This window comes from Astyanax mexicanus, chromosome 2, assembly GCF_023375975.1.
Source record: "Astyanax mexicanus isolate ESR-SI-001 chromosome 2, AstMex3_surface, whole genome shotgun sequence".
NCBI lineage: Eukaryota > Metazoa > Chordata > Actinopteri > Characiformes > Acestrorhamphidae > Astyanax > Astyanax mexicanus.
In genome coordinates, this window is record NC_064409.1 from 48,363,700 (window position 1) to 48,507,878 (window position 144,179).

The following is a 144,179-nucleotide window of genomic DNA, read 5'->3' on the forward strand; positions in this document are numbered from 1 at the left end:
AACTATAGTGCATGTTCGATTATACCATACACCAGATGACATTGCCTCAATAGCAACATCTAACTATGCAAAACAAACTAATTCTTTCAGCAAGCCCTCAGTCCATGACTGAAATTCTGCAAACAAAATAATTTCTTAACATCTGAATGCACAATGTAAGATGACAAGATTTCTTATACTAATAAGTGGTACACAGCGTGAGTCCAAAATTGCAGAAAACCCGTTTATTTAAAAACGAAAAGGAAACTAAACGAAAAGAAAAATGACATTTAATACCCCAGAAGGTAACGGGTAAGGGGCCTTTTTTAGGCTCTGTCTGTCTTTCGCTATACCTGAAAAATCTTAACTCTGATTTTAGAAATTCTTTATATTTCTTGTGAAAACTTTAATCTTTACTCATGCAGATTGCTACAATCCCACTTTATATCTAGGGCAGAGGTCCGGACCCAGACGTTGTCCAATGTGGACCCAAACCAATAAACTACTGAGAAGGATTTAATTCTGACAGTGTTTTTTTAAAGTAGCTGAACGTTTTTTTGTCTTTACAGTAGACGTGCTTTGCAGCACAGTAAACTCACAGACCAATCATGTGTGTTTTAAGATCACCAAATGCTCTCCTCAGCCAATCAGATTTGTGCAGATTCAGGAGCGCAGAGCCACACAGGTGAAGCACACAGTAAGAAGTTGCAGTCAGAGAATAAAGCGAGAAAGGCTAATTTAAATGGTGCGCACCAGAAAAAGAGATTAAAATACTACTTTCATAAAACACGGTAATAATATTTAACAAATAAAACTGCTGTTTTTAAACAAAGCTGATATTCTGGCCAAGTTCAGCAAACATTTCTCCATATATTGTACAATTTGTCATTCATGTAATTATAATTGAAACTAAGTTGACATACAGATTCACATTAATAGCCTCGATAAGTTAAATTATTAAGGGTTTTTCCATTTATTGTCTGCTAAGTGGATAATGTAATTATTGTGACAGGCCTGTTTAAAACAGTAAATATTGTTGAAATATACTGAATACTATGTGGAATTTGTTTTGTCTTTCAGTTGTTGATATAAAACACTGACAGAACTACTAAGCTTCTTCAGTATACAGGATATAGCACTGAATTATAACACATATTAAAAATGACAACGATCCGGACCTTGGCCTGACAAAATTTTCTCTAACTGGATCGTACTAAATTCTAATTCAATACCCCTAATCTAGGGGGTTAGGGATCAATAACATGGCATTATTTTTTATAAAACCAGTAACATTAAGTAAAATGCATGAGGAAAAGGTAAGAGCTTTATTAACTAAACAGTTAATAAAAACAGTCACAAATGCTAAAATTGCTGAGTTATCAAGTACCACACTGAGTGGATCCAACTGTAAAGAAGAAAGTGAAGGAACAGAACAAAAAAAGTACCAACACCTAGAACATAAATTAAACAAAAGCTAAAATCCGATGGGGGGTGCCTTTCCTCTAATCTAGTGAACCTAAACGGCAAAGGATACATAGTGTAAAATATATAGCTAAAATGTAGGGGTGTACCTTTCTTACCTGCCCGAATACTTAGGTCGCACAAAAAAAACATTTTTCTAGGATCAAGCTAAAGGAACCACAGGAAAAAACCTTATAACTAGAGCACATCCTGAAAATTTATTAAAACAACCCCCCCCCCCCAAAAAAACCCAAACAAAATCCAGATAATGTGGGTCACACCAAAAGTCCCATTTACAGAGATTTTACATCTCCTGCACATTGCAGGATTCTCACACATATTGATATTTTCTCCCTGACAGCAGCAAATCACCTATAAAAATGAAGGAAATCATTTTATATGGCTGGTCGCACACATTTTTGGACAACAGAGCGAGCGAGTGACTACAGATCATATACAGGTCTCTAGACCTATCACTGTGCTCTGTGAGCAAGGTTTACATCCTGATTGGTCTCGTCTTGTGCTCAGTAGACGTATCACTATGCTTTGTGGGAGGGATTTACATCCTGATTGGTTCTTTTCTCACACAAAACATAGAAAGAAAATCCATCAATCACAGTGGAGAGGGTGATGACATAAATCCACAAGTCAGACACCCAGAACACTCTAACAGGATAGCTTAAACGTAAGAGATTTAAAAACTAAAACTTAACACATGGAGTGGCAACAATTCCCTCTCTCTGACAGCCATCTTGGATTCTGCATATAAAAGGCTGTCTCCAATACTCCAGCCTGGCCTCCTACTGATCAGCATGTGCTGGAGTCAGCAGCACTTCCTGTGGAGGAAGAGCCAAATAGAGAAAAAAAATAAAGTGCTTACACGTATATAACATGGATAAATTGTTTTGGTGCTTGAAGTGGGTTTACCAGACTCAGTAGTAGAATATGTGAATAAAACATTACATAAATGTGAAAAAATGTCTGAAAAGAACTGTTCTAAAATCCTTAATTGAGTAGAAGTGTGCTCTACTTGATACATGGTATCAATGGTCATGATGGTATAAATAAAATGTGGGTCACACCAAATGCCACACAGCCTGGCAGAGTAGTGATGTTCTGAGTATCTCCACCTTTGGACCCACCTGTTCTTAACTACAAAGCAAAATGGATGGATGGAGAGTTGGAGGGTATGCACATTTTATGCAAATTCCTGAAATATGGACATTTTGTTTTTTTGTAGTAAAAAGTGCTAAGTAAACTTGACATTATTTTTTATTGTCTCACATGTTTAATGTAAATAATATTTACTTCAAATATGAAGCCCCACCACTATGGTGTATACTGATTTTTCAACTTGACATAGGCCATTTAGGATTTTTAAATGTTTTTAAGATCATTATCCTACTGAAGCCAAGTGTGATGTGTGCAGAATTTGCTTATATATGGAAAGTGAGAAAAAACTTAAAAGAAGAAGTAAAACTAATCAGTGTTTCTTTAGTCCATCACAGAAGCAATACATTCTCTATGTTTCCTTCTGAAGAGCCACTGTTCGCTGCAAATAGCACCGAATAGAATAACAGAATTTCCTAGTCGTTATCTAGCTAGGTGTTCATGTCAGGTTAACTGCTGGGTGTGGTAATATGACTGGTTTGGTCCCTTGTCTGGTCTGTCTCTGCCAGTGCTCTGTATAGTTCACCATGTGTCAATCCGTCAACCCAGCCCTCTTGTTATTTTCCCCAGGTGTTCCTTGTCTGATGGTTACATATCCTCCCGTTGTTTCAGTGCTCCTTTGTTTGGTCTTGTGCATGTTTCCATGTCAGTTTATGGTTGCTTCTAGTCAGGGCCTGTCTAGTTCTACCTGTTTGTTTATCCTAATCTTGTTTTATGTAGTTATCGGCTTGTGTTTGTTTTCTGTGTATGTTTTTGGCTTTGTTTTTAGTTTATTTTCCATTAAATATATTACTTGCTTGTTTGTCTGCTCTCATCCCTCTACAATTCTACTACATTTATTGAATTAGCTCTTTAATTTCTATCCTATAGTTTGGTCATGGGGAGGGAGGGGGGTGTAATAGGTTAGTGTACACACTATGTTGCAGTGCTGGGGAATATAGTGTAGTGAAATTAGTTAATATGAATAAAAATCTGATCTGACAGACTTTACAGCTTTTCTTTAAAACTATTGTAATATTTTTTTCGGAGGAAGTGATGGTTTACTGCCCAGATAATCTTTTTCCGTGAGTAACAGTACATTTGCATAAACGTATTTAAACATGATGTCGTAAAACCTGCCATGAGGCTCCACAGTGCCTCTTCCTGATACCATTTCAGTCCGTCTATTATTTATTTTTATGAGCTTTGTCAACTCTGCCCTTTTGCTTGTTCTTTACATGTGCTCTTCGTTCTCAGATTGAGTTTTGTCTGATGTTTGTTCTCTTGGTGTCTTGCCTACTTTCTGTAATGTTCTGCACTGATGACTTTTCCACTTCAGTGTATCTTTAGTATGTGTACACTGTTTAATATTTGCTGCTGCAACAATCATAATTGCCCTCGAGTGGAGGTTTGTCTGATTGACTATATTTACAGTACCAGTAAAATGTTCTGGTTCCAGTGTAAGAGAGCCTATAAAATAGTCACTGCCATATCTTTCTGTATTTTTTTTTTTAGATTTCATATATTATATTAAAAATATTAAACATTACTATATGGTAACTACATTACTACATTAAAACAAGCAACCAAAGAATATTTCAAGGCCAGTAAATTGAATGTTTTAAAATAAAATGAAGGTCCATGAAGGTCCATAAAAGTCCATGGTTTCAGGGAGTCTTTAAAATAGAAGGAACGTGGCAAAAATTTCTAAACATCTAATGGAATACCAAAGTAAAGCTGAAATTCTACAATTCAATTGTATCTTTCCTTTATTTCAGTATTTCAAATCCACGAGATGCTGTACAGAGGTGAAATTACAACACTTGTGTCACTATTCAAATACTTTTGAAACTGGCTAAAAGTATATGTTATATTGTACACTATGTTAAACATACAAATTTAATATTTATTTGACTGTTCTTTACTTTTATCTATTAACACAGTGTGTGTAATTAAAACAACAAAACATAATAATAACGGTACATTGATTGCACATGTTTGAAACATATTAAAAGTACAAAAATATATATGCAATAACTGACAAAAGGAGTACACAGAATGACAATAATAGAGTTCTGGGGCAAATTTAAGTCACCTTATATATTTAATCTATTGTAGTTTGTTATAGTTTTATAGTTTGTCATTTAGGTAACACTTTACAATAAGGGCCACAAATAATAGTATTTATAACAGTAACATTGTTAAATAATAAAGTAAATTTTAAACTAATAATTATTTAACAGTAGTTAAGACATTATTAAACATAACGAAATGTTATTAGTCAAAAATATTGTAAATAACAATGATTAAAGCATTAGTTAAGAAACGTAATGGTTAATAATATATTAACTTCTGTCAATTAATAATGAGCTGCGACATTTTGTTGTAAGTGCTGTTATTTAATGTACCTTTATTGTAAAGTGTTATTTTCACTTCAATTAACAATGGGCTCCCTGATCCAGCGCTACTGTTTTCTGATACTTTAATTAAACAGGTCTGTTGGTTTAAACTGAACATTTGCAAGGGAGTTTACCATGTTTAATCTGAAACACAATGTTAATATACATTCAATATTTGTTTAATTCAGAAACGTCACAGACCATCAAGTAACAATGAGTGTCTTAAGTCAAAGCTCCACCCTGAAATCCTTATCACAACACTGATCAGCCCTCTATATAAAGTCAAATTTGTGCTTGAAATGGGCACAGAGAAGAGGGGGGCAGCAGCCTCATACAGCCTGGCAGAAATGGGGAACCTAAAAGTATCCTATTTATGGATTACATTATTTATTGGACTTTCATCCCAGCAAACAGGTAGGAGAGGTCACAGAATTCTTCAGATGATGTTTCTGGCTTTTAATGTTAATTTTAACACTTCTACAGGCTTTGATTAGTGGACATTTTAACCCATTCCTTCAGAAAAAACGTATGTCACGCACATTTTTGAGAGAGATATGATATTATTTTACTACTGTAAGTATTTATTTAAAATGCATGTATAAAGAAATAATACAAGTAAAAAAACTAATAATATATATAATATAATATGATATATGTTTTTTATTGGAATGGCTTATTTATTTCTGTTATGATTGTTTTGTCAATATGAAGTATGAAGCTGCTCCTCAGCTTTATAATATTAAACATCCATTTTTATGTATTATTTTCTGCATGTTTTAGACTGCTGGGATATAAATATTATTAAATTTGTACCCTTTATCAGAAATGTGAATGATTAAATTATATATATTTTTCCTCTTATATTATTTATAGATTTTGACTTCTTTCCTGACATCTTTGAACAAGAAACTACAACTGAAATGATGCCAACGTCACCAGGTAGGACTATTTGTGTACAAAACCTATTCAGATTTATGTTGGTATAAAATGAATATTTTCCCCATGCTAGTGAACGTTTGTGCTAATAATGCATTTTGGAATAAAATAATGCATTTAAAATGAATGCAAAACAAAATATGCATGCTGATACTGATGTATAAACAAACAAACATCATAAAATAAAATGAAATACAAACATCATAAAATTAAATGAATGCAATGAACTGATGATGCTTTAACAATAATTCACAATAACATTCGATCCCTAAAACTGTCTTGTCTGAATGATCGTGTTTTATGTATAGTAATACATAAAACACGATCATTCAGACAAGACAGTGTTAGGGATCAGTGTTATTGTGAATTATTGAACAGAATGTAATCAGTGTATCCAAATGTCTCTCTTTTTTGTCTCCCACCTTAAGTGTCTGTGCTGCCAACCACGGTGGTCATAGCTGACACCTATGAGAATCTCATGGGTAAAGATTATTTTAAAACTAAAATGATATTTTAATTGTATAAAGTAACTTTGAAATTAGTTTTAAGTGATGTGTTAACTCTTAATCAGGAATGAATGTGGATCACAGCGGGCAGGTGTGCAGCACATGGGGAAACTTCCACTTCAACACGTTTGATGGTCAATTCTTCCAGCTGCCCTACACCTGTAACTACATCCTGGCCACCATGTGTGACAGCACCATGTCTGATTTTAACATCCAAATGAGAAGAAAGTATACCAGCAATCTCCCCACCATCAGTTCCTTTACCATAAAGTTAGAGGGGGTTGTAATCCAGCTTACTGATGGCATCATTACCATGAAAGAAAAGAAGTAAGTATTAAAAAAAAAAAAAAAAAAAGAATCTTAAAAAAAAATAAAAATAAGCAATTATCTGTTGTAAGTGTGCATACAGGCGTTGCTATGATTAGTTTGCATTTCTTCACAGAAAATATGTGCAGGAAATCTATTTAACATTTTTTAACACTTTGTTTTGTCACATAAGAAGAAAATAGACCTTCTTACAAATAGCATACCATTTCTATGTAGGTTAAATTGTGACAGTGTGTAACAAAGTGGCTAGTTATAATAGTTGTGTGGTCCAGGTGATGTTGCCAAATTAAAGACAAGTGTTAAATGATATACACTGTCTTTTGTACCTTAAGCACCAAATGTGGCAAAACTGTTCTTCTTCAAATGCACTCATGCAGTTTTCACAGATATTCTGAATATTTTAAATTAATTTGGACAGTTTTTTACATTAAGAAACTAAGAAACAAAAATGTACTTTATTTAGACATTTTTCATTTACTAGAATTCATTAGGCACCTAAAAATAAAAACTTACAATAGTATTACAAATAACTGAAAATTATGAGCCTAATAGAATCCATCATTTTAAGAGCAAGTCTGCAGTTTAAGAACACATTATTCTGAAGTACGGTAGACCTTTTCTTAGGACTTTTCTTAAGATCTAATTCAATGGGGTTTTTTTGGTAACAATGTGCTGGTGACAGAGGCCCATATTCTTTTTGTTTGGTAGCAACTATGGAATACATTTATTAGTGTTCTTAGACCTTACAGTAACTCACTATTTAAATGCTTCATAATAGTATGAAATAAAGTGATATAGGTGTGAATTCATTCTGGTATATGCAATCGGAATTCAATAATTGAAAAGACTTGCAATACTAATAACTATGAGATTTATAAAGTGTCCAAGGTTTTTGGGCAGATATTTTACTGATGATGTTGCCATCAGATGAATATATATAAATAATTTTCCACCTGGCCTCCTTGGGAAGGTGCCTTGTCCCTCTCTATATAATAAAATCTGTGAAAATGCTTTATTAAACTGAGCTTCTTGTAATTTAAAAATGCTTTTGTTTTATTACATTCTTTTTAGAGTGATCATCCCAAGCTATCAGTTTGGGGTTCGGATTGAGAGAACTACAAGTTACATCAAGATAAGCTCCAACAAACTGGAACTGGCAGTCTTTTGGGACGAACAAAACTCTCTCTCTGTAAAGTTAAACTATGCTTTTCACTGTATTGCAGTTCATATTGTATTTGTTCTGGAACATGAAATTAAAACTCCAGACGAAAATTAGTGGCAAATAAATAATTTACAGAATTTACAGACGTTAAAGAACCAAGAAAAAAATTGTGTTTAAAGACTTATGGGATGCAACATAGGGAATGAACAAGATCTGCAAACAAGATTGATCGGTTGTTTGATCACTTTCTTGTCAAGCATGACAAAAAGCTGTACTATCCCAGTAAGTCTGAGATAAAATGCAAACATCCCTTGTTCAAGTAAAGACTGATTGCTTACACACAAACTGAGAGTCAGAAAGACAAACATTGAGCATGTTAACAAACCCATATGCCGTAATCTAATCAAATAAGGAAACATGTCAAAAGGAAACACCGAACTGACTGGATCTGTGACTTAACTGCAGAGAAAGTCAACAAGGAACTTTAGATGCCTTTGGTTTCACCATTAACTATATTTTTACTTTTTAAAATAATCCACTGATTTGTGAGATGTATTTATTCACTGGAAAAGTATGGTGAAGATTTACTTAAAAAAAAAGGTTTTATATATAATTTTTTTTCTGAAAAAGCAAAAATACTTTTAATACTATTTTAATGTAAGTCAATAAAAACTGCTTTTATTTAATGTCAGGTTTTTATTCCATGTTGAGTTTTTCTGATTGTCTTCTCATCATGACTGTTTTCACAATATAAAAAGGACTAACATGTTTAAATATATGATTGTCCAATATGTAGTAACATTCAAACATTTGGACACCGTTGGACTATATTTTTGTTACTGTCAATAGTTAAGGGAGTTCTTCAGATCTTCAGCAGGCATTGTGTAAAACATTTAAGGGTATTTTAAGCATGTTTTACCATTGTTATTTGTAATTTTAGATTGACAATAACTCATAACAAAAACGTTTCTGTGTGCACAAATGTTATCAAAAACGCCTTAGCTTGGTAGGGCTAAGAGTGGAAATGGTCTGGCAGACCCACATGGTAACGCCTTTATCTCAGCTTAACATTGGACTAAATCTCTGTTACAGCAGAGAATAGAAGAATTAGAGGTCTGACAGGCGATGTGCGGTAATGAAGTCATTACTAAGATGAGAAAATTGAATAGCAGCTTGTCTGGGCTATAAAGCACTGCTACTGGAAGATTAAATGATAGGGTTATTGTAAAACTTTTAACTGGTAGTGTATTTATGGGGTTGCTAACTAAGCAGAACTGAACTCATGTTTCTCTGTGAATGACCTTCATTCAGCAGATTCTGGAGAGATAGTACCTCTTTCTACTGTGCAAAGACAATAAGGAGAAAACATATCCTGTTTTATACTGGTAGAGGAAAAGAATGTTCCATAATATTTTTTTTAAATCTTCGAATTTAAGGGGATGATTTTAAACACACTGTAAAATACACCATGTACTACCTCAGTGTTCTCAATCCTGGTGCCCCCCTGCTCTGCACTGTTTTCTGGCTCTGGGTGTGTAAAACAGGGAATCCTATAGGCAGGGAGCATTTACAGTGCCTGACATAACATAAAAAAACTGTAATTCTGGTAGATTTGACTGGTTGATGAGACTACAGCCTCTACATGCTGTATCACTTCCTGATCCCAACACACCAAAAGTAACAACAACACCATCAGTTGGTCAAGCGAGCGTATTCATGTCAAGATGTTCTAAATGCCAAGATTCTTTTGGGAAACTGGGCCAGAGAGTCCTTTCAGATTTTCAGTGGTTTATTAAAGCAGTTGTTTGGAAACTGTATGATCTTAAACTTATGGTCAAGGTAAGATTTAAGATATATCACAAAAAAACCTCTTGCATGAGTCACTAATTTAAATCAGAGGTTAGCGTGTGCACAAAGTTACATTAAAACCTGTTGTAAAATGTACCCAGACTATTTGAATTTTTCATTTTGTCAATAAAAACATTATTTACAATTTACATTAATCATACAACACTGTATTTAATATCAACCTTGGTAAATCAGAAAATATTCCCCTTTATAAAATGTCCTCACAGCAAATCATTAACAATTGATTTTGGAACATAAATCATTGGTATATCTCTGCCTACATCTTGATCCCCCTGCACCCAGATACAAGTTTTACAGGTTAAATGTCTGTTATGTCTTATCTTTTAAACCGATGTCTCACATGCCATTGCTTTTCAGGTTGAGATCCCCACAAAGTACAGAAATCAGACCTGTGGATTGTGTGGAGACTTCAATGGCATCAAGATTAACGAGTTCATCATGAATGGTGAGCTAAGTTTAAATCATTTGCTAAGAAACATTTAATTAGTTACATGTATAATACATTTTTTTTATCCTTCGTAAAAGGTGAACAGTTAACATCACAAGATTATGGACATAAATGGAAGATGGATGCACCCACTGAGACATGTGAGGAAATTGAGCTGAAGACTGAAGAGTGCAGTGATCAGGTATGTGCCACCTTAAAAAGGTGTTAAAGGTTGAACAAATTTGCTTGTGTTTGTTTGTTTGGTTGTGTGTTTAGATCCCGGACCTCCTGTTAAACACCCAAAAGGCCTGAAATTAAATAAGCATTAACACAGCTCTTATGAACTGCTATAATTTTGTTGCTCAGAAAAAAGAATGCAGCTCTTTTGCTTTAACAAAGTGAATGCTGTAGTTTACATGAACTCAGTTTAAGCAAACTAAATAAATAAACTCAAAACACAAATTACCAGGGAAAATTAACAAGAGAAATACTTATTCTTGTTTACTTATAAATAAACCAACCTAAACATTGATAGAACTCGCCTGGAGCTTTCCTCAAATCACATGACTTTATGATTATGATTAAAGGTCATATTTTACTGTAGTTTTACAGAATGCTTTTTCTACCACTTTAAGGCCCATTTAGAAATGGTTCATACCTAGTTTTTAAGTTATTACATAATTTAGTAATTAAAAACAAACAACATATGAAAAACATTGTTTCTCAGATTTACTTTGACTTTTACTTTATTGCAGACAGTAGGAACTTCATGTTTTGTCTGGTCACCTACAGGAAAATTGAATTGCTGAAATGCTGACTTTTTATCTCAAGAGATTATTTGTGATTCTCCCTTGTGTCTCAACTTAGTCAAAGATTAACTTTTTTTACAGATGCTTCTCAAAAACAGCCTAGGAAAAATAGCATTAAACAAAAAAAATAGACATGAGACATTTTGGAAGATAAAGGGGTTAAACCTGGAAATTTGGTTCTAGACTCACATGAGATCTGGGGAGATCTACTGCTGGCCCGTCAAACCCATGTGTCAAACTCACAACATAGACTTTGAGGGCCCAGTGCTTTAACCACTGAACCACCACTACAATTAAGCGTATAAAGTTATTCAGAAATTAAGAATAAAAGCTTTCTAACCCTAATAAAACATTAATTGACACAAACAAAATGATTATGCCACTACAAAAACAAAGTGTGAGACTTTATTTAGATCTATACTAAACTTCAGGAGAAGACGTGAGATTACTGAGATCTTTACCTCATTATACATATTTGAGCAACAGGAGACTTTGCTAAAGTCTCATTTGTCTTTCCATCAGATCTCATTATTATCTAGGAGAAAATATATGGAGATATTAAGGAAATCCCCTTTTTAATTTGTATTTTCTCTAGGCATTGGAACAATTGCGAGCTTAAGAATAATTGTAAATATACCTTAAATGCATTGTTCTGAATTGTTTTTTTATATAATATTTTGTTCAACTTTGTTATATATTTTAGTTAACTTTGATCTCACAAATTGTTATTTTTTTCCAGAGAGCTGAATGTGAAAAGCTGCTTTTTGATGTAGCCTCAGGCAGCTGCCACAGTCTGCTACCCATGGAGGGGTTTGTGGAAGCATGTATTAAGGACCTGTGTCAGTGTAACAACAGCCAGGCTGAGTGTCTGTGTGACACCTTATCTGAGTACTCACGCCAGTGTGCACACGCTGGGGGCCAGCCGCAGAGTTGGAGAACCAATGAGCTGTGTGGTATGTAATTACAGTTCACATCATACATCTTGGGCCATCTGCAAAGCATCATAACAATTATAAGAAACCATAAACTGAATCCTGTTAAAAAATACTTGTGACAGAAGATCTGTACTTTAAAACACAGTAGTCCAAATTTTGTCTCTGTTGTAGGTAAAACATGTCCATTCAACCTGGAGCACAGTGAATGTGGACGTCCATGTAAAGACACTTGTTCTAACCAAGAATCGAGCCAGGTCTGCAGTGAACACTGTAGTGATGGCTGCTTCTGCCCATCAGGTAACCTTGACTAAAAAAATTATGCAAAAAAAAAGAATAGTTATGTTGTTTGATCATTTGGATTTATTTTTTACGGGGTGTTAAGAAAGCAATATGAACAAAAAAATATTTTTTAAAAGAATCATTGAATTATGCTGATTTTTAATTGTATGTCTTCATGTATAGGAACTGTTTTTAATGACATTGTGGAAAATGGATGTGTCCCAGTTGATCAATGCCCCTGCCTCCACAATGGAGAAATTTACCAGCCTGGAGACTCATACAAAAAGCCTTGTCAAGAATGGTACATAAACATTACACACATACGCACACACATACACACCCATAACATGTAAAAAGTAAATGCCAACTTAAAATAAAGAACAAAGTTTTCAGAAGACGTACCTGGAACCAACATCACATCACTAATCTATGGAAGCCCATTTCCGCCACCTGAAGAAAAAAAAAACGTCCTCAACTATCTCATAATTATGACTTACTATCTCATAATTATGACTTTCTATCTCATAATTATGACTTACTATCTCATAATTATGACTTTCTATCTCATAATTATGACTTACTATCTCATAATTATGACTTACTATCCCATAATTATGACTTTTCTATCTCATAATTATGACTTAGTTGAGGACGTTTTTTTTTTCTTCAGGTGGCGGAAATGGGCTTCCATACTAATCTGATTGTCACATCATCTATAATTTAGATGTATTGATATGTTTTCAAAGATTAAGGGACTGGGGTAAAGGAAGGTTGGTACATTGATGCACTAAAAAGCAATTCTGCATAGTCCCATTCTTACTATGAATTTATGAACAGCCACATTAGCTGAGGCAACTTTTGGTAAGTTTCTTAATTACTGAGCAGCTTTTGTCATGCCAACCCTGTTTTAGCCATTCAAACCAATTTTCTCCTGCTGTATTTTAAGAACTTTGTAATGGTTAGCTCACTCTATTAAGTGAGTTACACCAATCAGGTATTAAATGGACCCAAGAGCAGAACAGCTGATCTTAGAGTATGTAAATTCCAAAAAATAAAATTTAGCACACCTGGGGATCGAACACAAGGCACAGAGATCGCAGGCTAACGTGCTACCGTGGTGGATTGGAACACAGCCGTATATACTGACAGGTAAAATTCAAACTTTAAAGCTTGTCATGTCATGAACATTCATGATTAAGAGCTAAAATCCTGCCGTTCTTTCAAGTTTAAACCAGCAATAACGCTCTGCTGCTACATTAGCAGGGCGCAGTGCAACACAGCCGAGTTCAACTCAAAAGGGGTATATATATTAAAAGCTTCTTCCTGGAGAATAATAGCTGCCCCTTACACACTGTGGTAAACAAAATACTCCTTGAATAAAAACACTACTAAAAACACGGGTGCTTAGTGTAACTTAGAGCAGCGAGAAAAAGAGGGCACAGCAACATAAAGCTGTTTTCAGGGCAAGGACACTCAGACTCTCTAATACACAAATAAGGAAGGCAGGAAGAAAGAAAAAGAGATTTCTTACAGCGTTTTGAGATCCAGCACTGTGTGACTGAAGGTGCAGTGCATCGAGTTTGATTAAATGCCGCCCTCTGGTGGCTGTAGGAGGCCTTTGCTGGGTGCTACATAGACAGTGTATAGACATAGACTATGTATATGTACATAGACTTTTTTTACAGTCTCTGAGGTGCTACCCTTAGAAATACTTATGATTGCATTAGAGATAATAATGTTTAATTTGCCAATCATGAAATTATCATACTTATTTGTTAGCTTGAATATATACAGAAAGGAGATTTTGCAGAGTTTAACCTTAACCTTCTTTGGTCATTTTTTTTTACACCTTGTGTTTCTTTATCTAGCCAGTTTCTCATGCACACCACAAATGCAAACTTCCTTAAGTCTTAATTTTATCTTGCAATAAATAATGAATACTCACAGAATATTATTATAATTAATATGATAAAATTGTATTAACTAATATGAATACAATTACATTTTTTAGATCATAAACTGATTATTTTATTTTATATTTGAAGATGCTTTATTAATCTTTCTTTTAAAAGAAATTGTGATTGTTTTTTTTTTTTTACTGATAGACAGTCTTAAAATGTATATATTGTGGCGTGGAAGAGGAAGGAAGACCCGTGAGACTCATGCTGAATGCTCAATAGCTCCTTTATTAAACAGGCTTGCTACTCACTTACAGTCTTTAACAAGACTAGGAGAGCTAAAACCATTCCCCACAGAGCTCAAACAGCCCAAAGGCCACCAACCCAGCTGTGTGTCTCCCAGATGGCAGATCCAGAGTGGTGCCCACCCTCTCTGCATAACCCCTCCCAAGGGAGATGCCCCACCCCTGTCATCCTCGCACACAGGAGAACAGAAACATGCCTACAGGCAGCCAAACACACAACCCAGAGCCGCCACATAGCCCCCCTCCCAAGGGTCAGCCGTCCCGGCGACCCCACCAACCCAACACAAACCCTGTGTACAACAAAACATTTTTTTTTTCTTTTTTACAATCAGTCGCAAACAAAGTCATTAAGGCGGGCGGGCGGCCTCCGTGCCCGCGGCAGCCTGGAGGGGCCGGGCACAACACCGCCTGCCAGCGGCTCCGAAGAGCCAGAGTTCAGATCAGGCACAAGTGCAAGGCCGGCAGGTTCCGCACCACCGTCCACAGTGTCCGACAGTCTCGGCCTATAGGGGGCCAGCCTATCACGGTGCACAATCATAGTGCGTCTGCCCCACCGGATCTTATACACCACCTCCCCCAGCCTGGACGGCACCAAGCACGGTCCCACCCAGGCCGACTGGAGCTTCGGGCACAGTCCCTTCTTCCGCTGAGGGTTATATAGCCAAACCCTCGCCCCCACCGCCAACGGGTCCCCAAAGCAGCGCGTGTCGTACGCACGCTTCTGCTTCTGCCCGGCAGCAGACTGGTTGGAGCGCGCTAGATGGTGCGCTAATTCCAGTGAAGACATAAGGTCCGAGACAAAAGTGGGCATGTCCGAAGCGTACCCGCCCCTTCAGGAGGCGCCCCAAAAGCCAGGGAGACCGGCGTCCTCAGTTCGCGCCCGAACATAAGCAGAGCCGGCGTGAATCCCGTCGTCTCCTGCACAGCGGAGCGACAGGCCAGCAGCACTACCGGCAGGTGCCTGTCCCAGTCACGCTGGTTCTTGTCTGACACCATGGCCAACTGCGCCGCCAGCGTGCAGTTAAAACGTTCCACCAGTCCGTCACTCTGCGGATGAAGGGGCGTCGTCCTGGTCTTATGGATTCCCAGGATGCGGCAGACCTCCGCCATGACCTCCGACTCGAAATTTCTCCCCTGGTCGCTGTGCAGTTCTTCCGGAACCCCGAATCTGCAAAAGAACCACCAGAACAAAGCGATTTCCAGAGTCCGTCACCGGAAAGGGGCCCAGCACGTCCACGGCCACCCACTCCATCGGGCTGCCGCACTGGTAAGGGTGAAGTGGGGCGCGGGGCGCCCTCGAGGGGCCCTTCTTGGCAGCGCACACGTCACAGCAGTGCACGAAGAGTTCCACGTCGGTTCTACACCCAGGCCAATAGAAGCGTTGCCTCAGGCGCTTCAGAGTCTTGGTGACACCAAAGTGCCCAGCCCCAGGTGACCCATGAACTCCCCGTAGGACCGATCCCCTAAGCGCCCGCGGTACCACCACCTGAAAAACGCGCCGCCCGTTCGCCGGATCCTCCCAGGTATAGCACAGCACGCCGTCAGACAAACTAAAACTAGCCCAGTTGGAGCGCAACGCCTTAGCAATCGGGCCCAGCGGCACCACCTCCCCCCACGACGGTGTGACATTCGCACTGAGCGCGTGTAATGCCCACGATAATTCGCGATCCGCCCGTTGCGCATCGCGGAGCTGCTCTACGGACACCTGAGCCACCCCGACAGCCCCAGTAACATCCCCGGAGATTGCAGCGCAGCATGCAGTCGTAGCAGATTTCTCCTCAGCACGAGCACAATGTTTGCAGTCGGTGGCCACACACGGCCGGCGCGACAAAGCATCCGCATTACTGTGGCCACGGCCCGGGCGGTGCACAACCTCAAAACGAAACTCCTGGACTCCTGAACCTGCGACAGGAATGCACCGAGGCCGTGGTCGCTCGCATCAGTATCCACAATGAAACTCTCAGACACCTTCGGATACGCTAGAATCGGAGCATTGCACAGGCGGCTTTTTAGCTCCTCGAATGCCCGCTTCGCCTCGTCAGACCAGCGGAATTTCACACTAGGCTTAGTCAGAGCATGAAGCGGCGCTGCCACGTCCGCGAACCCCCTAATAAACCGCCTGTAATACGAGGCGAGCCCCACGAAGCTGCGAACCATTTTTGCGTCTCACGGTGTGGGCCAGTCACGGACCACCTCCGTCTTTTTGGGATCGGTTTTCCATGCCAGCACCGCTCACTACGTGGCCCAGGAAGCTCACGCGCTGCCTTAGCAGATTACACTTTGCCGGATTGAGCTTCAGGTTAGCCGCCTGAATCGCGCCGAGCACCATTTCAAGGTGAGACAGTGCGGAGTCGAAGTCGGTTCCGTGCGCCAAGACATCATCCAAATAAATGACGCAGCACGACCGCGGAACCCCGCATAAAACACGCTCCATAAGACGCTCAAAAGTGGCCGGCGAGTTACACAATCCGAACGGAAGCACCGTGAAATGCCATAGGGCTGAGCCGAGCGAGAAAGCGGTTTTCTCCCTATCCCCTGCCGCGAGGGGCACCTGCCAATATCCGCTCCTCAGGTCTAACGAGCTGAACCAGGCTGAGCCAGACAGCTGGTCCAGCGTATCGTCGATCCTGGGGAGCGGGTAGGAGTCAAGCTTCGTGACAGCGTTAAGTCGCCGATAATCCACGCAAAAGCGCCAATTTCCATCCTTCTTTTTTGCAATGACCACCGGGGCCGACCACGGGCTGCTCGAAGGCTCAATAATGCCCGTACTCGCCATCTCGCGGACTAACTGCTCCGCCGCTACGCGCTTTGCTAACGCCAGACGGTGCGGCCTCAGCCTGATGGGCTGGGCGTCACCCGTGTTTATCGAATGAACCGCAAGGTTAGTTTTAGTACAATCTCGCGCTCAGACACAGCGAAACTCGTGCGAGAACGGCCGATCAGTTGGGGACCAGATAAACCCACACAACTGCGCTCCAGCATCTCCTCTATCGGATCTACACTCAACCCCGCATCCAGTGGACCCTCTACCCTATCACGCACCGAATCACACACATTCCCTCCCACCAGTTCACTTACCCCTAACTCGTCGCGTATCTCTACGGGGAGTCCAGTCACCAGCACCGAGCCCCGTGCATAGTCAATGATAGCTCCGACGCGTGAGAGCAGGTCCTTGCCCAGAATGCACGGGTCGTTGATGCGTCCTACCCAGAACTGTTGTTGAAAGGGCCCCTTGCCGACATCAATCGTCAACTCCTTTAATCCTAGGAGACCTATAGGATCCCCGGTGACTGAAGAGAGAGCGATGCGCTGGCTGTTGTCAGTCACAAACTCGCCCGCTACCTCGGGTGAGACTGACAAGCCCGTGTCCACCAGCGCGTACACCGTCACTCCATTCAATGTGCATCTCAGGAAGTAGCCGCTGAGTCCGGCAGTTCCGGAAACAGATCCCGAGGGTAAGCATAGCGTTCCTGGGGCCACTGTAACCCTCACTGGGTGGTCCCAGCTCCGTTTCCCGGCCGGCTGCAGTGCGCTCGCTTGTGGCCACGCCCCCCTCAGCGCCAGCACTCCAGTTGGGCATCAGACCGGCTCCGACCCCACCTCTGTGAATCACGGGCAACCGGCGACGCCCCCCACGGTCCAGGATGGCTTGAGAGGATGCGTTCGGACCGCTCCGCCACCTCCACCGCGGACTCCAGGGTCTGCGGGTCGGCCAGCCTCACGTGTTTGCGCAGCTCGCTCGGCTCGAGGGCGCGCAGAAAGTGATCCAACGCGAGCCTCCTCTGGGCCGCTCGCGGAAACGTTGGGTAAGCTTGGCGGGTTAGCAGGGCCATCTCCGATGCCAGCACGCCCAGTGTCTCTCCCTGCTGTCGCCGTCTGTCCGCCACTAGCATTTTGGCGGCCGCCTCCGACGGTTGGCGGCTGAAACGTGTTCTCAGCGCCCGCGTCAGTTCAGGCAGCTCGCAGCGGCACTCGGCGGGGAGCTCGATCAGTAATCTCAGCGCGTCGCCCTGCAGCGCCAGGCAGAGGTTGGCTGCCGTCTCGGCGTCCGTCCAGCCCACACCGCCCGCCACGATCTCAAGCTGAGCTTCGAAGGCTGAGCCGCCTTCGAAGTCGGCGCGGCGTCCTCGCGCCATCCGCTCCATGAGCCAGCGCCGCCGTCCTCGCGCCGTCCGCTCTGGGAGCCAGCGCCGCCGTCCTCGCGCCATCCGCTCTGGGAGCCAGCGCCGCCGTGCTCGCGTCGTCCTCTCCCCGGCCACGACCTCCGAACAGCCCGCTGGCGCCGTCAGGTCGGAGCCCACTCCGCTGGAGAGCCTTGCCTCTAGTCCGTTGGTCCGCTGTCTTCCTCCTCAGCCGTTCGATTTCCCCTGCCAGCAGCTCAATATCTTCCAGCAGGGTCACTTCTGACACCAAATGTGGCGTGGAAGAGGAAGGAAGACCCGTGAGACTCATGCTGAATGCTCAATAGCTCCTTTATTAAACAGGCTTGCTACTCACTTACAGTCTTTAACAAGACTAGGAGAGCTAAAACCATTCCCCACAGAGCTCAAACAGCCCAAAGGCCACCAACCCAGCTGTGTGTCTCCCAGATGGCAGATCCAGAGTGGTGCCCACCCTCTCTGCATAACCCCTCCCAAGGGAGATGCCCCACCCCTGTCATCCTCGCACACAGGAGAACAGAAACATGCCTACAGGCAGCCACACACACAACCCAGAGCCGCCACAATATTCTCATTTATGAAAAAAGTACTAGAGACCCAGACTTGAGTAAAAGTACAAGTGCTTTATCAAAAAGTGACTTGAGTAGAAATTAGTGTTCTTTAAGCTCCATACTTAAACGGAAGAACTTGAGTTTTCCAACATGTTATGTATTTAAAGCTGTAAGTATTGGGATTTGGGGGGCCCTCTCTGGTGAGAATGGGTAATTGCACCAAGCATGCGGAAGAATCATTTTAAACTGGGCGGCCGTGATGCGGTCTCTTTTCAGACGGGTGAATCCGAGAGAGAGAGAGATATAGAGAGAGAGAGAGCGCGAGCTCAGTCAGAAACTTCACTTCAACTACACACTCTGGTTTTACTATGGGTGAATGTCTTTCTGAAGTCTCAATTGCTCTACCTGCCGCTGTGTATTTGTAGCAGAAAACAGGACAAAGAGTCTAAAAGCTGTGAGTGCGCAGTTGTGGCACAGAAAACAGGCCAGAGTCTAAAAGCTGCGAGAGTGTGCAGTTGTGGCACAAAAAAAGGGCTAAACACGGGGAGAATGCGCAGTAGGCCTTTCTCTCACAGCAGACTTCTGTGCTCTAATTGGAAACAAAAACAGCCTTATTTGTTAAAGTAGAATAAGATGAATAGTATGTTTACTGCTGAAGTGAACAAACAGAAAGAACTGCAGCAGCAGAAGAAAAGCATGGAGTGTAGTTCAGTACCATAGTTTAAGGGTTTTATTAAAAAGGATACTTAGCTTACTTTAATAAGGAGGATGTAGTCTAGCAAAATACTGCTACTAAAATATACCCCAGAAAATTCAGAGACAAGCGGCTGTTAAAAAGGTGTGTGTTGGTGGAGTAAATAAAACTTAACAGAGCATCAGGTTGTAATAATAACTAGTAAATATATTTGGCGAAATTGAAATGGTTTAGCGAACTGCAGTGCTGTAACCGTGAGCCAGCTGACCCGCTCTAACCAAACTATCTTACGTGGTTTCTCACTTTTCTTTAAAGACCAGTGTTATGACCGGTTGTGCTACCCTAATGTATATTTTAGTAAAAATAAGCACACTTTTAGAAATATGCTTCAAGCATGATATTTGGATAAGCTCACTGTTTCAGAAAATAAAGTTAAGGTAATGAGACATGATTAGATGTATTTTGTATTCTTAGAGCATATTTTGTATTTTTAATGACTATTTTTACTAGATTTGTTATTAATTGCTATTTACACTTTTGTATCACTCAGACAAAAAAAATGACAGTGAGTTCTAGATGAAGATAATCTGAAAAATCATAATAGCCTGAAAAAAAAACATAGGCTTGTGCAGGCGCACTGGTGGTAAGAGGCATATATCGATGGGTAGCACAACTCGTCAGAACACTGGTAGCAACATTGGACACTGAATATACAAAATCATAAGACACAATAATTGCAGGCACCTATAATAGTATAATAAATTATACGCTTTATTTAACAATAAGATAAACAAACAGTTTGATGAAGGCTTAAATGACAGAAGGTTAAGTGAGTATGGAGCTAAGAGGCTAACTTGGCTAACCTAAACTACAGAACTGGAGTTAGTTACCTTTATAATAAAAAATAAACTGCTCAAAAAAGAACTTATATCCCTTATCGAGTTTCGCTTGTTTGTTGTAACAAGTAATGTATTACGAGTAATCACAATGAATCAGAGTAGAAGTATTAAACTCATTAAAACTATGTAGTGAAGTAAAAATGGAAGGAGAAGAAACACATTCTAGTAGAGAACAGCATTTTAGTACTTACATACAGTAGTGGTCTCTTTATATTCTATATATACATATAGAAACAAGCATTGCATATTAATTAGATATTTAGTTTTGAATCAGTTTTTTATGCATTGGAGAAAATAACAGGTTTTAATGTTTTTATGCCCTTTGTGTTGTGTGTTAGTGTGTGTTCTGATGGACGATGGAACTGTCGAAAACTGAACTGTCCTGGTACCTGCTTTTTGCATGGAGGAGCTCATATCACCACATACGACGGCAAATCCTACACCTTTCATGGAAACTGTCATTATGTCCTTTCCAAGGTCACTATCACTGAATGTATAAAATCTAAACCCATTGTGTTATCACTAATATTGCCTAATCCTGTACATTGTACATTTTATTGCAAATATTTGAGAGATATGCTTTTCTTTTCAGGACAATACAGGGGATGTGGCAGTATTGGGGCATTTAGTGCAGTGTGGTCAAACAGACACTGAAACGTGTTTGGCTGCTGTGAAGTTCATCGTTTCAGGAACCACTGTAAGTATTGAACTGTTGGTCAAACTGTGAAACCTTGGGTATAACAGGGCAATGGAATTGCAGCAAAAGAAATGGTTATTTTGCTGTATTTTATGTAATTTGATTAGTAACAAAAGTCATATAGTGTGAAAATTAGTCTAGAATGTAGCATCTAGAAAATAATTGTTGAGTGTTACCACCAATGTCTGATATCGTATAAAACAAATACTTCATCTTATATCCCATGAACAGATTACCTTTCTATCCAGTGGCTCTATACTTGTGAATGAGATTGCAACTAAACTTCCAATTTCTAATGGTGAGTTGTTATTAATGCATTCTCTTTTGCTTACCTAACACATTATTGCAAATTTCTTTCTTTAATAATGTTAACGTGTAAGGATCAATGTGAAAAACTGTGTTAATATGTGATGTTCTCTTATTTATTGTCTCAGATCAAGTAACAGTCTTCAGGCCTTCTACATACTTCATCATTGCCCACACTCCAAGCCTTCAGCTGGTCATCCAAACAGTTCCAGTCATGCAACTGTACATTGTGGCAAACAGTCAGAATAAGGGAAATTTGAGTGGTATGTGTTCGACTCATTGAATGTTGTACTATTTTGAACTATGAACCTCATCTTATACAGTATAATGATACCTCTCAGCATAACATGCATTTTTGTCTTTAGGTCTGTGTGGGAACTTCAATGATGTCCAAATTGATGACTTTAAAACAATATTAGGACTGAAAGAAGGAACTGCTGCAACTTTTGCCAACACATGGAAGGCTATTCCCAACTGTCCTGATGTTCCTAACAGTAATCAGAACCCCTGCAGTATGAGTGTGGAAAAAGGTAGAGAATAGTTTTATGTGCATGTATCCAAAATATGATTGTACAAGTGTTACACATGATGAAGCAGTTACTGTATAAAATCAACATACAAATGGTTACATGTAAAAAGTCTAACATTTCAAATTGTTTTTTACTCTTTTAGAGAAATATGCCAAAGAATGGTGTAACATGCTCATTAAACCAGATGGAGTATTTTCTTCCTGTCATGCTGAAGTCAACCCCAATGATTACAAAGATGTAAGAATATATATTTTGTTACCTTATATTAACAAGGCATTGTCTTGTTCTGGGATGGCTGAGAAAGGGATGTTGGGACATTGCCTTTAAAACAATTCTATAGAGTTAAATATATGTTACACTAAATGTATATTGATATAGCCAGGTCTATAAGGTGATTTGCATCCAAAACCAAAACACCCTTTTATGTCAATGAATAAATTGGCAATCAAAATAACGTTTATTTACCTATTTACAGAGTTTTTATCTCCTGTAAAATACCATATCACATTAAAACAGATAAAAGTAAACATAAATATAGTAAAAGTAACTAGAAGTTCTCATTTTAAAAAAGTAGCTGTTAGTTAGTCAGAAGGAACACTGAAATTAAGTAGTTCTGCTCCATCTGTGCTAAAAACATTGCATGCCAAGATATTATGAATATGTACATCATATATCGATGTATTATTGTACTTATTTTATTTTACTGTTCATTTCTCTGTAGCGGTGTGTTTATGACACATGTAACGGTGCTAAAAGTGAAGAAAGCATGTGTGCAGCTTTGTCTTCCTATGTATATGCATGTGCTGCTAAAGGAATCCTACTCCATGGCTGGAGAAATCACACTTGTGGTAAGATTACAATTTTAGTCTAAAAAAAACTTTTTAAAGCTTTAATTTAAAAGCCTAACTCAAACTCAAAGTATTTGACCAAGCATAAGAAAAACATATTTCATGTTGTTAGACTGACAACTGATTTAGTGTGAAGGTTAGTCAACATGAGAGCTACATATACACAAAGCAAGACTAGAAATATCTGGAAATGTGTGACAGACTGTACCAAGTTAAGGAACATTAATGGCAAGGCAGGAGACAAAATGGAATTAGAAAAAAAAAAAAAAAACAATAGCAAGAGCACACAGGATTGGTATGACAGACTAAAATTATAGGGCAGGAAAGGTGCAGAGATGGACCAGAGAAACCATGAAACCCCATAAGAACTAGAAGAAGTGGCACACCAGTCTATGAACAGAGGTTTCTAGTCTATAATGTCTTTAAATAATTCCCAAAAATCTAATGCATTACCTTTTATGTGCACTTGATTATTAAGTATACAAGGCAGTGATTACTTTTAGTACATGGTGAATCATTCACAGGACTCCTAAAAGCCAGAACAAGCTGTTGCACCCACTACTGTCAGTGACAAATCAGTTAAACATTCAGTTAAAAAGCAGAAATTAGTTTGTTAAGGCCTTTGTGCCTTACTTTAATAGTCCAGACTCTGCTTCCTTACAAAGTTTATCTCCAACCCTAATGTAACTTTCCAGTTAATGGATCATTAACATTTGCTGTGGCTGTGGTCCTCCTGGAACATCTGAATAAAAGAGTCAGAGAGGCATTGAAACTAGGCCTGTTCTAGTTTTGATAATTAACACTTTTAAAACAAAATCAACATACTTTCTCTTCTCACTAAGTAAACACATTGGGCAATATTAAGTTCAGTAAAAATGATGTCTATATGTCCTACAATAAATCAATAACTTTATTATTTTCATAGGCGTGGGCTAGATCAGGGCTAGATCACTAGTAATGCAGACTTTAAAACCTTACAAGACTTCATTTTCAGTAGTGGTCTCTTTTGTCCAGGGATTTTCTTTTTACCTGATCTCTGAGTATTGCGGTGAGGATTTCATTACATTCTGCAATAAGATTGTTAGTGAGGTCAGAATATAGGATGATCAGCACCCAACCTCACCCCAAACTCCCCATCTCATCCCAGAAGTACTGGATGAAACGCCATCATTCCATTTATACCCCTCTGACCCACACCTAGCATTGAGACATGGTGCCAGTGGGTTAATGTTAATATGACTTATGGAGTCCTCTTCTGTTGGCAGTACGTCTCAACAGGGACTAGACAAGCTTTGTGTACGTTTCCATCTGTGTCAGCAATGGGCGTGGCTTAAAGTAGCTGAATGCATTCATTAGAAGTGGTGGCCACAAACATTTGGACATATAGTGTCCAAACAGATTGACCTATTAAATCGTCTACTTGTATGGACAAATGTTGTATAAATATAGAGAAGACTGACAAATGTTTAGCTGAAATTATAGAATTTTATAGACCACTTTAATACAGTTTTCTTACTTGTTTTTTTAAAACACTCAACCAGAGAATTTCTCATATTATATGTTTAATGTTGTGCAGATAGGTTCTCCGAGGATTGTCCAGGAAACATGCAGTACTCCTACAGCCGAACTAGCTGTGGGTCCACTTGTCGCTCCCTCAGTGAATACGATCCTTCATGTAAGGTGAAACACACACCAGTGGATGGCTGTGGCTGTGCTGAGGGCACCTACCTCAATGACAAGGGCGAGTGCGTGTCTGACTCCAGCTGCCCCTGTTACTACAACAATCAGGTTGTGGCCCCCTCTCAGGTCATCAGCGTGGACGGCGCTACATGGTAAAAATATGACAGTCAAAAAAGTGAAAAGAACAAAAATGGAGATTCAAGGCTTTTTTGTGACAGTGACGAGGAATTAATGTACATATATTTTTAATATTTATACAAGTATTTCTTTTTTGCAGCACATGCACTCATGGCAAGCTACACTGCACTGGGCAGCAGCAAGCTCCAAGTGAGCTCTAATTTCTTAATAAATCAGTTGTATAATGGGTTGTTTTTCCAGGTATTAATCTGTGTTGTTTGATTATTATTTGTTATAGATTGCAACGATCCTATGATTTTCTTCAACTGCTCAAGTGCTGGACATGGAGCCCATGGGGTAGAATGCCAGAAAAGCTGCCAGACGATGGACTCAGACCATTGTGTAAGTAAATCAGCAGATATGATATTTAAATAGATAAATAGATGCATAATTGGATTGCTAAATGGATCAGAAAAAGCAAGATTGATGAATAGATGGATGGATGATTAACTGTAAAACAATAAGATATGATTTTATTGCTGGTCTCGTCCTGGTTCTGCTGGTAAACAGCTTTGCTTGTAATTCTATTGTTTTAGTTGTGTTGATATTTAAAACTGATTGTAATATCACAGGGTTTTGATGTCATAACCATAAACAGTGATGGGAGTAACGGCGTTAAAATAAATGGCGTTACTAACGGCGTTACTTTTTTTCAGAAACGAGTAATCTAACTAATTACTCTGACTGTAACTATAACGCCGTTACCATTTCCGACACCCCGTTACTGCACGTTACTTTAGCAGCTGTATGAACTTTTCGCGCATACAGACAAAGGCGCAAGTGTGTGTGTGTGTGTGTGCGTGTGTGTGTGTATGAGAGTCACAAGGGAGGGGAGGATGAGACCAGGGTTTCTCTAGGGGTCCTCAGGCTCATCCTCAGAGGGAGACAGTAGTCTGTAGTGAGCACTTTAAATCAGGGATCTCAAACTCACGGCCCGCAGGCGATATTTTGTGGCCGCGACTTGAAATTAAATTTTAGTGTTAGTGCGGCGCGCCCGCAAGAAAAGACGCATCCTCTCCCCGTCCACCAGCCCAGCGCATCCTATTCATTTTAATAGAGAGAGCCGCTGCATGAGCGCAGCCCCGCCCTCCGACAAAAAGTTCAGCTGTGTGTGAGAGACGAGCCTCACACACACAGAACAGCTGCCTTTCAACCACGGAGGAGAAGCTGAAAACTGATTTATAGAACTACAGATCACAGTGAAGTTGATTAAAAATCTTAAACTTACGATTGACTACACCTATTGCTTGATTTGAATAAATAAAACGCAATAGTAACGCAATAGTTACTTTTACTCGTAACTAGTTACTTTTATAGTGGAGTAACTCAGTTAGTAACTCAGTTAGTACTTTCTTTGGAGAAGTAACTAGTAACTATAACTTTATTGTGGTATTGTTTCTGTAATGAATTATTAAAAATAGATCATTATAAGTTAGTTGTAGTTTTTTTACTGTTTCTCTTAATCATTCAATGTTTGTAGAGTTGTTTTTCTTTGCATTTATTTTGTATTTAGATCATTAAAAAGTCTTGTTGAATTCTGACTAGGGTTGGGCAGTAATAATGTATGCTGTGTAGGGCTGTGTATCATAAAAAAAAATGTCAATACCGATACCCAAAGGGTATTTTTTTCCATACCTTTTTCTAAATTTCAACCAAAAAGTACAAAATACAAAAAGCGATAATTATTTTCACACAGTGGATTTATTTAACTGCCGATATGAGTAACTCATTCTCATACTGTCATTATGAGAGGCTTCATATTTTTGGATCTTGTGGTTAAAATAAAAATAGGGAGGTATTTTTTTTGTTTTGTTTTTAAATCTTAGAATGCTTTTATTTTCTTTTTTTTTACCTTTGCCTATATGTTGTGTGCTACAGGAGAGCATGCACTGTACATCAGGGTGTGTCTGTCCAAATGGACTACTAGCTGATGGAAATGGAGGGTGTGTTCAAGAAGATTCTTGTCCTTGCGTTCATAATGGAGTCTCCTATCAGCCTGGAGAAACAGTTCAAGAAGACTGCAACACATGGTGAGAAGACATGGTGTGGAGCCACTGATAAGGTGGTATGAAAAATTTTGAGCACCCCTGATAATTTTCTGATTTTCCTTTATAAATCATTGGTTGTTCGGATGAGCAATTTCAGGTAAATATATTATATAGCAGATGAACACAGTGATATTGCTGAAGTGAAATGAAGTTTATAGGATTTACAAGTGTGCAATATTTCTTTAAACAAAATTAGGCAGGTGCAAAACCCCACCAGAAAAATGACATCAATAATTAGTAGATCCTCTTTTTGCAGAAATAACAGCCTCTAAACTCTTCTTATAGCTTTCAATGAGAGTCTGGATTCTGGTTGAAGGTATTTTGGATCATTCTTCTTTACAAAACATCTCCAGTTTAGTCAGACTTGATGGTTTCTGAGCATAATATTCAGGTCTGTGGACTGTAATGGTCATTCCAAAACGTTGTACTTGTGCCTCTGCATTAATGTCTTAGTAGATTTTGAGCAGTGTTTAGGGTCGTTAAAGTATCTAACCCTGATACAACTTTAACTTTCTTACTGATTCTTAAACATTCCTCTCAAGAATCTGCTGAGATTGACTGAAATCCACGCGATCCACAACTATAACAAGAAATCTCTGAGATATCTTTTTGTATCTTTTCCCTAAACCATGATGGTAAACAATTTTGTTTTCAGTTCATTTGAGAGTTGCTTTGAGGCTCCCATGTTGCCATTCTTTAGAAAAGATGCAAAGAGGAGAAAAACTTGCAACTGGCTCCTTAACCCTTTCTCATAATTGGATTCACCTGTGTATGTACGTCAAGGGTCAATGGGCTTACCAAACAAATTTTGTGTTCCAGTAATTGGTGCCAACGGTATTTAAATCAATAAAATGACAAGGTTGCCCAAACTAATGCACCTGCTTAAACTGTTTAAAGAATTATTGCACACTTTTTGTAAATCCACTTCAATTTCACTTCTTAAATATCACTGTGTTCTTCTGCTATATGATATATTTAACTAAAATTGCTGATCCGAACAACCAATGATTCATAAAGGAAATCCTGAAAATTATTAGGGGTGCCCCAATTTTATCATACCAAAGTAGCTGTTGATAATAATAAAAATAATAATAATAATAATAATAATAATAATATAGTATTAAAGAATGCTGGTCATCCTGATCAATGGTTAATACTTGCTGTAATGTGTTATAAATATTTAGCACTTGCAGAAACAGAACATGGAGCTGCACACACAAAGAGTGTCCTAGCACTTGTTCTATCTATGGTGATGGCCATTACACAACTTTTGATGGGAGAAGATACTCTTTCAGCGGAGACTGTGAATATACACTGGCTCAGGTGTGTTATTACTCCTAGAACATTTTTATTGTGTGTTGATGCAAAAAATAGTGAGAACAAATCTGGCAAGTAGAGACTGTTTTAGACTAAACAAAGCTAACAATTAGTTATCTAATGTAGAGCAAGTAGAAGCAGTGTTTTTCATTTTGAAAAAAGATTCCCTAACAAGCTGGGTAAATGTGGCCAACATACAATATACTATATTTTGCCACAGCAACCCATTGAATCTTATGGTGTCTCCTCCTTACAGGACTACTGCAGCAACAGCTTCACTGGATCATTTCGTGTCATAACGGAGAACATCCCCTGTGGCACAACTGGGACCACCTGCTCCAAATCTATTAAAATCTTTCTAGGGGTAAGTTTATATACAGCAGCACATCATTACACTACAGCATTGAGAGTAAAGACTAATTTATACTTCCTTAACTTATAATAAATAAACACACAGGTGTAGCTAACAACAGTAATGCAGCATGAACAAACAACATACCAGAGTGTTTGAAGCCAAAGGTCATACACAGAGGATAAACAACACAAACCATGCGCAAGGCAGAGAGCAAGTTCCAAAAACAGGCAAGAGTCTAAACCAGAACATAATCTTAAACAGAGGGGATAAGCTAAAGCAGTAGTCAATAAACAAACAAGCAGACATCATATACGAAAAGACTGCGAAGATAAAAAGACGCATGGTAGAAGAGCTAGGAACTAGATTCAATACCGGGCACAGAGAACAGGAAATGAGGGGTATTTATAGAGGGAAGCACAGGTGAGAACAATGAGACTAATTAGTAAGGAAGTAATGGAGGAGAGTTTGTGAGATGCAGTGGTACATGACTGGGAGAGTCCGGGGGAGAGAGCACAGGGGAATCCTGGGAAGTGTAGTTTTGAGTCACTGAATTAGAGTACATGGCAGACAGACAGGAAATGGCTGACCTGACAGCAGTACGGAGTGCAACATTTTTGACAACGTGTCGGTGGTCAAAGAGGTTGGATGAGGATGTGTTCTTTTACATAAAAGTCAACAGATGCAGAAATGGAAATATCTGTAAAATCAGTTTATAAAATTTCAAACCAAAAGTTTCCTCATGTCCATGTTGTGTCCAGTGGTTGTGTTCCACTTGAACTATTGGCTACACTGCCACCACATTTTTCAGTGATACTGCTCTATACTGTCTGTAACTTTAAGCTATTAAAGAATGTCAGAACTTACACATACAGACAAAATGAACATAGAGTATGGACAGGAGGCTCCATCTGTGTTCTTAACATTAAGCATAAAAGACCCTTAACTCTATTTTTTGCTACTCTACAGAATTGTTAATCAGCACCTTGAAATATTGTTATACTTTGTGTTTTATATATTCCTACAGAACAAAGAGCTGCTACTGACAGATGAGAAAATTAACGAGGTCCTTTATGATAATGGCACAGAAATCCCTTACAAAATCCACACTGTGGGGATTTACTTGGTAGTTGAAGCTAAAAACGGTCTGGTTATATTCTGGGACAAGAAGACAAGTCTACAAATCAAACTCAAAGCTTCATTTAAGGTAAATAAAAGCAGAAAACACTTTCAATAAATTATATTGTCCTGCTTTAGATTATGGGTATTATTATATATACTGTTTATGGCAGATTTATTGTTGGTTTTGTTTTTTTCAAAAAATATGATTCTTTACTATACCTGTGTGTGAGTGTGATTGTATGTCAGTTTGAAGATTCTTCCTAGAAATGTCATATTTAAGAGTGCATTAACACTGATATAAAGATGTCAGCTTAATTATATATGTGAAGTAAATAATCTTTATCACGGACAGAATCAGTTTTCATTTTAAAAAAGAAATTTGAAATTAGTGCACTGTCACTTGATAAATAGATACCTATGATGAAGTCATTATAATTATTACTTTATAAGTGTGCATGTAAGCATTTATTTATATATAAACTGACTTTCTCTACTCTTTTCCCCATACCAGGGCAAAGTATGTGGACTATGTGGTAACTACGATGGCAACGGGAAAAATGACTTTGTGACTCGCGTTGGAGAGGAAGTGGTGGAGCCGCTTGAATTTGGTAACAGCTGGAGAGTTTCTTCTACCTGCCCCAAGGCCAGCGGTTTCAACAGGCCCTGTGATCTGAGACCAGAGCGTGAGGCCTGGGCTGTCAAACACTGCAGCATCATCAAGAGCGATGTCTTTAGTTCATGTCACGCCTCAGTAAGTAGCTTCCCAATAAACTGAAAATAGAGTTTGGACACTGGTGATGTCCAAATGTCTCAATATACCACCACTAGCCAGTAGACCATGGTCAGTGCAGCCTGGCTTAAATTTAGGCCTGGGTGATATGACTGCAGCAGAGAACTATAGTAAAAAATGTCTGTGTCTAAACAAATTATATAATATCTTATAATAACTTCTCCACATTTTTTTACATTACACCCACAAATATAAATGTATTGTGTGTGACCAAAACGAAGTAGCAAGTAATTGTGAAATTAAAAACTTTTGTAATAAAGAAAAATCTAAAAAGTTTGCCATACATTTGCATTCTGCCCAAAACTTAATCCTTTATATATTTTGATTCCCTCCTCACAGGTGGACCCAACTCCGTATTATGACGTATGTGTGCAGGACACATGTGCATGTGACAGTGGTGGAGATTGTGAGTGTTTCTGTACAGCAGTAGCAGCATATGCTGCAGCCTGTAGTGAGCAGAGAGCCTGTATATCATGGAGGACCCCAACCATCTGCCGTGAGTCTAAATCAGCACATAAAAAACAGCAATTTAATATTTTTTATAGCTTCACAAATTCAGTTGATGTACAACATACATTATACATACATTAGCCAGGTTATCTACATAGCTAAAAGTATATAATACATTAAAATGATGCAGAAGTGGTGAATGTAAAAAAAACTTAAGATTCTTTTATTATGTGGACTTAAAATAATAAATGTAATTAGATGTTAAAGCAATTTAAAACTTTTGTAACATCCCATTTTCATGACCTGAACTGCTCTTACAGCTCTGTTTTGTGACTACTATAACTCACCTGATGGCTGTGAGTGGCACTATAAACCCTGTGGGCAACCCTGTATGAAGACATGCAGGAATCCTTCAGGAGTCTGTTTTAATGCTATACCTCCATTAGAAGGTAAGACTTTACTGGTTTCAGCTTTGATGAGCTTCAGTCAGACTCTGTGTGATTTAAAATGTGAATAAAAGCCCACCATCTTTGAAGATAATAAAGACAAATTGAAAATATAAGTGTTTTGCTGATGTGATTTAGCACTTCCAAAAATACCAAATCCCAATGAAAAAAGGAGGAAATTATTATTGTTTTTTTTAGGATGCTTTCCCCAGTGCCCCCAAGAAACCCCATTCCTGGATGAGGAGAAAATGAAGTGTGTTAAAATATGTGAAGGTCAGTTGCTTTTTTATACTTACTTTATACTCATTTAACTATTATATTATATTTTTTTATATAATTATATTTTTGGCATATAATACCTCACATAGTTATTTATGTTACTTAAATGAGAAGGTTCAGCAAACTACACTTAAATAAGATGAAATAAGTATAAGTGAAAGGATCTGCCCCATTACTGCTGTTATAAGCTGTTTTTAATAGTCCATTATTTGTTTCTTTTCTTATTCACTTAAAGTAAATTTATGTTAGTGTGTTTTTATGTGCCAAAATCATCAGAACGTATTTTTCCCAGGCCATTTTTACACCTCTCAGTATTCCTTAAAATTAAAGGCTAAGGTTAAGAATTGCAGCCTTTTACTAAAAAACATTCTTAAAACTATGAGTATCTCTTTAAAACATTTTTAATTTAGGTACTATTGTTCTTTGGCTTTTTTGTATCAAAGATAATTCTAAAATACAGTGGTATGAAAAAGTTTGGGCACCCCTGATTATTGTCATGATTTTCCTTTATAAATCATTGGTTGTTCGGATCAGCAAATTCAGTTAAATATATTACATGGCAGACAAACACAGTGATATTTAAACAAAGTTTATAGAATTTACAGAAAGTGTGTAATAATTCTTTAAACTAAATTAGGCAGGTGCATACATTTCTCAAATATCACTGTGTTCGTCAGCTATATGATACATTAAGCTAAAATTGCCGATCCAAACATCGAATGATTTATAAAGAAAAATCATGAAAATTATCAGGGGTGCCCAAACTTTTTCATACCACCGTATTTATATGGTTATTATTATTAGGCTAAAGGTACTTACATCATATCCACAAAATTACATTTAAACAGAAATTAGTAAATTACAGTAGAAATTGATGTGTACTGAATTTTTAGTGTTAACTGTAGCTATTTTTTTTCTTCTACTTTTAGATTACTGTGAGTACAACGGTAAAAAATACCTACCTGGAGAATTCATATACAGCACAACAAATGGAGATGGGACATGTATCAATGCTAGTTGTTCATCTGATGGTAACATTAAAGAAATAAATGTTCCATGTGAAGGTTAGTTTTTTTTATACTTATTTATCATTTAACTATTTTTGGCATATAATACCTCACATAGTTATTTATGTTACCTAAATGAGAAGGTTCAGTAAACTACACTTAAGTAAGATGAAATAAGAATAAGTGAAAGGATCTGCCCCATTACTAAGCTGTTTTTAACAGTCCATTATTTGTTTCTTTTCTTATTCACTTAAAGTACATTTAGGTTAGTGTGTTTTTATGTGCCCAAATCATCAGAATGTATTTTCCCCAGGCCATGTTTACACCTCTCAGTATTCCTTAAAATTAAACTGCTTTTGTTCCAGGCTAGTTAAATCTGATATATGTTATTGACCAGGAGTGCTTTAAGGCTAAGGCTAAGAATTGCAGCCTTGTACTAAAAAAACATTCTTAAAACTATCAGTTTCTCTTAAAAACATCTTTAATTTAGGTACTATTGTTCTATGCCTTTTTCATACCAAAGATAATTCTAAAATACAGTGGTATGAAAAAGTTTGGGCACCCCTGATAATTCTCATGATTTTCCTTTATAAATCATTGGTTGTTCGGATCAGCAATTTCAGTTAAATATATTATATGGCAGACAAACACAGTGATATTTGAGAAGCGAAACAAAGTTTATAGAATTTGCAGAAAGTGTGTAATAATTCTTTAAACTAAATTAGGCAGGTGCATACATTTCTCAAATATCACTGTGTTCGTCTGCTATATGATATATTAAGCTAAAATTGCTGATCCAAACATCGAATGATTTATAAAGAAAAATCATGAAAATTATCAGGGGTGCCCAAACTTTTTCATACCACCATATTTATATGGTTATTATTATGAGGCCAAAGCTTCTTAAATCATATTCACAAAAGTTACCTTTTAAAAGAAATTAGTACATTACAGTAGAAATTGATGTGTACTGAATTTTTAGTGTTAACTGTAGCTATTTTTTTTCCTAATTTTAGTTTACTGTGAGTACAACGGTAAAAAATACCAACCTGGAGCATCCATATACAGCACACCAAATGGAGATGGGACATGTATCACTGCTAATTGTTCATCTGATGGTAAAATTAAAGAAATAAATGTTCCATGTGAAGGTTAGTTTTTTTTTATACTTATTTATCATTTAACTATTTTTGGCATATAATACCTCACATAGTTATTTATGTTACCTAAGTGAGAAGGTTCAGTAAACTACACTTAAGTAAGATGAAATAAGAATAAGTGAAAGGATCTGCCCCATTACTAAGCTGTTTTTAACAGTCCATTATTTGTTTCTTTTCTTATTCACTTAAAGTACATTTAGGTTAGTGTGTTTTTATGTGCCAAAATCATCAGAATGTATTTTTCCCAGGCCATGTTTACACCTCTCAGTATTCCTTAAAATTAAACTGCTTTTGTTCCAGGCTAGTTAAATCTGATATATGTTATTGACCAGGAGTGCTTTAAGGCTAAGGCTAAGAATTGCAGCCTTGTACTAAAAAACATTCTTAAAACTATCAGTATCTCTTAAAAACATCTTTAATTTAGGTACTATTTTTCTATGGCTTTTTCATACCAAAGATAATTCTAAAATACAGTGGTATGAAAAAGTTTGGGCACCCCTGATAATTCTCATGATTTTCCTTTATAAATCATTGGTTGTTCGGATCAGCAATTTCAGTTAAATATATTATATGGCAGACAAACACAGTGATATTTGAGAAGCGAAACAAAGTTTATAGAATTTGCAGAAAGTGTGTAATAATTCTTTAAACTAAATTAGGCAGGTGCATACATTTCTCAAATATCACTGTGTTCGTCTGCTATATGATATATTAAGGTAAAATTGCTGATCCAAACATCGAATGATTTATAAAGAAAAATCATGAAAATTATCAGGGGTGCCTAGTGCTGGGCGATAAAACGATATCGATAGTTATCGAGGAAACTATATATCGCGATAAGTCGGGGCGAGAAATTCGATAAACTAAATTTTCTATTTCCCGTTTAAGTAGCGTTGTGAAAAGGCGCAGCACGAGATCAGGCAGCACGCTGAACTGCTGCTCAGCCCAGTACAACCCCTCCCCTCCCCTCTCCACCATCCCCCTCCGCCCCACCCCCCGAGCCCCTCCACTCTGAACTCCTCACATAGCGGCTCCTTCTCTCCCATTTACTGGATAAACTTCATTTATACTATTCAGCGGCGCTACACTGGAAAACTCACCTTTTAAATATGAGGCATGCGTCTCCAAGATATTTAGAGAGGTGAGCTTGTTCAGATTTCTGAAGGCAGGTAAACGCTGCTCTGTTTGCTGCTAGTTAGATTAGCTTGTCTCCAGTTTAAAGTTAGCGATGTTTAGGTGTAAAAGGGATCTGTGCAATCTGTCATCATTAGCTAAGATGCTTTCACTGCTTTTTACATTCTAATAAACTAATGGGTAACGCACGTTAGCCGTGTTAATCCACGTTTCGTGTAAATTAAGGTTAACTTCAGCACGAGTGAGGGGTTAGTATATAAACACACAGAAAGGAAGCACTTTCCATCTTTTTTCCTAACTCTCACTGTTTCTGTTAGAAAACCCTGAGGGCAGCATTCTCCTCTCTCTTTGTGTTTTATAGTTTTTAACAGATAGAGAGTCTGTTATGCTGGATATTTTACTAAATACAGAAGATTATATAATCTGTCTAGCTGTATTTGAACTGAGCTAAACATTGCTGTTACTGAACTGGAGTTTTAAATACACTTAAGTAATGTAAGTCTAGTCTACTGAAAGCCAGTAATGTTAGTATAAATCTGTACTGCAGTAGAAGTGGATCATTTCAGAAACTTGACTTTATTCCTCCCACCTCCATTATAGGCCACTTTTTTTAAAATATTTAAATGTTAGCTTAATTTAAATGTAAAAAAAACTAAAGGCTCTTATTTAAAAAAAAAACATAAGCAGTAAATTATCTAAAATTACAACAAATAGAAAATAGAAAAACAGTAAAACATATGTAATACATACTTTTTATATGACCAAAATTAAACTAGACTGAAATCTGACTAAAACTAATAATATCCGATAGACTAAAATGTAACTAAAACTATTATACATTTTAGTGAAAAGACTAAGACTGTATCAAAATCACCTGTCAAAATGAACACTGTGATATACTCTTGTATTTTGCTTTATGTAGTTGCCTGCATTCAGGGAGGGGAATGATCTTTTGATTAAATATAATTTTATAAAAATAAATAAAGTGTTATTGCAATTTAAATTAAACAGACATATAATGTAAAGGGTCTTACATATTTTTTAGTTTATATATTTGTCCCCTTTTTAAAATTAATTTAAAAGCTGTACCCACCTGGCAAGATGTTAACATCCTAGTGTCTGTCCACAAGGCTCTGAGCCTGCTAGTGATTTTGTCCATAACTCCCTTATTCTGTCACTTCTGAGTAAAAATAGAAACCTTTAAGTGTAACAGAAAGTGATTTGATTTATATCGTGATACATATCGATATCGGCTGATATGAAAAACTATATCGTAATAAGATTTTTTTCCATATCGCCCAGCCCTAGGGGTGCCCAAACTTTTTCATACCACCGTATTTATATGGTTATTATTATGAGGCCAAAGCTTCTTAAATCATATTCACAAAAGTTACCTTTTAAAAGAAATTAGTAAATTACAGTAGAAATTGATGTGTACTGAATTTTTAGTGTTAACTGTAGCTATTTTTTTTCCTAATTTTAGTTTACTGTGAGTACAACGGTAAAAAATACCAACATGGAGAATTCATATACAGCACAACAGATGGGAACGGGACATGTATCACTGCTAGTTGTTCATCTGATGGTAACATTACACCCAATATGTTTCCATGTTCCACTCCATCTACTCCAACCACCACAACAATATTTACTTTCTCAACACCTGGTAAGTAATGTAAACAAATTAATAACACTAGCAGAACATAGATGATAATACTTCATTTTACAGTGTAAACAATACTAAATACAATTAACTACTGAATAAAAGTAGTTCCATGATGTGAAATAATTCATAGTTATATTAATGTTACAGTAGTAAATTCCAGAAACCACAAAGCAAATCATCACTGGTTGATATTAAATTCTGGGATGGTTTTGGGGTCATATTTTCATATGGACACTGTATTAGGACACCTTCTTATTCATAGGTTTTGTCATTTGACTGTCTCTGTTTTCCAGGGAAGGCTTTGTTAGATTTTGAAGCAGAATAAAATAATTTCCTCTACACCTGAACAATGTTTAAAAATCACAATTCCTTATTGACATACTGTAAGGGTGCAGACTGTGCCTGGGCAACCTGCTATGCCACCCCCAGCCACCAGAGGGAAACCCAGAACCACTGCACCCTGATTACAGGCAATTAGCAACACCTGGTCCTCTCCTATTTAAGGAGAGCCAACCCCTAGCCCTGTGCTCAGTCTTGAGTTTGCCTGACACGCACAAGACTCTCTCGAGTGTTCTCCTTGAATCTCTTGCTCTTTGCTATTGTGTATCCCAGACCTACCCTTCTGAGGTTTCCTCTCAGGGTTTCTCTGGAAACTCTTTCCAAAAAAAAAAAAAAAAAAAGGTGAAAGGGAAAGAAATAGTTTTCCCTCTAAGCATTTTGAGTTTGTTTATTTGTTTGGGAAGTTTAGTCTTGAATTTTCTTTGCTCTGTGATATTTGAGCTGGCCAGCCTTCCCCTGGCAGTCTAAGTTGTCCCTTTGGTCCAAATCACTTATTTCACTCCTCCAGCAGTGCAGTGCATTTTCATTTGTTTTACTAAGCAGAGGTTGTTTTTTTCCCTCTGTAAAGCAACTTTTCAGTTTCTATTTAAAATACATATATCCCTTGTTAACCCTTATCTCAGTTCCACTCTGCACTTGGGTCTCTCTATAAATAATTCAGTTGGTAACTCACTTAGTTTACTCTAGTCCCCCACCCATAAGGTTGGTGGTTAAAATCCACCTTTAGGTGAGCTACCACGTTACAGCAAGACTGAGCCAGTCATGGACCCAGCAGAGTTATCAGACATGGAGCAGGTCAAGGGAGCCATAGTCAACCAGGGTGCTGCAATTGGCAGACACGAGCAGGCTCTCCAGCAGATCTTGTCACAGTTGCAGACCCTAACAACAGCCTTACAGGCTGAATCTCCTGTGGCTACAGCTGCCCTTCCCATTCCACCTGCACCAGTCCCTGAACCTGTTCCACGGGTTGAGCCACACTTACCCCCACCACAGAGATTTGATGGGGATCCTGGACGCTGTCGTGGCTTTCTGCTCCAATGCTCTCTGGCATTTGAACAGCAGCCGTCTCGTTTCCCTACTGAGAGAGCTAAAGTGGCTTATATAATTTCCCTGCTCACAGGTCGTGCCCTTGCTTGGGTCACTCCAGTATGGGAGAATCAACCTGGTGTGTGTACCTCTGCAGACTTGTTCACAGCCTCTATGCGTCAAGCTTTTGATCATCCTGTCTGTGGAGGAGAAACTGGGCCCCGTCTCCTACGCATACGACAGGGGAAAAGATCAGTGGCTGATTATGCGATAGAGTTTCGCACTCTGGCTGCTGAGAGTGGCTGGAACTCCTCTGCATTAATGGCAGCGTTTCAGCAAGGGTTGAGTGAGGAACTTAAAGATGAGTTAGCCCCACGTGATCCTCCTTCTTCCCTCGAGGAGCTGATATCAGTAACCCTCAAATTGGATAACCGGTTAAGAGAGCGCCGTAGGGTCCGAGATACAGGTTTTTCCACACAACGACATCAGGGTTTCTTTCCTGTGCCTCCCACTTCTCACTCACTTCCAGTCTCACCTGAGGAGGGTGAACAGCCCATGCAATTGGGACATACTCGCCTGTCTCGCCAAGAGCGTGAGTCCCGTATGCGGGAGGGCAGATGCCTTTATTGTGGACAATCTGGACATATGCGTCCATCATGCCCAGAATTGTCGGGGAAAGCCAAAGTCATCTCCTTATACTTCTGGGGTATTTCTCAATGCTGCCATTTCCTGGGGACCAGAACAAGAGAAACACCTCAGAGTGTTTGTAGACTCAGGTGCTGCTGGCAATTTCATTGACTCCACTGTAGCTAGGACTTTGGGATTGCCATTGGTGTCTATGGAACATCCTCTTCCAATATCTGCCATAGACGGGCGGTCTCTTGAGCCAGGAGTGGTCTCACAGCAGACCCAACCACTTTTATTACACATCGGCCAACACAGGGAACAAATAACCTTTTTCGTGATTAGTGCCCCCCAGCTGCAGTTGCAATGCACAATGCAAGGGGTCTTGTTTGGTAGTCCACCCCATCCAACATACAACCTCCCCATCCCTCCCTGGTATCCCTGACCTATCTCGAGTCCCTTCTGAATACTTTGACTTGAGGGAGGTCTTCAGTAAACAGAAGGCCCAGATCCTACCAGCCCACCGGTCCTTTGACTGTGCAATTAACCTTCTTCCAGGTACAAGTCCTCCTCGTGGTAGGCTGTTTTCCCTGTCTGGCCCGGAGAAGAAAGCCATGGAGGACTACATACAAGAGGCACTTGCTTTAGGCTTTATCCGGCCTTCAACCTCCCCTGCAGGAGCCGGATTTTTCTTTGTAGGGAAGAAGGATGGGGGCCTTCGTCCCTGCATAGACTACCGGGGGTTAAACAAAATTACAGTCAAAGACCACTACCCTCTGCCCCTCATGACCTCAGCCTTCGAGGCGCTGCAGCAGGCTTCAGTTTTTACCAAACTGGATCTGCGCAGCGCCTACAATCTTATTCGAGTTAGAGAAGGTGATGAATGGAAGACGGCCTTCGTTACTCCATCAGGCCACTACGAGTACCTTGTTATGCCTTTTGGTTTGATGAATGCACCGGCCGTCTTCCAAAGATACATCAATGAGGTCCTGAGGGAGGCCCTGGACTCCTATGCTTTTGTCTATTTGGATGATATCCTCATCTACAGCAATTCCATGGAGGAGCATATGGGTCATGTGAGGAGGATTCTCCAACTTCTCCTGGAAAACCATCTTTATGTTAAGCTGGAGAAGTCCCTCTTCCATGTCCCATCTGTCTCCTTCCTTGGATTTGTAGTGTCCAAGGGGCAGCTGAGCATGGATCCAGCCAAGACCTCGTCCCACGTCTCTTCGGCTGCTTCAACGCTTTTTAGGCTTTGCAAATTTTTTTCGGAGATTTATCCGAAATTTTAGCACGATCGCTGCTTCGCTAACCTCCCTAACAAAGAAAACTATGGGGTGGTTTCAATGGACAGATGCTGCCCAGAAAGCCTTTGAAAAACTCAAACATTGTTTAGTCACGGCTCCAGTGCTACAGCTTCCAGACCCTGAGGCTTCTTTTTTAGTAGAAGTGGATGCTTCTGATATAGGTGTTGGGGCGGTACTATCACAGCGCTCTGGTCCTCACAAAAAGCTGCACCCCTGTGCTTTCTTTTCGCACCGCCTCACACCCACAGAGCGAAATTATGATGTTGGTGACAGGGAGCTTTTGGCAGTAAAACTAGCGTTGGAGGAATGGAGACACTGGCTGGAGGGGGCCAAACATCAGTTCCTGGTCTGGACGGATCACAAGAACTTGGCTTATGTTCAACAAGCCAAGCGTCTAAATCCCCGTCAGGCCAGGTGGGCACTATTCTTTGCCCGGTTTGATTTTGTTCTTTCATATCGGCCAGGCTCGAAAAATGCTAAGCCCGATGCCCTCTCCAGGCAGTGGGATCCTCCATCATCAGATCAGCCACCAAAACCTATCATCCCTGAGACTCGGATTGTGGCTCCTCTACGCTGGGGAGTAGAGACTGCAGTCCAAAATGCCCTCCGAAGTGAGCCTGACCCAGGAGGGGGGCCTCCAGGGAGGCTTTATGTCCCTACTTCTGTCAGGCCCCAAGTACTCCAGTGGGGTCATGCATCACCCCTTACAGCCCATCCAGGAATCACCCGTACCCTGGAGTTTTTGCAAAGGCGATTTTGGTGGCCCAAAATGGACCGAGATGTTAGGGCCTATATAGCTGCCTGCCAGGTTTGTGCCCAGAACAAGGAGCCTAGGACACGACCATCAGGCTTGCTCCACCCCTTGCCGTTTCCTTCACGCCCATGGTCCCATCTCTCCTTAGACTTTGTCACTGGATTGCCAGTGTCTCAGGGCAACACTGTAATCTTAGTCGTAGTCGACAGGTTCTCCAAAGCCTGTAAATTTATTGCACTGCCCAAACTACCCTCAGCCAGGGAGACGGCAAAATTACTGCTGCAGCATGTGGTCAGGGTCCATGGGCTGCCAATGGATTTGGTCTCAGATCGAGGCCCTCACTTTGCCAGTAGATTCTGGAAGGCTTTTTGTCAGTTACTGGGTGCCTCAGTGAGCCTATCATCAGGCTTTCACCCGCAATCCAATGGCCAGACAGAGAGGGTCAACCAGGACTTAGGTAGGACCCTCCGCTGTCTGGCATCTTCTAATCCCTCCACTTGGGCTGATCACCTGCTCTGGGCTGAGTATGCCCATAATACCTTGTGGCACTCATCCTTGGGCATGTCCCCTTTTGAGTGCCAATTCGGGTACGCTCCCCCTATGTTTCCGGAGCAGGAAGATGAAGTGGGGGTCCCAGCAGCAGAGCATGTAGTTCGGAGATGTCGTAGGGCCTGGCGAAAGGCCAGAGCTGCTCTGCAAGTTGCCTCAGCAGCTCAGAAACGAGCTGCAGACAGGAAACGACAGCCTGGGCCAACCTTACGGCCAGGACAGCGGGTCTGGCTTTCCACCAAAGATTTACCTCTTCGAGTGGAGTCCCGGAAATTGGCCCCTCGTTATGTGGGTCCATTTAAGGTAATTCGCAGAGTAAACCCAGTCACATATCACTTGCTTCTCCCGCGCTCTATGCGCATTAACCCCACATTCCACGTGTCACGCCTGAAGCCCGTACTCTGCAGTACCCTTACCTCAGTCCCTGCTCCCCCAGCCCCACTCTTGGTGGATGGTTCACCTGCCTACACTGTCCGGCGCCTCTTGGACTCACGGCGGGTCCGGGGCAGCACCCAATATCTGGTGGACTGGGAGGGGTACGGGCCTGAGGAGCGCTCTTGGGTCCCTGCTCGTAACATTCTGGACCCTGAGCTCATTTGTGCATTCAGGCGTGACCGTGCTGCGGGGTTAGGAACGTCGGGTGCCGTTCCTAGGAGGGGGGGTCCTGTAAGGGTGCAGACTGTGGCTGGGCAACCTGCTATGCCACCCCCAGCCACCAGAGGGAAACCCAGAACCACTGCACCCTGATTACAGGCAATTAGCAACACCTGGTCCTCTCCTATTTAAGGAGAGCCAACCCCTAGCCCTGTGCTCAGTCTTGAGTTTGCCTGACACGCACAAGTCTTTCTCGAGTGTTCTCCTTGAATCTCTTGCTCTTTGCTATTGTGTATCCCAGACCTACCCTTCTGAAGGTTTCCTCTCAGGGTTTCTCTGGAAACTCTTTCCAAAAAAAAAAAAAAGGTGAAAGGGAAAGAAATAGTTTTCCCTCTAAGCATTTTGAGTTTGTTTATTTGTTTGGGAAGTTTAGTCTTGAATTTTCTTTGCTCTGTGATATTTGAGCTGGCCAGCCTTCCCCTGGCAGTCTAAGTTGTCCCTTTGGTCCAAATCACTTATTTCACTCCTCCAGCAGTGCAGTGCATTTTCATTTGTTTTACTAAGCAGAGGTTGGTTTTTTCCCTCTGTAAAGCAACTTTTCAGTTTCTATTTAAAATACATATATCCCTTGTTAACCCTTATCTCAGTTCCACTCTGCACTTGGGTCTCTCTATAAATAATTCAGTTGGTAGCTCACTTAGTTTACTCTAGTCCCCCACCCATAAGGTTGGTGGTTAAAATCCACCTTTAGGTGAGCTACCACGTTACACATACACTGCCTAGCCAAAAAAATTGTTGTATCATCATTTTAACTAAGTAAATGATGTGGGGTTCATGCTGCAGTTTGTCAGGTCTGGGATCAGACACAGTATGTGCTGAAAGAATGAGGTCATCTGACTACTTGAATATACTGAATATAGACCAGGTTATTCCGTTATTCCTTATGCCCCTGATGGCATGGGCATATTCCAAGATTCATGGAGCTGGAATTAGTTAGTTAGACTTTAGATTAGACAAATAAATTAAAACAGTAAATATAAATTAGTTTTACTTTCCTCGAGCTCCAGGCATTTTATGGTGCACCATGAGGTGAGGTTTATAACTGACTCTACATTTGAGTCTTGGGTCCTTGTGCCCTTAATCTCACTCATTACCTGGTCTGTTTAAGGCTAATCGCTGATACTCGAAGTATGTTCCACCACTTTGAAAGCTAAAAATATGGCATAATTCATATTCATAATTTGCTTTTCTTTTGTACGTGCATCTTACAAGTTATGAAGGCTATCCCAAGCCATCCCCTGAGGTAACACGCCATACTGCTCTCCCATGACTTTTGGCTTACCTGTTTATACTGTTCCTTATGCTGTAAAATGGCACTATAAAATAAAGTAAATCTATGTTACTGTTTACATTTATAACTATTGCATATGTGCATGCCTTACATTGGTGGCATAAAATAAATGTTTTGAACATTGCATTTCTAATATTTCATCTAACAGAGCCAGAAACAACAACTAGAACTCAGACAACAGCAGAAGCTTCAACAACAAAACTAAGCACTGTCACAGCAAAGATATCTACCATACCGAGCACCTCGGTTACTCCATCAACTGTAACAGAAATTATTCCTACAACACCTGTTACTCCAGTGCCTCCAACAACACCCAAAACAACAGAGATCCCCCCATCATCAACTCAGCCAGAGTCAACAACAACAGCTGTAGTTCCCCCAACAACAACAAGGAGCATAGAGAGCTCAACACCAACAGTTACAGAAATTTCTTCAACTACCCCAGAGATCACTACGACCACAGCAACCATTCTGAGCAGTACTACTCCAATATCTGATTGCTCACCATGCAAATGGACTGATTGGTTTAATACTAATTACCCTAATTATACTGGAAATGATGGTGGAGGTGAGACCGAATCTGTAAATGCCATTTTCGAAGCAAACACCATTTCCTGTGAGGTACGAGAAAAGATAGAATGTCGTGCTAAAGAATACACGGACAAGACTTTATCAGAGTTGGGTCAAAAGGTGACATGTAATGTTGATGATGGTCTCATTTGTAAAAACAATGATCAGATGGGACCACCATGTTATAATTATGAAATACGAGTCAAATGCTGTTCTCAGAATCCACATTGCACAACAACAACAGAATCAACGCCCAGTACCACCCCAACACCCACAACAACAAAGATCATTCCGCCAACGACTACCATAGAAAGCCCAACTACATCAGTAACAGAAAGTCAATCAACTACAGCAGTGACCACTACAACCGTAACTGTCTCTCCTTCAACTGTCACAGGAAGTACACCTGTAACAACACCTGTTACTCCAGTGCCTCCAACAACACCCAAAACAACTGAGATCCCCACATCAACTCAGCCAGAGTCAACAACAACAGCTGTAGTTCCCCCAACAACAACAAGGAACATAGAGAGCTCAAATACAACTATTACAGAAATTCCTTCAACTACCCCAGAGATCACTACGACCAAAATAACCATTCCGAACAGTACTACTCCAATATCTGATTGCTCAACATGCAGATGGACAAATTGGTTTGATAACAATTACCCTAATTATACTGGAAATGATGGTGGAGGTGAGACCGAATCTGTAAATGCCATTTTCGAAGCAAACACCATTTCCTGTGAGGTACGAGAAAAGATAGAATGTCGTGCTAAAGAATACACGGACAAGACTTTATCAGAGTTGGGTCAAAAGGTGACATGTAATGTTGATGATGGTCTCATTTGTAAAAACAATGATCAGATGGGACCACCATGTTATAATTATGAAATACGAGTCAAATGCTGTTCTCAGAATCCACATTGCACAACAACAACAGAATCAACGCCCAGTACCACCCCAACACCCACAACAACAAAGATCATTCCGCCAACGACTACCATAGAAAGCCCAACTACATCAGTAACAGAAAGTCAATCAACTACAGCAGTGACCACTACAACCGTAACTGTCTCTCCTTCAACTGTCACAGGAAGTACACCTGTAACAACCCCTGTTACTACAGTGCCTCCAACAACACCCAAAACAACTGAGATCCCCACATCATCAACTCAGCCAGAATCAACAACAACAGCTGTAGTTCCCCCAACAACAACAGTTACCATAGAGAGCTCAACACCAACACTAACCACAACCACAAAGGTAATTCCTTCAACTGTAGTAACATCACGTACCACAGAAAATATAATCACACAACCTGTCCAGACAACAACCCCCTCAAGCGCACCACAAGTCAATGAAACAACAACACCCACTGTCACAAAAATTATTTCTACAACACCTGTTACTCCAGTGCCTCCAACAACACCCAAAACAACTGAGATCCCCACATCAACTCAGCCAGAGTCAACAACAACAGCTGTAGTTCCCCCAACAACAACAAGGAGCATAGAGAGCTCAACTACAACTATTACAGAAATTCCTTCAACTACCCCAGAGATCACTACGACCAAAATAACCATTCCGAACAGTACTACTCCAATATCTGATTGCTCAACATGCAGATGGACAAATTGGTTTGATAACAATTACCCTAATTATACTGGAAATGATGGTGGAGGTGAGACCGAATCTGTAAATGCCATTTTCGAAGCAAACACCATTTCCTGTGAGGTACGAGAAAAGATAGAATGTCGTGCTAAAGAATACACGGACAAGACTTTATCAGAGTTGGGTCAAAAGGTGACATGTAATGTTAATGATGGTCTCATTTGTAAAAACAATGATCAGATGGGACCACCATGTTATAATTATGAAATACGAGTCAAATGCTGTTCTCAGAATCCACATTGCACAACAACAACAGAATCAACGCCCAGTACCACCCCAACACCCACAACAACAAAGATCATTCCGCCAACGACTACCATAGAAAGCCCAACTACATCAGTAACAGAAAGTCAATCAACTACAGCAGTGACCACTACAACCGTAACTGTCTCTCCTTCAACTGTCACAGGAAGTACACCTGTAACAACCCCTGTTACTACAGTGCCTCCAACAACACCCAAAACAACTGAGATCCCCACATCATCAACTCAGCCAGAATCAACAACAACAGCTGTAGTTCCCCCAACAACAACAGTTACCATAGAGAGCTCAACACCAACACTAACCACAACCACAAAGGTAATTCCTTCAACTGTAGTAACATCACGTACCACAGAAAATATAATCACACAACCTGTCCAGACAACAACCCCCTCAAGCGCACCACAAGTCAATGAAACAACAACACCCACTGTCACAAAAATTATTTCTACAACACCTGTTACTCCAGTGCCTCCAACAACACCCAAAACAACTGAGATCCCCACATCAACTCAGCCAGAGTCAACAACAACAGCTGTAGTTCCCCCAACAACAACAAGGAGCATAGAGAGCTCAACTACAACTATTACAGAAATTCCTTCAACTACCCCAGAGATCACTACGACCAAAATAACCATTCCGAACAGTACTACTCCAATATCTGATTGCTCAACATGCAGATGGACAAATTGGTTTGATAACAATTACCCTAATTATACTGGAAATGATGGTGGAGGTGAGACCGAATCTGTAAATGCCATTTTCGAAGCAAACACCATTTCCTGTGAGGTACGAGAAAAGATAGAATGTCGTGCTAAAGAATACACGGACAAGACTTTATCAGAGTTGGGTCAAAAGGTGACATGTAATGTTGATGATGGTCTCATTTGTAAAAACAATGATCAGATGGGACCACCATGTTATAATTATGAAATACGAGTCAAATGCTGTTCTCAGAATCCACATTGCACAACAACAACAGAATCAACGCCCAGTACCACCCCAACACCCACAACAACAAAGATCATTCCGCCAACGACTACCATAGAAAGCCCAACTACATCAGTAACAGAAAGTCAATCAACTACAGCAGTGACCACTACAACCGTAACTGTCTCTCCTTCAACTGTCACAGGAAGTACACCTGTAACAACCCCTGTTACTACAGTGCCTCCAACAACACCCAAAACAACTGAGATCCCCCCATCATCAACTCAGCCAGAGTCAACAACAACAGCTGTAGTTCCCCCAACAACAACAAGTAGCATAGAGAGCTCAACTACAACATTTACAGAAATTCCTTCAACTACCCCAGAGATCACTACGACCACAGCAACCATTCCGAGCAGTACTACTCCAACATCAACTACAGAGTTAATCTCAACATCAACTGAGCAAGGGTCAACAACAACAGCAGTTCCTACAACAACAACAATTACCGTAGAGAGCTCAACTACAACAGTAACAGAAAGTCAATCAACTACAGCAGTGACCACTACAACCGTAACTGTCTCTCCTTCAACTGTCACAGGAAGTACACCTGTAACAACACCTGTTACTACAGTGCCTCCAACAACACCCAAAACAACTGAGATCCCCACATCATCAACTCAGCCAGAATCAACAACAACAGCTGTAGTTCCCCCAACAACAACAGTTACCATAGAGAGCTCAACACCAACACTAACCACAACCACAAAGGTAATTCCATCAACTGTAGTAACATCACGTACCACAGAAAATATAATCACACAACCTGTCCAGACAACAACCCCCTCAAGCGCACCACAAGTCAATGAAACAACAACACCCACTGTCACAAAAATTATTTCTACAACACCTGTTACTCCAGTGCCTCCAACAACACCCAAAACAACTGAGATCCCCCCATCATCAACTCAGCCAGAGTCAACAACAACAGCTGTAGTTCCCCCAACAACAACAAGGAGCATAGAGAGCTCAACACCAACAGTTACAGAAATTTCTTCAACTACCCCAGAGATCACTACGACCAAACTAACCATGCCGAGCAGTACTACTCCAACATCAACTACAGAGTTAATCTCAACAACAACACCACCACAATGTGTCTGTACATACAGAAATGAAAAATTCCTCCCAGGTAAGTGGATTTTGACTTTTTAACTACATGTTTGCAGATGCTAGTCATTAAACTCCTTAGCACACAACCAAACACCCGTCCTGCTGGAGCCAAATTAGTCAATCAAGATATTAAAGATCTTGTACCATTTTACAACCTCTCTGTATTTCTTAGCATTAAACAAACTTTTGGTACTATCAACATAGGTGAACATTTTTTTCTCTTTACATCCGCCTTTATGTCTCTCTAAATGTTTTACTTATTGTCTAATCATGACACACACATTCTCTACACATTCTTTTTGATACAGCAGTATTGTTTGACCAGAAAATACATTAAACTCCCAATTATTGCTAGCAACTCTCCCTGACATATTGTCTTGCTCACAGTGGAATCTAGCTTAATGATAGTGAATTGATAAACCTCTTAAACTGGTCTTTGCTAGTATTTGAATGTAACTGACAAGCTGAACATCCAGGGGTACGTTTCCCAAAAGCGTTACGTACTACGTTAGCAACTTAGATAGTCTGGACGATGCAGTTGCGACGCAGGTGTTTCCCAAAAGCTCTAGACCTGTCGTTAAGAGCTTAGTTCCTGGTGATTAGTGCAGACGATGGACGGTAGGATTCAGAAAGCTGAAAAATCCCATTAATATTGCTGCACGAGGATTTAAGATGTCAAGTGTACCTATTTTTTATGTTTGTGTTAATTACATTAATTGAGCCACTTCACTTTTATCCATGTGCGCCCAGGTAAAATAATAAAATTCAGTCCTTTTTTTAATGTACCGGTATGTCTTTAACATTTAGCTTTATTTGGCAAACATGAATTCAGTGTAGTGAAAAGAGTGCACTGAAGTGCTCTTTAGTTAAAATGTATTTTACAGTCTTGGAAAGATGTATGTCAATTATTCAAGCAGGCATCTCTTGAGTAAAGATAACTTGTGCTGTGCACATTTATGAAATAGTTAATAATTATTTTTTTAAACCCACTGAGCTATATGCACTCTGTGAATAAGGCTATTAAACTGTCACTGGGGTAATACTCTAAAATGGCTTTAACGTAAACACCTGTACCCTAAGGACCTTTGAGGCTATATTTGCATTGTTTGTACCCAGTGAAACAAATATATCCATACAGTAGGCAAGAAGGTGTCTTTTAATAATATATTCATAACAAGAAAAAACTAAGTAAAAAGTGTCTTAAAATAAATAGAGACATGTAATAAGCAGGTGTTTTGAATTACCTAATTATCCTCTGGAGGTAACAGGACCAGACAGAGTGTGAATAAAGAAAATGTATAATTTAGCCAATACAACGTGTGTTTCTAGGCCTATACAAATGTTATCAAGTAGTATTTGTTAAATAATATATTACAGGAAATACGTAGAAATATGTAGGCTACATTAATATATATGTAAAAAATAATAACATTAATTGCCATTATGAAAAAAAAAACATTAAGAGAATAAAACCACGACCGGGATTCGAACTAGGTTTCCATCCGGTGTTCTGTCGAGTTTTGCTACCCTGTCAAACCGTACTACCCTAGTGCATATTTAATTTTTAAATATAAAATTGCTAGAAAAAGCCCCATATTTAAACATGCTTTCGGTAGATTATTTGGAAAGCCTGAATCAAAATATCAGGAGACGACAATTTAGGGTTATTAGGGGTGATTATAAACCTTATGTTTTTTATTATTGCTAACTTATTATTACTTTCATTATCATCAGCTGTCATTTATGCATTTGTAATACTCAGAAATAATGGCAAGGGGTTTCTGGTTGTTTAATGCACCCAAAAAGAACAGAATTACCATAAAAAAAACAATAAACAAATAAAAAATGTTTCCACGCATGGGCGCTGGTGTTGAGAAGCACATCTCGATCGGTTGCACAATTCGACAGAACACCGCGCGCTGCTGTAGGCGCTCTGCTGAACCACTGAGTAACACACATTTCTCAGGTCTCATTTGAATAAGACTCATTCAGAATGGTGATTATTTTATTTAAAAAAAATATTGCAATAGCAAATATGTGTATGTTTTTTTTAAGTAACACTGTCTGTTACAAATAATAATTAATATATAGCAATTATTGTGTACATTTTACTTGCAGTTCATTGTTATTTTATCAATAGTATTGTTGTCCGTTATGTTCTGGTGATAATTACAATATAAATAGCCTAAATGATACATTATTAACATATTTTTTGCATAATATTTTAAAGATTGTGAGTTTTGCACGTTTTCTGCTGGGAAAGTCTGGCCGAACACATCTGGAAACACCTTAGTTAAGACCACGGTGGTTCAAACCAACATAGTTCAGACTTCTGTGGTACCAACAAAGTACGATGGTTTCGGGAAACGGTCGTACTTCAGATGTTAGTTAGTTTAACGATGCATCGTACCACGTTAGTTCAATGCTAGGCTCCGTCGTTGTACGGGAAACGCACCCCTGATTGGCTAGGCAAAAACATAGAACCCTTATTCATAAAAAACAGCCTTCCTTACATTTACATTGACTTTCTTTTTTAGTTATGTTATTGTAGTCAACATTAATATGAAATCTCAATAAGGCTTTTCATTCATGATTTTGGTTAACATTGAGGTCACAGATGGTGTATTTTTGTCTAACAGGTCAAACAGCATAATTGACCTGTTTAATCTGCATGAGTAGGCCAGTCTCTCAACATGACCAGCTAAAACACTAAATAGAGCTTTTTTTTCTGTACAAAATTTTAAAGTTAACACAAAGCGTTAGCTTGAGTCTTGCATACTCATACGTCACAAAGAGGATTAGATTTAACTTTACTTAAATTCTTGAATTATTAGCTCAAATGGTATGTGTGTAAAATCAAACCTACATATATAGTTTTTTTACAAATCAATTGTTTTTCATTTCGTTTTACTTCATTCTATGTCTAGGGTCTATCATCTATAATGAAACTGATGGGGCAGGATGGTGTTTTACTGCGTATTGTGACAAAGGGTGCCAAGTACGCAAGGAACCACAACCTTGCATTACAACTACTACCAACCCCACTACTACTGTTACTAGTACTAGCACTACCACTGGCACTACTACTCCTACATCAACTACCACTAAAAGTTCTTCTCCTACAACTACAAAACCTACTACTACTACAACTTCTCCTACAACTATAAAGTCTACTATTATAACAACTCCTCCTCCTCCAACTGACTGCTTTTTCCTTAACCCACCAAGGAAGGTAATATAAGACATATATGCAACATAAAATAATGCTTAATGTTTATATGTTTGTCATTTGTAAAAGTTTATGGCATTAAAAAGCATTCTATAAAAAAGACAAAAGGCACCTAAGTAACTGTAATACAGCTCTGGAAAAAATAAGAGACCACTTCAGTTTCTGCATCAATTTCTCTGATTTTGATATTTATAGGTATATGTTTGAGTAAAATGAACATTGTTGTTTTATTCTATAAACTACGGACAACATTTCTCCCAAATTCCAAATAAAATATTGTCGATTAGCGCATTTATTTGCAGAAAATGAGAAATGTCTGAAATAACAAAAAAGATGCAGAGCTCAGACCTCAAATAATGCAAAGAAAACAAGTTCATATTCATAAAGTTTTATTTGGTGGAATAACCTTTGTTTTTTAATCACAGTTTTTATGCATCTTGGCATGTTCTTATCCACCAGTCTTACACACTGCTTTTGCACTCCTGGTGCAAAAATTCAAACAGTTCAGCTTGGTATAATGGCTTGTGATCATCCGTCTTCCTCTTGATTATATTCTAGAGGTTTTCAATTTGGTAAAATCAAGGAAAAACATCATCATTAAGTGGTCTTTTATTTTTTTCCAGAGCTGTATAATAAATTATAATATAACTTTAATTAATAACCATTAACACAGTTACACATAATGACACACATGTACTCATTTAATATTTTCTTTGTATTCCTGACCAACACAGCATGGAGAAACCTGGACTGAAAACTGTTTGGTTAGAACATGCTTCAATGGGACAGTCACCACCACAACTCCAAATAACATATCCATTCCAGTGTGTGCTAATGGGATGCCTGCTGTGCAAGTTCCCAATACGTGTTACCAGTATGCCTGCCCATGTGAGTTTAATCTGCATTGTTCTTTCAATGAAACACTGAATATTTAGTATGTAGAGTGAAATCCTCAAACAAATGCTTTAGAAATGTAACTTAACCTAAGTAAACTTACTTAATGTAAACCAGGTTAGAACAAATGAGTAAAACGTTGATTGTGTTGAACCTTTATTCTTCTCTCCAAAACTCCAGGTAGATGCATGGGATGGGGAGATCCTCATTACGTAACTTTCGATGGAAAGTATTATGCCTTCCAAGGCAACTGCACATATGTGTTGGTCCAGGAAATTATCAAGAAGTACAACTTCAGTGTTCATATCAAGAACTACTATTGTGATATGACTCATGGTTTGGCCTGTCCTGAGAGTTTAACTATATACTATAAGTCCCACACAATCTACTTGAAACAGACAAGAAACCCAACTGTGAACACAGTAAGTAACTCACTCAACTGACGATACACATGCTGAATACCTTTCTGTTCTATACACTATGTCAAATCAAAATCAAAGCAAATTTATTTATAAAGCGCATTTAACAAAACATTTAACATACAACACAGAACCCCAGTGAACACGGAGGCAAGGACAAACTCCTTCAGAGCTGGAGGAGGAAGAAACCGTGAGAGGAACCAAGGGTCACATGTACCTTATATTATCACATGTATTCATCACATTTACTATTAAGACTAAGGGCTCTATTTTAACGATCTATAGCGCACTAGGTAATTGCGCTTTGCGCAGTTGGATTTAGGGGCGTGTCCAGTGTCTGAAAAATACGCCTTGCGCAGCTCCAACGGCTCAAAGGGCGTGTTTTAATTCCCTTAATTATTCATGGGTGTGTTTTGGGCGTAACGTGAAATAAACCAATCAGTGTGTCTGTAGTCATTACCTTTAAGAGACAGGTGCGCGCTGACTTCTGTTCATTCCTATTTTAAGAGCTCATAGGAAACTGCGCCGTCCCGCTGTGAAGATAAACCAGCAGCTTAGGGAAGAGTACATTTATTTGATTCTTTATTCTGTTTATTGTTTATGTAAAAACTAGGTTTGCAACACTGAATATTAACCAATCAATCTATTATTCACACTGGAGGGGGACCCTCATTTACCATTTAAAAGGGATTAAAAATATAAAAAAATAGAAATAAAAACTGACAATTACTATAGACAAATAAAATATATACATAAAAAAGGAAAAATAGGACATTTTAAGAAGATCATGGGACTCATGGGAAAAAAATATATATATTTAATAAATTGATGAATAAAATAATAAAAATAATTACAATGAATAAAAAAAATAATAATATAAAATATAAACTCATTAAAAAAAACAATTTAAAACATTCACAGGCTTTCTGATAGAGTGCAGAATAATAAAAGTTTCAGTTTCAGTTAGTTTCAGTTTCAATAATTTGAAACAGCTCATCAAAACCTCAACCTATCCTTTATATTTGACAATATTTGATTAACTTACAGGTCCTTAGTTATTTTTATTTAACTGAACTGAGTTTTATTTTATTTCGCGCTGAATTTAGCTCCGCGCTGTGAAAGAGAGAGAGAGAGAGAGACGCAGCGCATTTTGCCTGATTTCTTTTGATTAAGTATCTTTAAATATAGTGAGTTTATACCATGAACTTTACTACACTTTAAACGACCTTATTTATTAAAACACTTTTTTAAGAAAACAGAGGTAATCCCGCGCCGCGCGCGCTGCCACACTCGCTAGCGCGCCTGTGGTCTTTTTTGATCGCTGGACCAGATTTTCGTTAATGAATTAATATATTTAATTCATTAACGATATATTTAATGCCCTGGTGATAAGAAACAAACGCTAACATATAGCTTTATATTTCTGTGTATTTTAAAGGTTTAAAGTTTTATATAATTGACGGACAGCCCCAGAGGCCAGGGTGACAATGTGCTTTATTTTTCAGATATATAAAAAAATAATAATAATAAAAGTGAATTTTTAGTTAAATATTAGCGAAGTGAAATAAAAAATATATATGTTTAGTCGATTTGTCCATTATGTTTATTTTTTATTTCTAAAACTCCAGCATTTGAGTGAGAATAAGCATTTGTTAAAATTCTCAAACAGCAGAATGCCTGTCTGCTGAAATTAAGTTACAGTTATTAAGTCTGTGTACTGAACATAAATATAAATCCTTATAACTGTCATGCAGATTTTTAAGTATATTTTATTTTTATAGTTAATTGCTGAAGACTCTGGGTACGTTTTTTTTTTTACTGTGGTAAGGAAGTGATGGTATGGGTTTTTTTGGAATGCAGGGCGCAGGGTGATCATGATTCAGTTTTTGGTGCAAGACTGACCATTGAATTTCGACGTCCTTTCACAGGATCAATCGCGCAAGGCGTTTTTTTCGCCGCCAAGATAGAAACACGCCAGACATTTACCTGAACACACGTCATTTCCAGACCACCACGCCCATCAGCCTTAATATATTCCAGAAGTTCATTGCTATTTTAAGGACGCAGGGTGTAGATAGGGCCCTAATACTGTATGTAATTGGGGGACTATCCTTTTTTGGTCAGACAACTCATAAATTAATGTTAAAGTTTTTATTCATCCTCATACAGTAGTGTCATCAGTAGTGGAAAGTGTGGCACAAACTAGTGGCAAAATCTGGACGATGGGCAGCTGCACTTCCTTTAGTCTGGCCTAACAGGTCACAGGAGAACCTGAGGGTGGAACATATATCGGTATAGGGCCAGACACGTGGTCAGTCAATAACTCAGAGGAAGGAATTAGTTTTACTAGATTTATGGAGAACAGACAGTATGCAACCTTATTAGAGTGTGGCTAAGGAATCCGACAGATCTGAAAATTAAAAAAACGGCCTAATTAAAGTAAGAGAGCCAGAAGATAACATAGACACAAAAGCACCCTGAAAAATTGCCATCCACCTATTCGACTGAATGCAGTGGGCAGGACAACAGCACCGGAATCTTAGTTTACCAGTTTATGTCCATGTAGCCCTGGATCTGCAGCCTTACCTAACAGAAAAACATTAATTACCAAAAGCTAAACTAAACAATTAAGTTTTTATTCCAGAAAATGGGGTTTCACTCATGGCCTCCCAACTTTTAAAAACTGTTCTGGGCAACAAATGCAAATGAAATATAATAGTTAAACATATATTACCTGTTCAATATCCTAGGATGCTTATTGTTGTTCTTTATAAATTAAAACATGTAGTTAGTATGCACTGTGTTATTTACTTGCAGTTTATATGAATGCATGTCATTAGCTATTGTACATTTATTATCAATATAAATTATTGTCTATTTTTAATGCATAGTGTAAAAGCTCTTACAAGAGTCCTAATTTTATGAATTTTCATTCATTCATGTTTATTATGTATACCCCTGATGTACTAAATTCTAACTAGTATCCCCATTTTTGTCTGGTATAAGTTTTCTCCATCATTTACAATGGCTTGCAAAAGTATTCATACCCCTTTAACTTTTTTCACATTTCACATATAAACTGGGTTTATTTAACATTGTTTAAATCAATCATGATTTGATATAATGTTTTTTTGTTTAACATTTTAGACATTTGTAGGCACTATTGTAGATGTGTTTTTAACTAAGCTTTAAACTCTTTGTTTGTATCAGGTTATTGTTAATGGTAAAGAGAAGACTCCAACCATCTCTACTGCAGACTTTACCATCACAAGTACTGGGATCCAGGTGACTGTGGACATTCCTAAAATCAACGCTCAGATTACCTTTGCAGGCATGAACTTTGTAGTCAATCTGCCTTATTCCTTGTTCTATAACAACACTGAAGGACAATGTGGTAAGTTCAGCAACAAGTTTACCTGCCTTTACCCATAATTACTCATGCTGTATGTGATGCAGAGTTAAGTGATAGTGGTATTTTATGCTGTCGAGATTTCAGGATGTGTACTTGTGTTATTTGAAACTTTTTTCAGCTATATATGTTCTGTTGGTTGTCTTATTTGCATGTCCGCTGTTCAGAGAGTTAGATGTTTGTGTGGCTGCTCTGAGCTTAAATAAAAAGACATGACTTTAATTTCCAGCTTTATTCATGAGTGAAATCGCTTCAATATTAATTATTTTATTAATGTGCCATTTTTTAAAACTAAAACTGTTTACTTTTTATCATTTATCTCTGAAGGTGTCTGTGACAACGTGACAGACAATGACTGCAGGCTACCTAATGGGCAAGTCCAGAACTGTGTAAATACTGCAGAGGCTTGGAAAGTGAGCGGCGCATGTCCTACTCCAGTTCCTCCCACAAATACAACCACGACCACAGTCTCAACCAAAACTAAAAGCACCACCACAACCACAACTAAATACTGTGATCCAGAAATCTGCAAAGTCATCACCAGCAAGTAAGGCCCTTGTGATAAAAAAATTCATACTCCAACAGGGTTTGCTGCAGCTATGTTCTAATTTTGTTTTCTAAATAATTAAATTTTCTTTTGCAGTGTGTTTAAAGACTGCCATGAGTACTATCCTCCTGAAAATTTCTATGAGGCGTGTAAATATGACGTGTGTAACATGAAAAATGCCACCGGATGCTTCAGTCTGGAGAGTTATGCTACCTTGTGTGCTAAGATGTCTGTATGTGTGGACTGGAGGAGTTCTACTAATGGACTTTGTGGTAAAGAGCAGACAATAAGCTTGGAATTAAATGCTACCTTGCAAAATACTGTTTTTTTCTAATTTGTGTTCATTTCTTTTGATAGCATACAAATGTCCCAGTCCAAAAGTCTACCGGGCATGTGGGCCCAAGGTGGAAGAAACCTGCAACTCAAAGTAATTGGGAAACAAAATCTAATAATCAGTTATACAGTAATATTTTAGGTTTTAAATGTTCAGATTGTTAATGTTAAAAGTGCAATTTTCTTTGTCATGAATCCAGATACAATGAAAAGTTTGTCAGTTGTGAGTCAGGTGTGTGTCAAGTCGTTAAAGAAGGATGCTTCTGCCCTAATGGCACCACTCTCTTCAACACTGACACAGACATATGCACACCCTTCTGTGGTAAGTACAAAACCTGTGGAAGAGTACTTTAAATACGGGTGTTTTGGGTAGGCTTAATAGTTTTGGTTGATTTTGTTTACTTATTACATTCTGTTGAAATGTTGAGGGTAATTAAATCCATCAAACCTATTAGACCATTTGGTTATTGGGATTATTTTTTTAGATCAGAGATGTTTAACGTCCGGGATGTGAGCTGAGATTATGGGCATTTTCTCAGCTAAATGTTTGGCATATCAGATAGTGATATTAATTTCTGTATTTCATTAAGTCTATCCTGTTTATCTGTCTATGAATACACAAATAATAATAATGTATTTCTTCTCTTTTAGGCTGTGTTGGGCCTGATGGACTGCCTAGGAAAGTGAGTAAACAATACAGTTTGGATTTTTAAAGTACAGTAGAGTTCCTCTTCCTGGCATATTTCTGAATGCCAGGATGTTTTAACTAAGATTGGGTAACATAAGAGGTAGGATGCTAATGCTAGTTTACTTAACTATTGCTCTTAAGAGAGCCAATGAAAAAGTGGAGAGAGAGAAGGAGAGGAAATGGTGAGGAAAAAAATAAAACTAAACAAAAAAAATTGGACAGAGCATCAAACTAGGGACAATTACACACGTTAAACTGACAGCTAACAAAGCAATAAAGCAAGATAATGGGTGCATCCCAATCACCCCTATAGCTTACTGTAAAGACGTTTCATTTTTAATGGAGTATTAAAATGCTTAGGAAGTAGTAAGTTATTGTAAAATTACTTGGCATTCTCTCAATGAGCTTCAAGAGGTAGTCACCTGAAATGGTTTCCCACCAGTCTTGAAGGAGTTCCCAGAGGTGTTTAGCACTTGTTGGCCCTTTTGCCTTCACTCTGCGGTCCAGCTCACCGCAGTGGATATATATTATTGAAGCTCACTTGTGAGCACACTCTAGTTTGCATTCATTTTCTGATATAACGGGTTAGGTGTCGTATCTTTGGTTCTACTAAAACAGGTGCAAACGCAGGCTGGTTTACTGAAAAGCACCAAGTTTCCTATCAGCTTGAACGGATCTGGTTCCAGAACCAGAGCTCTTTTGGTAGAACCTTCCCCACACATAAGACAAGTGATGTTAGCAAATGGAACCATGGAACAGATGTTTAACTTTCACCATCCAGAATGCCCCGTGATGTCACTTTGTTAAAAACAGCTTTTTGCTATATTGTAACGTTAATGAAAATTCATGGTTCGGTTCACACCTTGTTATAAAACCCATGGTTCGATATACGTTTTCAGTACAGAAATGCTGAGCATTCTGTATAGGAACTTCATTATAACTATGTTTTGTTTTTTGGGATGGAATGTTGTAACGGGGCTCAAGCTCTTTTATTAAATGCTTGAAACCAGGGTTCTCTCCTACTGTCATCATGGGAAGCTCCATCTTTTGGAACAAACAAACAATGGGCATGATTGTGCTCCTTTATTTAGAACAAAAACAACAGCATTACTTTACTTTATTATACTTTTAATAATAGTGTAGTGTAATTGAGTGTGTCTGGTGGAATAGATCATTTTGTGCTGTATTATAAAATCTCAAAGAGAGAGAAGCGACAGGCGACCATTAGTTTCCTATGGCAGTGCAGCAACAGTGTGTGGAGAGTTTAAATGATCTGTGTTTCTGTGCGCACTCTCCTTCTGTGCTCCAGCTTCCACTCTTCCAACTTCCAACTTCTTAATTATATATATATATAATTTGGCCTGAGTTATGTAGAAAAAACAAGGGATGCATTTTCTTTAGCGCAGCAGTGAGCACTAGGTATAGGATATTGGTATCAGGATTTGCTGGTATGGTGCCGATACTAATACTAGAGATGTATGAATATTGATACTAGTAACAATACATCACTTTTTTGTTTTTTAATTCACACGTTGATTTTTTTAAATAACAAAATTTGTCATAGACTTTTAAAAGGTAGTACCATTTTGTACTCACTTATCCTGTGTTTTTCGTGCAGCCGGGAGACAAATGGCAGATGAACTGTCAAAACTGTGAATGCAGGACTGAATCCATGGGTCCAGTGTGTGAACCTGTCACATGTTCCACCCCTGAACCATGTAACAGGGCTGGCTATGAGATCACGACTGTGGATTGCTGTGCACAGTGTGGTAAGTGATTACAGATTGCAGAACTGTCACAATAAGTCTTTTTGTTTTAGTAATAATTTTATGCCAGAAATAACGTCACAAAACTATATTATTGTCATTTTTAGATCATTAAAGTAATTGTTATTATAATAAAATAACTGCATAATAATGCAATTACTTGCTTTTAAAGAGGAATTATCTTTTAATTATTTAGAATAGTCAGGCAATGTAATTAGAATATACACAACATAAATAAAATAAAACTTTTTATTAATAAAAGAAACATACCAGCTAATTTATGCTAATTAGCATTACAAAAAGGGTCTTGTCCACATACACTAACATTTTAATGTTGATCAAATTTTCCTGATAACCACATCCACCCTATTCAATCTCAAGTATTTGTCACAGTTTTCAACAAAAAATAAACAGGATCCATGTGAACTGATGTTACAGGATACGATTTTCTAAATCTAATTTTGTACATTGCTAATACCATGGTATGAGGCCATCTACTAAATGATAATAATATCATAAAATGATAATATTTTGGCATTTTTATTGATGAAAAGGATATGTCCTTAATAAACCAGAGGGGAGATATTTTTATTCTCCATATTTACACTATTAATTACTTTTAATTAAATTATCTTTTGTTACTTTTCAAAACATTTCTAATAATTAAGCTACTATAAAGCTAACAAATCTGTGTTTTTCGTTTTGTTAAATTTGAAGATTGATTCAAAATGTTCACTCAGATAGTGCAGACAAACTTTTTTTCCCAAAATAAAATGTATTATTTTATCAATGTGAATGTTTTAAATCACTTTAAATGACACAGAAATTATTTGTAAGTTATTCTTCCATAAAGTATTACTAGTTATTATTTAGTATTCTAAATATTTTTGTTCTTTGGTTTTAAAGGTATCCATAATTTCTGCTTAAACTGCTTAGGTTAAGCTTAAAGAAACACTCAGCTGTGATGCTTAATACTGCATGAAGATTTGATCAGATTTTGAAATCCCTATTATTTATTGAAAATAATACAGCCAGTGCTTAATTGTGTTGTATCAGTTTATTTCCATTTAGAAATTAACAGCTAAACAAAGATAGACATTTAAGATAAACAAAGATAGACACTCTCTTTATGTTGTTCTGCTTCTCTCATAACAGTGTGCAACCCTGATCTGTGCCCCATTAACACATTGAAATGTGATCCTGGATTTGAGCTTGTGCAAAATAAGTCTGAGGGTGACTGCTGCTTCTCCTTCTCCTGCAGTAAGTTTTATCTAGTCTAATTTAATCTTTTAAAGATATTTGCTAAAGTACATTTGTAATTATTTCTAACCTGTCTGTTTGTTCAATCAGGACCCAAGCCTGTCTGTGTTTTCAATGGAACAGAATATCAGGTAAAATTAATGCTTTTCTATTGTTTCCACTTTGCGTTCCAAAATAATTGTGGTCATTTTGAGCATGAGTTTAGCTTCTTGTGAAGTTAGACATCTGTGTGTCATTTGGTCTCAGTGTTTAATAAAGCACATCTCCCCTTCATGTATTAAGTAACATTTTTCTGTGGTGACAAGGTGTCTGAATCACTTCTCATGAGCTTATTCGTGTGGGTAACCCTTTAAAGCATGAAGCTTGAATTTCATATTATTTAAAACTGAAGTGTTTATTTACTTGACCTTCTGACCAGTTATTTAAAAAAATAACATATTTATATCAGTGGTGTGCAGTGAGGCCCTTCTAACCCTTCAGAGAAGGGGTGACAATAAGTGCATGTAAATAATTACATAAGTTTTAATCAGGAAATATATATTATAGTTATGGTAAATGTATGGACTTATTTTATAAATTAACTAAAATAAAAAACAGCAACTAATTCAAAGCACTAGTCTGTGTTTTTCAGTTGCTACAGGACTCTTATATGACTGACAGCGGTACTGACCAATCAAAGCTTTTTAAAATGGCTTCTGCCCCCTTGTGTCTGCTCGTGGACCCTTCTCCTGATTTTGAGAAGGGTGTAGTAATGAGGCTGTTAGCAAAGTCATAGGACAATCTAACCTTTCAGATTCATTATTTTCACTCCGGGGGCGGGGTCATGGCTGTCTAACCCCTTCTGAGTTCTGTGCTGAAGGGGCTACGCATTGATTAGTCGTAAAACAGCGTGCATGCTCTGCTCAGTAGTCAGCTAACTATCACGGCGGCGGATGCTTTGCAGAAGGGGTACCCACTATATTCACTGCACGCCACTGATATATATATATATTTTTTTTTTTTTTTTCATACGTACATCAGGAAATTGTTGTTCACAGCATGCTGTTTTAGACAACAGATTCATGGTGCAGAAATTAAATAAAGAGATGTGTCTACATAGTTTGTATTACTGACTGCTCCCTGTGTCTTGTAATTTTATAGCCTGGAGTTAAAATTGCAGTAGACAGCTGTAAGGACTGTAACTGTGGCTCCACCTTGAACCCCAGCACACATTTATTCGATATACATTGTTCTCCTGTTACCTGCAACACAACGTGCTCTCAGGTAATGACCTTAATCAGCTTAAATGTAAAATTGTGTGTTAAGTAGTTTCTTATAATATTTTCTTATAAAAAATAAGTTATTTTATGTTCCCAACAGACACAAGAACATATGGTTTGCCTGCTCTTTGAAGTAAAGTGTGATTAAAAAAACTGATAGGATCATAATCATAAAGTTGTATCTTCAAAATGTTGGCAAATACATCAGTTATACCACAATTTTAATTATTGAAAATGTAGAATCTGAACTGAAACTTGTCAGAATATATTTGCTGGGTTCAGTAAGCTACAACTAAATGTTTGTAACCGTTTTGTGACCCAAGCTCTGAGCACTGTCTGTTTATTTACTTAAAATTATGGTTGTAGTGCAGAACTAAATAGAACTCAAGAGTAACTACTACATTTCAGATTAGAGCAAAAGCTTTAGGAGGAAAATTTAACACTTTGAAAAAGAACATAAGTAATGGCAAGGGAATTGCAATATTTAAGAAGATCTGAAAATAATAATTGGAGAAACATGCCAACTCAGAACTGTGCACACTGGCACCGATAGAAGCGTTTTTGCAAATAATATTTTTCCCTAATTGGTGAAATTTTAATTTACCTACTGAAACACATTGGTGGGACAGAAAAATGTTAAACAAGCTGCATTATTTAAGATCAGTATTTGCATCTATTTCAATCTAAATCATCTAAAATGCAGTTATTATTTCCTCAACTTTTACATGTATTAGATATTCATGTTAATCATCTGTTCCATTTAATGGTCTGCAATAAATTAATATAACTGCTGTTTTGTTCAGGGCTTTTCATATCAACTTGCTCCAGGCAAATGCTGTGGAAACTGTGTACAGAACCAATGTGTTTATACAGAAAAAAGCGGCACAGTTCACACAATTAAGGTATGGTCAATAGTGTTTATATCACTATTAGTTAAAATTTACTTAAAAAGTTATGCATGATCCCTTGTTAATGTACAGTAGCTTAATCACCCTGCCATTCTGTGTTTTTGTTTTTGTTTCAGGTTGGAGAGAATTTTGTTCCTCCAGATGAAACTTGTGTGAACTATACTTGCACTAAAGAGAAAGATGCATTTACGTTGGTGAGGATCATCTCATCGTGTCCAGCATTTTACCCTGAAAGGTGCAAACCTGTAAGTTCAACTCAAATCAGCTATGATTTGACTGATCCACCACACAAAATCAATGTCCTTAATTTTCTGTATTTTCCAAATAGGGGTAGTGATAAAATGGTTAAAAAAAACATATTTGTTATTTATTTATTTTATTTTATATATTTGTTAATGTTTTGCACTGTTTTTCCTAAGGGCACCATTAAGACCACACCAGATGGATGTTGCAAGACCTGTAAGATCATATACTTTCTTCTGTCCCCATCTCTAATTACTATCACTAATAATTTAAAAATATGCTATCAAAAAGATACCAAATTATAGTTTTGACTGAAATAAATAATAATAGTAAGTACGGTTGAGAGCAGTCGTGGTCATGAAAAGAACATAGCCAACACAACCAATTATATAGTAAATTGTAATTGATTTTTAATTTATTAAAATAGACATCACTAAATCACTTTTGACTAAAATATACATGCATGTCTTTTTCAGGTGAGACAGAGGACTGTAATGTTCAGAAAAACAATACTTTCTTGGTCTCCAACGGCTGTAGCTCAGTACATCCTGTGGACATAACCTCCTGCGCCGGCTCCTGTGACACCAGCTCTATGTGAGTGTTCTAAAACATGCACACATACACACACACTACATACATACGCACACACACTTTGTAGAGGTTGAAATAGTAAAGCAGAACAGGGATACCTTTATTAATGTATAACTTATAATATTGTATTTACATATAAGGGAAGCTTCCATAGCTTCCATTATACAGACAATGAGTATTAAATATACGTAAAAGGGGTTGCACGATTAGTCATTTCTGTCATAATTTTTGTAACAAATCATAAAGCAAACTGCTATTTTAAGCTTTTTTAAAGCGAAGAATGTGTTGATTCAGTGCTTCATAGGCTACACTTTTATAAAAGAAATGATATATACTGGTGACAATAAGTGACAATAAGTGACACTGCACAGAACCACTCCCAAAGTGGATATTTATTTTATATTTACATGGAAAAAAGGTGAACGGAACAAATCATCTTCCTTGTGCACACACCAAATATACTTTACTTACTTTCAGCATCCTTACAGCTCCAGAGTGGAACATATGCATTAGGGGTGGGAATCACAGGCATCTCAAAATTCAATATTATCACAATACGTTGCCCACACTAACAATGATGTCACAATCAATGATTCTGCGAAACTTTATATTTCACAAGACAAATGTTTACGATATTTCATGTCGTCTGTGTTACTGAATAGCATAAAATACTCCTAAATAAGCAAATAAATCAATTTTGATTTATTGGTGTCGGTTTCACAGAATTTACTTCACTGCAGATTTGCCTTCATTTGCCTTCATTTGATTAGTGCCACCATGTGGAGTAATGAAGAAGTAACCTTAGTAAGTTCCATTGGGGGACAGTCTTAGGGATTATAGAGTGCCTAAGTTTCAATAAAAATATCAATATATGATTCCATATATCAATAATGTATGAAAAACAAAAATCATACCATTTATATTGTGATATTGATATTTTGTTACACTCCTAATATGTATAGATTGGTAGGAAGTAAGACACTATGACTTTTTAATCTTCATTTTTTTTTATTGCTGCTCGATCCAATAATGCTGTCAAACAAGCTCTTTTATGTGAGTACAGAAAAGCTGTAGTTAATCATGAAAACTTGGAATTTTTCGACCCCACGTAATTAATAACCTAAGTAGATGTTTCTGTATGTTGACCGTGTTAAGTTCAGAAATGTATAGTTTTCTCAGTGATGTATGTATACAATCATTCTGCCCCAGAAAAAGAACAGTTAAAGGAAATATAATGAAAGCCCAGTATAGGCATGCCATTCATATTAATGTCAGACCACAACTGCATAAGGCTTTTTTGATAATGGTAAATTAATGGTAAATGTGGCAATGTAATTTTTACTTCATAATGGTCTGAACGTTCCAGATATCAGGCAACATATCCATAACCACTGTATATCTTCTGTGGGGGAGCTTTTAAAAGCATTAATTATTTTCCTGTCATACCCAATGTGAACAGTCCTGTCATATTTCTCATCAAACCACTTAAAATGACAGTTTCTCCTCAGATTTTCTAATTATCGTCTCTGTCCTGTCTTTGCAGATACTCGATGGTGGCAAACAGCATGATGCACAAATGTTCCTGCTGCCAGGAAATGCGTACCAGCAGCAAGGAGGTGCAGATGAATTGTCCTGGTGGGCATCAGATCACATATACCTACACCTATGTTGAAGAGTGTGGCTGCCATGTCACAGAATGCAATGACCACAAAAAAATTGATTAAGAGCTCCTAATTATTCTGATTTTATCACCAACTGTCTCTTCCATGTTATCAGTTTCAGTTCGATTTTAGGGAACAGGGTTCTAATTTTTTGCCATCCAGTGTCCTACTTTCTTAATCATGGTGGCCATGTATTCATTTCTTGAACTGTTTACTTCTTTTCAAATACACCATTCTTTTTCTGTTCAATCATAAAAAATAAAATAAATCAGCATCAATAATTATTTGTTTGTTTGTTTGAGCTTTATTTATCAATGAAATTTCTATTATTAGATTTTAATTCCAATCCAAAACATTTAACCCGTTATTCATTGCCTAAAAAATGTTCAAATTAAAATGTCTATTTTAAGCAAAAGCTGTACTAGCTAAAACGTAATTATTTAATGATTATTGTTGTAATAGGCTTAAAGTACATAGACAACACTTTTGCTACAGCCAGCCCAGGTAATTTTACTGCAGCTTTTTAAAGAAAATGGCAGCCAAATTGTACTGCAGCATTTTAAGTACACCTAAATCAAAAATAATTACCCTGATCTAAATGACAAATGAGGGTGGAAAATATCTAGGAAACGTATGTATCATTACCAGCACTTCTGCAGTTGTTTTCCTGTAATGGTACTTTTTGAACTGACTATAAAAGAAATACTTTTTCTTACTTGAGTTATTTTTTAAAAGGTTGTTTTATTTTGCTCCTTTCATGAACTTTCAATTAGCGAAAATCAACATATTTGTGTTTGTAAACGTGTTGTGTTTTTTGGTGGGCACCTGAAAAGTGGACCATGGTCTACCTTAAATCGAGGGCTTTGTCTGTTTTCAAGTGATTTAGGGTTCAGACTGCTGTTGGTGAGCACATAAAAAACCCAAGGTAACTTTTAAGCACCACTGTTTTTTCCACTTAGTGATGGGAAGTTCACAAATGTTCACAAATGCTGCATTGTAGTATTAAAAAAAATCACTGCCATGCTGTAGTTCTAAACACTTATCTTTCAAAATTATAATCTGCAATCAGTTTATGACTGCCACATATTGTGTAGATTAAACAATGGTTCAGGATACTGAACTTACATCTGTAATAAGTTGAAGGTCAAGATTTGTACAATACAATGTACAATACATACACAGAAATCTCTTACTGGAAAGATCTGAGGCCTGGATTCTTCTAGCACAAAAAAAATCTCTTCAGCTGCAGAATAAAACCCTGCAGAAAGAGAGAGAGAGAGAACAGAGAAAGGACAAGCAAACTATTTAAAGTAGAACATTTTCTCAATGTCACAGTTAACGTTCATAGAATGTTTAATCTGTCAAGTTTATTTTACTTTTCTAGTAATGTTGATGCAATGTCACTAGTGTCAATGTTTTAATTTTTAGTTTTGAGAATGTAACATTTAAAGTTTCCAAAATGCTAGTATTCTAGCTGGGAACATTATGTGAGAAGCTAATAACGTTCTAATAACATTGTGATGCCAACTATTATTACGTCACACATTTTAAGATCGTTCCTGAAACATTATTTCTGTTTTGTTACCAATCTCCTTCAAATACAAATACACATACACTGATGTAACACATCAAGCTGTACTATGAATTCAAAAGACATCATTTACCACACCAGGATCTAAGATATTTTTTTGCTTTTAAGACAAATATAGAATGAAAGAATAAATAAAGATATACTTATATAGCACCTTTCTTGACACGAATGGACGCTTTACACACAACCCTTTATACTTAATACTTATCCACACACACAAGTGGCAGACAGTTACACACATCATACACATCTCAACCGGAAATTACCCCTTCACCTTGAGGACTGCATTGGGCAGGGAAGAATTGATCCACATATTCACATACATTCACATATTACCCCCCCCCCCCCCCCCACACACACACACACACATACAAACACACCAGGTAAATTTAAAGTATGAATGTGTGTTATATAAACCATATCAAGATCAAATATACTGCGAAGAATGACATGCGTGTCAGAGTTATGATTTACAATGTGAAATTGTGTTTATTGATTTCTCGATAACTATTTATTTTCATATGTATTACTTGATTAAACATGTATTAGTAATAGTTATTAATTGAATAAACGTAATTATTATTTTATATCAATTATATCATTTATACAAAAATATTCCCAATCATTTCCAGCAAATAGTCCACCTTGCAAAGCACCTGCTATAACTGTACATCCAAAATACTTTTCCTCCAAGGAAATGCACCCCTTCTTAAACCTGGTTATATCATTATTACATTTTGTTTAACTTAAATAACTTTTATATTTGAATCTATGTAACAAAATCTTACTTTTTATATGAGGCTTGTGAAATGTTTCTTGGGCAAGAAACTGTGATTTGACAATGCAGATCTTCAGTCTATTTTATCAGATATAGAAACAGCATATGTTATACATGAAATGCAATTTTGCATTTCCATCATACACCTATGAAAGGTGACCATAAAGACTTTGGTCCTGATGTCACTAAAATGATGTATTTTTCTGAGCTTTGCATCATAGTTTTAATTTGTAATGATGTATCAGAAAATACTATGTTTTAATGTACATATAATTTGCATACAAGTGCAATTAAGATATAACATACAAATAAGTTGTATGAACAGGATAATTGTTTTTAGTTTAATATGTATATTAAAAATACTTCTTTACGTTATATTTTTTGTTTAAAATAAGAAATGAATAAAGACTATTTCCTATTGTAGAGATCATAACTTTGACACTCATATCATGCTTCACAGTATATTTGATATTGATATGATTTATATAACACACAGGCAGTCTTCTTGCATCAGTAAAAGGTTTGTTTCCTTTATTTATGACTGAAATTAACTCAAATCAAAACCAAATTAAAGGTAGCGGTTAACCTCTGCGAAGCAGCGCCCGCAGTCTCGCCACAGGAGGCCTCTCGCAGCTGGGGAGCCCAAGCTCTTGACAACAAGTAGAGACGCACCAGAGCAAAGTGGGATGGGATGGTCGCTTGAGTTTTTTTTTTTTTTTCTTAAAGTATTATCTCGGGTAATCAGGTTATTACCCAATCTGGCCTGTAGGTGGAACCAATACTATTCATTATCTACCCAGACCCACTGGTTGGGAAGGGGTACTGGAAGTAGATTTGCACTATTATATACTGCAATAAAATATAGTGCCAATTATAGTTGGTTTTAAACACGCACTATATATACATATCTATGACTTTATTTTTAGACAAACAGATTTATCGGAGTTATTGGTTTTCATTCAAGAGCAGCTTTTATGTCAATAGAAATTTCTGTCATTTAGAGCCCGGAGTGGTGTTCTGTGCAGCCCTAATGTATATTTAAGTGTAAAAATACAAAAGAAGCACTATTTAAGGGCATGTAACTACCCAGTGAAATTCCAGTACATGTACGTTATTAGATTTGAATTATTTGCATAAATAATTGTATCATGGCAAAGTTATGGCAAAAAAAAGCTCATTACAAACTGCTTTTGTATTTATTTATAGTAATAATTGTAATTATTAGTTTCCATTTACACTTTTGTGCAATGACAGTGCGTCCAGGTTATTTAATGCACATAACCCCCTCTAAAACAGATTAATTATATAAAAAAGAGAAATAATTCAATTGTGTAGGTCAGCGCATGCGCAGTACCTTTGGGAAGCATGTATCGATGGGTAGGACAATTCGACAGAACAGTGGCACCCTTATATTACTCCATTTTAATCCATGTTGTCCAGAAAATCGTAGCCCCTGTTAAATAAGATCCAAATAGCTCTAATATATTTAGATACGTTATATGTTTTTATCAAAATTCGGTTGTGATAAAGTTTCGTTAAAAAATACCTTTATTTTAAAAATACACCTGTTTAAATTATTCCCATCAGCTGGTCTCCGTATCTAAACAATGGCTCGTTTTTAAACCGTCTTTTATACTGAAGTCAATGTGCGACAAGAGACTTTTATTTTGGAATGCGTAGCGTTAGCCGGTAGACGGAACACATGAAGAAGTATCCGGCGGCACTGGTTGCGGTTTCAGCGCCGCGCTTGTTTCACGGATATGGAGAAGTTGGAGGCTGCGGGGGCTGACACGTTAGGAGCCAGTGTTTTCTGTGAATAACACATAAAATACTGGAATTTAAACTCTGTTTACTCCTTTAACTACAGTATAAACACTGAGGTAACCGCTTCAGTAACGCCGGAGCCCCAGGAAAGTATTGTTTGAACTGTGTTCCTGTCCCAGTTCACACTGCTGGAGTTAACTGTAGCATGAGCTAGCGGGCTAACCGAGCTGTCTCCAGACGTTAGGGTAGATAAACGGAGGCATAAACACAGCCTCTCACTCAGTGTAAAACTCATTTAATTATGTTAGATGTTTAACGTAGACAGACGACTGAAATTCCCGAGTGCCTTGATTCTGTGTTTACATTATCCAGCCTGTCTTCTAGGTGATTGTTTCTTAGCTTACTGACTAACCTCAGCTCGGCTGTCTCTGATACGCACACGTCTGTTTCAGTGTTGGTTTAAAACGTGAACTAGTGATGGAACCTGATTAGACTCAGACTTCATCTCTGATCGTCTCTGTCTCTAAAGTAGATGAGCTAACCATTGTCTATTGTCCATCTTCACTGTTTTATTCAGGGTGTAGGAGGACAGATTTTACATTAGAACATAAATGTAAGTTTAAAACAATAATAATAATAGTAATTAGAGACTAAACAGGTTCCTTTTATTTAATAATTTAATATTTAGTTGGAACACTGTAGCGTTAGCTAGTTAAGATGAGGCATTTAATAATCTGAGAGTATGGTTTATTTAATGTAGGAGCCCACTTTAGAAATTATAGGTATTCATAGAACTGAGGTATAATAGTCTATTACATCGTTTTAAGGCTCTAAATATTATAATTCTCCCTTGGTACTCAAAGGGCTTTGCAGCTACAAAAATGTTTCCATACAGGAGAGGGCTGGGTGATACTATAAAAAAAAAGATAATAATAATCTCAGTATTCTTCAAATATAGTTTATTAGTTCTTACAAAACACCTACATTGTACCTTGTATTTCAGTTTAGGAAAAGTGTGAAATACGTAAATCCCTCCCACATGAAATATTTGTTTACAGATTCTGTATGTTGATATGTAAAATATCAGTCATTCCATTCTGAAAACCGCATTAAATCAGTAATTCAATTACTACAATTATTATTAGTGTCCTCTCACTAGTTCATTTTATGCTGAAGATGAAATAGTGAAGCAAAACACGCATGACTTAACAAAGCTCTCTGAATTTGACCACTTATACTAGATTATATATATATATATATATATATATATATATATATATATATATATATATATATATATATATATATATATATTCCTCATGATTTTTGTGTATTTTTTTAAACAGTCATGGCAGCCCTGTCAGAAGAGGTGCTCTTGGTGGTGAAAAGGGTCCGACAGAGGAAACAAGATGGAACACTTTATCTTATGACTGAGCGCATAGCCTGGGGCCCAGAGGGAAAGGATCGCTTCACGGTCAGTCACCTGTACGCCGACATCCGCTGTAAGTAAACTGTATGCCAATTTATTGCCTTAGAATTCCTGGAATCTCCACACATATGTATATATTGAATTTACTGTTGCATATGTTCTCTGAAAACATTATGCTTTTCTGAGCAAGATGAAGTCTCAAAGGTTTAATGAATCTAAAACTCTATGCATGTTGCTCAGGACCTACCACTACTTATTTATATAAGTGTTTTTGTTGCAGCAGAACTTGACAGCGGATACCTCTGCAAATATTGCAGTACAACTGCTTGTAATTATTTCTTTTCTTAATAATCTTGAAGTAGCTCAGTGTCATCCAGAAAGGTTTCAGATTTTTTTTTTGGTACATATTGGAGTATCTTCGGATGAGTTTTGGTTCACCAATAACTGTGACCTAAAATGATGGGTTATATCTTGTTGCTATTACCTTATTTCCCAAAGACCACATGTTTGTGAACGCTATAAATACTCATTTTAAATATTTGCAATTAGTTTGACAACTCTTTTAAATAAATTCACGGTGGCACTTGAAATTATGTTGAGTCTAATGCTCTTAGACTTTGTGTTATTTTTAAAGTTCAGTTCTGGGTTAAAGGTAACATCTTGATAGAATGCATGAAGGTTTATTGATAACCCTCTTAAGGTGGTACATATGTAAAGACAGTGTTCTAATGGTTATTCTGTCAATTTGTTTATTGATTAATGAATTAATTTAAATGAATGTTCCTCCAGTTAAATTGAGTGCATTTTACATTTTTTTTTTATTTTGACAAAGGCATTTTCATTGTAAAAGGCAACAACAGACAGAAACAAATGCAAACATTTTCATGTGCAAACCCCAAGATTTTACCTGGGATCTCCAACAGGGTAGCGTCCCCCACATAAAGAGAAGTGCTTAAAATGATGGCTGAGTAAATGGCTGAGGTTTATGTCTCACTAAACACAGCACGTTCTCACACACACATTGGCATGTGAGTAGACAACACTTGTGGTGGTTCAGCAGTTTATCCATCGTCCAGTATGGCGGCTGTGTGTCTCTGTAAGCACACATGTATTGTGCTGGTGCAGCTGTAATAAGTCAAAATCAAAACTTTGGCCAATGTAGTAAAACACCTTTTAGTTTCATGCTAATTTCAAGTGCTTGCATATAAAGGCAGTTGTCAGTGAAATAATAATGCAAATAATAGTAGTAGAAGTAGTAGTAGTAGTAGTAGTAGTAATAATAATAATAATAATAATAATAATAATAATAATAATAATAATAATAATGACAATAATAATATGAATTGTTAAAGTTACTAAAAATTGTTCAGAAAATTCAAATATTGGAATTGGAATATAATTATTTGAAAACTTCATAACTAAGTAAAACAGAAATAATCGAAGTTTTTATACTAGCTGATTAATGCTAATATACTTTCCTTGCTAAAACACTTAAGTTAAAATATTGTGGTCTGCTAAAATGATAGTTCAGTGACATTTGTATCATAATTATTGTGACAGGCCTAAATGGAGCTAAACATTGACTGGAGCTAAAGATGATTGACCTCATGCAGCAATTGCATATAGTGGTAATGAGGAAAAAACATTTCTGTTTTAGGAATCTAAAGTTATTGCAATAAATAATTTTGAATAATAATCAAATAATTAATTTAAAATATTGATGTTGACACAGTCAGTAATGTTGACTAATCGTAGCAGGCCCAGTGACGTGAAAATGGACGAGGTTACACTTTTTTTAATGTGTTTTTTTTTTTCTTTCTTTGCAGCTGTGTTGGTAACTGTATATATATTTTTTCCACAAATGTATTTTTTGACCTGTTCCCACAGGTCAGAAGATCAGTCCTGATGGCAAGTCAAAGATCCAGCTTCAGCTGGTTCTGCACACAGGAGAGAGTACCACTTTCCACTTTGCAAATGAAAGCACAGCCCTTAAGGACAGAGATGCTGCCAAAGACCTTTTGCAGCAGCTTCTGCCCAAGTTTAAAAAGAAAGCCAACAAACAACTAGAGGAGAAAAACAAGTAAGAATCTTTTTATTCATTACCTAGCTGACAGCTATATTAGCAAAATCACCATCAAATTTCACTCTTCATTATTCTTAGAAAATTGCAGCATTACATTTTTATTATCATTGTTACATAAAAACCTTGTATATTCAAAATAGTAGTTTTGCAAAAGAAGGAAAAAAGTTATATTTTTTTCTGGAAATCAGTGTGAAAAAAGTATTCTATGCTATTGTAAAGCATTTGTCTATTCATAATGAACTTGTTACCCAATGTGAAGAACAACTGACAGGCTCAATGCGTAAATAAACAATAAATTAGAATAAAAAATACTTGCAGGACTGTGGTGATATGTTTGTTCATTCTTTCAATCGATGGCCCTTTAATTCTCCAGGATGCTACAGGAGGATCCTGTGCTGTTTCAGCTGTATAAGGATTTGGTAGTGAGTCAGGTTATCAGTGCGGAGGAATTCTGGGCCAGTAGACTAAAGTTGAGTTCTGTAGAACACTCTTTGTCCAACAACAGCAAGCAGGAAGTGGGAATATCAGCAGCGTTCCTGGTAAGCTACATACATACTCATGTTTAGTTGGCCTTTGTCTTGAATCAGTGGATATTGGTCTATCTATAGACCTTTATGAGGAACCTGTATTTTAATGTTTTGGTGATGTGATTACAGGCAGACATTAGGCCACAGACAGATGGTTGTAATGGTTTAAAATACAACCTGACCTCTGACATCATCGAATCAATCTTCAAAACCTACCCTGCAGGTGAGTTGTGCCATAAGGTTACTACATGATAATGGCAAAGTGCTGGTTTAAAGTGGCATTTAATCTATGCTGTGCTGTACAGCTGCACAATCTTTTATTTATTTGTATTTTGTAATATTTTAAGAGTCTCAAATTAAAAAAACCCTCATATAAAATAAATGTGTGGGCAATGTGTAGGCAGGAACACAAGGCTCGGTGGCTAATTGAATCTGCTGCAGTCTGTGTCACATGATGTGTAGTTATATTTTTGGGAAGGTTTGTGTCAGGCTACTACGTAGGCTACCAAAGAATTCAACACATGAGCATGAATTGATCTTCAGGTCATGTTTGGTAGTTGTATTTAAAATTGATTTAGTGTCTGCCAAACCATTTTAATTTTATATGGGTGTTTCATTACTTTTGTGACACCTTTTATATCATGGCAGTATTCCCTCTAGTGCACGTGTGCAGTTGTTACATCCTGGAGTGTGCAATGAATTGTAAAGCAAAAAATGCATGCCAATATCATTTGACCATATTTTCATCAATTTTTGGATTCATATTGGAACATAATAATATTAAGGCTTGTTGGGTCATTGACTCTGGTGAAAATCCTGTATTTAATACTGTAGTATGTATTCCAGTAAAAAAAATCAATGTTGTGCAGCTGTATTTTGGATAATTGGAGAATTGTAAAAGATCAAGATATACCTCTTAACATGTGTACAGCTATGATTGTAAAAACTAAGATTTATTAGGGCTGCACAATATATCGTTTAAGGATTTTCATCGCGTTGTGCGCATTGTGCGCAACCGTTGTTGCAGTGTTTTGATTCTTAACACAAGAAGTAGATACACAGCGCTGTCTCTGTGTCTGTGTGAGTGACAGGCCTCTGCTGCCTGCGTAAGAAGCATGAGGGGGGGCAGGAGTAAACACCATCCACATGGTTGGGCACATTCTTGTAAACGCACGTGTCGAAAACTGTGCACTTCAGTACAGCTCAGTTTTGCACAGATATTTCCAGTTACAGCTGAATTCACGCTTTTAATCCCAGAAAAAAAGCTCTTATTTACTTTTAAAAGCCATTAAAATGCCCAAATAAAGGGCCGGTTACTGTTGTTTTGCTGTTCTTCTCGGATTTTGAGTGCTTGGCGCTGACTCAGCTCTTGATTGATCTGGACACGGGTGGGGCGGGGCTGATGACGTCTTGGGCCATGCATTGTTTAATATCGTGATGTATATCAACGAGAAAAGAACATTTGCAATGTACATTTTTGTCAATATTGTGCAGCCCTAACATTTATACATTTTGAATTAATTCTCACCTGCTGTGTAAAGACAATCTATAATTACTTAATCTTGCATCTTTTTTACAGTCAAACAGAAATACGCTGAAAATGTACCACACAACCTGACGGAGAAAGAGTTCTGGACACGATTCTTTCAATCACACTACTTCCACAGGGATCGCATCAACACTGGACAGCAGGATATCTTTTCAGAGTGTGCCAAGCAGGATGAAAAAGGTGTCAATCAATTTCTGCAAAACAGTGAGCCCATTTAGACCTGGTAACATCATGTGTCCAGTATCTGGATTGTGTCCTGATAAGATGTTAGCCTTGTGAATTTCGTTCTAATCTAAATGCTGTGTAAACCAGAATATGCAAGTTAGTTTCTTGCATGACACTTAAAAATAGCTTCAGTTAAGGAGCTTGATGTGTTTCCATTGCTATAATTTATTATTCGATTGCATCTGGGAGCACCATCTGACATGATTTGAATTTGTATTTGTATTTGTTTTAAATGTCTCTTGAGTGTGTTTACACTCACGTTTCTCTTATCCTCATTCCTTTATCCCTATTCCCTTATTTATTGCTAATACTCAAGACCCATGAAGTGACCAGTGATTAAAAATATTAAAAAAAAAAAAAAAAAAAAAAATTTTGGATCTGCTCATGCTTTTTTTTTCTAACAGGTTTGAAGTCCATGGTTGTGCAAGGTGTTAAGAACCCTATGGTGGATCTGCTGTCACTGGAGGATAAAACGTTAGATGAGGTAATGTTGGTGACAAGCTATGGTGACTATATTATTCTGAACCTTCTGTTATTTTGCTGCACCCACAATTGTATCCAGCATTTTAATAGTGGCAGAGTGTGATGTCATTAAATTTGTGTGATTTTTCTTTTGTCAGGGATATGGATCTTTAACAGTTGGCCCCAACTCAAGCAAAACAGTAAAGGAAAACAGCAACTCTGCCATCATTAAACGTTTCAACCATCACAGTGCCATGGTGCTGGCAGCCGGCCTACGCAAAGTGTAAGCATTAAGACATACAGTGGCATGCACACAATTAAAACATACTTAGCTTAGGGAAGTTGTTAAGGGAAGTTGTTAGAGATTGTGCAATCATTGTGCAGGTGTCACTGCACAGTAGACCAGTGCTTTGTCATGCAGATTCACCTACATTTTTTGACAGTCCAAAAGAGGAGATGTTTTGTCTCTCTAGCAACCCTAGAAATAGTTCTGTCAGAGTTTATGTTCCAGAGTTTTCACTGCGTCTGTTAACTGGAAATAGCTACCTGAAAACAATTTTGAATAGCTTCTGCTTTGTGGGTATTGTTTTTCAGCGCAGTAGGCCGCTGCCTAGAGGAGCCCATGGCTGTTGATTATTTAAAGGTTTTAGAAATGAGAGCATACAAGTTTGAGTAAGCTGTGGAAAAGGCCTCACCCGAACAAGATAATTAAGGTCTATGACTTTGGAAAAAGCCCTCAAATGTGTTTGGGTCCCCAGTGTATTGTATGAAGCTCTACTCCTTTTTAATACACTGCTTTTTGGGGGGGAGTCAGTACATCTTCAGTGCGTGTCCATAAGTATTTTGGTGTACTGGAAGTTTAAGTATAATAAATTTTACCCAGAAATTAACCTTCTCTTTATGAACAGAGATGCACCAAGTGACCAGGCCAGTGAGACCAGTAGCACTGATGGGAATTCGAGAGACTCAGACTTCTTCCAGCCACCAATTAAAAAGGTTTATTACAGTTTAGCTAATTTAAGCATTATAGTATCAGAAATAATTTCTAAAAGGACAAGTCCAAGGTTTTTGTTTCTATCTTTTTTATCAGGTGAAATTGCAAGAGGCCATTGAGTATGAGGACTTGCAGAATGGGTCTGGGCCTAAAACTATTGCTTTGAATCTGAAGAAATCTGACAGGTACATTCCAAAGTCCTACATTAACCTAAAAATTATTCTTTGTGTGTTACAGGAAAGTTGATTGAACTTTCTTTGTCTTCCTCTCTCTCCCAGGTATTCCCATGGGCCAGTTCCTTTGCAGTCCCATCATTACTCCACCAGTCAAGATATCATCAACTCAGTCAGCTGCATTCAAGAAGAGATAAGCTGCTACAAACCCTGCCTTACTCGGGTATAACCATTGTTTTGTTCCTTTATGTGCAGTCCATAAAATACAATGACTTGGGAGTCTGCCACAATAATTAATTATGGTGAGAAATTTGACTGTTAGTCGCCATTGTTTGAGGATGTATAAATATTAACATGTTCTGGCATATTATAGGTGATGCCCAGCAGTGCAGCCAGTTCAGCTATCACAGCCCTCTCTCCTGGAGGATTACTAATGCAAGCTGGAACCCAACAGGCTGTCAGCCGTGAGTTACACACAGAAAACCTGTTGTCAATTTATTTATGAATAGATAACTAATATTCTATAGTCTTTCATTATTGCTATTTGTAGCAGATTACAAAATGAGTCTGAGCATCAGCATTTGTGCATGCAGTTTACTTTGAACAGGAACATTCACGCACCTTTTGTTAAGGAAAATTTACATACATTTCATACTTGATTTACTTTAATAAGTTTATTAACCTCAGCTGACCCCTCTCTCTCTTCTTTTTCTTTTTTTTTCCCCATTTCTTCCTTTCTTTCTACATCCCTCCCTCTTTCTCCTGTCATGTATGCAGAATTGGTTCCCACTGATGTTCAGAGTGAACTGAAGCACTTGTATACAGCAGCAGGAGAGCTGCTACGGCACTTCTGGTCCTGTTTTCCTGTCAATACACCCTTCCTTGAGGAAAAGGTAGAGATTTCATGAATCACCAGAAATTACTGTAATGCTGCTCAATAGAGATGAGCAATAGCAATGTCTATGAAAATATGGCAGTTGAGTCAGTGTTTGTTTTAAGTCTCCTTTAGAGACAAGTGTACCATTATGGCCACTAGAGGGCTCACAGGGCATTCATTCATTCTAGAGAACGCACACAATTAATGAAATAAACATGAAGCATGTTAAATGGGAACCAATGCAAGTTGTGTATAATGTCTGTCACCTCCATGTCAATGGCAAATACTTTGCAGTGAAATATAACTGTTAGGGATATATTGGAAAAATATTATAAATATAAAAATAATATTTAATACAGGTTAATTAAAGTTTGATCCGTTGTGGTGGTCAGTTAAAATGTGTAAGAATTCCTAAATCAGTCCTATTAAACAGTTCTTTTATTTTGTCTCTATTTTGCTTAGGTGGTTAAGATGCGGTCCAATCTAGAGAGATTCCAGTCAACTAAGCTCCGCCCCTTTCAAGAGAAGATCCAGAGGGAGTACTTAAGCACCAACGTAAGGCTGCTTCTATTAGTGAATTTATGACATTAGCTCTGCAAATGCACACACATTTGTCTAGGCCCATGTAGACTGTAACCAATAGAATATATTGTAATGAATATATTTTATGATTACACCATGTCAGGTTTGAAAGTCTACAGTTATGTGATAGGTCAAGTCATTGACTAATCACTGATCACCGAGTTAAACCACAGTAGAAGGAAAGGCTTTCAATAGGACATGCTGTATACACCAAACAAACTTAAGCAGTTGCATTTGCAGTGTCAATAGTACAGGCTTAATCTTTATTGAAAATTTTCCATTAAATTAAAGGCTCATCAGGCCTCTCATCTGTTCCATGTTGTTAATGCTAAATGAATTAGTCTGTGCAACACCCACTACCCACAACAATATGCTGTTAGTTTTTTTTTTTTAAACAGTCAAAAATGTTACAGTTGGGGTGTCTGTCAGTGTAAAGGTTTTAAATAATCTGTCTTTAAAATAACAGGCTTCATATTGTGTTAATGATTTTAGATGTTGACACTTTTTATACAATACATATGACATTTTCGTGATTTTGTTACATTCACAGCTGACGAGCCACTTGGACGAAATGATCCAGGCTGCTTATAACAAGTTCCATGCCTGGCAGACACGCCGTATGGCGAGGAAAACCTGATGAAAGAGAGACTGGACAAATTCACTTAAATGAGGAGTAATGACTATTGGGGAAAATGGAAAGAGGGCGAGGGAACTGGCTCTCCCTGTTAAGGTCGCTCTACCCAGAGTAAAAGTGTAGAGGGAGACAGGCCATCTGTGTTTAGATGGACGGGACTCATCTCTCCCTTCAGAATAGTCCATGTGGAGATGGACTACGCCAGTCACGAAACATGTAGTTTTTCCTTTTCTCTTATTTTGTTTGTAATGTTCAACTTTGTTTTTGCTTTTTATTTCTCCTTTACTTTCAGTGGATGAGAAAACATGTCTGGCTTCTTTGTTCAGGATAGAAACAGACTTGTACTTTGACAGTGTTGAATTTTATGACCAAACTGTGGGCTTAATGATACCAGAGGAAATATTCTCAGGAACTAAAAATGTTCAATGCAAAGGATTCTGGAAGATGGGTGAGTTTTTTTAATGATGCACAGCAAAGGACTCAATGATAAGGAGGACTTCTTAAACCTTATACCATGTCAGTGCAAAGCAGTATGGTTCGGTGGAGACTTGGGTCTCACTGGATACCCAGAGGCCCTCGATAAGGAGGGTGTGTGAATAAAGCAATACTGTATAAATACTGTTTCTGTTGTGTATTACTGAATTTTATCCCATGCAGATACCTGACTGCACTGCTCTGTGTCTATTTTTACTGCACTGAAGACACAACTCTGTATGTTACTTCAAAATAAAGTTATCAAGATTGCTACTGTACCCATCACTGCAGATGTGTGACTGAGATTTCAGAGGCAGTTTAACCTAGGGTGATAATACATTTTTTATCTTGGAAAGATCTAATCTGGCCAGGTTTTCTTAACAAAAATAAAATGTATGAGATCTGGCATTGATTCTTTGTCATTCTGAATATGAAGTTTTGCCCTCTCTACTTTTACTGATAGCCTATAGGATCTGCATCTGTATGCATCCATTGGTGAAACTGACTGATTCCCAAAGAGAGAGAGAGTAGCCTTTAAATTCCTCAATTAAAAAAAATCAGATTTAAAATCTGTTGTAGAAAAGGTTTGTTTGTCAGACCATTGGGCACAAATGTGTTAAAAAAATATCAAGTCAACACTTAAATTAATCACACAGTTAAAACATGTCAGATACATTAGGAGTAATGAAGTGTGCAGTGAAAATTGTTCGAATTTATTTTAGTTATGCTTTTCTTGTTATAAATTACCCTAAAAATATTCTGTAAAAGTTACATTCTACACTGCTCCTAAGATTAAGGAAATACTTTGAATATTGTTGAATGAAAGATTCCAGTTACAAATTTTTACGAGCCAGAGTCTAAAAGCAGCGACAGTGCGAAGTCAAAGCGCAGAAAACCAGCCAAAGAGTCTAGAAGCGGGGAGAGTGCGCAGTTGTAGCACAAAAAAAACGGGCCAAAGAGTCTAAAAGTGGCGAGAGTGCACACTTGTACCGCTGAAAATGGGTCAAAGAGTTTAAAAAAGGCGAGAGTGCTCAGTTGTAGTGCAGAAAACGAGCCAAAGAGTCTAAAAGCGGGGAGAGTGCGCACTTGTAGCGCTGAAAACGGACCAAAGAGTCTAAAAGCGCAAGAGTGCGCAGTGCTCGCAGTAAAACTGAGCCGGATCCTCTTCCAGAGGCAGTACATGTGGCGTGAGTACGTAAAGACTCGTGACATGGCCAGAAGAACTTCCGTGAAAAGCAGCCAGACACCCCAGATTTTAGAATTAATATATAAGGCTTAGCATGGATGGTCGTTCCAGCACACCGATACCATTAAACACTCAGAAATGCCACTTTAAACTGAGCCATCTTTAAGAAAATAGTCATTTATTGTAATTTTTTTATTTCATTCTAAACTAATCATAAGCTAATCATCTTAGATAATCATGTTCATGTTCTTTGAGATGATTTGAAGTGGTTTATTTTGTAGGGGTGGGAATCGTTTACTATCTCACGATTCGATTCGATTCCGATTTTGGGGGCCACGATTCGATTCAAAATCGATTTTTGATTCAAAACGATTTGAATTATAAAAATTTCTGCTTCTGGCTTATGAATCTTATTGAAAAAAAAACCCTCCATAATATACACTGGTCCTGGAGCAAGTAATGTGTTACAAAAACAATAAAATGTGCAGGAATGTGGGTCCTCAGTGACAGAGGAATCACTGGGATATCACAATGACGTTAATGAATAGAGGTGTGCCAAAAAATCGATTCACATAAGAATCTTGATTCTCATTTACTACGATTCAGAATCGATTTAAAATGTCCCAAAATCGATTCTGAGGGGCGGGTTTTAGACTGATTTTGGGCTGGGTATTTTTGTTGGACCTGGCAACCCTGGGGATAGCGCTTGTCCCTTTGGAGATCTTCCAGACACACACAGAGCGTAGGTGTTTGAGAATCACCGGTAAGATGGCAGAACAAGCACTATATTACCTTAGATTAACGTGTAGTTTCAATGTTTTATGGCAGAATGCTTCATAACAAGCATAAAAAAGATCGCTAGTAGTTAGTTTCAGTAACTGTTAGCTAGCTAACTAGCTAACTTTCCAGTTCCACCTTAAATAACGCTACAGGTGGCAGCGGGCTGCAGCATTTAAGGCGGAACGGAAAAATAACAATAAGCTAATCAGAGCTAATTTCAGCTCCTCATCACAGAGGAATTAAGGAATGGACAATATGAATTAATTTCTCCACCTCCTGCCCCCTTTCTGAAGAAATACAACGACCTTAAATTAACTAGTTAATCAGCAGCTGCTCCTGAACTTTAGCGCTCCACTGCTATCATCACATCAGCCCAGCAGCGTCACCTACACACCACCGCTAGTAGCCTGGTAATAAAGCAGTGTTATTTATTATTTATTTATTGTTCATTAACGTCATTGTGATATCCCAGTGATTCCTCTGTCACTGAGGACCCACATTCCTGCACATTTTATTGTTTTTGTAACACATTACCTGCTCCAGGACTAGTGTATATTATGGAGGGTTTTTTTTCAATACGATTCATAAGCCAGAAGCAGAAATATTTATAATTCAAATCGTTTTGAATCAAAAATCGATTTTGAATCGAATCGTGGCCCCCAAAATCGGAATCGAATCGAATCGTGAGATAGTAATCGATTCCCACCCCTATTAATGAACAATAAATAAATAATAAATAACACTGCTTTATTACCAGGCTACTAGCGGTGGTGTGTAGGTGACGCTGCTGGGCTGATGTGATGATAGCAGTGGAGCGCTAAAGTTCAGGAGCAGCTGCTGATTAACTAGTTAATTTAAGGTCGTTGTATTTCTTCAGAAAGGGGGCAGGAGGTGGAGAAATTAATTCATATGGTCCATTCCTTAATTCCTCTGTGATGAGGAGCTGAAATTAGCTCTGATTAGCTTATTGTATTTTTCCGTTCCGCCTTAAATGCTGCAGCCCGCTGCCACCTGTAGCGTTATTTAAGGTGGAACTGGAAAGTTAGCTAGTTAGCTAGCTAACAGTTACTGAAACTAACTACTAGCGATCTTTTTATGCTTGTTATGAAGCATTCTGCCATAAAACATTGAAACTACACGTTAATCTAATGTAATATAGTGCTTGTTCTGCCATCTTACCGGTGATTCTCAAACACCTACGCTCTGTGTGTGTCTGGAAGATCTCCGTTTGAAAGGACAAGCGCTATCCCCAGGGTTGCCAGGTCCAACAAAAATACCCAGCCCAAAATCAGTCTAAAACCCGCCCCTCAGAATCGATTTTGGGACATTTTAAATCGATTCTGAATCGTAGTAAATGAGAATCAAGATTCTTATGTGAATCGATTTTTTGGCACACCTCTATTATTTTGCCAACTAAGCATTGAGTATTATGTACTACCCATGGTTTTATGTATTTCAGTCAAATAGAGTTCATGTAAAAAATATTAATAAAAAAAACACTGACTGTACAGTAATTGTTAAAAAATGAGCTAAATTTACATTTCTGTGCCTTTATAAAGGGGCTCCGCCCAATCCCGGTAGAATCGTGCCCCCTGCTGGTTGACCCCAACTGCAATAAAACTAAAAATATATATATTTTTAAAAAATTAACAGCAGTTATTTATAAACATTTTTGACAGTAAACTTTATAAACATTGTTTAATTTGATTAATAATTGAATTAAATTTTAATTTAATTTGTTTTTTCATGTTGCTGAAAATATATAATGAAAACTAGTAAAATAGCAAACTGAAAAAAATATTTTTCATAATGCGTTTTTAGAAAATATGAAGTACATTAGATTATGAGCTAGCTATTCAACAGACAGACCTCTCCAGTAACGATTCTTAATAGTATTCTTAAGCCCAGGTGGAAAACCAAGGACTGGAACTCAGCACATTTAGCTTTCATGTTTCTCTTCTCTGACACCACAGCTAAATTGTTTCATTGTTTCCAGAACCAGATTTAACCACCCCTGTCCTCCTTTACTATTTATGGTATTCTTCTTTTTATTAACCAATACGGTCAAATAACATTGTGTATTATATTTTTATGCAGACTTTCTTAATAAGCGCAAATATACAATGACAATGACAATATCATATATTGTGGTGACAACATTTCTCTGTGTCTCCTATGACCTCTGTGTCATATTGTGGGAAGAACAGGCTATTACCAGATTGGATGACAAAAATGCCCCCCAAAAAATTTCAATGTACATTGTACTTAGCAAATTAATAGAGATTACCTTTTCCGTTTCCACTGTTTATTCTCTATTTTATTTTATATTATTTATTTTATTGCTCTAATAACTTATCCTAAAAACTTATTTGGTCTCCTCACTTGCCTGACATTTATATATTTCAAGATATGATATGTGTTATTTACTTCATTGTGAAAAAATATGGGTCTATGAGATTTGCAAATCATTGAATTCTGTTTATCATTGAATTTATTCAGATTTATTTACACATCACACAGCATCACACTTTAAATTGGGTTTGTATGTATGTATGTATGTATGTATGTATATACAAACACACTGGTGATACTAGGAGTGCTATTGGTTCACGAGCAGCGCTTTTCTGGGATGTTGCAGTAGATTTGTTCTCTTGGGCTCGAATTACAATCAATACAAGGAACCTAATGGACCGTGTCACAGCCATATGCTTTTTTTATGCTGGGGCGCCTGCGCCTGTTTTAGATGCGGAATTAAATTGGATAACACGGTTATAAACGCGTTGCCAGCTTAAGTGTTTAAACGTTTTTAAAACTGCGTGTTATTATACATATTTCCCAAAGTGATAAACGCAGAAGTTTGTGTTACAATGTTTTCAGTAAGTAAGTAAGTAAGTAGGTCGCTGTCGGTGGAGAAATCAGTGCGCTTCAGATAGCGGTGTCAGTTTCGAAAGTAGTGCCGGTCGCTGAGAGAGGGGGGGTGTTGATGCTGCTGCAGTCAGACTGGCAGGTTAAAGTCCGCCGCAGCACAGACACAAGAGTCTACTGTCAGACATGGTTGAGCGAAACAACTCGAACAGGACTGAAATATGACTTAAACTGACCTGTACCTGAATTAGAAGGTAGGGAGGTTTTCTAGCTGTTGTTTCAAGTAGGTTAAGCTCTCTGTACTCAACGTTAAATGCGTCGTTATTCCGACCTACTTGACAGCGAACCGAGTTAGGTTAAGTTGACTATGACCCAAAAAGTAACGTTAGCTTAGTTAGTTAGCGTTAACTAGCTTATCTAAGTGTCAGCTAATGAGTTCAAACACACAGTGTAACAATGTTTTACAGGTGTCGAATTTGTGGCGCAGTTAAAGGTATGGTTGTCGTTAAATGAAAAGTAAAACTGTGTGAAGTGCGCGGACTCGGACCGCCCCGCACAGTGAAGTTAGTTAGCTAACGCTAGCAGGCGGCTAACGCGAGCTGTCCCGCTCAGCCGGGTCTCGTGATGCTCGGTCACGCTGTTACACCGAAGAGACTGGAGGAGTTAAACGTTAAATCTGCTGTGGGGATTTCTCTATTAAATCAGTGTTACTCTATTGGCCTGTAGGTCTTAGGTAATGGTTGAGACTGTGTTTTGAAACAGTAACAGTTGTAACTGTAGTTGTAAACTGGGGGAGAGAAGGAGGAGGACGGTCTTGTTATTTTCCTCTCGGAATGTGTGAGCTTGCTGTCAAAATACCTCCAAAAAGAACAGTTTAATTCCCTGCACTGTTAACTATAAAACTATATAACCAAATGAAGCAAAGAACGCGTTCTAAAAAGGTAATCTCCCACATAAAAAGCTGTTCAGATTTTAACGACCCTGAAGGAAACGACACTGTTATTCTGTTGGTGTAGAAATCACTTGTCATGCCTTTTAAATTTAATTTAAACTGAATCATATGACAGCACGCAGCTTGAAGAGGGAAGCTCTAGGCAGCAGTTCAGCAGATGTCTGTTAATCCAGGCAACAAGACAGTTTTTAGATAATTGCTGGTCAACTCAAAGTTTTTCGTTAATGATTAAAGTTTTAAGCATCCATGGAAATTGCTAAATGTTGATACCTGTAAATAACAATCAATGTGTGTTGTTGGTTAGTAAATGTGCGTGTTGCATGGAAAAACCTACTTCGAAGGTTTGGTTGATGAATTTTTCTCTTAACGTTTTCTCTGTGGTTTACTTTAATCAGTCCTTCATTAAACAAATTATGCATTGAATGGGAACTGTAAACAGTGTCCATCCTCAAGGAGAACTTTGGAAATCATTGACACATCAAATTATGATACCCTGCCCAGATGAACAGCTTTACATACAATGTTCTCTTTTGCAGAGCACTTTTCTTGTGGTCTCATGACTTTCTCTCTCTCTCTCTCTCTCTCTCTCTCTCTCTCTCTCTCTTTCCTTCTCTTTTTTTAGGATGATTCCTGTATTGCCTGAGTCATACACCCATGTCTTGGCTGAGTTTGACTGTTTAGATCCCTTACTCTCTGCCCTTCGGCTGGACTCAGGCAGACTCAAGGTAACACAGCCATTTAGCTGATGCTCAGTCCTTTACTTATTTTCATAATGTGATTTAGGTTAATTGTTGAACCTATATTTACTACTTAGTTGTAGAAATCACCTTTCTTTTCAGTAGGGCCCTGATCCAATCCTCACATATTTTTTTGGATTGAGTATCAGCTACTGACAACTAACAAGCATTCTTTCTATAATTTTAGTAATTATAGTTTTTATTTGAGTCTGTTTAGTGTTAAAGTAGTTCATAGCATAAAACATATCGTAATGTCTGTTCTCTTATATCCTTGTTGGAAAATCTCAAGCAATTTCTGTGAGCATTTGATTGCACTCAGCAACAAAAGTGTTAGTTGTGACAGGATGGATATTGAATAATCTTCACCCCACTTCCTCCCCCAACTCACCAACTCATCCCAAAAATACTGGATAAGGACCATCATTCCAGAGAACATAGTTTCTCTGCTCCCCAATCAGCACTAAGGAGGTGGTTGTAATCCTGAAGTCCACACCTGGTGCTAATAGGTTCCAGTTGATCTGCTCCAAAGTCTTGTTCTATTGCCAATACTTCTCTACAGGGAATGAGCTTGAGTTGTGTGTGTGTACATTTGGTGCCACTTGAAGTACTTAAATGTATAATGTAAAAGTCATGTTATAAGATATTAAACACATTATAAAGTGGTCATTTAAAATAGTCAGCTACCAAACAAATAAATAAAAACATATCACATTTATTTATTTTGTTTTACTAAAACGAAGTGATTTGACTTCTCTTACTTACGTTGGAGAAAACTGCTAACTTATGCTTGCTTGTTTTGTATATGTTTATGTGCGTGCATATATTAGTGCACGTGCATTGCAATCTCAAGGAAATGGCTTGCCCTTGGCACCTCAGCTGGAGGGCTGCATCTCATCCAGAGAGACGGCTGGAAACAGAGACTCATCCTGACTCACAAGGTTGTCGTCAGCGTTTGTCTTTATTGTGTTTCAAGTTCACATATTTATGTTTATGTTTATTAAGCAATGAGGGGTAACAGTATATGTTTCTACTGTTTAGGAGGGCTCTATTACACAGGTAGCATGCTGCCCTCATGATGAAGACTTTATCGCCGTGGCAACAAGGTACTCTCTTCTTAATGTCTGTATTTATTGGCTTTAGACTGAGTAATAATGTGCTGGATTGGAGTAAATCTGTACGTGGAATGGGGATGTGTTTTGAATTTGTATGTCTTAGCGAGGGTCTTGTGGTGGTGTGGGAGCTGCAGTTGGAGCGGCGAGGGCGTCCTGAGCGTGCCTGTGTCTCTTGGGAGCACCGTGGCATGGCTATAACAGCTTTGTGCTGGGATACAGCAACTCTGCGTGTGTTTATTGGAGATACAGCCGGAAAAGTGTCCTGTCTACGTGCAGGATCGTCCAAACTTGGAAAGGTAGCAAGCGGCACTATAATACATAATCATTTTTTTGTATGTTTTTGCATATATATGCATGTGCTAATACATATTTCTGCAGGGTTCAGCATTCGTGATCTTCCCAGTTCAGACTGTCACCACAGTAGACTCTCGTGTGGTGCAACTGGGATACCTGGAAGGCCGTTTGCTGGTTTCTTCACTAAGCCGCTGCTACCTCTGTGACACAGAAAGGTGTGTGTGTGTGCGCACTATATTTGTGCATCATTTGTGTTTGTTTTTGCAAATCCCATATTACAGTATGGTAAATATTATCTTTAAGATATTGTCTTAATACTAATCTCAGGGAGAAGTTTTGGCGAGTGGGAAATAAGGAGCGTGATGGGGAATATGGAGCGTGCTTTTGCCCACAGCAGCAAACTGGGTTAAGAGGGTTGCCTGGAGCCACTGGCCACCTGCTGTACTGTGCTCGGCCAGGCTCACGTGTTTGGGAGGCCAATTTTAATGGAGAGGTGCTCAGTACTCATCAATTTAAACAGTTACTCGCTTGCCCTGCCTCACCTCTCATCTCGTACAAGTAAGTGTGCCCAAAAATCACATATGTATCACATATATGTTGAGAAGATTGAGTTATTTGATTGATTTGATCTTTATTTGAACTATATTTGATTAAATTGGTTTGACAGCTTTTTTTAATAGTAAATGAATGGACCATGTAATGAATATTTTAAAGGTTACAAAAAGTAATCAATATTTTATGTTCTTGTACTTGGCTGTGTTTAGGGGGGAGCCTCAGTATATCCCAGATCAGAAGCATCCTCAGTCACTTGCCTTCCCTCGACTACTTAACTTTAGGTAACATATTAATTTTTTGTTGAAAAAATAAAATGAATATTGGTTCTGTACAAAACATTACCTGCTCTTTTATATACTGCTACAATTAATAAAAATGTTGTCACTGGGAAGTTTTTTCTAACATTATTATTTAGTGAACTTTTACATCTCTGCTTTGCATTTATGTGTTACAGTGATCAAAACCTTCTGACATGGACAGACTCTGCCATCTATATCTTTACACCCCAGAGTGGACAGGTGTTGCTGTGGACCGAAATCAAAGGTCAGAAATGGGAAAATGCGTCTGTATCTAGATCTAAAGTGTACTTTTGAGCTAGTGTTCTATTAATAATTGTGTGACAACATGTGGGGCAAAAATAAAAACAAATGCTGCTGAAATAAACTAAATATCAGCTGTCTAAAATTCTAAAATATATTCTAAGCAGTGTTGGACTGTGTGCTAATCACAAATCAGATGCCACAATATCAATTACTTTGTTTTTTGTATTTTTTTATGAAGTGTAAAATATTTTTAATGAGAAATATCTATTATTTATTTTTAATGCAATTATTGCCCAGCCCTTTTTTCTGTGAAAATCTGTTCTGTCTTCTTAATCTCCCCCACCCTAGACATAGTAGATGTTGCAGTGTTCCGTAGTGAGCTGTTTTGTCTTCATGGCGATGGGCATTTGTCACACTTGTCATTGCTGCCTGCTGAGCGCTGTGTGGAGAGACTGATAAGGCGAGAGAACTGGACACTAGCTGCTACAGTCTGCTGCATGTTCCAGCATGCTATTGCATTATGCAGGGTACGCAAACCTGCATGCTCTTACAGTCAATCTTACTTCCTTTCTACCTTACTTCCTTCTCTTGCTACAATCTTCAGATCTTAAAAAATCTAAAAAATTTTGGAAAAAAATCTGAAAAAAAAAAAAACATACAGACTGAATACAGGTTTGGTTTATTTTAGGGCATTTTGCAGTTTAATGTGCAATTTAGATTATTAAAAGCAGACAAAAATAAGCGCCAACCACATTATTTATGGCTCTGAGGGACAATATTTTTAGATAGCCAACAAAGATATACTGTAGGTATGGGGAAACTGTAGACATGTGGGTTAGACAATCAGTTCAGTTTTCACAAGATCCTTGTTTCATTGTACAAACACTTCCATTTTTTGTTTCCTTAAAACTGTTTATATTTATTTAAAATATCAGACAATACAGGAATAACAAGCTTGCTGTGAGGTCTAGAGGCCTAATATTTCTTGCCATTTTGTTATTGTGAAATTGCTCTTAAAAGTAAGACAAATACAAAAGACAAAGACAAATATATAGACATTCCCTGCCTTTCTCCATCATTAATGCTTAATTTTTTGTTACAGGCAAGGAAGTCGATTCCTATTGACCGCCTGGAACACCTCAAGACCCAGCTTAACTCTACCTCCCAGCAGCAGCTGATTGTCCAGCTTGAGGAAGTTATCAGCAAGCTGGAGCCTCTAGACTCTGCATGCAGTAGCCGCAGGAGCAGCATATCTTCTCATGTGAGTCTCACACTAAGACCAAACTGAACTAATAGACCAAGTCTTTATTTTATACACATATATATTTGTATCATATACAGTTGTTGGTTCATGTATTTGTTTAACAATGCATGGTCCTCAATATAAAGTGTGTTGGATTTGTGTATATCCTAACAGTATAACATCTTTTCTTTTTGTGTTTATGTTTGTTATCTGAGGTGGCTGGCTGTCTGTCTCTGCACTCAATGATAGAGTTATCATGTACAATCAGTTTGACGGCAACTTTTACATTTACATCTAGAGTGATGTATACTAACTAATAGATCTTTTTATAAAAGTAGCATTTGCAGTTTTAATGAAACACTACAATTGAGTGCCTTTTATTGACATTTGGCATACTAGTAGGCAGTCATGTTGGCTAAGCATGCTGGTATGGTCCGGCCAGGGATATTAAATATTAGTCTGTCATGGAAAGAGCAGGATGCTACCCACATGATACCATTTGCTGACAAGATGCAATAAAGTACTGTTTACTGTATTATTGATTCAAATGAAAATGCAATTTCTTTATTAGGAAAGCTTCAGTGTGCTGGACTGTGGCATCTATCGCGTCATCAGCCGTAGAGGCAGCCAGTCAGATGAGGACACCAGCTCCCTCGTCAGCCAGTCGATGCTTGAGGAGGAGAGACTGAAAGAGTTTAACTTTGCTCAAGAGGAGGAGCAGGTGGAGCATGGTAAGAGGGAGATGGACAAAGATCAGATACTGACTACAATGTAGCAACAAAATCTTTTACCATCATATATAAAAGTAGAAAGGATTTTATCTCTGCAAGATAAATTTCTTTGTCAAATAAAATGCGTTGATCTAATGATGTCTGACAAACCATATCTGATACGTTTCATTTGAAATCAGTAAGGGATCTTTTTAAAACACTTGAAGAACTAACATAAGGAACTGAGTTAGATTTTCCAGTAGGTTTGTACATTGTATGGAATGAGAACTGAGAAATAAAAAAATGAAAGCCCAATAATGGCCAGTCTTCTTATAGTTGTGTTGTTTATTGTTTTTGTTTGTTGTTATCACCATGAGCACTTTTTTTATGGACAATTATTTTTTATATTTTTTTTCTGTTTTTTTATTTTATTTCTATCACTACTTCTTTCACTTACTCCTCATTGGATCTTTTCATCTTTATCTGTCCTTACTTCACCCTGTTGCATTTGTGTTGCCTTGACCTATTCACCTCCCATCCATTTCTATCTCCTCATCATTGTCTGTGCCTTTTCTCCATTTTTCTTTTACTTCTCTCTCCATCAATGCTCAGACTCTCAGTCATATGTGCGTGCCGAGGGGGATAAATCAGATCTTGGCCTGCAGTTTCATCTGCCACTCTCATTCCGTCCCAAACCACCACGCATCGCCCTGCAAGCTGTTAAAGACAGGTATTCGAACTGAGTCAGACATCTGCTGCTTTGCTTTCTACTGCCCATTAATTAGTCTAACCCTGACTGTACTTGAAACCACCACACACCCTTTCTTATAGAAAAATCTTATTCAAATATACGAAGCAACACAGGTTTATGGATAGGAGAGGATCTGATAAATGTAAGTAGTATGAGATCTAGTGACAGATTGATTAATAAAGTAAAGTCTACTCAAGATCTACTTTACTTAACATTACATTTGGTAGAGGCTTTTGTCCAAAGCGACTTAGGGGCAATATGTTCTTTCTTTGGTTAGAAAAAAGAGGAAGTGAAACCAAACTAAAAAAAGGTTTATAACTGCTCAAAAATCCCCTGGTTGATACCAGAATATATTTGTATTATAACTTCCTCTTTCGATATGGTCGCTAGATTTAGACAGAGACATCCCCTTTAAGTGCCTATTTTTCATTTCACATTGCTTCACTCCATGTTACGGTATGTTTTCTCTTTAGTACCATAGTTGTTGTAATATTTTGTGTCTTACAGTTATTTTATTTATTTGATGTTTTAGGTTGTTTTGAGGTCTAAATTGAATGTGTGTTTCAATGTTACCATTTTGTGTCCTCTGTTGAACTTTTAGTTGCTCTCAGAAACCCTCTCAGAATAGTGTGGCTAAACCTTTGTGTGTGTGTGTGTGTGTGTTTGCTTTTGGGGGTGTTATCAGTGTCTCAAGCTTTGTGAAAAAGACCACAGAGAAGATCAACACTCTGCAAATGAACTCTGACCTTTGGACTCGACCAGACCATAGGGAGAGCGGACAGGGAGAAGTCATTGTCTCAGCTGGCCCTGTTCCTGATGAAGTGGACAACGAGTAGGTTTTTCTTTATGGCAGAATGTAGTTGCATAATGATATCTGTTCCTTGTCATCATTTACCTGTTTTCCTCGGTCTGTCATTCATTCATTCTTAGAGCGATTACGGAGCATGCAGAGAGCGATCTACAGGAGCTTAAATCGACAACAGAGAAAGCCATGTGAGTACCAGTCACAGATGATCTTGAGAAATCAAATGTTGGGAAAGTGTCTAAAACCATTGTTACGTTTTTTTGGCTGCATTCACATTTCAAGCATCATTCATAAATTTTTTGAGCATTACAGTCGTAATAATAAGTAACCTCTATCTTTCTGCAAACAACATGACTGTTTCATTGACAGAGATTAAGACTTGTCATATACCCTAAATATATACTATTATTAGAAAATCCCCATTCAAAATACTGTGTTGTCCATGGACAGATACTTTTTCACAGCACTATTTGCATTTAAATTAAAGCCAATACTCATCTTTATGTAGCTCACAGATACAGGACCCTCAAGTTCTTCTGGATCCAAGCTGTCTGACAGAGGTTCTTCTAGAGTGGGTCCCAGTTTTGGAGAGGGTCCTTGGTCCAGAGGAACATGCAGGCATAGAAAAGGAGAATGAAGAGAAAAAGAACGAGAAGAAAATCGTCGAACCAGAAGATGAAAATGCAGACACCCAGTCTTCTTCCGCAGTTCCTCAGTCTGACAATGAAGTAGGATCTCTGACGGACAAAGACCACTCCTCTTCCTTAATGAAGGGAGAAGCCCTTACAGAGAGAAAGCTCAGTTCCACCCCTCCTCCTGTAGAGTTATCACCACCCTTACCAGCTCCAGTGAAACTTATTCACCGCCCTTTGCCCCCTGAACTTCAGGAACACCTCTCTCAGCTTGCCTGTCTGTACTTGGACCTGGGCTGCCCGAGTGGAGCAGGGGATGGGGTGGAGAGTGGGGTGGAGGATGTGTGTGCATTTCTTCAAAGGTACTTTTTCCTGCTGGACCAGGAGAGAGTGAGGAGGATGTGTATGTTGAGGTACAGAGAGCAGCCAGAGGTTCTGAAGGCCTACATTGTAGGCATGTTGGGTGAGTCCTCATATTCCTTCCCATTATTATTATTATTATTAAAGGTGTGAAGTATGATTATACTTTATACATATGCCAAAAAAATAATTTAAAAATAGCATTGCATGCCAATTATTGAGTAGGTGTCATTTGTGCACCACAAATGACCACTCTAAAGGTGTCCTGTAGTGGCATCTGGCATTTGAGTTTTAGCGGCAGTTGTGTGTCCATGAGCATTAATAAGTTTTAAGGCCATCAACTTCAATAACAGACTGTTGATTAAAAAAGAAAAACAATTTTGGCTCAAACGATAATCAATGTTTTTACCTTTACTCGTCAGTGGTGTTTATGTAGTGAACTTAAATTGAGGATTTCACAGTACTTTTTCTGTGTCAGATTATACTATTAATATTATGCAATCATCTTAAAAGAATTCAGTTATGGTAAACTGCATTGCATAGTTCTGCTGTTTTGTTAGTGTGTTTTACTGTCTTACATTGCAATGCTCATTCCTATCTTACACCCTACCAACAGTCAATTTTCACGCCTTGCACTTAGAATTTTCTCAACGTGTCAGAGCGCACCTGGCTCTTAAAGGGAATGGCAAATGATACACTGATTGGTTTATTTTATGTTACGCCCACAACACACCCATGATTAATTAAGGTAATTAGTTCACGCTTTTGCACGTTTCGAGCAGCACAAGGCATTTTCTTTGCACCCTCATGATACCAAACACACCAACAAGCCCTAAATCAAGGTTGTCTCGCCTATAGATTGCAAACATTGGGCCAAAAATCTAACATTCCTGTCCTAAATGACAGTTTTAGTTGCGTAATTAGACACCATAGTGCCACTGCTTTTGCCTGGTTGAACTAAACAGTGAATGATAAAACCGGTTGGCTTATTAGAGATTAAATAGTTTTTTCTGGTTGCTCTTTGTTTGTGTGTTTTGACAGAGTTCACCCAAGGCAGCAAAGTGGTGGAAGTGATCCAGAAAGGAGACTTATTAAAGTCATTGCGCAGTCTAAGAGAGCTACAGCCCTGGAATGTTCCCCTGCTTCTTTCACACCTTTACAGGTGTGTTGCACGCACACACATGCACACACACAAACAAGATTATAATCCTTAACCACTTTAATACTGTTTAATACATACAGTAATGTAAAAAAGTGTTTGCCCCCTTCATGATTCCTTTTTTTTCATGTTTGTGACCCTTAAATATTGCAGATCATCAAACAAATTTAAATATTAGTCAAACAACACAAAATGCTGAAATGAAGCTTTTAATTATTAAAGGAGAAAAACCTACATGGCCCTATATGGAAAAAGTCTTTGCCCTCCCCAGTTAAAACATAACTGTGATTTAATCCGTTTCCCGTTCTTTTTCTCTAGCCACACCCAGGCCAGATTACTGCCACACATGTTCTCAGTCAAGAATCATTGAATAAGACCTGCTTCACAAAACGAAGTAGACCAAAATATATTTAGAAGCTAGACATCTTGCCAACATCCAAAAAAATTCAGGAACAAATGAAAAAGAGGGTAACTGAGATCTGTTTGTCTGGAAAAGGTTATAAAGCCATTTCTAAAGTTTTGGAACTCCAGCGAACCAAAGTGAGAGCCATTATCCACAAATAGCAAAATAGATTTTTTTTCCCCTTAATAATGAAAACTTTAATTTAAAACGGCATTTTGTGTTTACTTGTGTTTTCTTTGACTAAACATTTAAGAGTGACAAACATTGAAAAAATTAATAATGAATGGGGCAAACACTTTTACACTTCTCTGTAAATATACTCCACTTGTACAGCTACACAAATTTAGTCAACATTTATATAAAAAAACATTAAATAATCATTCATCTTTGTTATTTTTTTTGTTATTATTATATTGTTTTCTCTTTTGTGATTTGTAGACTGTATGCAAGGCATGGAGAGGTGGCTGTTCGTGCATACCCTCAGTTTTACCCTACAATCCTCCCTTCAGACATCATGGCTATGGTCCAACCCAGTCACTTTTTGCCTTACCTAGACAATCTGGTTCAGTCCCGAGCCGAGGAACAAAGGTACTTAAATTATGTCCTATGTAGGACTGTGCAATATCTATCTAAATATCTGTTAATATGAGCAATGTTTTATACAAGATATTAAAATGACAATATTGTAATCCCACATCTGCTATACAGGTCTCCTTGTGTGGGATTTAAATCTGATAAAGAATGTACTTTTTTAATGCTGGTACTTTACTGTATTTTTGGGAAGGTGTCAAATATAACAATGTGGAAAGGTATGCCTCTACTGAACCAACTTATCCATATAATAGCTTCAATGCTATTATAAACGGAAACATAATCTACCAGTGACTCTGTGTTTACAAAATAAATGTTTTCTATGTAGATACAGTTAAGTATTTTCTCTTAAAATATACATCATTTTGTGTTTTTGGTGTTGGATAAATACTCATATTTTACCAGTATATGTTAGGTTTTTATTGCATCAAATATTACTATTTCTTTTAAGTATTTCAGGATATGAGTTTTGTATTCATATTGCCCATCTAAAGTTATATAAAATCAACAAAAGTAATAAAAGAATTAAGAATTTAAATTTTTAATTCAGAAATAAACGAATACAAACAATGCATTACTGCCAGTGATTAACACAAGTACATATATCACTGTAATTACGCTTATTATATATTTTTAAGTGTTTAGAAAGTTAGGCTCCTGAAATAAAAAAGTGTTCTCTTAATTTCTCTCATTGCAGACTCTCTTTCTTGGGATCACTCCTCCAGCCTGAGACACTGCAGCAAGATTGGCTGGAGCTGGCTCTTACCCATGATGCACCACAAAGAGAAGATACACTCACAGCTGATGGACAGCCAAAGTATGGATCAAATATTCTTTTAACTGCTCTTTTGTGTTAACTCATGTAGGACGGCAAAATAAATTCTGCAAGGGAATGTTACATATAAAGTCCAGGTATAATTATTAGAGTCGTAAAATCACAGAGAAATAAATATCCTTTTTTGGCGTAAGGTGGCGTTCTCACTACTTCTGCTGGGGCTATGGTCGTCTGCTATCATTACTGATTCGCCTGCCTGCTGACTTTGCTTCCAAAATGAAGATGCTGGAGTCATGTTGTCTACACGGGTGAGTTTAACAGTTTTGGTATTTGGTCAATTAGAATTCATTTGCTATTTATTTTAGATTTTTCATTGGAAGAGCCTTTAGATAGTGTTCTATGCATTTGAGGTGTGTTGTCCCACTGGGGAACACAGAGAAACAGAGCAATATGTGATGAAGGCTGCTTAATTATTTACATTCCTCATTTTTATGATTAAGTTGTGTCTTGTTTTAATGTCCATGCTTTACTTTTGAATTTTATATGTCTATTATAATGCTTGCCTACATTGTAAATGAGGGTCCAGAAGATTGGTTGAGCTCAACTGTGCTTGTATGTTGCTAAATAGCAACTAATATCTTGTTTTAATAGGTTCTAATTGTGTTCAATTACAGGTACTGGGTAGGCTACTTGTACTTGTGCAATGAGCTGCAGCGCCGCACTGAGGCTTTTACTGCCATTTGCAAACTAGATGATATGAGTTTACTGGAGGAGCCCAATGGTAATGCGTTTTTGTTACGCTTAGAAGGCTCGTAAGAATACCATAACTGTTTAGCCTTTAACCCTTTTAACTTTATAGAATTTTAACCCAATGTCTAACCAGTGTTGTAATCGCTATTGTGATGATGATTATAATAGTTTTGTGTCTGGCCCTCTGTAGGTACAGTTCCACAGACAGTGGAAGAGTGGATGTTATTGATTCGGCTTTGTCAGGAACACCACAACATCAGCCCCTCAGCTTCATCAATGTCACTTTCTTCATCACCTTCTTGTGGGAACACCTGTCTCGCCATCACAAATACAAGCAACGGCACCAGCACTAATAACAGCACAGGTAACACTAATGGCAAAAGCACTACTAGTGGACCTGGTGACCTAACCAACGGGTCTGCAGAATGGAGCACCCAGATCAGTGTGGAGAAGTTGATCCTGTGTCTGGCACGAGCTGTGGGGCCTGATCAGGCTTTAGCAGCGCTGCAGGAGGGTGGAGTGCAGTTGGAGCTCAGCCCTCACTCTACACTAGTGTGTGAACTTCTGAGAGTGGCGGAGAAGAGACAAAGGTGAGGAGATTTAGAGCTTGTTGAACGTAGTGACCCCTACAGGTCATCCAGAAATATTACAGATGTAATGATGGTAAAATAAAGGGCCAGATTTGCTTGAAGCATGTTTTTTTTTCACAATTAAAAAATTCCATGTACAATGAATTTAGGTTTAACCTTGGCCTGACACTGTGACACTGTAACCACATTGTTTATAGGTTGTTGTTGTCTCTAATATAGCCTCACACCTCTTTTTTGTCTGTCACATGCCAGAGCTCTGATTCAGACTATGCTGGAGCGGTGTGACCGATTCCTCTGGTCTCAACAGGCTTAATAGAGATTCTTCTTCCGTGGGTCTTCCAGCGTACTGCTTCCTTCGCCTTTCATCAAGACAATCTACAATTTCTACACTACAATCTGCCCTCTTACTCTAGGGATTATGGGTATTATTTAGCCTGGTCTAGATTCATGGGTTTCGTTGCATATCACTATACCAAAATTGGGATATAATGCTGCATTTCATTTGTCTCTAAAGTTTGCTGTTGGAGCTTGAAATAATGTCACACCCAGGTTGACTGTGTTACAGTTAAACATTAGTATTAATTGTTCACTTGTTTAAAACATAAAAAAACACTGTGACACAGTGTAATGGCATGTTTTAAACCCAGAAGCCACATGATTTCTTTAGTAAGAGTTCTTTTTTTATTTATTCCCCTGCAGACATAGCACAAATGTGTCTGATGGTATCCCTCATCTTAAGAGTTAGCCTAACCTTGCCTTTATCATTCCTTTCTGTATTAACCTACTTACTCTTGTTAAGCCTGATCTGGAATTGTCGGAATTGTGCCACAGTCATCCAGGGATTAGCTCAGAGTTAGCCAAGATAGTAATTATGCTTTATTAGTTGTTACATTATACTCTGCAGTACCAGCAGCTGACCTGCTAGGTACAGTAGTAGTTGGTTTAGGCTAACGGTGTCTAACAGTATTAACAATGTATTTTTGTTTCATATTGTTTTAATATAATATATGCTTAGAATTATTTATCTATTTATATGCACCTAAGCTTTTTTTTCTTAAAAGATGTTAACGAATGTGAGCCCTAAAAACAAAAAAATATCAAAACATTTCATATAATGTATCTGTCCATATGAAGATCAACATGAAAAATGTCTCCTTCAACTACAATTATAAGCCTTGTGGGTGACATGCTGCCTCATATGGCACAAAGGATTTTGCTATTGTTTAATTGTGTTAAAGATGATAATAAAGATGTCTTCCATCAAAATGATCATTTGCTTTGTTCATATGTATTACATATACAATTGATGCAAGATGAATTAAATTTAAAGGGCCACCAACATTCAAATTGTTATTCTAGTTCTTGTGGTCCTTGAATTTCTATAATAATGTTAGGATTTTTCACTGAGATTCTCTTTGATGATGTATGAATACTGATTAACGTCACATGCATCTCAGGCCTACTGTTGACAAGCAATCCTGGGCCTTTATAAATGTTTCTTTGTTTAATAGTATTTTTTTTTTTTTTTTTTTTTTTTTTAGTGCGTCAAACCAGACATACAAGTCACAGTGCACATAAAAAGTTTTGGCTGTTTTCCCCCTTTTTATTGGTTTAACAAATGGAATAATAATCAATATAGTTTTTGCAAGAATTTACAAAAAAAGCTCATTAATGCTAAAGTGAAAACAGATTAAACAGGATAATGAAAATTAAATAAAAATAAATTTTTATTTTACATTATATATATATAATGTAAAATAAGTGCCTACATTGAAAAATACTGAAATGAATGTCAGTGAATGTGTAGTAAACCTAAATGCATTCCTCAAAGAAGGTCCAGATGAATCCATTCTAAATATATATATATATATATATATATTATTTTTTATTTAATTGACTACTTTGTAAAAAATCCTTTTTTTTACTCTGACATTAAAATGTTCTTGTCAAAAAGACAAATTAAGTTGATCATGAATTTCATTATACATAAAATGGGGAAACCGCCAAGGGGTAAATACTTCTTATAGGCACTGTAACTCTGACAGGGTTCTCTAGGCAATTGGTTGCATCAGTTTTTCTGATTTTGCTACTTATAGGTATATCTTTAAGTAAAATGAACATTGTTTTATTTTATAAATGACACCATTTCCACAAATTCTGAATACAAATAGAAAATGAGAAATGGCTGAAATAAAAAAGATGCAGAGCTTTCAGACCTCAAATAATGCAAAGAAAACCTGTTCATATTTATTATGATTTAAGAGTTCATAAATATTTGGTGGATTAACCAAAATAACTTTATGCCACAAATCGGCTTGGTTTGATGGCTTGTGAGCATACATATTCTCTTAATTATATTCCAGAGCTTTTAAATTAGCCTAAATCAAAGAAACTCATCATTTTTAAGTGGTCTCTTATTTTTTTCCAGAGCTGTACATAGTAACATCATACTATTTACATGTATCATGGTGTTACTAGGTTACATTGCATATACAGATACTATTTGCATCTAGTGAACAATTAGTAACTTATTTATATACACTAAAAGAATGTACATTGCATCTATTAGAAGATTCCAAGCAAACAATTTGATAACAGACTGGACATAATAAAATACTATATAAAAGTAGCTTAAGCTCAATCAATTAGATAACTTTATTTAAAATATTTTTAAACAAGCTTTTGTGATTTAACCTACTCAGCTAGATAAGTGGCAGCCTCCAGTTACAGCAGTCTAATATGGGAAATTCTGGCATGTTAGTTTCTATTGATGGGCCTATGTCAAATAGCCAGGCTGTTGAGAGTGTGCTGTTTTGACTTATTGAAAATAGACACTGATTGTTTATTTTTTTCCCTAGCAATTAGTTGGACAGCTGTAAAATCATATGAAACAATAGGAAACTGAAGACAAAAGAAAATATGTTTTTTCATCTATGGAGTTCTGAAGGAGATATTCCTCAATACTGTTCATTCAGACAGTGAAAATGTGACCTTGTATGATATGAACATTTTGATAAGTTCATAACTCACTAATGCCACTAATTCTTCCCTTTTTGCATTAATACCCCTCCTTGTTGATTGTACTCTCAGCCTGGCCCAGACTCAATCAGATCTCACACACACCTGGAGAGGAGAGTTGTGACAGAGAGAGGATTGCAGCAGAGAAAAAATGGAAGGTTCTGAAGCACTGATAAGAGTGAGGCTTCAAATTGGAAAGTGAGGACTGCAGATGATGTCAGAGAGTAAATTCCAGTTTTGTGCTTCTTTAAAGGTTTTGATTGTACTTTCTGAGCTCCTCCATTTGACTCAGTGTTCAGAAAGGTTAAATATGCTTTTGTGTTAACTGATCTTCGAGCCTTTGAAATTGAAACATGCCTCACTGACATACTGACCTACAAAGGAGCATACAGCAGCCTGCGGTGAGGCATAGTGTTCATTCACTGTGACTGCAAAGTCCAAGATGCTGTTAACAGAATTAGAGTAGTTGTTGTATTAGGTGTTAACAATACAGCTCTGGAAAATATAAAATATCATTTAAAAAATTATGAGTCCGGAATATAATCAAGAGGAAGATGGATGATCATTAAACCAAGCTGAACTGCTTGAATGTTTGCACCAGGAGTGGCATAAAGTTATCCAAAAGCAGCGTGTAAGACTGGTGGAGGAGAACATGCCAAGATGCGTGAAAACTGTAATTAAAAACCAGGGTTATTCCACTGAATATTGATTTCTGAACTCCTAAAACTTTTTTGTTATTTCAGCCATTTCTTATTTTCAGCAAGTAAATGCTCTAAATGACAATATTCTTTTTTTGAAATTGGGAGAAATGTTGTCCACAGTTAAGAGAATAAAACAACAATGTTCATTTTACTCAAATTTAAATCTATAAATAGCTAAATCAGAGAAACTGATTTAGAAACTGAAGTGGTCTCTTAAGTTTTTTCCAGAGCTGTATATTGAACTGATTCTATAGATTGTTTTGATTTGGTCTAGTTTATATTAGTTGTATTGTCTGAAATATTGTAAGTAAATTTACTTAAAATTTTAGCAGTATGGGTTATCATGTAACGTAACATTTAACACCTAAAATAAGTAGTTTTGTCTTAAAATTACCTCAGGTTACATTTAAATACTAAACTCAAATTGTTGTGACTTTCTGACAAACTGTTCACCACTTAATGTCCTCCAAAATTTGCCCAATCATCTCATTACATAGAGTTGTGTAAAAATACGTAGATAATCCCTTGACAATTTAAAACCCTTTTATTTTATGCATTATTTTATACATTATGTGCCATATGTATAAGTTTTACCAGTCAGGTTGTAGGGAGCAGTAAAGCCACTCCGCTGAAGTACAGCGTTATACAGGAGTTTCAGTGAAGTTTTTCTCTATCACCCGCTAACCGTGCTTAACGCTATCTCTTTTGCCATCCAGAGGTGAGTATTATCAGCCTGTAGCCTGCGGCTAAACCTGGCTACCACTGCTGGAGTAGCATTAGCATTACCTACTAACCCATAGACTGTATATAGCTGGACAGAGCATCGTCTCTTAAAAGTGAAGCCACCACAGGTCGGGCGCCCCCTGCTGCAGAAAGCTGTGAAACTCCACCCATCCCCATAGGTTTCAATGGCAAAACAGACAACTTTTAATCACGTTTTTTTCTAATATTCTGTAATTCTACCTCCATTATTTAAATGCAACAGCTAGTGTAACCTCTACTTATATTGTCAAATTTTTATATTCTCACAGAGTTCGTTTTTTAAAACGTTATTCAGCTCTATTCAAAAAAGGTGTGGTTATGGTAAAAGGGCTGCTTATGGGCGGGACCAATAACAGACCATCAGCTCCGCTCCGCTTCACTCTGCAGCCTGTGACCGCGAGGCAGCACTCAGGGGCGGGGTTATTTAAATGAGTAGGCTGTCTCTCCACAGTCTTTCTCCCTCCTCTGGTCTCTACTGCGCAGACTCTGGTCTCAGAATCGCCAAAATGGCGGAAGATTTTGGCTTCATTTTCATCGAATGAATGGGAACAGGGACACGGCGTCCATCTTTATATACAGTCTATGTACTAACCTTGCTCGCTATTTCATCATTCAGAGGTGAGTATTATCAGCCTGCAGTCCAAAACACCGCTCCCCACCCAGTGGTGGACCTGCTGAATTAAAAGAAAAAAATTGTCAACACCCTGTTCCAGACAAACCAAATCTCCATGAAGCTGCGGGAGTCTCCCGCATTTCGGTAGTGGCTCCTTGATGCCCGCGAGTCACATATAATCTCCTGGAATTCAGAACCAGTGCCCCAAACGTGCACACAGGCCACAGACTTTTTTTCTCTAATCGCGTGTGGGAAGGAGAGAGAGAAAAGAGAGAGGGTTCTGATTGGCCTGTTCTCTGCAAAGAGTCTGTGAGACAGCCAGGCGGGCGGGGTAACCTCCCTGAAATTAACTTTTGCAACTTGGGATGTCTGCTGTTCCTTACTATTGTCACATAATGCTCTTTATAATCCAGGGCGCTTTATGTATGAAAATAGACCAGAAAATAGACGTTCATTATTAGTGTGCCTTATATTTCGGTGAGCCTTATAGTGCACAAAACACCATCTTGACATCTGAACAGTACTTAAAGTTTGAGTTAATATGATTAACAAATTGCCACTGTTATAACACCCCCACAGTTATTACTACAAAATAAACAAAAAGTTTTAATTAGGTACAACAAATCGGCTGCAGATGATCAGAATATAGTTCGAGAGGATGTTGGAAAAGCCTGGTGAATTTTACATTTAAATTTATTTTTTTTTGGTTGCAGTAGTTTCCTCCTTAAACACTTCTAATGAAAATCAGACTGCAATTTATTATATAATTTGACTTCAGCTGTGGCAGAAAATACCTGCAGGTCATGTAATGACAAAATCCTCTCCTATGTAGCTGTCTTGAATGCACCTGATTGATGTGTTTGATTTTAATGTAATGATTTTTTTTTAATGTAATTGATTTTAATGATTTCCCTCAATACAATTTTACAACTAAAATTTAACAAGCATTTGTTCCATGTTTTCTTTATAGTTATTTCCCCCCATATCTCAGTTTTGCAAAGTAAAGTTCAAATGTGTATGATTAATTACACTAACAAATGTTTTATGGGATGCCCTACCTTTATATGACTGTATATTTTGCTATTATATCATTGTTTTAAAATGGCTTGCTTATTGCGTAAAGCTGCCATTTTGGAGTTACAAGTTTTTCTGCATGACAGCAACTATATAAAAGCACTCTGAACTCTTTTGTCTATTGTTCCTCTCTCAAAAAATTCAATCATGACATACTTCCACTTTATGTGCATCAGCTCTGTACTTTGGGTGCTAGAATAGTTAGTACCTTTGTTCCTAAACTCTGAAACATATTTTATCCTCATTTAAAAGTGTAAAAGTCTTCTCTTCTGTGAAATCTATGCCTAAATACATGTTTCTTCATTAGATAATGTGATAATACGCTAACGTATAAAAGTTTTATGTATACAGTATTACAAATAACATGTATTGCATTGTAATGAATAAGAAGACATGCAAAGGTTTTCTTTTAGACTGCTCAGCAGCTTTAGAGAGCAGCTGGTAACCTAATTAAAACTTGTTTTGATAACCTAATTAGATAAACGGTGGAATAGGGTCAGACCTTTGAGATTATTGGGGTAGGGTTAGGGGTCTCTGTGTGTGTGAAAGTGTGTTCGGTATTGTTTGAAGTGGGATTGTTGTCACCATGCGCTCAGATAAGAGAATTCTGCACATACCGAGTCGGCTGTAGGCAGACTATAAAAGTCAAAACCTTCATTACGACCATCCAGACTATTCTATCCTAGTCATGCTTGGACACTGAGTTATACTCTGCTCTTTCTATTTCTTTTTTTGCCATATATGCTTTGACATTCAGGACAAATAAAAAAATATATAATAATATAACCGTAGGTGCAGAAAGTCAGTCTGGTTTGGGAATAAATTGATCTCTAGTACTGATGGGTGCTGTTTACATGGTAAGTAAGACCAATACTTATATTTTGATGAAAGTCTGAATACTGTACTGTCATGTAATATGTTTAAATATTACAGACACTTTAGAGTTATATACAGAGTTATCTGTAACCGCTGTATTGTTTGTCTGATTATTAGTGAGATACTAATTTGAAGTGATTGAAGCTTGCTGTCTCTGTTATAGGTGGCTTTCTCTTCCCTCACTCTGGCAATTATGATGTCTTTGCTGCCCCTATTTTCATTTCAGTCTACTGGCAAAAACTCGACAGGTAGATAATAAGTCTCATTTTTAAAACGTTTTTTTCTGTGCTTTTAATAACAAATTACACATTAAAACTAAGCGTCTGTATCTGCAACAATTTGGGGATGCAATACCATCCTGATCCAGGGGCTACAATTAAAAAAAATTATACTGTGTCAAAGCAATTGTTTTTTTTATTAGAGTAAAAGTTTACTTGTTTTCCAATCAGAATAGTGAAATCTGAAGTCTAAAAAAGTATAACGTGCTGTCTAGGAGAAAAACATCAATCTTTAAATGTAAACTATTCATTAAAAATCAATGCATTGTTTTTAGAGCCAATTCATTATTGCAAAACATCATATATGGATGTCAGTATACAGTATACTTCTAGCTTTAAAAAATAACTGAGACCTGTCATAAAAAAATCTAAACACATTATTTGAATCAGGTTTATTTCATGGAGAACTAAAAAACAACTGGATTTGTTAAAAAAAACTATAATTGCTGCACAACAGTTATAACTTCTAAAAACTAAATTATTGTAATAATTGTTTGTTTTAATATTGTTTCAGATACATTATTATGTAAATTAGCTAGTGTTGACTCTTGCTGTTTAATAAAGTTTTTTTTATAGCTGATTGGTCCTTAAAGTTTTATATCTGTACAAATTTTCCAAAAATGTTTGTGTGCTCTTTTAAAAAAAATTATTTGAAGTCATATGATATGTGAATAGTTTTTTCCAGCGATTAACCAGCAGGTGTGTGTGTGTGTGTGTGCACGCAGTGTCCGTGGGCTCAAGCTTCATCCAGGAGGCTTTGAGGAGAGCAAGAGAGCTGACTAATGCTGCTTATGCTCACACCAGTGAAAGGTAACAGAGGAGCTTGTGTAAATGTAGAGTTTTGTTTTGTTCAGTGAAACAGACATTGTGTTCAATTAAGAAATTAGATCCTGATGTTTTATTGCTGTATGAGTTTGTTTGTTTTCTCTCTCCTCTGTTTCAGGGTGAAGACATCTGTGTCAGAAGGATCCTTTCGGCCCACTGATTTACTGGCCCAGTTTAAACAGATTGGCTCTGGTACCCGGGCTCATATTAATGCTGCAGAGCTGTTGGACAACACAGTGGAGGTCATCAGAGAGATGGTGTACACACACACTATGTCTCAGCCTAATCATACTGGTACTGATACACATCAGAAATCAGAAGCCCACTGTGCTATTTTTCCATTGTCAAATAAGAATGTAATCTTTGTAGCGCTCATTGTTTGTTTGTTTTTGTGCACATTTGTATTTTCTAGACTTATTGCATGTGGAGGACATGGAGACATTGTTGGAGGCTACAGGTTGTTCCACAGAGATGAAGAGACCCTTGTGCAAATCTGACTGCCTGTCCAAGCGCTACCGTACCATCACAGGCCAATGCAACAACAGGTACTCACACATACAGCCTTTACTTAACACTGCGATGACCAGTAATCATATATAGAACCCTTACTTAACACTGCAATGATCAGTACTCATTTATAGAACCTTTATTTAACACGGCAGTGATTAGTACTCATTTATAGAACCCTTACTAAACACTGCAATGACCAGTACTCCTATATAGAACCGTTCTAAACACTGCAATGACCAGTACTCCTATATAGAACCCTTTCTAAACACTGAAATGACCAGTACTCATTTATAGAACCCTTACTAAACACTGCAATGACCAGTACTCCTATATAGAACCGTTCTAAACACTGAAATGACCAGTACTCCTATATAGAACCCTTTCTAAACACTGAAATGACCAGTACTCATTTATAGAACCCTTACTAAACACTGCAATGACCAGTACTCCTATATAGAACCCTTTCTAAACACTGAAATGACCAGTACTCATTTATAGAACCCTTACTAAACACTGCAATGACCAGTACTCCTATATAGAACCGTTCTAAACACTGAAATGACCAGTACTCCTATATAGAACCCTTTCTAAACACTGAAATGACCAGTACTCATTTATAGAACCCTTACTAAACACTGTAATGACCAGTACTCCCATTTAGAACCCTTTCTAAACCCTGCAATGACCAGTACTCCTATATAGAACTCTTACTAAACACTGCAATGACCAGTACTCCTATAAAGAAACTCTTACTAAACACTGAAATGACCAGTACTCATTTATAGAACCCTTACTAAACACTGCAATGACCAGTACTCCCATTTAGAACCCTTTCTAAACACTGCAATGACCAGTAATCATATATAGAACTCTTACTAAACACTGCAATGACCAGTACTCCTATAAAGAAACTCTTACTAAACACTGAAATGACCAGTACTCCTATATAGAACCCTTACTAAACACTGCAATGACCAGTACTCCTATATAGAACCCTTACTTAACACTGTGATGACCAGTACTCATATATAGAACCCTTACTTAACACGGCAGTGATCAGTAATCATATATAGAACTTTCACTAAACACTTCAACAAGTACATTATTCATTGGTCATACATTTATACATCTAAGCAGTCTGTAGTACCTTTTACTGTACACTAGCACTACATTAAATGAACATGCTGCAATGACAGATTGATATGTTTTGGCAAATACAGTAGTATTTTATGTAGATGCACCCAAAACGGCCATTACATAGTGGGATTTCCCGGGTGTTAAAGGGACTGTTTTAATTTCTCTGTAGACAGAATCCTCTACTGGGTGCAGCAAATACACCATACGCCCGGTGGCTTCCTCCAGAATATGAAGATCTTCGTGGGGCACCAAGGGGGTGGAACACTGAACATACCTACCACAACTTTACACTGCCTCCAGTAAGACTTTTCTTTACATGCATAAGCTACTAAGGAGTCATAAAGAATTGCCCTTATACATGTATGTTAGCAATGGCTTTTGATGTGTTTAGGGGGTTGGCTTATTCAGTTCACTTTAGCCCATTTTAGTAAACTGCAACTAACTCTAACCCTAACCCACTTAAGAAAAAAATGTCAAAAGATTAATAGTTGAAGTGGCACATCTATCATTGTGAAACCCAAGTTCGCCAGTTATGCCACAGCCATCAGTGGCCGTATTTCAGAGAGCCCAGCCAGCTTTACTTAAGTTCAAAAAGAACTTTGTGAAAGTTGTGATGGGAAATACCAATACCAATATTCTTCATATACAGACATCAGTGACAAATGTGGTAAGAAATACATTCAGGTCATTTAAAAACATTAATAAAAAAACCTTATTGGAAATAAAGCCTGAGGAAAAACGGACTTCACTCAATTTTAGTAAACAACAAAGGTGTTAAGTAACGGAGTACAAGTACTGTATTACCTTACCTAGCTAGAAAGTTTGAATATCTAATTATTTTTAAGCCGACTTTTTGGCATTAATGACTTAATGGCATTTTATTCTTCTTACATTACTTTTACTTTTATATTTTAAGTAGTTTTGAAACCAGTACTTTTACAATCTTGAGTTAGTACTTCAACTTCTGCAAAATAACTTTAAATAACTTTAAAACTATCTATACTACTTCCTGAGTAATGTACGTGAATACTTTCGAATACTTTTGGTAAAAAAGTATAGTTTTTATTGTTAAAATGACAATTCTCTCTTGTTATAGGTTCGTGCGGTGTCTCAGGAGGTGTTATACACTCAGAATCAGAACATATCTCTGGATGTGTCTCTGTCTCACCTGATGGTTGAGTGGGGGCAGTGGATTGACCATGACTTTGCGCTGACCCCTCAGAGCCCCAGCACCACCTCATTCAGAACCGGAACTGACTGCACTCGCACTTGTAACAGAGATACACCATGCTTCCCTATTCAGGTGCACATAAACTAATGCATACACAGAGTTTGTGACGGTATTTCATTATGTTGCGTTTTTTTATGTCTCTTTATACCACAGACCTTTTTATAAATAAAATGTTATGGAGACAGTTAGGAAGAACACCTGTACTTAATGAATACATTCATATATTCTTTAAAAATATTTGTACTTAACCCTTGTGTGGTGTTCATATTTTTGTTACTCGTTTACTTTGTTACTTGTATTTAATTCAGCAAAATTAAGCAATTTTACATTAAAATGCTTTACATATGCTTGCTTCACCTAAATTGCAAGCAATATAAACAGCTTACATGGTTAATATTTGCCCTTTCTTATGTTACCTTTCTTTCAAAAAGTGCTACTCTTTTTTTTATTAGTTTTTTAATAAAATGTAAAAGAAAATGAATTTAACTCAAGATATGAGTAGAACATTTGTTTAGTTTCAAATTTACAAATGAAGCAATGTTTATTAACCCTTGACCAAACATACTGTATGTAATATAAATGGTTGGGGGGGTGGGGGGGGGGGGGCAATGAGTTTGAGTTAGAAAAAATATTTTTTTAGTATCATTTGATGAAAAATTAAAATGGGTCCCACAGACCCGAACACCACACAAGGGTTAATAGATACATTTTAATACTTTTTAGTCTCGTTTCCTTTTTGGATTCATCAGGTGGGTAAACTCTTTAATTTCTTCGATTAATTTAACATTAGCAATCAAATAAACAAAGAAAGATGAAAAAAGAAAGAGGAAGATGTTCCTGGTTAATTTATGATTAATTAAGTGTTAACAACATTGAATGCCAAGATATACACAGTTAATTTCTCTCTCTGTCCTTCTGTCGTCCTCTCTCAGATACCACTCTCTGACCCTCGTACAGGTGTTCAGAACTGTATGCCGTTTTTCCGCTCTGCTCCTAGCTGCACAGGTCTCTCAGCTGTGCAGAGACATCGGGAGCAGTTGAATGCCATCACTGCTTTTGTAGATGCCAGTATGGTGTACGGCAGTTCAGATTCACTCGCTCTCGCTCTCCGCAATCTGTCCTCCCCACTTGGCCTTCTCACCCATAACCAGCTGCACTCAGACCAGGGCCGTGCCTACCTGCCCTACCTGCCCCGCAAGCACACTCAACTGGACCCCTGCGGCCCACGCAAAGATACCAATACCATCTCAATCCTAAAAACAGCGAAGAACTCAACCATGGGGAATCTGTCCTTCTGCTTTCAGGCAGGTAGGTTACTGTGGACTAGATTTTGTATACACTTAAGGTTTAGATCATTTTCACTGACATTTGTTTAAATAGACACACTCTAAGTTAAGAAAGTTTATTTTAGTATTATTTTTATGTATAGCTTTCACTCCCAAACTATTTTAACAATTTTTTTATTATGATTTTGAGGCTAAACACAATGGCTACTTTAAAAGAATATGGAAGGACAGTAAAAGTGTGTGGAAGCCTGTAGAGCATCCATTCAAAAGATCGGTGTCTATAAGCGGATGCTAGGCTAAAAGCTAAAAGAGCCAACCTGCTACAATCTCTTCAACTAACTAACTAAACACTGTACTGAGAGGATACCAAGGCTTTATTATTTAGTAAAACAATAAAAATAACAAAAATGATTTGTTTATGTTACAGTGCTAAGCTAGGCTAGGCTAGACTATGTGGCTAATGTCAACCTTCTAATCAAACAAAGCTTTTTTTAAAGTCTACCATAAAAAAAACACAGACAGACTAACATTGTTATAAATAGATTTGTTTACTTTCTACATGTACAAAAAAGAACAACTTATAATATCTAATAAAAGTATTTTTAAAATGATTAAAAATAGTAAATTAGGAGTCGACAGGTTCTGCAGGGAGGCCCAGATTTAGTACATTGGCATATAACTGGAGGTTAATTGTTTTATTGTGTTTCAGGTGACTCTCGTGCCAATGAGCACTTGGGAATGATTGCTTTGCACACGCTGTTTCTGAGAGAGCATAATCGATTGGCTGAGGAGCTGCACAGGCTGAACCCTCAGTGGAGCCCAGACACACTGTACCAAGAGGCCAGGAAGATCCTTGGCGCTGTTCATCAGGTTAGAGCTGAGGTTTTAAGTCCTGTTTCTGAAGTACTTCTGTTATTCACCTTTTCTATTAATATTCATAAAGAGTTCAGAAATTAATATTCGGTGGAATAACCCTGATTTTTAATCACATTTTTCATGCATCTTGGCATGTTCACCTCCACCATTCTTACACACTGCTTTTGGATAACTTTATGCCACTCCTGGTGCAAAAATTCAAGCAGTTTCGCTTGGTTTGATGGCTTGTGATCATCCATCTTCCTCTTGATTATATTCCAGAGGTCTTCAATTTGGCAAAATCAAAGAAACTCATTATTTTTAAGAGCTGTATACAGTTGAATCAGCTGTGTTAGAAAGCACAGAAATGTGTGCAATAACATTCACTATTATTACTTAGGTCCTGACCTGGGATCACTACTTGCCACGAGTCCTGGGCCACAGTGCATACTCTGAGCTCATGCCTGCATATAACGGTTACAACCCTGAGGTCGACCCCAGCATCACCAACGCTTTCTCCACAGCGGCCTTCCGCTTCGCCCATGTGACTGTGCATCCCGTGGTGAACCGACTTGGGCCTGGGTATCAGCTCCACCCTGAGTATCCACCACTGCCCTTACACCAGTCACTGTTCGCATCCTGGAGAGTGGTGGAGGAAGGTACTGTATACATCAGAAGCACAAACCGCACACACAAATCACAATTCTCCTTGTTTCATATACAGAGCAGATTATAAGAAGATTAGCACGATACATTCTCATTCTCTCTTTCTCTCTCATTTGCTTTTTCTGTAGGTGGTATAGATCCAGTGCTGCGAGGTTTGTTGTTGTCTCCAGCAAAACTACAGGCTCCACAGCAGATGATGGTGGAGGAGTTGACGGAGAGATTGTTTCAGGCTCAGGGGGGCCTGCCTCTGGACCTAGGGGCTTTAAACCTGCAGAGGGGACGAGACCACGGCCTTCCAGGTACTGAAAGCAACAGTGCAGACTGAAGATCATAATTTGCCTTAAGCTCAAGCTAATTCTGATCATTATATACAGGGGTTGGAACTGAAACACCTGTCATTTTAGTGTGGGAGGTGTCATGGCTAAATTGGAGCAGCCTGGTAGCCAATCTTTATTAATTGCACATTGCACCAGTAAGAACAGAGTGTGAAGGTTCAGTTAGCAGGGCAAGAGCACAGTTTTGCTCAAAATATTGCAATGCACACATTATGGGTGACATACCAGAGTTCAAAAGAGGACAAATTGTTGGTGCACGTCTTGCTGGCACATCTGTGACCAGGTGTTTCAGTTTTATTGTCCAAACATTGTAGATTGAAGCACTATGTGTCTCAAAGTATCCAAACATTCTTTATTTAATTTATTACTGAATGTATTTATTTTATTTTTACTAAAATGATTCACTAAGGCGCATCTACATGCTGACACAAGCACTCATTTACATATAAACAGCATATATGTTACATATCATGGACAGAAACTAGTATTGTGTTGCATAAGAAATGTTAAATGCGAGTGTTCAGCCTCACTCATAAGATAACACCTCACAACTTATACAGGTGTGTTGTTTTTACTCCCGATGAAAGCTGTAAATAGTCATTTTTGACCCTGTAGGGAGCAAATTCCCACAGCAATGTTTCAACATCTATTGTACATCTTCTCAGAGTTTCTTGTTATTTTTCTTGATTTCCGAAGAAACATGTGGTGTGGAGATGTCCATACACATTTTGCTATAATATGCATGCAAATCTTATTTTTAAGACCATGTTTAGTAATAATCTCTCTCTTTCACTCTGCAGGTTACAGTGCATGGCGTCAGATGTGTGGCCTCTCAGTCCCGGCAAATGAGTCACAGTTAATAGGAACTCTGGGAAATGCAGGTCTGGTGCGTAAGCTGCTTGACCTGTATGGCACGGCTCAGAACATTGATGTGTGGGTGGGGGCCATCTCAGAGCCAGCACTGCCGGGTGGGAGAGTGGGGCCTCTGCTAGCCTGCCTGCTGGCTAGACAGTTCAGAGCACTTAGAGATGGAGACAGGTGAGTACAGGGGAACTGTTTAGTGAATAAATGAATAAACCAAGAAAAGATTTCTAAATAAGTTATGCTCTAGTTTATATCTTTTCAAACCGTTTGAAACTGAATAATATGCATATAAATGTACTTCATATACACCAATAAGCCAGAACATAATGCCAAATTGTGGTTGTTTGGGCACAATGTGTAAAAACAGTGCCTCCTACTAGCAGAGGTGTTAAGTAATAAATTTACTTAAGTATATATTTTTTATTATTATAGTTATCATTTTTAAACTGACTTTTTACATCTACTACTTATTTTTTTTACACAGTTATCTTTACTTTCTACTCCTTACATTTTAAAAATACCCTCGGTTCTCCTATTTCATTATATCATTTACATCAGTATATTTGCATTGTAATAAAATGCATTCATTTTCAATGAACACATATGCAGCTAAAACAGGGAGTCTAGTGCATCCCACATTTTTCAACATTAACATTTTAATATAGATAGATAGATAGATAGATAGATAGATAGATAGATAGATAGATAGATAGATAGATAGATAGATAGATAGATAGATAGATAGATAGATAGATAGATAGATAGATAGAACTTTATTGATCCCTTGGGAGGTTCCCTCAGGGAAATTAGGGTTCCAGTAGCAGCATCAATACAGTACACACAGATAGAAACAAAGAGTAGGTGTATATAAAGTGTATATAAACAATATAAAGTTTATAATATAAACTAAATATAAATATAAATAATATATATTATATAAATATATAATATAACATTATAGTCATTATGGCTTTTTGAAAAAATCCATAGGGGGGTCGGTGCACTATAGACCCCTGTGGCACAGCCTCAGCTTATGTCCCTAATGGCATTTTTGCCTCTTGCATTACTTTTATTTGTATAATTGAAGTAGTTTTGAAGCCAGTACTTTTACACCCTCACTTGAGTAAAAAGCTGATTGATTGATACTTCTACATACAGTATTTTTAAACTTCAGTATCTATACTTCTACCTATTAATGAACATGAATACTTTTCACACCTTCGCCTTCTAGGGTAGTCGCTCTGGATAAGAGTGTCAGCTAAATGCCATGAATGTAAATTTCACAAAAAAAACAGCTCTTTATTTAAGACCTCTTAATGTGCTCTATAGAATTAAGAACCAAGACACTATCAGCAGACATATAAGATGTGAGAATAGTCATAATATTTTGGCCCAACCATGTAATTAGGTGGGCAAATCACTGAGTGAATAAATAAATGAATAAATGAATGAATGAATAAAGGCATTATTAAATGTCGTTGTGTGTGTCCTTGTAAGGTTTTGGTGGGAGCTAGAAGGTGTGTTCAGTGCTGCTCAGAGATACTCTCTACGCACTGTGTCCCTGTCTCGTATCATCTGCGACAACACACACATCCGCCTGGTGCCTTCAGACCCCTTCTCACGTACCCTCCACCCTGACCAGCTGCTGCCCTGCACACACACCAACATCACACACTTCAACCTCTCTGCCTGGAAGGAGCCAGACACCGGTATGTGAAAGAAGAGAGGATTGTATTGTTTAGAAGTTACAGAATATATCCTTTTTCCAAATAATGTAGAAATGCCCATAAAATAGATCTGTTTTTCTTGTCTCTTCTCATTAGATCCAGTGTGTGGATCCATCCCCAGGCTGAAGGTGGGTTTTTCTGTACTGTGTGATTCTACAGTGCTGTACCAGTGTCCCACTGGCTATCTGCTTCATGGAGCCTCACACATCACCTGCGACTCCAACACACACCTTTGGACCCCACTTCCCCCTACCTGTCAAGGTGCCTGTGTGTGTGTGCATACAGTCAGGACCAAACATACTGGAACCAATTCATGCCATGATGTATCACATGATTGAAATTCAGATTCAGTTTTAATACTTTTGTCCTTTTTGTGTTATTTTAATGCGTTAAGCATTTATTTTTTAACAGTTATGTATATTTTCTCAGATATAGATGAGTGCTCCAGGCAGCCTTCTGTCTGCCCTCCAAACTTGCAGTGCCACAACACACTCGGCTCCTTTATATGCTCAGGTATGTATAAAATCTCAGATAAAAAGCGACTGTAGACTTTTTTTAGTCTTTAAATTGATGTCTATATTGGATACTACTCAGAAGTGTGTTGTGCAGTTTTTGTTAGTCATTAATATAAATAACATGGCTAAATTGGAGATTAGGCAAAAATCTGGTTCACCCTTTTTTTTGGAGGGGGTCTTCTAATATGAACTTAATGTCATTATAAATATAGTAAATTTCCTTTAACAAGTTGTGCCTTCTCCAGACACTTTTAGTAGCCATCAACAACCTTCTGTCATTATTCTGATTGAATATTGTACCACACAGTATTGGTAGAATTTATCATTTAATTATTTAAATTCCTGGCACAGATCCGTCCTGAAGCATAACCATGTACCAGTTCTCCTGGCAGTCGAATAGCATGATGATACCACCTCCATGCTAACACCTGGAACAATTTTCTTGTGGCTGGATGCTTTGTCTTTATACCTCCACCTTTTTGGTGTGTGGGTATAGAGAAGCTACCAGCTGTAGTCATGATTACAAACAGGAAATCAAGAGGTCCTGGAAAGTTGGAAGGCATTTCAGAACTTTCAGAATTTTTTCCCTGTGTTGATTTTAGAGAAAAAAATGTATTTAAACCTCCAACCACAATCGTATGTTTTCTCATTAGTCTTTTATACTTTTTTGTACAGAGTTTTCTGCTCCACTTTCTGCTTCCTCCATCATTGCTGCGGTCATGGCAGTGCTGGCAGGAGTGGCCATTATAACCTTAATCATGATCGGCTACAGAAGGTGAGTTTTTCTTCAGAAAATCTTAGCTTGAGCCTTACTGTGCTGTCCACTATGGGTGGTAATGCTAAATAATTAAGGAAAGGTAAAGACCCATAAAACTTTGAAAATGAAATGTCCCATACATCTGGCCTAAACTCTGTTGTAAAAAATATATTAATATATTTTAATTATTTGTTTTTCACGTGTTTTTTGACATGAATCATTCTTGCAGTTGCTTTATATGATACGTCAAACTGTCCTGATGAGTGGACAAGTAGAGATGTTTCAAAATACTTCCTTTAAAATTTTCCTTCATCTAAAAAATTACATTTGATAAACTTTGGTCCAGGAGTAACAATATATTAATATTTAACATATATATCTTTGTAGGTTTTTCCTCCAGAAGGCAGAACCTGTTTCCAGAGCATGCTGTGAAAGAAAACATTGAATTGAGTTTCTTTTCAGTCATGTTTACATGTGCATATTCAACTTCTAATGTTATTTATTATTTATTGTTTTTTTACCAGTATATCAACTCTGTAGAGATTATAGCCTCCAAATATGTGGTTTACTGTCGTAACAGTTGTGTACAGATATTAACTTGCTTATCTCTTGCTTATGCTGAAGTCACTTATCAAGTTATGTTTTGCTAGTTCGAAACATGCCATCATCTTATGGTCATGAATGTGTTAAATATTGATATTTCTTAAACAGATAAAACAGCCTGGGGTCAAACTAACCAGTCAAAGAACACTGGTGCAAATGTTTATTTTTGTTTACTAGATTCTCCTTGTTTAATTATAAAAAATCATAAAATATGAATCGCACAAATGTATCTTTCAGATATATAAACACTGAATGGGGTCAATAAACTGACCCTAAAGATAATAGGAGGGTTAACAAGCTTATACCCAGGAAACCAAAATGTTTACTTTTTACTATTTTTTTTATTTATGTACAGCTCTGGTAAATATAGAGACCATTTCAGTTTCTGAATCAGTTTCTCTGATTGTGCTATTTATAGGTATATGTTTGAGTAAAATGAACATTGTTGTTTTATTCTATAATCTACAGACAACTTTTCTCCCATATTCAAAAAAAGAATATTGTCATTCAGAGCATTTATGTGCGGAAAATGAGAAATGTCTGAAATAACAAAAAAGATACAGAGCTTTCAGACCTCAAATAATGCAAAGAAAACAAGTTCATATTCATAAAGTTTTAAGAGTTCGGAAATCTTGGCATGTTCTCCTCCACCAGTCTTACACACTGCTTTTGGATAGCTTTATGCCACTCCTGGTGCAAAAATTCAAGCAGTTCAGGTGAAATGGTTTGATGGCTTGTGATCATCCATCTTCCTCTTGATTATATTCCAGAGGTTTTCAATTTGGTAAAATCAAAGAAAAAATTTATGTGCTCTCTTATTTTCCAGAGCTGTTTGTAAACATTGCAGGTGTAGTACAAAAACATCAAAAACAACACATTCACAGTACTGGGACATCTGCTCATTGTTAGTTTTTCTTCTGAAATCATTGGTGTTGAAATAATTTATGATACCTTTGTTGAGTAACTGTTATCGTGGCTTTATAACCCTTTAACCCATGAATATAATTTGATATGGAACCAATAGTTTCATGTTTATCTGCTCCAGAGTGTCCTACTCTATTGGATATATATATATTTCTCAACAGGGACCAGACAAGATGTTTGTGAATTTGTGGATCTGTTTCAGCAATAAGTGTGACTTAAAGTAGATGTATGCATTTATTAAAAAGAGAGTACACACATATATGGGCATGAAATATATCTGTGTACTTCAGCCCATTTAATCTGAAGTAACAAGGAGTGTTTTGACACAGGCTGCTTTTTGAGTGAGTCACAACATTGTGCTAATCATTTACACACAGCAATTGTAAATGGATTATGACTTGGGTTGTTTTTATTCTATAACGTCCCTTGAGTACCATAGTTCATCACAGGGAAAGATTACATGTTATAATTTGTCCAATATGTAAGATAATTAGAAGTACAGTATTTTTGTTTACCTCTGTATATACTGTCTTGTTTTGCAATGTGTGTATGTTCCTTTAAGAGCTGACTCATGTAAACATATTTTCATTCTTTCCTGCTTACTGTGGTTCTCTGTAAAACCTGTTCTGCCACTCAGACACAGTAAGACGTGGCGAGTGTTCTTTCTTGGCACAAACAGTCGGTATTTTAGACTTCATTTCCAGACTTGTCCTTGTCAGGGGAAATCCATGTCAGACTTCCAGTCACCCAAACAAACACAGAACTGTTGTGGACTGCATCACTCCTTGTGATAGGTTCATGCCATACATTGATAAGTTGTCATTAAATTAATTCACTTTGAGAGTCCAGACAACACTCGGAACCAAAATGCACGCTCAATTCAGATATTTATACCCAGATTCCCTGATTAATCAGGCACAACTCCGTATTCATTCAGACCATTCAATCTTTTATTGCATATTCATTCATTTATGGAGTGTAAGGAGTTCTCCTCCTCTCTCAAGGCAGTTCAGCTTATAAGTAAGGGTAAAAATGTCTAATTATGTAAACTTGAATACATGTTTAAAATATTGTGTATTAATTATACATGTAATGTTGCTTTCGGGTTTTATACAAACTAACTAGTGTTAGGCAACATTTCACATTTCACACAGAAATGAAGTCCATTGTTGATATGACAAACACTCATTGACAAAAAACAAATACACACAGTAAAGATGTTAGAAAAAATAAATGAAAATTTGTGTAAGTTATTACTATATTGATCCTAAAGTATACATTGAAAATTGGACAACTGAAAGGAGACTCTAGTACCCTGTTAGGCTGCCTCTAGCCTGGACACAAGATAATATGGTTGGCCCAGAGATGTAAAGTAACAATGTTTATCTACTTCACTACTGCACTTAAGTACTAAAATGCTGTATCTGTACTCTGCTGAAGTAATATACAGTATTATACGGAGTGGTTCATGGCACTGTCAGGTTTGATGAAGCTCCTCAGCACTGTGCAACACAAGCGATTAAGCTGATCTGCAATATTATATTCAAACCTTTTAACTGCTTTCTGTAAGAACTTCAATACTGTACTTTTACTTTCAGTACTTTTTAGAATGAACTACCTGCATTGCTTAAATACAAAAATGTTAAATATTTTAGTTCTTCCACTTAAGTTTGGAGCTTAAAAAACACTTCAACTTCTACTCAAGTCTCTTATTTGTCTTCAGTAATTCATACACGTCTGAGTTGGGCATGCAGGCATAGACGTTCTGTATGGCCTCCTTCAGAAAATTTGGCCACAGATGGGCCTGTAGAGCCAGACCAAACTCTAAATCTGTCAATGGGGTTAAATTCTAGTGGCATGTCTAGCAGTCCACGATCTTTCACCAGAAAGTACACTACCCAAAAGTATCCCCTGAGAGCCTTTTTTTGTATTGGGATCTAGGAGAAGGATGTCCTTTATATCCTCTTGTGGGAATACCCAGTGCCTTTACTGACCACACCTGTAATCATTTACATAAATTTGCATCAATCCTACAGTGTGTTTATTTTTTGTCGACAAGTGTATTATATGTCAGTCTCATTCTTGACATTAACCTAGAGGTGGGATTGGTTGTGAAACAGCAAAATCTATTAAAACAAGTATTCAAGTTTGCATGGCTTTGTGCAGTACATATATTACACTGGAGTCCGTTTTGCTCAAACACAGATTGATTGTCAACAGGTTCATTTTGCACTGTAACTGTGCACAAAAATCACAATTTGTTACAAAAATGGCTACGAATCCACACATTTACTGATGGCAGAAAGAGCTTATGCACAGAGGAATGTCAGAAAAGTGTACCTTAGCTCTAATAATCTGTGTATGAAATGCAGCAGTGCAACATAAGTGTTGTTGAACGGCTATTTCTATAGCAGAAGTATGAATTTGCAAAGAAGGCTCACTGTTGTTCTGAACTAACTGTAGTTCATTAAACCTCTGTAAGACTAATTTATAAAAGTACAAATGTCAACATTGGGCCTCATTCATCAATAACTTCCAAAAAAGTCTAATTCCAACTATACAATTCCAAATTGTATAATAAATCTGTTCTAACCAAAAATCTGCATCAGATTTATGATGTGTTTTTAAACTACTGAATAATGGCAAACTTAAAGGAGAACTCCGGTGTGAAATTGACTTTGAAATTTTTGCCCAGAACTCTTTACAAAAAGTGCTTCGGGGCATCCACTTGCCCCTGCAGATAAATTGCTTTTTATTCCGTTATCCAGGCTCAAAGTAGAATCCGGGAAAGCCCTGACATTTAACTCGAAGCATTAATAACTTTAAAAGTGCACAAGAAGCTTATTAAAAACCACTGTTAGGTTACCCATAGCGTAACCTAATCTCCAGGTGCCTCGTTTTAAATATCAGGGCTCTCCGGATTTTACCAATGAGGTATGGAGCTACTTTAAGCCTGTAAAACTGTGTAAACCGCAATTTATCTGCAGGGGCAAGAGGATGTCCCAAAGCACCCGTTGTAAAGAGTGCCGGGCAAAAAGCACAACCTTACGGAAAGCTGCGGGAGAGCAGAGGTGGGCTATTCAATAAAGGTTAGTACTCTATATTATGTTTTACTTCAACCAAAGTCAATTTTACTCCAGAGTTCTACTTTAACAAATCCCCAATGAGAAAACCCTTTTAAATGTCAGAATATTCATGAAAACTGTAGGACTGTGTTTTAAAAGAAATTTCTTCTCAATAAGAAGATAAGAATGGTTGGTAAATGAGACCCATTGAAGTGTTACTTCAGAGTATAACGTGAAAATATTCACATCTACATACGTTGCGAGGTGTTATCTTGTGAATGAGGTTAAACATTGGCCAGTGTGCTCAAGGCATAAAGATGTAAACAGTCAGCGTTTAAGCAAGGACTGATAGTGTGGGCCGGGTGAAGGAGACTTTCTGTATTCAACATTGTGCAGGAATTTAACTTTCCTCAATCCACAGTGTCACAGGTGTACTGGGGATATGTCATAGACATCATTACCACCCACAGTGGACAGCACAGCGGGTGGTAATGATTGTGACCAGTGGCATCTTGAATAAAATTGAGGGGTATATACATGAAATAAAGTTGGTTATAAGTTAATTAATATAATTCAAATAGATTAAAATAAATCAGTGGTTTATGTTTCTCTGTGCCTCTTTTTGAACAAAATGACAGTAAACATTGATTGTCTACTAAATTGACTTTAAATGTAGCCGATAATTATGTTTGTTCTATGTCTGGGAATCTGTGTACAAGTCTGAACGCCCCTGTACAAATGTTTTGTAGACTTCCTAAATAAAAGTAAGTACACATCCATTATAGTAATCCTAAATAAGGCACATATTGGCTAATTCTTTAGCAGAGCTAAATACAGCCCTGGCTTTAACATAGTGGGGTAAAATAACCTATAAACTGTGCCAAACATTTTGTACCCTCTCTCATTAACAATGTATCTCATGCAACATTTCTATACAGTGCGTCTTGGGTGAGAAAGTGGAGCAGTGCTTGTTAGGGCAGAAGCAAGATCAAAATGAGGCAAACATTCTTTGACAGCTGTAAACTCTTTGGAAGGTCACCAGTGTGCATCTGTCAATTTACCTGGAAGACTGAGCAGAAGACGAAGGTGAGAAATAGGTGCTGCTCCTCTGTTCTTGTGTTTGTTTACCTGAATTTCTGAGATTTTACTGCTGACAAAATAAAATACAAAAAAAGCCTGTTTTACACGTTCAAGTTCAGATTTACACAGAACTTTTGCTCTGGAGGTCTGGAGTGTAGTGGAAGCTGATTGTGACGATTCTGTCTACTTGGTTTAGTCACTAAAATACAAGTATAATACTGACGGGTACTGCTTGTGTAGCACACCAGCTTAGAAATCTTTTCACTCACTGAGCTGTTCTTCTACTGTGCTGTGATTCTGCTTTGGGCTGGAGCGTTCCTTCTGCTCGGCTCGTAACGTTAACAGATGTTGGTAACGAGCAGTAACGAGTGTCTGTGTCAGATCAAATGTTATTGTCAAACTTGCTGTGTGTACAGAATGGCAACATGCCCAGGGTGTCCTTCAGCTTTCGTCTGTAGGGAAGTAACCCAACTTGGCCACAGACATTTCCCTCCGCAGACGCATCACCTCCCAAAACATCTGCTCAGCTAGAGAGACAGAGAGAAAAGAGTGAGACAGAGAGAGAGGTAAAGAAAGAGAGAGAGAGAGAGAGAGAGAGAGAGAGAGAGAGAGAGAGAGAGACTGATTGAACGCTTTATTCTCTATTCTGCTATATTGTATCCTATGCAAATAATATTGCCAACATTTTTGAATATTGTGAACTATATTATACCCTGAAATATTGTACCATCTCACCCACCCCTAATTATCACATCTTTTTTCACACTGTTCTCGTTTCCCATCATAGTTTATCCCATCTTTAGTTAAACATCTAATCAAATTCTTGTATCTTTAAATATCTCAGCTAGGGATGTGCCATATTATATTGAATGCAATAACAAAATAAAATTGTAATTTTGTTGCAGTAGTGCATTCTTGAAATATTTTTTTTTATTTAGTATTTTGTCATATCGCCAAGAGTATCGTTATCACGATAAATAAAATACCATGAAATATCGTGATATTATTTTAGGGCATATTCAAACCTGGGTTGAACATTGAACTAAGCTGAATACTCAGTACAGTCATGTGAAACATAATGAATTAATACATTACACTCACCATCATGTCTAACCAGGCCCTGCTGAATGTATCTGATATAGGTAAACAGGTTACACACTGCTGTGATCTGGCCGGAGGGAAACAAAGAGAGTTTGCATATCAAATTTAGGCCTTGATGTGTAGAAGACTTAACATCAAAGCTAAAAGAATGAAAACTGATCTCAAACTTAATTCTGAAAAACTGTCAGGCAAACTTTACTAGAGTGTTTTTTTATAATATTTTTAGTGATGATAAACACAGACAGACAAACAGATTAGTACCCGAGCTCTGCTGGAAGGAGAGATATAATAGTAACTCTCCTTATCTCCAAGCTTAATGCGATGTCGGCAGGGCCTGGACAGCCCACTCAGAGCGCACTTCCTGTATCGGCAAAACAGACATACTGGTTCAAGGTGCTAACCATCACCCAACAGATAATACAGCCACTGACAGATAATAATAATGACAAATGATAATAATATACTCCACAGTTTCTGTTTTAAATATATTACTGCATAAATGAGTGTATAAAACCACCCCATTTGGACACATCTACACAGGTTAAGCTAAGCCTATAGTATTTGAGTCTAAGGGGTTTTACATCTTGCAATAACATTTGTTTTTTCGATGATTGGATCACTTTAACTGCATTTAACATGTGAATGCCCTTGTATGTGCCTGCACACGTTCATGCTTATTTTCAGCTGGCGCACAGCTGGCAGTAGTAATATGCACAGCTTTTGCTAGATTTGCATAGATTTTCCTGTGTTTGAGGTTCATGGTAAGTCACTTCAATGCACTAAACTTTCATTATTCAGTTATGCCAAAGAAAATACAGTATATAGCATCCATCTGGTGAAAAAAATTGTTTATACTGGTTCACGTTAAGTAACTTAAAATAAAGCATGTGTTGATGCGCTTTTTACACAGAAAAGTAACATAAGATCTGTTTTGTTAATTTTAATGAATACAGTAAAGTATATTCCGATCCTGTGCACATAAGAAACACAAGTTAATGCAAGGTGTAAAAAAAGCCTTTCACTTATATTAGCAGCTGACAACCCAAACCACACTGCAACGTCCATGATAATGCATCCAAAACAAGATGAAATAGGGCCAGACAGAAAGGACAATGCAAGAATGTTACAATATGGCATATCATTATAAAGCCTGTAAAGTCCAGTTAGTCAACAAAGCAGTCAAATTCAACCCAAAAACATAAACAAGAAAAGGGTAGAATGTTGAAACAGTAATGCCCCTGTGAAGCGTGTTAGGTGATGTTAGACATGACTGGCATGACAGGATTAGCTTCATAATCACTTACGTCTCTACTGGCGCTCGGCAGCCACTGTGAAAACAACCCCATTTCAAACTGTGATCAGACTGTGATTAATAAAACAGGACCCAAATCAAAACAGTGTGATTTACAAATCTCAAATCTGTGTAATCACAAAGTGTTACATAAGGTTTTAAGAAATTCAAAAGTGTTGAACAATGCCAATGTTGTATTTTTGATGTATTTTTATTTATTTATTTATTTTATTTTGTACTTGGTATTACCAATACTTATTTAGAGCAAATTAATTAAAGCAACCAGGAGCATTGTTTAATAGTGTAGTTGTTTGTGTAAAGTAGTGCAATGCAAAAGTTAATTTGTTAAGAGTTAAGAGTCACATTATATAAACATTTTTTTAAACAAGCATATCATCGCTGTCCTATGAAAAAACACATCTCCATTTTTGTCGATTTTTAGTTTACTACATAATTTGAAAACACAAACTGTCCCTTACACTGTGCCAAAAACGGACCAATAGAAACTCTTTAAAATGACCTGAAATAAACTCTTTTTACATTGACTTCCATTGAAAGTTTACAAGGTTTTTTCTCTCTCCTGTAAAGTTGCTGTTTTGGAGATAAGTGTTTTTCATTGGACAGTGACGATACGTTAAAGGCATTATAAAATTATGCTTAGATAAAAAAATAGAGATTAGTTTTACTTCTATGTTTCTCGTAGGTTTACCATATTTTTTTACTGCATGTGGATACATGTTGTTGGATGTTTGAACTCTTTGGCATTAAAGTGGACTAACAGTGACTGAATGCTTCATAGTAGTTTCATGGTGCTACGGACAGTCTGGTGAGCTGAACTTACTCGCCTTACTGCTCTCACATGCTCTTACATGCTGTCACACGCTCTCACAAGCTCGGCACACTGTATTGGATGTTTGAATCTGAGCCTCCATTGTATCCATGAGTACGAGTAAATACCCAAGCAGATACCAGATACCTGTATTAATACAGCTCTAAATAATTAAATAAATATGTTCAAATAAATATAATAAGTTCTCGGTTAATAGAATATTTAAAGAACAGACTTGGTATTACTGTTTTCAATTCGAGTAACAGGCGTTCTGTGATTTAGTGCTAGTAATGGGAGACCCACTCATTAATTTCTTTTTCTGAAACAAAAGAAAAAGTATTTATCCTGCTTTTATTAAAGTAACTTTCTACTGTCTAGTAAAGACTTTCACGTTTTACTTTTTCACCCATAGTAAAAGAATGACAACCTAATTAGTAAAAAAAAAACGGAAGGATTATAAAATGTGCGTGATGACCATTGTTCCCTGTTTTCAATGTGTGTCTCACGCATGTAGTGTTGTTACTTCCTAAATGGTGACGTCTTCAGTTTAAATTCCGGTATTTCCAGTTTGCCTCCTTTGAGGATGTGTAAAATCGTGTACTGGAAAGTAATTGTGATTTCAGTGCACCAGGGAGACAAATATTTTCTGAATAGTTTGATTTTAGTGTGAGTCAAATACAAAATAAAAATGATCATTATTTAATATGCTAAGATGAGTGAGATTGGTAATTGACTCAGGTTAGTTAAGATCTTTAGGGTTTGTCTTAGAAAGATGACAAAGCACTGGTTAAACAGCACCAGAGAGAAGAGACATGTTGTCATAACTCTGTGTATGTTTCACATGACTCACTTGGGGCCTCCACATTCAATAGCTGAGGCTTTGACTATGGGCAGTGTAGTCATGGCAACAGGCTCAATAGTCAAAGAGTTATTCTCCACTGCACTCTGAATCGACTGAGACAACTGCAAAGAGAGAGAGATACAAGAAAAAAAAGGTTACCTTTACAATAACCATTTACAATTGCTCACTGTAGTAATGCAAAACGTATGCACACAAATTTGCATACTTCAGAGCGTGTGAAGGAGAGGCAGGGCCCAATGTCCTCTCTGTAGATGCGACTGATGAAGGCAGAAGATCGGTCCAAACTCGGAGCCTCCCTCCACGACAGAAACTCAGCAAATAATACAGAGTCCAGCTAGAGAGTGAGTGAGAGAGAGAGAGAGAGAGAGAGAGAGAGAGAGAGAAAAACACGGCACAAGTAAAGAATCTATATTGTATTGTTATACAATATATGGACATGACTGCAGTCATGATATTGTCCAATGGGTTTACTTGCAAGTTTACATAAAAATTAATGTCAGCACAATTACAGCCAGTCGCACAATAACCAACATATCAATAACTTCACATTCATACCCACAGTATGAACTGCAACAGTTTAGATTTTAAAAAATAAACAGCGTTTAATATGCTACAAACATTTTACAGGCAGTACGAATTGACAAATAAATCCCACAAAACTACCAATCTATACATGTTTCAAACTATTATTAACCATTAAAGTAATGTGCTCTCTAAAAAGGTGTCATTGCATTATTATGCTATTACGCTATCAATATGTCATTTATAATTATTGCAATTATTTCTGGGATATATTATATCACACAAAAGTAAAAGGTTATTGTGACAGGCCTAGTTTCATGTTTGTGTAAAGCTACCAATTTCTTTTTAGCGTGACAAAACTGATAAAAGCTGAAAATAAATACTTTAAATTTAAAAGAAACAATAAGTGCTTTATGTCAAACATAAGTATAAGCACAACAGTTACTTAAGAAAGCTGTTCCTGCAATAGGACCCAAAAACATCTCAGAACTCTTTAGCCCTCCGGGATCAACAAATGAGCCAGCCAGAACATCAAATTTAATGTTTCTCAATGTTTCCATAAATATATTTGCGATAATACAGCATACAAACTTATCATCTGCTTCTAACTGTGTCTAACTGGTCTGAATTGTGTGGGATGCATGAATCCACGGATTAAAGATGAGGCCATCAGCTTTGTATTGTCATTAATGTTGCGGTGGTCTCTAACATGAATCAATGTCCTGTGAAACATTTTTAATGCTCCATTTTTCCTGTTTTAGGATGTTTTAGTTGGGTGGAGGAGTAAACTTAGAAGAAAGACAGGATTTCGTCTCTAACTCGTGAATATTCATGAAATGCAAACATATCGCCTCTGATTGGCTAACACTCATTTTTCTGTCTGTTGTTTTTTATTGGCTAATGCAGGCCTGTGTATTTCAAAAAGAGCAAGTACCCAATAACTTCTAACGAAATGACACCTTTAAGGGAAACATGTACAACAAATGTAAATCACTATTGTGTTCGTCAACACAATTCAACAGAAAGACAAAGTAGCTGTGCAGTAGGATTTGCTTTAAATATTGTATTTATGTTTGATTAATAATAATTATAATTATTATAATTAATAAATCAATAAAAAAATAAGGTAATTTGCCCAAGAATATGAATAAGACTGTGTTTGTAGCCTTCGTCAGCAATTACCTGGTGATTAGTGGGAACTTTCTCTCTGCTGTGGCCAGAAGGTCACACTCACAGAGTGAAACGGGCAAGACACAGAACCAGAGAGAAGAGAGCAGGTGCTGCAGAGAAAGAAAGAGGGGCAAAGAATGAAAGTGGAAAAGAGAAAGGCATAAGTGAGAGGCAGACAGAAAGAAGGGTAAGAGAGGTAAACATTTGGGAAGTGAAAGCAGAACGATTTGTTGAAAGAATCACAGAGCAAGCGAAAAAAGTGAAAGCATGGCAAAAGAGGGTAAGGAAGAAACAGTGATAGACATCAAGGAAGAAGTAACAGTGAGTTAGTCACATTAACTGATATTTAGCCCAAGCCTATGCAAGTAGAATGCACAACTATACTATTTTCATTATGTTGTATCCCTCTATGACCAGAAGACTCATTACTTGAGTTCCTGCTTATCTTCTGTTTCTATGTACAGGCGAGTGTGTATACCTCCTTATCTTCCCGACTGGTGTGTGTAGGCTCAGTGGTTGGCTCTGACTGGAGCTGAGGCAGGGTTAAGGTAGCACTCTTGTGACGTGTGTGCCGTGATGAGGCAGCTTTGGAGCCTGTAGACTGTAGCTGTGGGTGGAGCTGGCGGTTGGGGGAAGATGGAGTGGATGTCAACACCAGCGTCTTCAGGGCAGACACCTCCGCCTGAAGGACGTCAATCTTAGAGAGGAATGAGAGAGTACTGTGTTCAAAACTAGCAATGAGGAAATTGAAAGGATGGATGGCCAGTGAAATTTATTACCTTGCCCTGAGCCTCCTTTAACTGCTTTTCTGCTGCTGCCTGTTTTACGTTAGCCTCTCGGACCATCTTATGAGCCTCCTGGAGAAGTGATGCAAGTAATACATAATGAACACTATTATAATGATGAGCTTTACATGAACATTTTATTGGACACTATACTGGCTGAGAAATAATTGTGATAAATAATGTGATTGTCATTTTAAGGCCATTTCATGATAATATAATTGCATTATAATGTTTTACATAATAATGCTGTTACACATTTTTTAATCTTTTAAATGAATATGTACAAAAACATATAAAACAAAAAAAGCTCAACATACTGGCTCTTGTGCTCCCCTCATTAAATAAACACATTAAGCAATATTCAGGCCAGGAAATTACAAATGCAGTAATGTGAATAAAGTGCAAATATTTTAGTGTAGCTGTCCAGTGTCTCTTACACATTCAGCTCACCTCAAAGAGACTGGCAGTCAGCTCCTCCAGTTCCTGTTCCAGTTGGTCTCTCACATGCGAAAGTCGTTCACATTCTTCCCCCTTCATCTTCAGCTCCTGCAGAGGCAGACTGTATTAATTGACTAGAACAACACTGAACAGAATAGAATGTATTGTATTGTAGAGGAACAGAGTTGATGAGAATCGAACAGAGTAGAATAGAACAGAATAGATTTGAATAGAGTGGAGTGAAAAGAAAATGGAGTGAAACAGAATAACATAAAAGTAGAGTTATTGAAACAAGTTGTAGTTTAGTGAATGGTCGCAGAGTAAAATAGAATAAAATACTGAGTGTACTGAAACAGAATAGAGTTAAAGAGTGGAGTGCAGTGAAAGGTTATAGATTGAAATATAATTAACTTGAGTATACTGAAATCATTTGAAAGAGTAAAGAGAAAGAAAACTGGGTGGAATAGAATAAAAAAACAGAGTGGAGGGTCGTTAAACAAAATATAGTGCAATAGAAATAAACCAAGTGGAACAGAACAATATGGAGTAGAGAGGAATAGAAAAAAAATACAGTAGAGCAGTGTAAAAAAGAATAGTACAGAATAAAATAAAATATGGAGTGCTGTGAAACTTAATAACGTAGAATGGAACATAGGTGTGGAACAGAAAAAAAGTAAATTTAAATAGTATTGTTTGTATTTTAACAGAATAGAATGAAATAGAACAAAGTGTAACTGTAGTCAACCAGTAAAACAGAATGCAAATGTGGAACAGAATGAGATCAGTCCAAACCAGAGTGGAACAGTAAACAGTGTATAGTGTAGATATTTATAATATAATATCTTGAATAAGTGGAAATTAGCAGAACAGAAAAGAGTTACATAGAAGGAAAGACCTAGCAGATGTATCAGGTATCAGTTGTTTAGACTGTAATGAGATGCCCTGAAGGTTTTGTGTGGTTTTAAACAAATGCTTGTCCACATCACCTTTTGTGCTGCGTCCAGCTGCTCTCGGAGGAACTCCGTGCCCTTCTCTCTGATCTCCAGAGAGGAGCTCCGCAGGCGAGACACATTGTAGGCGTCTCCTCCTTCGGCCCCTGCCTCTTCTTGGAGCATTGCTTCTCCTTGTCCTCTTCTCACCACTACTCCAAGGTCTGGCTCAGGCTCCAGATCTATTAACCTCCAGAGACAAGAATAGATAGGTTTACTTCACTTTTTTAGTTTAACCTAGGATTAAACATCTTACAAAAAAAAAAAACATTAGTATACCTAAGACAAAAAAAAAAAATCACATCAAAAATCCTACAAAAAAGTAAAACAAATTAGGATACCTAAGACAATGAAAAAAATAACATTCTTATATTCCCTGTAGAATACACAGGTTAAAAACAAAATACAAATGTATTTCAATTAGTCTCTGTTTGGAGTAGAAATCATTAGTAGGCCACCCTGTCTATATGTAGTGCACTACCTCCCTACATAGGGAGCAGGGAGCTATTTGGGATACAACCACTCAGCCTACTAATCAAAACACTGCTAACAGCTTTACGACTATGAGAAACAACCACATAAACCGCTCAGTTTAACTAATAATAAAGCAGAGACTGTGAGGTATCTTCTATAATCTGTCATTTAAAGCTGAATCCTGGAGTTTGTGTAACTTTTTCAGTGTGGTATGTCACTCAGAGCGGGTCCCACCCTTCGGTTCCCTTCAGTCCGACTCAGCGGCATCCGCTCCGGGAGAAACAGCTCCAGACCCCGGCTCCTCCTCCTCCGAACAGCCCCGCGTACACGCGCTGAGGACCTTCAGCAGCCGCCCAGACCCTACCGACGAGCTGTCCCAGGAGAGGAGCTCCGCAGACAGACAGAGCTGTGTGTCTGTGGCTGTGTGGCTGTGTGCGTGTGTGTCCCGCCCGTCCGCTCCGCTCCTCTCTGCTCTGCTGAGCCCGTGAGGAAAAGTGTTGAGGCAGCTGTAAACAGGTCACGTGACCCTCAGGCGCCCCTGCACTCCAGCACTGGCTTCAGGAAGCGCGTGCAGCTCTAAAACTCATTTAATAGTTTATATAGTGACTAATTCAAATACAGCTCTGGACAAATATAAGATACTTTTTAAATAAATATGAGTTTCTTTGATTTTACCAAATTAAAAACCTCTGGAAAATAATCAAGACGAAGATGGGTGGTCACAAGCCATCAAACCAAGCCGAACTGCTTGAATTTTTGCACCAGGAGTGGCATAAAGTTATCCAAAAGCAGTGTGTAAGACTGGTGGAGGAGAACATGCCAAGATGCATGAAAACTGTGATTAAAAACCAGGGTCATTCCACAAAATATTGATTTCTGAACTCCTAAAACTTGTTTCCTTTGCATTATTTGATGTCTGACTGCTATATTTTTGTTATTTCATCAGTTATTTCATTTTCTGCAAATAAATGACACATTTTTGTTTGTAACTTGGGAGAAATGTTGTCCATAGTTTATGGAATAAACAACCATGTTAACATATACTTATATAAATAGCAAAATCAGAGAAACTGATTCAAAACTGAAGTGGTCGCTTAATTTTTTCCAGAGCTGTATATTTATTATTTATTATTATATTATTGTATTATATTATAACTGTTTGACCACACTGAACTACATTTACTTGTTGAAGATCTTTACTTCACTTACTACACTACAGACCAGGATACAAGTGAAACCTACTTCTTATAGGATTAAGATCCAGTCTTTAAAAAAAGTTTCACAAAAAAAACACACACATTTTAAGCGTTAGTCTATTGCAATAATGCAAAACAAAAAATGCTCAAATTATAAACAAAAAATGTAACTTTCCTTTAAAATACTGCAGTTGTTTGAAATACATTTAAAAAATAATCTTACATAAAGAAATGCATGCCCATATTTTTTTCTGTATTGGTGTTTCTCTTCAATACACAGAGAACATACATGTATATGAGATACTTTTAAAAATAAGTAAAAAAATGTAGTTCAAACAATTACAAAGCATTAAAATGACGATTAATCATTTTCATACATTTTTAAATTAATATTACAGTCATGGCTATAAGTGTTCGCACCCGTTATTTTTCCTAAAAAAATATATATTTCCCAATTTAAAAAAAAAGTGTCGCAATTACAAAACAGGGGAAAAACTAAATGTATATAATTTCAAATAAAACTTTGTTTCAAGAATATGATGCTCATTTAAACTCACCTGTGGCAAGTAATAGGTGCAATCAATGTAAAAACCACATGTGAAAACAGAGAAAATGAAGAGTCGAATTGTTGTCTCTGCATTATGTGTCTGTGTGTGTTCCACACTAAGAATGGAGAACAGTAAGAGAATAGAACTGCCTGAGAACCAAAATATCAAGGTAACAAGTCCATTCCCAGAGATCTTGATGTTCATGGTGTGCAACGTAATCAAGAAGTTAACAACCCATTGCACTGTAGCTAAACTTCCTGGACATGGATGAAGGAGAAGAATTTATGAAAGATTGCAAGGCAGGATAGTCTGGATGGTGGATAAGCGTTCCTAATCAAGTTCCACAGAAATTCTAGCTATCTTGCAGCTTGACGTACATTTTGGCCAAAAGGAACAAAGATCTTTCCTCAAAATTACTTGTGGACAGATGAGACCAAGATAGAGCTTTTGGTAAAGAACACAGAACCTACAGTCAAATATGGTGGAGGGTTAAAGATATTTTAAAGATGTTTTGCTCTGAAACTGGGTGACAGGCACCATATAATCTGAAGATTACCAAAGAATTTTGTGTTGCAGTGTAAGGCCAATTGTCAGAAAGCTGGACTTCCATGACCCCAACCATACTTTGTGATCAGCAATGAATCTAAATCCCATCAAACACCTGTGATCTTAAAATTGCTGTTGAAAAAAGACATCCTTCAAATTTGTAAGATCTGGAGTAATATGCGAAAAAGAGTGGAACAAAGTTCCAGTTAAGAGGTCTAAGAAGCTTGTTTATGGTTATAGGAAGCGATTTATTTCAATCTTTTTTTTCCAAATATGTAACCAAATATTAAGTTGTGCCAATAATTTTGTCTGCCCATATAAGGATGTTTTTCTTTTTTCTTTTTTGTGTTGTTCCTTACATCAAACATGTGTATAACAAAATGTGTAATTACAATCATTTCCTGGGAGAAATATTTTATTTTCTGGAAAAAAATTAGGGGTGCTAACACTTTTGGCCATGACTGTATTTCTTTTACATATGGCTAGTGGCCACAAAATAATACATTTAGTGAACTACAGAATAAGTTGAGGCCAATACTTAAAATATTAAGATTACAACTAAGCCTGTATAACCAGTTTGTATTATATATTAGTTACTATTATTTATAGTTTTTTATATATTATCCCAGAAATATTTACAATAAAATAAAATTATTGTCATTTTAACACCATTCTATGCCAGTGATATAATGAAAATACAATAGCTTTAAATGTTTGATTACTCAATCATTTTAAGGAGTGTTATATACATGTTTATATATAATAATAAAAAGTATAGAGTAAGATGGTAAGATGATAATGTAATATAATCTGAAAGGACTAAGCACAGGATAATATATTTATTTAAAAAGTCATAACAGATAATAGATAATATATTTTAGAAATAGTAAACACTATATTGTCTTGTCACCAGTGAATTCCAATACTTTCAAACCACCCAAGTCATTTATGTATATGCACTGTTTAGACTCTGAACAAACATATTTAACAACGAATGTTTATATTTAACATTAAAATTGCATGATGTAAAAAGCATAAAACAAATCCTTAAAAAATTAATTAACCTTTTGCACATAGGAGTCCTAGGTAGATTCACCATTTCCTTCAGCAACAGGAAACCAGCTCACACACATTCACATCCTCACCACATCATCACTGACACATACCTTCCAACTGGACACCCCTCTTCTTTCACTCTGCAGTGTTTGCTTCTTCGACAATCTGAAAAGTCATCTTTCCCAAAAAATGTATGGGAGGAGTAGACTGCTATTCCTGAGCTGCCTGTTACCAGCAGCTCGTACCCTGGACTTGATCTGGACACCGATGGAGGAGAAGAGGAGAGCTGCACAGTATGAATCCCCTCAAAGGCATCCATTTTTTCCCAGTGAGAATTATTAATACAGCCACAGGTGTCTGTCAGGGCCTCTGAATCTTGGTTCTGGTTTCCATTGCTCTCAGGTAGCTGTATTTGCCTAAATGAAAAAAAAAACAACGTCTATCTTTTACAAACAATCTGAAAGATAACATTGTAGTTGTATTGGACTGCCTTTCAAAACCTCAGACTGAGTTTATATAAGTTCAATGTCAAGTTAGTGTTTTCTTTGGAAAGTTTCACAATTTTTATTCATTGTTATCTTGTGTAAAGCCTTGGGTTCACTACAACTGCTCATAGCAGCTTATAAACAGACTGTGGACCCTATCTTACACCCTGTGAGAAGTGCAGAAGCACTGTGACCTGAAAAAAGCAATGTGCCAAAGTCAGAGCATACCTGCCTCCTAAAAGGAATAGCAAGTGACACACTGATTGGTTTATTTCACATTACACCCAAAACACACCCATGATTCATTAAGAAAATTAGTACATGCCTTTTGTGTGTTTTAAGCCTGCAAGGCATATTTGGTGCGTCTTCACAATACGAAAGACACACTGACACACCCTAAATCATAGTTGACGGCTTACCAACAATAAGGCCAAGAGTGTCTCATACAGCTCTGGAAAAAAAGAGACCACTTAAAAACTATGAGTTATTTTACCAAATTAAAAACCTTTGGTGGATGATCCCAAGCCATCAAACCAAGTTAAACTGCTTAAACTGTCACACCAAGAGTGGCAAGAAAATTATCCAAAAGCATAGTGTAAGACTGGTGGAGGAAAACATGCCAAGATGATATGTTATTCCACCAAATATTGATTTCTAAATGTTGTGCGTAGTTTATAGAATAAAACAACAATGTTCATTTTATTTAAACATATACCTAAAAAATAGTTAAATCAAAGAAAGTGATTTATAAACTGAAGTGGTCTTTTAATTATTTCTGAAGCTGTACTTTCTGTCTGAGTTTTCTGCATTTTATTGTGAATAAAAAAAATGTCCATTGTACACTAAACAATTAGGTAAGTAATCATACACTACACTACTCCAACCTGCTGCTGAATGGAGCTGAATATGCCCAAAACACACACGTCACATTGTCTAGGAGACATAGACTAACTATGGAAGCACAACAGTTAACTGCTATTGTCATTTGCGCTACTATTTGTGGTAACCTACACAAAAGAACAAGAAAAACTTTGGGTGAGGTTGTGGGTGAGAAAGCTGGGAATGTTATGTACCGGTAAAAAAATTCTAATAATGTAGTAATGCAAACCATTATTATGTCACACATTTTCAGAACATTCTGGAACATTATTTCTGTAACATTACAGGCCAACCTTCCTTGAACATTCTCAAAACATTGCAAAACATTCTTATAACGTTCTGTGATTTTTTTAAAAACACATTCTACATCTAGGTGTAGACATATATATGTCATAAGTTTTCTAGACCATAGTAATGCAGAATAAATGCTTTAAAATACCATGAACCCTTAGTAAGTACCTCTGCATTTTCTCTACACTCTAGTGCAAGTTAATCTTTATTTTGTCTAGTTCAGGACATTAAGTGCTTTTAGCTGTACTAGTTGTACTTTGTTCTTAAGGCTCCTGCAGCCATCTGCAGCCTGTGGTGCACCATTACAGATTCTGCATATGCCATATTCCTGTATTTATACTTTATTTTGACACTATATCTACACAATCTAGAGAACATTCCTGCTTTTTTTACGGATACCAAAATGAAAGAGCCTTTCACTTTAATAATGAAATAATTTAACAGATCATTGTTGATTAGGTCCATTGTCTTATTGTATTTGCCCTGTGAAATAACTGCAAAACTAAGTGTCCCGCTATTTCTGCCCCTTTGAAGACACATTTTGTATGCATGCCGCCTTTGCCTTTCATTACCAACTGTTTTTTAACCGTTTAACTGTTTTTTTTAGTAGAAAAGAAAACCAGACAACTTTGTAAGAAACGAAATGTGTTTAGTAAATACACGCATTTATTCTACATTGTAACCTGTTCCTGATCACAGTTTGCCTTTGGGTTTAATGGATATGTGTTAAATTTCACCAAAAATGCTGCATACTAACAGAAAAAATTATAAGAACTCCACTTACCTAGTGATGAACAATACTGATCTGCATTATTTTCTTCATTTCTTGACCAAGCCATGTAGAATCTAGCATAACTGTGACATAAGAGCGCCGGCAGAGCCTATTTAGCAGCATTAACATCCAGACGGCTTGCCCAGTACAAAAAGAGATTATGGGAAAATTGGGCAGCCTGTTGTTCAGTGGTCAGTTATGGGTTAAAGAGTAACTAAACTGGGCCAGTTTGCAGTTGGCATTTTGTCCACTAGATGATGCCAGAGGCTTTGAATCAGCTGCACCACAGCAGCAGGGCCACTGTCTTTAATCTGTTTAGTCTGTTTTATTAATGAATAGCATAGTCTGTCTATTCAGGAGTTCAATAATAGCCCTTGATGTTACATAATGTTACACAGTATGTTACAATTAATGGGATAAATGATGTCCTGTTATTGTGTGTGTGTGTGTCTGAGCAATTTTTTCTTTTAGCAAAAGATTTGTTCAGATTACTAAACTACCCCTTCCCCACAATGCTCCTTTGTTGCAGAAAGAGATTAACACATCAAGTGACCGGAGGTGTGGGCGTCCCTTTCCCTCTTTTCTTCCTCTCCTGTATCCCTCGCTCCACTACCACTCATGAAGGCTGTCAACCCTTGTTTCATTAGGCGCAGTGAGTAGCTTTGATACTGCCTCTTCATGTGATCAGTGTGTTGTGTGCTGTGTGTGCTGTGTGGCCAGAGAGTTTCATAGGTGTTGAGTATCATGACCATGGGTTAGCTTAGTTTAGCAGATTTAAAATTAAATATAAAGTGAATTATATCTACTAATGCAGAGATTCTGTGTTTAAAAATCCAGACTTAAAGGTTGGTAGTATCTGCAGCATGTGGTTTATTGAAGGTTAACGATCTGTGTTTCTTTCTCTTACTTTCTTTTAATGGTTTTCTCTCTCTCAGCAGGTTTTGTTCCTAGAATGATTTTAAAAAAAGCAATTAGGGGTGGGCGATAAGGCCCTAAAATAATATCACAATATTATAGGCTATTTATGCAATAGCAGTATTCTTGGTAGCATGACAAACGACTGTAAAGTATTTCATTTTTAATTAAATTTATATTTTTGTTTGTCTCTTTTGTAAACAACCGAGACTTAAATTTTGAACAAAATGGTAGCAATTATAATAATGTAAAAAAAAAAAAAAAAACCTACTACAAAATAATATAGTGATATTTCAGGGCATCTATGCAATAGCAATATTTCTAAGAAACACTAAAAAGTGTATTTTATATTTTAAAATAAATTAGTATTTTTTGTTTGTCTCTTAAATTGCCAAGGCTTTTGTTTTGTATAAAAATAATATTAATGTAACTAAATAAATAATGTAACAAAAAAACCTTCCACAAAATGATGTAATCATATTTCAGGGCATTTATGCGATTACAATATTTTCTAAACCTTTGTCTATTTAATAATCAACAGTAACTTACCAAGACTTTGATTTTGTATAAAATAATAATAATCTAACAAAAAAAACCTACCACAACATAATATAATCATATTTCAGGGTATTTATGAAATAGCAATATTTTTGATGATATGACAACACGCTAAGAATTATCAAAATAAATACCTGAACCTTTATCTATTTTGAAATTAACAGTAACGTTCCAAGACTTTAATTTTGTTCGAAATAATAATAAATAATGTAACACAAAAATAATGTAATGTTTTGAAAAATCTACCACAGTACTAAAATGCAGAATATTTAGTGGATATGATATAATATGACTCTTATAGAAAGCATGCATAATACAATAATATCATACCCTGAGAGTCATCACTGTCAATCACAGTGTGAATTTTTTGTTTGATGCCTGGAAACACCTGCTTCAATTGACCAGGTTTAGTGGATGTGTTTTAGAGTAGATAGACCACTTTCAGCCATCACCAAACTGTGATGGACACCAGCCCTCATGGAATAAAATGAATGATCCCTAAACAGTTAAAAACTGTTATCATTACAGGTTCTTTATGAATATCCCACTATTCAAGCCTTATTTTTTTAAAACTTTCACTTTTCAGAATTCCAGTAACAGCAGGCCTTTGGCTGTTGTGGTGAGAGCGGTGAATGAGGTGGTACAGCTGGTCCTTCTGGCCAGTAGGGAGCAGAGATGACAGTGACATACTCGCGCAGGGTTGCAGACGCCCGTCTGGGAACTTTCTCCCACCTGCTGCTGCGCTGGAAAGGCAGCATTTATAAGCTCCTGTACAGAGAGCTGCTCATCTTCACTGTGCTTTACTGCACCATCAGTGTCCTCTACAGGTACAGCAGGCAGCGTAACCCATTTCATGTAGGTTTTATGTGGACTATAGAAGCTGTCATACAGTTACATGTCAGTAATTGTCTTTACAATATAAGTATAAATAAAGCACTTTAGTTTCAGTGTAAAAAATCATTACCATTATTCTTGTGAGTCACCTTTGTGCTAAGAAGCTTTCAAGAAATTGAGCCCTGATTAGTAGAATAAAGTGTATTAGAAAAGGGAAAGTCACTGTACCATGTGCTGGTCTGTGGCTAACTCTGTAGTGACCAAAATATGATATAATATATATGAGATTTTAACTTCTTGTTGTCAGGTTCCTTTTGGATAATGAACAGAGGAGGCTGTTTGAGAAGTTGGCCATCTACTGTGACCAATATGCACAACTCATTCCTGTGTCATTTGTACTGGGTGAGTGGACATTACCCTTCTTAACAAGTGTTAAATGGAAATGACTGTATGTATAGTCTTCACTGATAAGCACTGCAAAGATTAGAATGGCTAGGTTTCATATTATGATATATAATATTTATTCATTGGTTAATCCTTTTTAAACATATCTGAACATAGCTACTCAAATTGTATATCATCACTTTTGTGCATACACTTTGTTTCTCCATTTTTGATGTTTTTTACTTTTAGACAAAAACATGAATTTGGCACTTGTTTGGCACTTTATATTCTATCAAAATGTTATTTCGAATGGAGCAATTCCTTTTCATATAAACCACTAAAGGAGTTTCAGTGTTCAGAATAAGTAAAAAGGCAAAATAGTTCATACATGACAAAATAAATTTTAAGTAAGACACAAATCAGACAGGAAGGTTCTTAATAACCTCAAGGCAGAGTGAAGACTGATCTCACACAGGGACTTTAGTTTGACTTTAACTATAAGTAAATAATCCAGCTCAGAAAAACAGCTAGGGCAGAGTTCTGAGTCTGTTAGCATTGCTAACATTTCAGCCTTAGCCAGACTGTTAGCAACCCAGCCTATTTTTTTATCCTCATTTTTCAATTTTAAATAAAACATCTTGAGGACTGCTGCTTTAATGCCGTGGTGAAAAAAGTGACTAAATAAATAAAAACCTGTGAAAAACTGCTGTTTCCTTTTGCTCGGTTTCAGACAAAATTTTGCATATCTATTCCCAGTTTGGATGTAAATGTTTAGGCCAAACAGCAGTAACATGTAACTGTATTAATCTCATTATGTTGGATGTGTATCTTTTGATATCCGTGCACTATGGATCTATCTCTCTCACTTTCTCTCTCTGTCTGTCTCTCTAACACTCTCATTTATTTTCTTCCTACTGTGATTGTACATTAATGCTCTGGGAAGTCCAAAGTACTGCATATCAGTTGAGTCACAGGAATGTAATTTTATTATCACAATAAAGATGACTGTGAGAGTGGATGATGAGTTGAAAGAGTGAGTTATGAGTGTGACCTCTTCAGCTCCTTATAAATATTATTATATTTTGGCTAAATATTCATTATTTTAAATTGAGAAAATGTTGATTTAGTGTATGTGTGTGTTTTTGTTTCTAAGGTTTCTATGTGACTCTCGTGGTGTCTCGCTGGTGGGGGCAGTTTGAGAGCGTCCCATGGCCAGACCGCTTGGCTGCGTTGGTGGGGGCTTACGTCCGGGGGGCAGATGAGGGGGCCCGACTCATCCGCAGGAGTCTGGTGCGTTATGCTAACCTGTCTGGTGTCCTCATTTATCGCTCCATCAGCACTGCTGTCTACAAGAGGTTCCCCACCATAGAGCACCTGGTGCAGGCAGGTACGCTACATTCACTCTGTTCTGCACACTACACTGCTTACTGCAGGTAAGCTTTAATAAAACTTATTGTATATAATTTATATTTATCAGTATATTTGTGGTATTTATATTTAGAGCTGTAACACTAAGCTTCACTACTGAAATATCATTATCTTAATGCATTAATGTACTCTAAAATACACTTTATTTACAATTTATTTTGATTTTACATGACTTGGCCTATGTCAGTTAAGATGTTTTAAGCTCAAAAATCAGGTTGATTTATATAGGGTTAAAGGAGATCTCAGAGATCACCTTCTTCTTAGGACAATGAAGGCCACTGTGCAAAAGCAGATTACACCACAACAGAATAGGTAGGCATGTTAGGGACTCCAACTAAAGAATAAGTAGAAAATAGAGACTATCAGGAACACTGTAGATGATTCTAGAGAGAAATCTACAGAGTTGGGCTGAGTGACGTGGCCTAGAACGCTGATTAGAGCTCTGTGGAATGCTGCTGCTGTTGCTGTGGTACCCCCCTGTGTCTGGTATTGAGACTCAGCACGGAAAAAACAAGGATTAGAGTTCTGTTTCTCCACAGACTTGGCTCCATCTGCACAAAAAAAAAAAACAAGACGTTATAGCCAAATCAAACCAGTTTAGTGTTATAAATATACAGTGGTGGAAATGAAGTAACTGGACTTAATCAGTGTATTATTTGAAAAGATTTGTACTTCAAGGTATCAAGTTAAGTTTTTATTTAGACATTTACAGTGTTTGTTTTGAATCTCAAAAGACTTGATTTTCCATGTCCAATCAGATTTATGTCAATATACTGTCACATAACATTGCAAATCACTTTTGTGTGTCTGAGTATGTTTAAATATATATTGACTTTCAATTACATTTCAGGTATATTTTGCACAGTGACACATTACCTAAGATTTCTCTGTAGTACAGTTTCCACACTTGTATTCTGCATGTCCTGGGACAGGACCTTATATTGTATTTTATGACCTGTCCCATGTTCCATGGAGAACAAAGAACCCTGCACTGACCTGTGGGATATGCATGTGGACATCCAGCATTAATGTGGATGTGATTATTGTGCAAATTGCACTACACTACCTAGCCAACACACTGCACTGACACTTTACGAGGATAATTATCTAAAAAAAACACTGTCACTTTACCCGCACTGAGACACTTTATCATGTTACTGCTCCTCATTCACACTATCATGCTGCTATAGCAAAACTTGCACTCTGTACTTCATGTTGCTGCTATTTGCCTATTCTCCCTATTTTTGTGTAATTATCTTGATATCTATTTTATTCTATTTTATTTTATTTAATCTTATATTATATAAGATTTAGCTGTAAACTGGACTGTGAGATTACAATTTTGTTCCACCTCATGTACCACATGTGATGTAAATGACAATAAAGTCTCTTTTAATCCTTGAAGCTTTGTCTGTTCTAACATTCAGTACAGTCCTAGCCAGATGCCACAACAATTACCACCCACTGTGCCATGTATTGCCAATACACAAACCGAAAATAGAATGTGGCTTCTATTTGGAATTTACTACCAGTACTTGCCCAAACTCATAATTCACACTGCCTTGCCATGAGCAACCTGGCCAGTGTTCAACCTCTCTCACAAGATAACACCTCACAGTTTGTACAGGTGTGGGCATTCCCAAGCCATTCCCTGAGGTATAACAATTGATCTGTTTACATACTGCTATTCTATAACTTTTAAAAAATTCAGTGTGTATGATGCAAATAAACTGACAATTTACTGTAACTTCTTGAACATCACCTTTATCTTCTTTTTTAATTTCTCCTTCTTCTTCTTCAGGGTTGATGACAGTAGAGGAGCGTAGGCAGCTGGATGACCTGCCATCTCCTCATAATAAGTTCTGGGTGCCATGCATGTGGTTCGTCAACCTGGCACTTAGAGCAAGGACAGAGGGACGCATTAACAACGATGTAGCTCTCTCTGCTATTCTAAATGTACGTCAGACTTTTAATTAGTAATACATTTTGTGGCATATGCAATGAACAAAGAAACAGTCATGCATGTTTTTTACCTCTTTTCTCCATTTAGGAGTTAAATACGCTGCGCTCTCAGTGCATGAAGCTGTACAGTTATGACTGGATCAGTCTGCCACTTGTATACACTCAGGTCTGACTGATCAGACTATAGTAGTGCTATACTAATATAACTAACAAAAAATGATAGAAGTAGCCAGAGTAATCAAAACTGTGATCAAATCAGTTATTTGCTCACACATACCCAGTTGTGCCGATTGGTAAATCACATTCATGTTCATGACCTTCCTCTACACCAAAAAACTTATTATGTAGTAAAGAAAAAGAAATCCACCAAATTATTAGTCTCTAGTTTGAATCTTGTCTATACACTTCTTACATCTGAGCTGACTTTCATTTTGCACAGGTGGTGACTGTGGCTGTATACAGTTTTTTCTTGGCTTGTCTGATTGGTCGACAATTCCTTGACCCCACCCAAGGCTACTCGGGTCATGACCTCGACTTCTATCTTCCTGTTTTCACATTGCTGCAGTTCTTCTTCTATGTCGGCTGGCTGAAGGTATGTAGGTGTGTGAGTGTGTAAAGGTCAAATACCCAGTACAATCAGGTCAATACAGTGACACAAGCACTGTTTAAACCAGGGGTGCCCAGTCCTGTTTATCTGGATAAAGATAAAGAAGATGTTCCACATATTTACTTCACATTTTTGCTTCAACCCTAAACCCCAGGTAATTGAGGCCTTCAGGGCCTTCATAATATTTGAGACAGGCATGAATCTGAACTGAGTGGTTAATTCCCAAAGAGTGGTTCATCCCCAAGACCAGGACTGTTCTCATCTGGTTAAGACTACAATAGCTCTTAAACACCTGCAAGTGTTTTTGTTGGTGAGATCTGCCTCTAATGCAGTTCTAATGCAATGAAACTTTAATCTGGTGTTGTATCTGAAGGTGGCAGAGCAACTTATCAATCCATTTGGGGAAGATGATGATGATTTCGAGACAAACTGGCTGGTGGATCGCAATTTACAGGTGTTCTGTATTTTTTTTTCAATATAATGCCTGCATTCAGATCACATAAAAGCATGAAAAACATAATGTCTCTTTTTCTTTCAGGTGTCTCTGCTCTCAGTTGATGAAATGTATGATCTGGTTCCGCTTGTGGAGAGGGATAAATACTGGAATGAATCTGAGCCCCAGCCTCCCTATACAGCTGCCAGTGCTGAACACAAGAAACCTTCATATATGGGGTCCGCACTGGATATCAGGCAAGTGTTCCATAATACCTTACTAAACACTTTGTGTGGGTGAACCAGAGTGTCTAGTCTTGTCTAGTAAATGTCCAGATTCTTTTTTTTTTAAATGTCAGAATGTTAGAGTAGGCTTAAATGGGATGTGTGTTAAGCTAAACATACAGTTTGTATAGTGCAAAGAGGTGTCCATTACTTGTCTTTGTCTCTTGGTGTTTAGATAAATCATCAATTTAAATAAGTGGAATTAGATATGTTGCTGCTGGATTAATGTGAAAATCCTGCAACCACACCTTCCCTTGACTGGAGTCACTCAATAATTTCACTTAAAGCCAGAGTTGGAAAGCCGGAGGCCTGGGGTTACCTTCCTTTCTCACATGGCAAAGATTAATTTAATCGATGTAACAGAGGTTTGGTTTTATAATTTGATTTTAATTTAGTTTTATTTTGCAATGTAAAAAGTGTTTTAATATCTAGTATATTATCGTGTATATACACTGACGACCTCATTTTGTCTACATTTACTGTCCACTTTATCAGCTCTCTTCATCTAATTATCTCGAAGAACCTGTGTACATTGAGCAATCACCAGTGTGCATGTCTCCATTACAAACAGTGTAGCTTAACCTACCTATCTCTCTTCTCTCGTCTCCATGTGTTACTTATTTCTCTTCCTCTTGTCAGGTATATTGGGATAGGAAGTCTGCACAGACAGGCTGCTGTAACAAATTACATTTAGCAGAAACACTGATATTACAAGCGTCTTTATTCTAGAACCATATTCGCAAAAGAGACACCTAATTATAAATGTTCCTCTCTCACACAGTGTCCCCAAAGAAGAAATGGAGTTCCAGCACAATTTGGAGCAGATCAAGGAACACGAAGAGGCCAACCACTCCACTCCACTGCTAGGCAGCCTGAGTCGTCTGTTGAGCGGACAGTCTCCCAGTTTCCCACGCTCCTCTCCTTCCTCCAGGGTTTCTCTCCTCCGCCGCCGCCCACGTGCTCCTCTCAGTCGCTTCCCTCTTTACCTGCACCCGGAGGGCACAGTCATAGAAGGCCACGCCCACAATCTCACTGAACGTGACATGGCCGAGTACACTTTCTCCTCAATGCCCCTCTATGAGAGACCCGGCTTCTACAGCTGCCCACAGACGCCCATCCACTGTGTTCCCCCACCCGTGCACAGGCCCCGCCCACCCCGCAGGCCACAGGGCGAATTGGCACAAAGTGCCAGCTCTCTGGCTCACCCTCTGCTGGGGTCGCAGCAGTTGCCTACTCCTGATACCCCTGGCCACATTTCACCTCCACCCTCCTCCGCCTTTCCCTGGGTGGGAAGGGATGGGGAGCACCCGCCTGCTCCTGCTTTTTCCTTCCCTGACCCTTTGCCCAAACTACGGCCTCCTCAGGGGCTCCTGTGCCATCGCCCTATACCCCCTCGCCTCTCTCTGGACACCCCACCCCCAATGGAGGGGCAAACAGGGCCTCCCAGTGCCCGTGGAGGAGGAGAGAGGGTGTTCTCTTTTACCCCTCCATCACGAAATCCCATCCAGAACAGCACAAGCTCAGGGTGTGTGAACTCGTCCAGTGTGACCAACAGCAGTAACAACGTCAGTAGCATGAGCAGCCTTTGCAATGGCACTGGACCAGTAAGCAGTTCAGCCAATAACCTACGATCCATTAACAGAAGCAATACAGCCCTGACCAGTACAGCTAGTGCAGTTACTCCTGCTGCTCCAGCAACACCGCAATCAACCAATCAGCACAACTCAGCCAACGACTCTGGGATTTCTCTTTCTGAAGGCGATTTGATTGGTGGATTAGTGCAGAGTGCGA

At 37.6% G+C, this 144,179-nt stretch overlaps 6 protein-coding genes across 13 annotated transcripts in view; 5 read left to right on the top strand and 1 right to left on the bottom strand.

Moving 5' to 3' along the window:
- Positions 1–5,272: 5,272 nt before the first annotated feature.
- On the top strand, positions 5,273–65,394 carry LOC103044987 (mucin-5B-like). Of its 3 annotated transcripts, XM_049474419.1 has the most exons (50): positions 5,273–5,402; positions 5,862–5,927; positions 6,353–6,406; positions 6,496–6,757; positions 7,829–7,946; positions 10,146–10,233; positions 10,314–10,417; positions 11,764–11,977; positions 12,131–12,256; positions 12,422–12,539; positions 21,084–21,222; positions 21,338–21,442; positions 21,674–21,740; positions 21,877–22,011; positions 22,114–22,278; positions 22,421–22,515; positions 23,000–23,126; positions 24,703–24,958; positions 25,084–25,133; positions 25,222–25,325; positions 26,862–27,013; positions 28,216–28,354; positions 28,605–28,712; positions 29,728–29,907; positions 30,334–30,573; positions 30,952–31,108; positions 31,383–31,511; positions 31,707–31,781; positions 32,717–32,851; positions 36,572–36,754; positions 43,447–47,064; positions 47,461–47,925; positions 50,834–51,138; positions 51,870–52,023; positions 52,210–52,451; positions 55,659–55,842; positions 56,185–56,404; positions 56,501–56,676; positions 56,762–56,831; positions 56,938–57,059; positions 57,389–57,420; positions 59,044–59,194; positions 60,347–60,451; positions 60,542–60,582; positions 61,592–61,714; positions 62,514–62,612; positions 62,735–62,863; positions 63,038–63,077; positions 63,338–63,455; positions 64,996–65,394. In XM_049474419.1, the coding sequence occupies exons 1-50, from the start codon at positions 5,288–5,290 to the stop codon at positions 65,174–65,176; spliced, it is 10,581 nt and encodes a 3,526-aa protein (XP_049330376.1). In that variant the 5' UTR covers positions 5,273–5,287; the 3' UTR covers positions 65,177–65,394. The 3 variants fall into 3 exon arrangements, with proteins under 3 accessions (XP_049330376.1, XP_049330374.1, XP_049330375.1); XM_049474417.1 differs by having other exon boundaries at positions 43,447–47,925; XM_049474418.1 differs by lacking the exon at positions 32,717–32,851 and having other exon boundaries at positions 43,447–47,925.
- Positions 65,395–69,186: 3,792 nt separating this feature from the next.
- Positions 69,187–79,533, top strand: gtf2h1 (general transcription factor IIH, polypeptide 1). Of its 2 annotated transcripts, none has more exons than XM_022672417.2 (15): positions 69,187–69,630; positions 70,593–70,748; positions 72,563–72,755; positions 73,132–73,297; positions 73,415–73,508; positions 74,865–75,014; positions 75,464–75,543; positions 75,680–75,804; positions 76,430–76,517; positions 76,612–76,700; positions 76,794–76,911; positions 77,062–77,152; positions 77,466–77,581; positions 78,028–78,120; positions 78,698–79,533. In XM_022672417.2, exons 1-15 carry the CDS (start codon positions 69,555–69,557, stop codon positions 78,782–78,784), a joined length of 1,722 nt encoding a protein of 573 aa, XP_022528138.2. In that variant the 5' UTR covers positions 69,187–69,554; the 3' UTR covers positions 78,785–79,533. The 2 variants fall into 2 exon arrangements, with proteins under 2 accessions (XP_022528138.2, XP_015457338.3); XM_015601852.3 differs by having other exon boundaries at positions 69,187–69,362.
- A 4,675-nt stretch (positions 79,534–84,208) lies between these two features.
- hps5 (HPS5 biogenesis of lysosomal organelles complex 2 subunit 2) lies at positions 84,209–98,316 on the top strand. The gene is made up of 23 exons (XM_007235182.4): positions 84,209–84,340; positions 85,661–85,763; positions 86,603–86,713; positions 86,814–86,878; positions 86,991–87,183; positions 87,266–87,396; positions 87,509–87,739; positions 87,946–88,017; positions 88,191–88,279; positions 88,627–88,805; positions 89,381–89,539; positions 90,093–90,252; positions 90,844–90,961; positions 91,668–91,814; positions 91,913–91,975; positions 92,296–92,882; positions 93,821–93,941; positions 94,780–94,929; positions 95,630–95,749; positions 95,902–96,015; positions 96,382–96,488; positions 96,648–97,047; positions 97,300–98,316. The coding sequence occupies exons 2-23, from the start codon at positions 85,662–85,664 to the stop codon at positions 97,358–97,360; spliced, it is 3,480 nt and encodes a 1,159-aa protein (XP_007235244.3). The 5' UTR covers positions 84,209–84,340; position 85,661; the 3' UTR covers positions 97,361–98,316.
- Positions 98,317–103,848: 5,532 nt separating this feature from the next.
- On the top strand, positions 103,849–116,133 carry epx (eosinophil peroxidase). Its single transcript, XM_022672419.2, has 17 exons — positions 103,849–104,072; positions 104,255–104,339; positions 105,095–105,179; positions 105,313–105,488; positions 105,607–105,739; positions 107,011–107,140; positions 107,938–108,144; positions 109,005–109,380; positions 110,068–110,228; positions 110,614–110,872; positions 111,008–111,178; positions 112,015–112,252; positions 113,576–113,787; positions 113,902–114,066; positions 114,235–114,318; positions 114,996–115,095; positions 115,465–116,133. The coding sequence occupies exons 1-17, from the start codon at positions 104,055–104,057 to the stop codon at positions 115,520–115,522; spliced, it is 2,658 nt and encodes an 885-aa protein (XP_022528140.2). The 5' UTR covers positions 103,849–104,054; the 3' UTR covers positions 115,523–116,133.
- A 1,399-nt stretch (positions 116,134–117,532) lies between these two features.
- rab3il1 (RAB3A interacting protein (rabin3)-like 1) lies at positions 117,533–132,875 on the bottom strand. Of its 4 annotated transcripts, none has more exons than XM_022672420.2 (11): positions 132,667–132,875; positions 128,734–128,926; positions 127,760–127,855; positions 127,304–127,381; positions 127,003–127,221; positions 125,038–125,166; positions 124,821–124,933; positions 123,155–123,178; positions 122,112–122,211; positions 121,851–121,917; positions 117,533–121,276 (listed from the first exon to the last, which is right to left on the bottom strand). In XM_022672420.2, exons 1-11 carry the CDS (start codon positions 132,873–132,875, stop codon positions 121,191–121,193), a joined length of 1,314 nt encoding a protein of 437 aa, XP_022528141.1. In that variant the 3' UTR covers positions 117,533–121,190. The 4 variants fall into 4 exon arrangements, with proteins under 4 accessions (XP_022528141.1, XP_022528143.1, XP_022528144.1 ...); XM_022672422.2 differs by lacking the exon at positions 132,667–132,875 and adding an exon at positions 129,445–129,708; XM_022672423.2 differs by lacking the exon at positions 132,667–132,875 and adding an exon at positions 129,408–129,708.
- The window catches only part of best1 (bestrophin 1), a 12,664-nt gene continuing 1,286 nt past the window's right edge, over positions 132,802–144,179 (top strand). Inside the window, exons 1-11 of one of the 2 annotated variants that reach the window (XM_007235183.4) lie at positions 132,802–132,884; positions 135,513–135,635; positions 137,043–137,283; positions 137,598–137,692; positions 138,828–139,061; positions 140,904–141,058; positions 141,153–141,230; positions 141,504–141,656; positions 142,045–142,125; positions 142,210–142,361; positions 143,170–144,179. The exon at positions 143,170–144,179 is cut by the window's right edge and continues 1,286 nt beyond it. In XM_007235183.4, the coding sequence (XP_007235245.3) occupies positions 137,132–137,283; positions 137,598–137,692; positions 138,828–139,061; positions 140,904–141,058; positions 141,153–141,230; positions 141,504–141,656; positions 142,045–142,125; positions 142,210–142,361; positions 143,170–144,179 (2,110 nt within the window). In that variant the 5' untranslated portion in view covers positions 132,802–132,884; positions 135,513–135,635; positions 137,043–137,131. The remainder of the gene's footprint in view (positions 132,885–135,512; positions 135,636–137,042; positions 137,284–137,597; positions 137,693–138,827; positions 139,062–140,903; positions 141,059–141,152; positions 141,231–141,503; positions 141,657–142,044; positions 142,126–142,209; positions 142,362–143,169) is intronic. The other variant, XM_015601854.3, reaches the window with a different exon arrangement.

Excerpts from the sequence above, each read along its gene's own strand:
- rab3il1 (XM_022672420.2), bottom strand. The coding sequence starts at position 132,875 with ATGGATGCCTTTGAGGGGATTCATACTGTGCAGCTCTCCTCTTCTCCT. Across the intron at positions 127,222-127,303 it reads TAAAGGAGGCTCAGGGCAAG|ATTGACGTCCTTCAGGCGGA; the intron begins GTAATAAATTTC and ends TTCCTCTCTAAG. Across the intron at positions 123,179-124,820 it reads ATTGAATGTGGAGGCCCCAA|TGGCTGCCGAGCGCCAGTAG; the intron begins GTGAGTCATGTG and ends TTGTTTTCACAG.
- epx (XM_022672419.2), top strand. Across the intron at positions 104,340-105,094 it reads TACTGGCAAAAACTCGACAG|TGTCCGTGGGCTCAAGCTTC; the intron begins GTAGATAATAAG and ends GTGTGCACGCAG. Across the intron at positions 105,180-105,312 it reads TATGCTCACACCAGTGAAAG|GGTGAAGACATCTGTGTCAG; the intron begins GTAACAGAGGAG and ends CCTCTGTTTCAG.
- LOC103044987 (XM_049474417.1), top strand. The coding sequence starts at position 5,288 with ATGGGCACAGAGAAGAGGGGGGCAGCAGCCTCATACAGCCTGGCAGAA. Across the intron at positions 60,452-60,541 it reads CTGCTTCTCCTTCTCCTGCA|GACCCAAGCCTGTCTGTGTT; the intron begins GTAAGTTTTATC and ends TTGTTCAATCAG. Across the intron at positions 63,078-63,337 it reads AGATGGATGTTGCAAGACCT|GTGAGACAGAGGACTGTAAT; the intron begins GTAAGATCATAT and ends TGTCTTTTTCAG.
- hps5 (XM_007235182.4), top strand. The coding sequence starts at position 85,662 with ATGATTCCTGTATTGCCTGAGTCATACACCCATGTCTTGGCTGAGTTT. Across the intron at positions 87,397-87,508 it reads TACCTCTGTGACACAGAAAG|GGAGAAGTTTTGGCGAGTGG; the intron begins GTGTGTGTGTGT and ends TACTAATCTCAG. Across the intron at positions 88,280-88,626 it reads GCTGTGGACCGAAATCAAAG|ACATAGTAGATGTTGCAGTG; the intron begins GTCAGAAATGGG and ends CCCCCACCCTAG.
- gtf2h1 (XM_022672417.2), top strand. The coding sequence starts at position 69,555 with ATGTTTAACGTAGACAGACGACTGAAATTCCCGAGTGCCTTGATTCTG. Across the intron at positions 69,631-70,592 it reads TTATCCAGCCTGTCTTCTAG|TCATGGCAGCCCTGTCAGAA; the intron begins GTGATTGTTTCT and ends TTTTTTAAACAG. Across the intron at positions 73,509-74,864 it reads CTTCAAAACCTACCCTGCAG|TCAAACAGAAATACGCTGAA; the intron begins GTGAGTTGTGCC and ends TCTTTTTTACAG.